At 38.7% G+C, this 144,179-nt stretch overlaps 3 protein-coding genes across 5 annotated transcripts; 2 read left to right on the top strand and 1 right to left on the bottom strand.

Annotated features, from left to right (window-relative positions):
* The first annotated feature begins 22,765 nt into the window (after positions 1 to 22,765).
* Positions 22,766 to 103,029, top strand: LOC149822390 (pumilio homolog 1-like). Of its 3 annotated transcripts, XM_089981286.1 has the most exons (12): positions 22,766 to 23,011; positions 23,137 to 23,735; positions 50,860 to 51,463; positions 51,545 to 51,679; positions 51,771 to 52,323; positions 52,417 to 52,558; positions 52,638 to 52,745; positions 97,605 to 97,817; positions 97,900 to 98,010; positions 100,604 to 100,798; positions 102,041 to 102,215; positions 102,295 to 103,029. In XM_089981286.1, the coding sequence occupies exons 2-12, from the start codon at positions 23,148 to 23,150 to the stop codon at positions 102,330 to 102,332; spliced, it is 2,862 nt and encodes a 953-aa protein (XP_089837412.1). In that variant the 5' UTR covers positions 22,766 to 23,011; positions 23,137 to 23,147; the 3' UTR covers positions 102,333 to 103,029. The 3 variants fall into 3 exon arrangements, with proteins under 3 accessions (XP_089837412.1, XP_089837411.1, XP_089837413.1); XM_089981285.1 differs by having other exon boundaries at positions 50,860 to 51,679; XM_089981287.1 differs by lacking the exon at positions 100,604 to 100,798 and having other exon boundaries at positions 50,860 to 51,679.
* Positions 103,030 to 113,765: 10,736 nt separating this feature from the next.
* Positions 113,766 to 118,689, bottom strand: LOC149822391 (ruBisCO large subunit-binding protein subunit alpha-like). Its single transcript, XM_089981288.1, has 8 exons — positions 118,564 to 118,689; positions 118,201 to 118,390; positions 117,433 to 117,554; positions 116,995 to 117,202; positions 116,762 to 116,907; positions 116,333 to 116,639; positions 114,320 to 114,771; positions 113,766 to 114,237 (listed from the first exon to the last, which is right to left on the bottom strand). The coding sequence occupies exons 1-8, from the start codon at positions 118,615 to 118,617 to the stop codon at positions 113,953 to 113,955; spliced, it is 1,764 nt and encodes a 587-aa protein (XP_089837414.1). The 5' UTR covers positions 118,618 to 118,689; the 3' UTR covers positions 113,766 to 113,952.
* Positions 118,690 to 131,623: 12,934 nt separating this feature from the next.
* LOC149822392 (transcription factor TCP11-like) lies at positions 131,624 to 132,208 on the top strand. Its single transcript, XM_089980279.1, has one exon. It carries the CDS (start codon positions 131,624 to 131,626, stop codon positions 132,206 to 132,208), a length of 585 nt encoding a protein of 194 aa, XP_089836405.1.
* The last annotated feature ends 11,971 nt before the right edge of the window (positions 132,209 to 144,179 follow it).

Here is a 144,179-nt window from a genome sequence, read left to right on the forward strand (position 1 = left end):
AAAATTGGGTTTTTGAAATATTTTTTCATAAAATCATGCATATTTTAATGTTAATTAACTCTGAAATATATGCATGATCAAATACCCCCATGCTTATGTTTTGCTAGTCCTCGAGCAAACTAGAAAAATGCAAGAAATCAAACTATCACCTAACTCACTTTCGTAGGAATCGCGGTTGCATTTAGCTCATGCAACAAGCCTTTTCAACCCCTGGGTTACCCCAGTGGACGAGTAAGGTCTCGTGAGGGTTTGCAGTGATGCTACCCACAAACATCTCTGTCATGTATGCAAAATATTACACATCCTCATAAGCAGTAGATAATTAAAGACTTTATTTTCACAAATATTTTCTGTTATTTCAAAATCAAAACATAATTAGAGTCTTTTATATACCACCACAGAAAAAGAATTTCTTTCACTTTTCTAAATATCACAATTATTTATGTTTTATTCTTGGAAAATCCAAAAAATATGTTATTATTTACTTATCCTCACTCATATATTTTCTGCACAGGTTTTCTCAATCACACTTCTAAGCACTGAACTTTTCTTTCTTTTTAAGCTCTTTTCTTGATTTTTTTCATTTTTCACGTTTTTTTCTTTTTGCGCATTCATTCTTCTCTTATAGCTTGTGTGTGGTATGCTTTTATGCCTTGTGCAATGTCAATATCTTCTATACTTTTTCAATACATACCAAAAGATATCAACTAAGACATACAAGTGACTTCCTTCATTCACCTCTGCAACGTGAGAGTCAAACATTTCAACTTGTATCTGTTCTCAGCTACTTAGGATCACGAAGTTTTCCATTATCCTTTTCGAAATGAAATTCAAAAGTTTCAACTTACATCTAAGTCCCATCTACTAAGGATTGTGGAATTATCCAAACAACCTAATGCATGCTCTTTTTCACTTTTTGAGCTCTTTTTTACGTTTTTGTCCATTTGCTTAGTTTTTCAAAAAAAAATAGAACTATACATATTCATATTTATGATTCAAAATAAATTCTAACATGTATCTATCATCATTTCTTCGAAATCCGCATAAACAACCATAATTTTTAGATCCATGTCAGAAAAAAAAAATCATGGGACTTAAAAATCCTCTAAAAACATCATATTTGAAATAACATTCATATAAGTTCAAACTCTTTCTTTAAAAATCTACTTTTTATGAGAGATGTGTAAACATGTGCAAGAACGTAAACAAAAATATCAAGGTGTGCAAACTACACCCTCCCCCATGCTTGAATGACACTGTCCCAGTGGCACTCCCCCATGCTTATATGAAACTAAGTGAATGCACATGAGAGGAAATAAATTAGGGAAAAGAGTAAAATGACCTGACGTGAATTAAAAATGCACATTCTATGAATGTAATGAATGCAATGTATACATGACAAAACATGAAAAACTCATAGAAAGAGATAGAAAATGAAAAATAAAACCAAATAAAATCTATAAATCCTAAAAATGAATGTAATACTGTACAAAATGGGTTGCCTCCCATAAAGCGCTAAGTTTGACGTCCCCAGCCAGACGGATCCCTGGAAAAACCTTCATCGTCCATGAGATCAATAGACATGAAGTCAGGCTCAATCGGGCTCTCTATGAAAAATAGTGTCATATGTGACACTGTGCACTATGTTCTCATCTTGTCTACCTCTAAATGGCTCGAAGTGCCCGGTCCAATTCAAATCACCTATCTGATTTTCAAGCAATTCTAGGTGATCCTCTTCGAGTGATTCATTATCCTCCTCCTAAGGTGGATCACTCAATAACCAAGCATATTCTGCTTCTACGAGGTCTTAAACGACATCAACCTCGAAAGAAGCCTCCTCAACAGCAGGCCCCATAGCAACACGAAAAATGTTCAGCCTCAGCTTCCTATTTTTGAATGATACATCCATCGCACCAGTGCGGCAATTAATGCACGCGTTGGCGGTAGCTAGGAAGGGGCGACCAAGAATAATAGGGGTCTGTCGTAGACTATCATCTTCCTCCATATCTAATATCACGAAGTCGACAGGGAAATAACAGTCCTCCACCTTGACTAAAATATCTTCAAGTATCCCTCTCGGGACCTTGATCGATCTATCTGCAAGCTGAAGAGTCATAGGTGTAGGTTTCATCTCTTTCAATCCAAATTGGTCATAGAAGAAACCCGGCAAGATGTTAACACTTGCCCCAAGGTTGAGCAATGCACGCCCAACAGTGATGTTTCCTATGACACATGAGATGATAGGAGTCCCTGGGTCCTTGAGCTTAGGTGGAGTTTGGTGTTGCAATACTGCGCTCACCTGCCCATTCAAATAAATCTTTTTCTACACATGGGACTTCGACTTTCTTTTCTGCGTACAAAGCTCTTTGAGGAACTTTGCATATGCAGGGACTTGCTGAATAGCATCTAGTAAGGGAATGTTTATCTGGACATGCTTGAATATCTCAAGCATCTCTTGCATGTTCACTCCAGACTTACCTAGTGCTCTCGGTCTCTCTAACGCCTCAGAAAAGGGGGCTTTGGGAATGTAGGATGGTGAAGGCTCAGATGGAAGAACCTTCTCGCTTTACTGAGGTAAAACACTAGGGACAGACTGCTTCTCACTTATCTTCTCTCTTTCTTCTACAGCCTCCCTCGCTTGGTACTGCTTCCCACTCCTAAGGGTTACTACTTGAGCCTGCTTTTGATGTGTATCTGTCAGATGCAAGCTACGCATGGGTACCTTTTCCCTAGGGTTGACAATAGGCTGACTAGGCAGTGTCCCCTCACTTCGCCTGCTAAGCGCCTCAGCGAGCTGCCCCATTTGAGTCTCTAATTTTGCAATAGACTGATTATGCGAGCTCAAATTTGCCTTAATATCAAAAAATGCTTATAGCATCTTGTTCTTGAAGGACTGACTATGCGAAGGCTCATGAGACTGGGGATGAGTATAAACAGGTTGGGCTGGGGGATAACTGGATCTCTGAAATCCAGGCGCATAACCGCCTTGACTGGGTTGACTCTGGGAAGGGTTAGGGGGTTGGATCTGTGAGGTGCGACATGAAAAATTGGAATGGTTTCACCAGCCCGGGTTATAAGTGTTGGCAAATGGATTGGGTACGGGCCTAGCGAAGTTTTGAGCCATCTGAGCTTGCTCTTGGACAAACTCAGGGTACTGCGGTGCAACTGGGCACTCGAGGACATGGTGTGCAGGACTCGCACACAACGCGCACACCTGCATGGCAGGAGAGGGACCCAACAAAAACTGATCTAATTTCTAGGACAGTTGGGCTACCTTGTTGCTCAACTCAAGGTTTATCCCTATTTCAAAAATACCTGCCTTCTTAGTACTATCTTGTGCAGGTGTAGCCCTATCAAACCGTGAAGTTGTCGCATGGTGCATCGAATTTTCGCTCAATGTCTCAAAAAGCGACCACGCTTCATCCTCACTTTTTAGCATAAAAGTGCCCCCATATGACGAATCCACTATTTGCCTGTCCTTCTCGGTCAGGCCATCGTAAAAATACTACACCAGTTGCCAGCGAGGCACCTGGTGGTGGGGACACTTGCGAAGAAGATCTTTCATCCTCTCCCAAGTCTCGTAGAATTGTTCTCCCTTAATCTGCGAGAAACTGATTATGGCTTTACGAAATTGATTCGTCTTACCAATTAGGAAGTACTTTTTAAGGAACTCGTGTTGCATTCCTTCCCAAGTGGTAATTTAAACCGTATCGAGAGCCTTTAGCCAATGCTTAGCTTTATCTTTGAGAGAGAATGGAAACAACGTCAACCTCAATGTGTCATCTCCAAAGTTGTTGATCCGCACTATCGAGCAGATCTCTAGAAAATCATCAAGATGACTATATGGGTCTTCATTGCTAAGGCCATGAAAGGATGGTAGCATTTGAATGATACTGGCCTTTATTTCAAATTGATTGGCTCCTATATCAGGTCTCGTGATGTAGGAGGTGGGAGTGTATATGGTGGGCATGAAGTACTCCTTAAGGGTATGGAACAACGGCCAATTTTTGGCCATGGTGATAGGATGAGGAGTTCTCCTAACAAGAAACTCGGGAGTCAATTAACTCGGGTCGAGTGATCGTTGCCCGTGCATACACCTCGAAGTAGACCGGTGTAGCACACGTCCTAATTTTTGGGTTTTCTATCTAACTAACGCGCTAGCGGCCAAACCACACAAACCACAAAGCGAGTAAACTAAAACAACGAAAACTAAACAAACACCATGCAGTTGCACACATCAAGGATTATGCAAACGAGATAGAAATCTATGTGTACGGTACCAATCGTACACAGTCACCTCTAAGGGAATCCTAGTGAGTGGGTTGTGTAGAAAAGTAAGCTCGTCTCTACGATATGCACATACGTGGTTCTAAACCTAAATGCAAGCAAACACTAGGCAATAAAGTGAATACTAGTATTTCGCCATTCCCCGGCAATGGCGCCAAAAATTTGATGTCTTCTTTTAAATCGTTGTAATTTTGAAAAGATTTTTAAATGAAAAACATGTGAAAACCAGACATCAAATAATAAAAAACGGTTCTCACTAGTGGATGAGACCGGGTCGAACTCAGGGAACGAGAATATTTCGTATTCAAGCACACAAATCTAAACTATTCTTTATTGCCAAATTATTAAAATGTAAAATATATGAGAAAAGTAAAACAACTAACTATTACAACAAATGAATACCCTTCGCAGAGGGCGTAAAAAGCAATATTTACAAACCCCTAATTAAATTCCTAATTCTAAACTGAAAATAACAACTTCTACTCTTGTGCTTCCCGTGTCACATAATCGCTTCCACTCCACTCCTGTGCTATTCTGCACAAATCCAAAGAACACGAACATTACACGAGAGAGATGTAGAAACTATACTAAACAAAATATACTAACTAAATGCTAAGAATACGAAAGAAATCATTAAAGAAATCCAAATGACAATTTTAAATGCAAATGACTTTTTTTTATTAAATCTAGCTAACTAATTACAAAGTAATTAACAATGCAGATTATCTTCCTTAACTAAACTATTTTTAATAGCAAAATGACTAGCAACTATTTTTAATATCAAAGAATGAGTTAATCAATTAACTAAGTGATCTAATATCAAAACACTAAGTAATCTAAGTACTAAGTAATATCTAAAAATTAACTAAGTAATCTAATATTAAAACACTAAGTAATCTAAGTACTAAGTAATATCTAAAAAAATCAGCAAAGCATTATCATCCGATAATTCGATATCTCAAACCGGATCCGGATATCCAATTAACTGGTCCAGTACCACATCACTCTTGCCGAAAAAATAGATAACAAAGGGATAATTCTGATAGACTGAAATTGTTCAAAATATCTGATCAACTGAAAAATTCATTTGTCAATCCAGAAATCACATTGTCAATAATATGAAATCAAATGTGTGGATTCAAGATATCAGGCAATTGATCAAACAGAAATCAAATAATCGCTCATTCAATACCAGAGGTCAGTCGATTAACACAGCCTTTGCCAGAAATCAATAAATCCAGTGCATAATGTCGATAGAACAGAGATGAAGTTCAGGTGGATTTAGGCTGCCGGATAATGAGGTTCAGGTGGATATGAGGTTGTCGGAGATATCAATAGATAACCATTGATCAGACTGGGAACTTAGTAAATCGGTGATCAATCAAGCCAAACAACTTAGAAAATCGATTAAAAGATCGATCAGATCTTGTTCCACCGTGAAACAGATTTTCACTGTAAAAAAAAATTCTGGCGAGTAAATATCAAAATTAGCAGATGATTCCAGCTTCCGTGAAATGGATTCCAGCCAGTAAATATCCAAATCAGAAGATGATTACAGCATATCCAGATGATCTAGATGATCCAGATCATTGCCGAAAAACGGTATATAGCTCTCACCGGAGATTAGAAATCACAACACTTGCCGGAGAACACAGATTGTATTTCAATTTGATATTCGATCTCTGATCGGTTCCAATTGAATGATCACAATAATTTTGCATTTTAGTACATATTTTAATGTTTGTATTTACGTAGTAGTTTTAGTTGTTAATAAAAAATTTAAAAAAATAGAGAAAATAGAGAAACATAGCTTCATTTTGCAATTTAGTTAAATCATTTTGGTTTTCTTTATAGAAAAGAAGAATTTTTTTTTATTAAATATACATATTAGAATAGTTATATATTTTTTTTAGAAAAAAATAGTCAAATGAGGCATTTTGTAAATAACTCTTAGAAAGTATTTTTTTAGAATTTCAAAAATTTCAAAACTCAACCGAGTGCTTTAAAAACTCACGAAAGGGGATTTTTCAAAACTGTCTTCACCTGTGCGCCTTTTCCCTCTCTCCTAACCTTTCCCCTCCACCTCTTCTTGACCTTACTTCTCTTTCTCCCTATTTCTCTCTTCTCTTTTCCGGTGGAGGTTCTTCTCAGTCCGGTGGCGGCGTACGAGAGGAGTCCGCTCTCTTCTAATCCCTCTCAAGTTACGGTAAGTTTTTTTGCAACTTCTTCTTCTTCTTCTTCTTCTTCTTCTTCTTCTTCTTCTTCTTTTTCTGTTTCTTTAGTCTAATTTCTTGTAATTCGTAGGTGTAATGTTTGATTTTGATTTCATTGTGCATTTTGAATTCATCATATTAGCATTAGCATTAGCATCTGGATTTTTCTGCATATTTTCTTTTCAATTAAATTTTCAAATTTCTAGTAGCCGTGAATTCTGTATCCAACTGGATCTGAGTTGAAATCCAGTGAACATTTTAGGATAACTCAGGCATCTGAGCCAGAGTAATGGAATTCTGATCATTGGATTAGTTTTTGTTTGAGAAGAGGATTATCGTGATCATTCAATTGGAACCGATCAGAGATCGAATATCAAATTGCAGACATGGATACATGAGATAGAACGTATTTTTCGTGTTCTGAATGTCCCAGAGGAACAAAAAGTGAACTTCGGTACCTATCGTTTGAAGGACCATGCTGAGAAGTGGTGGGACACAATCTCTACGATTAAGTTCCAAGACGAGAATGTTACGTGGGATGAATTTGTAGAGGTTTTTAACTCTGCATATTTTCCTAAGCATGAACAAAGTAAGAAGATGCAAGAATTTTTAGACCTACAACAAGGGACTACAACCCTGGCAGACTACATCATCAAGTTTCATTATCTGGAGTGATATTGCCCAAATGTTTACGTCACAAAAAATGATCGAGCATTGAAGTTCACTCGTAGGTTGAAGCCAACTCTGAGAACCAAAGTGCTCACTAGCGGACCAAAATCACTCAATGAGGCCATCGAGGTAGCGACACTGTTGGAAGAAGACTGGATCGAGGAGCAAAAGAACCAGTGGAATGAAACCGGATCACAGACCAAGATTTATGTGCGTACTAGTGAGAAGAATCCTAGTGGAAAGAAGATCACACCACCTACTAAAAAGCAAAAGCATCAAGAAGGCTACCAGGACCGCGCTGATCATGCATATATTTCAGGGTTAATTAACAATAAAATATGCATGATTTTATGAAAAAATGTTTCAAAAACCCAATTTTATGTTAGTTTTCAGTAAATGAGCTAAAAGAATTGAAAATTAGAAAATGCTTGAAAAAGTAGCTTTATTTTGCATTTTAGTACATATTTTAATGTTTGTATTTACGTAGTAGTTTTCCGTCTTACCCTCAAAAGCAAAAGGATCCATTTCCATAAAGCACTTGTAGGTGATCGTACCTATGTTCTCCCTATCTTGGCCCACATGTTGGAGATTTACACCTATCTGTTGCATCGCAACCACTTGTTGCACAATCTCAGCAAGGTTGTTCACAGTGTCCATGATATCGCTACACCTGGCCTCCCATGCCATCTATCAGGATAAAAACATATAATAATAATTAATCAATAGGTTTCACAACCATGCTTGCTGAGTAATAACCATAGCAATCTTTCAAAAGTCTCGAGTGTACTATGCATAATTCAAGCAGTGCCACATCATAATTTAAGTGTGTAATATCCTAATCTATATACATGTTCTTCGAATGACTTCAAGCGACACCACATAAGGCCGCTATCGTCAGAAAATCATCATTCTAGACAACCATCATTAGAGAATTGCCACTCTAACGCACTATCCGGAGAATCACCACTCTGATCTCATAAATATCGAGCCACCAGTCAAAAGACATCGTTAGGAAACCACCATCCTAACGGCATTGCTGAAGAATCACCACTCCAGCCACTTCATTAGAGCATCACCACCTCAAATGACATCGTTAGAGAATCACCACCCTAACGACATTGTTGAAGAATCATCATTTCAACAGCATCATTAGAGAATCACCATTCTAATGGCATCGTTAGAGAATCACCACTCTAACGGCATTGTTGAAGAATCACCACTTTAACAACATCATTAGAGAATCACCACCCTAATGGCATCGTCAGAGAATCACCACTCTAACAGCATTGCTGAGAAATCACCACCCCAATAGCATCATTAGAGCATCACCACCCTAATGGCAACGTTAGAGAATCACCACCCTAACGGTATCGTTGAAGAGTCATCACTTCAACCATTTCATTAGAAGATCACCATTCTAATGACATCGTTAGAGAATCACCACTCTAACAACATTGCTGGAGAATCACCACTCCAACAACCTTGATTAGAGAATCATCACCCTAACAGCATCATCAGAGAATCACCACCCTAATGGCATCATCAGAGAATCATCACTCTAACGGTATTGCTGGGGAGCCACCACTCCAACAACCTTCATTAGAGAATCATCACTCTAATGGCATCATTAGAGAATCACCACCCTAACGGCATCGTCAGAGAATCATCACTCTAACGGCATCGCTGGCATCACCAGGAATCATCACCCTAGCCAATCTCATCACACCACGAGCCTCTCAGACCGTGGCTGGGAACAAAAACTCCCACAACGCTTTTCTCAAAAACAATGCCACCATGAAGATCAGCATTATGTTGTCCCTGTCTGCGACCCTCTCAGGAGTCGACTGCCATCATCGACAACTCATAAGCAGTTTGCTAAGTGCATAACTTTATGTATGTTCTCATCACCAAGAACAACTGGGGATCTACAGTTTCCTCCAACGAAAAATTCCAAGGTCCAACTGGCACAGACAAGGCTTTAGCCTTCTGTCCGAAAGATCACTTCCAAAAATACCCTCATCAATGATAGGGTCATGAACATCTCCAACGAAGTTAGAAAACAACGGGAAACACTAACTTAGAGTCTCATCAGACGACCATTATCAAAACAATATCGTTTCCAACACGATTGGTGTAATAGTTTTGATTGTCATTACGATTCATCAATCATCTCCACTCTAGTAATGTGGAATGAGGAAGTGAAGTTGGTGTGTAATAATGAGAAATTGGTGAAATACACAAATAGTCTCTGGGTTTAGATCAAGAACTTCAACCCTCACAGGAGTTGCAACGAACTAGCTTGGGAAACCACATCCTCAAGCGTAACAACGTTACCATTTCCAAAACTATACACCATACTTCAACTAGCACTCAATTACTAAGTGTCCTCTCATACCACAATAGGTGCATAAACTCAGTTCATGGGGACCAATTCACCCCACGTGATCTATCTTACATCTCGCACAAGAAAGTGCTTCATTCACAAACACTTGCATGCTTCGCTTAACAGTCTGAATCACTTGGTTCAGACTCTCGATGCCTTGAGTCAAATCATGCAAGGCTTTAAGCAAAAGGTTGTGTCTCGCATCCAATAATAATCGATAAAACACACATATTTATCTAACTATGCATGTATAAGCAACCAAACAACAATCAATAAAATCTACTAAGTCGGATATACTTACAGTGCAATGGTCTATGCGTGCAGAGTCTTGAACCACACTTCTAAAACACGGCTCTGATACTAGTTCTATAATGCCCCAAAATCTCAACTTGGAAAATCCTTAGATTTTGTGAGTAAACTTTTTTTTTTTAAATATTGCGTAAGCAGAAAAATATAAGGGAAAATAGTTGGAAATTCTGAGCGGGTTACAGGATGAATCAACAAGTAGAAACAACACATTTCAATACAATTGATTTACAAAATATGAGACCAATAGGTATACATTATTTCACTTTACAAGGTGTCTCCCAGACAAGGGATTTCCCAAAACCAAATTACCAAGTTCTAGAGTGTGGGTTCAATTCTCGCAACACATCGAGCCCCATCGCACAACCTGTTAATCACCTGTATCTCCATAAAATGGAGTTAGTACTCTTGCAAGTTGGTGAGAGAATATCCATAATTATCCATTCATGAAAAACATAAGCATTCATATCATAACGTGAAACAATTAATATAGATAATAAAGACAATAGCATAAGTGAATCCAACATGATGGAGAAGTTAGAATATTGCAATGAATAAACAAGTGTAATTGTAACAAGTAAAGAAGCAGTAAGGGATAATGCTAAGCAATAAGCGACAGTGTCAAGCACTAACATACTTAGACAGTAACATTGGACATTTAAACGAGTGAGTAAGGAAGATACAACTCTAGCAACATAATCAAAGTTAAGCAGTAGAATTGTTATCAAGTGATTTGCATGATTATGTAATTAACATTGGCATTCATCGGCAACAGTGAATATTTCATTAATTATAACTAAGAGCAGGGACATACAACCTTAAATCACAGAGTTAATACTAAGTATTGAATAACATCATTATATAACAAATATGCATCTAGGTACATAACCAAGTGTATTTGAGCATTTAAGCCATTAAACTATTATATAAATAAGCAATTGAACAATTAAGCAATTGAGCAAGTAGCAAATTAGGTAATTAACTACGACAGAAACCATCAAACCCTTAAGTTAGCAGCTAACGCATTAGTTTAATTACATTATCTTGATTACCCTCTTTGAGTATGCAAAGAAATTTCACATTTTACAAGAAATATCATCGATGTCTGTTATTTCAACTTATGTGAATGTGCAAACAAGTGATTTATCTTAATTATGCTTATATAGCAACTTTTCCTCCTTACGAGGTACTTAGACCCATCCGGCCTTGTGTTCCCCATAGGGCAACACGATCAACATGTTGAGGTCACATTCGTACATTTACGTGCTCTAGCAAAACAAGCCAAGAGGAGTACTTCGTCGATGAAGGCGATAACAATCAATTGACATTCTTAAACAAGTGAGATCGACTCATGAGGTGGGTTCATTGCCCACACGTAACTTGACATGAAGTTTAACCTTCAACAAAGTCTCAAAGACAAGTATACCCCTACAATGTGCCTCAAGTCCCCTTTGTACTTACGGGACGAAACAAGTGTCAAGGGTGAATCATGTGTCTAATATAAATGTACACAAAAACATTTCAAGCGTTTATTAACTGCTAAGAAACATTATTGAATATAAGACACTTGAATTATAGACATAATTCATTCAATTTCTCTAAGTTCGGTGACATGATGTGCAAGTGGAAAGTATTTGTTCTTGCCCTAGCATTGATATTTTCATGTCACATTATATTCATTTAAATACTTGAAATTATGTCAAGAGGTGCGACAAGCGCACGTGAACTATCAATAAGCATGTTGGCATTCACTATCATTCATAAGACATGTTAAGTAACTTACGAAACTTGAATCAACATCCTTATAATGTAACTATGTCATGTAAGGTGCTTCATTAAGCATAATTCAAAAACATTATAATGTTTGAATATCCTGGATACGATGGAAATTCACAACCATGTCAAGTATTGCATACGTGTTAAGACATAGTCAAACTTGTTGCAAAAAGTGCGCTAATTCATTAATACCATTCTACTGCCCTTACAAGAGCCATGTGCATGTGAAAGTATTTCAATTCCATCAAGCATGTACTTTCGATAAAAAATGCAAATTTTACCATCTAAGCATGTCACATGCTTCATATCGAGATCATGCCAATATGTGCAAGAGTGGAGTGTACTTTAGCAACAAAAATTCGTTTGCACAAAAAACCATAACTATCATTTATGATTTTTGAATCATTCCATCACGCATATTGTGAAAAACTTATGTGTTTGGACATCATGGTTAACATTGTAAAGTTCACAATCGTGCTTAGGTAAGTGTCTTGATTCCATAGACGTGCTTTAAAACATCTCTTAAATGTATTCTACATGAATTACGTCAACTAAGCATGCCATAAGTGTCTCGCATCAAGATCGTACCACAATGTGGAGCATAATTTAGCAAACATCTTGTTGCACAAATAACCATAGAATTGCTTTGAAAGAGATCTTTGGCACATATTACGATGTATATCTCATGTGCTAAGGTGAGATGCCAAAGTATGGCAGTACGCACGGTGCCACCACGATGGTTGGAGGGTCAATCAGATCCTTCGTCTACGTAGCGCGCATAAGGACAGTTGGTACTACATAACCTAGTGGTTGCGGCAAGCGAGTGCAGCCAACAACAAAAAAAAAACCATAGGCACCTGGCAGCAAACTCGTGCTGCCACCGCACACCACTCGGCTAAAGGTGGGCAGCAACAAGCTGCAGACACAACACAAATTCCTAGCAGGGAAAAGGGGCAGCAAGTAAGTGTTGCCATGCGGGAGCATGGAACGGGAAAAGTTTGCAGCAAAGGACTTGTTGGAGTCACAGGTACCAAGCCCACGACTGTGTCCATACTCAGCCTGGTCTGGCCTGCCATGCAGGCTCAGACCCGCCGACCAAGGCTACGGGGTGAAACACAGCAAGACTGCATCTTATTGGGGTGCGGTTTGCTGAACCGGTTGGGGGCTGACCTAGGAGGGGACCAGACCAAGGTCTGGTCACAGGGGTGCATCAGACCTGGTTTGAATCGAGTGGTTCAGACCACGACTGGGATGCACAACCCAGCCCCGAGACCCAAGCGAGGGTCCATGAAAGTTCGCAAGAGCAAACAGCCCTGAAGAACAAGTGCATACCTGCTCTTCTTTGCCATAGAAACATCCGTTAAAATTTATTGTTTTACAAAACCCCATTTCCCTCTTTTTTTTTATAGGCAGGTCCATGACTGAGCAAACCCAGAGTGCTGGGTTGCTCCAAGGTCCGGCTAGACTGCACCCAACTTGGACCAGCCGAGTGGGGCGCACCTGATACCCTACAGTCATCTAGCGGCTAAGGTGCTAGCCGGCTGGAACAAAAGGGCGCCCAGGCCTGTCCAGAATGGACAAAGACCTAGGGTAGGTAGGTAGGTCTGGGCAATTCCAGAGGTGTTGGGTTGCACCAGACCGTACCAAGGCTGCACCCAACTCGGTCTAGCCGAGTTAGTGCGCCTGCCAAAGGACTGGCCCCCAACTATGGTGAATCGTCTGAACATAAAAACGAATATACCAAAGGCTAGCTGGACTGGGCTAATGGACCAGGTCTGAACCATGCGTTCAGACCCTGGTCAGAGCCATCAAACAACCACAAACAGAAAAAAAAATGAACCAACTGAAAGCCTTAATTGCATATATATATATATATATATATATATATATATATATATATATATATATATATATATATATATTGAAACCGTGTGTGTGTGTGCTCCCTGAATGCATCTCATCTAGGTACTACAAAATGAAAATAAGGAACAACAACATGTATCTAATCCGCTAAATCCACCATGCAACTCAAAATACATGCATTGTGGGATTCAGTTTCACGTTTAAAGGAAGAAAGCACAATATCACATTTTTTTTTGACAAAAGAAGTGCAAATGGAAAAGGAGAATATAATCTCACCTTGCTTTCTTCCAAAAAAGAAGAGGAACGATCTTCACTTGGCTGGTAGTGTAGGGGAGAGTCCCTTTCGGTACCACCCCCTACACTAGAGCTCAAGGAAGCTCTAATGGAGGTCACGACTGGGAGAAGGAGAGGAGAGGGAGAGAGAGAGAGAGAGAAGAGAAATTCGCCCCCATTTTCTCTCTTTCCCTTTCAAGACCTTAAGTAGGTAGGGTTAACTTGATGAGCGGATCAGATTAATCCTCAGAAAAGGGAGGGCTGAGATGGGTTGCACACCCATCTAGGCCATGGCATAGTTGTGGTTTCTCAAACACACCTTCCACGACCCCTATGAGATACAAGCATTTGAATTTTCTTAAAACTCTTTCAAAAATGTCATTAAATAAAGCCCTTTTTGCCCTTCTTGGTTTTAAAGCTTTTCAAAAAGTGTCCCTGGGCTGCCCCCTCCCCCGTGGCCAATAGGATTGCACCATTTTTTATCATTGAAATATCTTTTAGAAATGCCATGGGGTTGCCGCCCACATGGCCAATCAGATTTCACCCTTTTTAAAACTTATCTTTTTATTACCAAGGGGCCACCACCCAGCTTGGTCAAACCCCTTAGCTGGTCAAACACGCCCAGCTAGGGTCTAGGTTTGAGCTCTCCGGGTTGAGCCCAACCAAACCACGATCCGATCTTGCTATACTAAAATTTTATATAGAGTTATATCTTCTTTTTTTTGAAAAAGGGTTTATCTAAACTCCGGTAAGACTTAAGAATTTCTCAAACCTCAATCCCTTGTCAAATTACGTAAAATGAAAGTGTTTAGATCGTTTAGAGGTCTCGTTAATGAAATTCAATTAATTATATGCTTTTGAACAAAAACTTAGGTATATTTACAATGAATATATATATATATATATATATATATACACTTTCGCTTTAGGGTTTCCAATATACATTTACACGTATATATATATCTATATATGAATGTGCACACATAGACATATGCATATACATATTTATGTATGAATACATAGACAATTGCATTATGAAATTTCATCTTCTATTGGATAATTCCTCAGAAAATTCTCGGGTCTTACATAGTTAGTCGTCGATTTTAAAAGATGTTGAGCAAGTCATAGGTATGTAGCCAAACACTCATTGGCCATTAAAGTATTTCATTTATGGATACCATAACGAGTTATTTATTACAAACAACACTACTTGGTAAAACAATATTCTATAAAACGGGTTTTATAAATGAAATGTCCAGCACAGTCTGGAGAAATCCTAGAACTCGATGCCACCCTGCTCTGCATATCACATCGCAAGTTCAGTACATGTATCCTCCATAAAACGGGGTCAGAACCATCGTTAAGTATAAAGCTTAAAAACACATTGAATCTCTTTAGGCCGTAGCAAGTCTCCACGACTTAGCGTATAAACACGAAAAACCTCTTTAGGGCTGCAGTTAGAATATCATAGCTCAAGTATCTACAACTTAATATATAAACACCAAAAAAACCTCTTCAGGGCCGCAATTGAAATATCGTAGCTCAAATCTCCGTGACTTAGCATATCAGTATCCCACAAATCAAAGCAAAAGCTCATTGAGCTTAGCTTAGCCATGTGGATACAACGTGGGTCCTTTGCTCTATCAGTCCAGCAATATACCATATCAATACCTTTCACAAGGTTATACATGAGTAATACTAACGCACATTCATTCATTCATCGTTGTACTTGTAACTAATGCATTGTTTCGATATTTACTCGTTCACCTCGTGGTAGGCGAGAGAACTTAACTTTGGCATCAAACAAAGTCATCTGAGGGTTCATTAAGCTATGCATTTTGTATACTCTAGAGGCCTGAGTAACATTGTCCGTAGTGGGGCGACCGTTTTCATGCTGGAAGACCCCCACCAAGTCGTTTCGGATGCATCATTTTACTGCAGTAGTGAAATTCAATCCCTAGATCTTAAGGATAACCCGACCTCCTAGTGACGGAAGGTCACCTAAATTATTTGGTTCATAACATCATAGAGGTTACTCATGGTGATACCATCACCATCATGCCACGGTAAACTCAAGTCTTGAAGGGGTTCAATTGTGTAATCTTTCTTATTAGGACATCAAGTGCCACATAGGCAATTCCTATGTGGTCTAGAGACTAGCGTTATGTTTTATTCATATGCATGCAGGACCTCACTCTTGACATCTATGACCCTCACGAACGCTTCACCCCTTGCGGGTGGACAACCAACTCTCGCACAACGGCCCTTACGAGTCTTGTTGTAGTACAATATTTCGTATGGACATGCATAGCTAACAATCACTTTAGATCAACATATATAACTGTATCGAGCACTTACCTAACAAAAAGTAACGGCTACTCTGATGTATCGACCCTTACGAGTATGGTGCCTTTGAAGGCGAACATGGAATGAACCATCCAGGCAAAGTTCTGACAAATGGGGTATCATCGTGCCATTCATACTAGCTTAGACAAGTATTTTGCAGAAATTTCAACAACACTTCCTTTGTTTGACGGAGAAAGCATGACATTCCTTTTTACTATGAAAGCTAACTTGTCAAAAATTTTAGCAGCACCTCTTCTGTTTGACGGAGAAAGCGTTACGCTCTTTTAAGCTCGATGAGCATCTTTCCAAAAAAATTGGCAGCACCTCCTCTCTTTGACGAAGAAAGCATTTTGTGCTTTTAAGTTCGGTGAACATCTTTTTAAAAAAAATAGGCAGCACCTCTCTTTGACGGAGAAAGCACTATGCTCATTTAGTGGTATATGTGCATCATTATTCATACTTTATATCTACCATGGTTTATTAGAAACCCATGCCTTAGTTAGGCCATACGCTAGTGACTTAGATGTTTATGTAAAAGCGATTTTGCACAAATTGTGAAACCTTTTCAATAGGGGGTTCTTTTCCAAACAACATCTTGAATGAGGAAGGGTATTTGAAATCGCTTTGGCGATAGGGAGCAGTCTTCATTTGTACGCTTATTTCTACGCAGCTATATTTACTAAAAGCAGGAGCCTGCGCATATGACAACACGACGATAATGTAAAAAGCATATGTAAGGCACAACAGGTGAAACCCAACTAAATAACTTGCGAAAAAGCAAGAGCCTTGGAACAGTTCAACACAACGACAATACTAAATGCATAAACAAAGTACATATATATTACAAAAAGTAAGAGTCTTGGCACCGTTCAACGTAATGACAATACAAAATGCATAAGCAAAGTACATATATGTTGCTTAAAGTAGGAGCCTTGACACCGTTCGGCATGACGATAATACAAAATGCATAAGTAAAGTACATATTTATAAAAAGCAGGAGCCTTGGCACCATACAACGTGACGACAAGACAAAATGCATAAGCAAAGCATCTATAGAGAAAAGCTTGAGTCTTGGTATTATTCGGTACGCAAACCTACCAAGGATCAGTGACGGTGGTACAATGAGGCATTGAGGCACTCTTAGGTTGTGGTTGACACGTCTTTACGTCCAGTACAATCACAACCAAGAGTATCTTTTGCAGAACTCAACAGTGTGGCGATACAGTGAGGTTTAGACCAAAATTGTATTAGACCTAGTTTAGGTCCAACTGAGTTTGAAACTACCTCAAGTGGGCTAGGCTAGGTTAGATGAATTAGACCTAGTCAAGAAAATGGTAGAGTAGGCCAAGCAGTCAGGGCTAAGGGATTTTGTCTCAACTAGGTTCAGTCTAGGTCAGGTGGGTCCTGAAATTCCACTAGAGGGGGGGTGAATAGTGAAATTCGATGCAGATCGATAAAATAAAAAATAAGGCAACAAGGCACAACACAATAAACACAAGATTTATACTGGTTCGGCCGAGTTACTGATCTACATCCAGTCCCCAAGTAAAACACTTGAGCCTTCCACTATAAAATCCGTGTTACGGGATAAATAGTACAACACCCTCTTCCTCAGAGGTCTACTTCTCTCAACAGAGAAGGGAAACACCCTCTTCCTCAGAGGTCTACTTCTCTCAACAGAGAAGGGAAACACCCTCTTTCTCAGAGGTCTACTTCTCTCAACAGAGAAGGGAAACACCCTCTTTCCCAGAGGTCTACTTCTCTCAACAGAGAAGGAATACAACAGAAATCAGAAAGTTACAACACTTTCCTATAGAACCTTCAGAATGATATGTAGAGTATGAATGCACGTATGAAGATTCTCAGAATGATCTTTTTCTTTTCTTACACACTCTTGTATTTTTCTGAGAGCTTTTCTTGACCTTTTCTCTTTCTTTTTCTCTTTCTTTTTCTAAGCTCTTTTCTCAGAGTGTCGAGCAAGAATTTTTCTCGTTGAAAGCTTGCTTTTGTTTTCACACTGTTGTGTTTGTATATATATAGTTTTTAGAAAACTAGTCGTTGTCTTTTTGAAATGATTGTCCTTTTGGGATATGAGAAGTCAGATAATTTCAAAAACAACTTAGTGTGAAAAAGATAAGTGTACTATATTGCTTTTTCAAAAAGTCTTCTTTCCATACGAAGCATTTTTGGAGTACACTATTCGTTGGTGTATTTTAAATGAGTTATTCTTTGTATTAGGTCTTTTCTCATAATAAATGTTCTGTAGTATTTTTGAACGTTGAAGTGTAGTTTATCATGTAGTTTTGTCTTTACTCAATTTAATGGTTTGTAGTACATTGAACGTTGGAATATATTCTATCATGTAATTTTGTCTTTACTCAATTTAATGAATATTAGTATATTAATATTTTTCTTACAAGTCATCACTTATAATAAATGTATGTAAGTGTGATAAATGTTTGTTGAGTACTTTATTTATAAATGGTCATTTCTTAAAAGCTTTTTGGAATAACATTTAATGTTTACAGAAAGAATGATGACTTTAAGTAAGTCGACATTCTTGAGTGTGGGTTTTATTTATAAATAAATAGTCATTTCTCAAATGCTTTTTGAGGTGGCATTTAATGCTTATAGAAAGAATGATGACTTTAAGTAAGTCGACATTCTTGAGTGTGGGTTTTATTTATAAATAAATAGTCATTTCTCAAATGCTTTTTGAGGTGTCATTTAATGCTTAAAGAAATAAATGGTCATTTCTTATTTTAATAAAATAATATTTATTTTCTCAAATCGTCAATTCTAAAATGAATGGTTGTAAAGTACACTAAATGTTTGAGTAATACTTATATTACAAATAGTCATTTCTCAAATAAATGCTTGTGTATTATCTTTTCATAATTTGTCTTTTCTTACATAAATGTTTATGTATTATGAACCAAAATTTCTTACGTAAAAATTTGTGTATTATGAACTAATGCATTTTGTCTTTTCTTACATAAATGCTTATGTATTATGAACCAATACATCTTTTCACATTTTGTCTTTTCTTACATAAATGCTTATGTATTATGAACCAATACATCTTTTCACATTTTGTCTTTTCTTCATAAATGCTTATATATTATGAACCAATACATCTTTTCACAATTTGTCTTTTCTTACATAAATGCTTATGTATTATGAACCAATACATCTTTTTCATAAATGCTTGTAGGGAGTACAATGATTTGTTTCAAAAAGGTGTTTTTGAAATGCTATAATATACATAACGTATCCTTTTATGAAAGCTTAACTTTTTGTAAATAAATGGCTTGTATGATTTCAAAGCATATAGTCTAATATGAAATATGCATGCTTCTGAAGGTTCTGTTACATATGACTCTAAAGAAGAAAAAAATCTTCATCTTGAGGTAGCCGATCTTCTTGGATAATCTTTATGAATGTATGGCCCATCAAGCTTTTTCTTCAAAGTAGTATGATTGCATCAAATAGTTGCACTTGATCAAGTTGCCTTCACTCTTCTTAAGTGAAATAACCTTGCATCAAATACTCGTTAAATACATAGCATATCATATCCAGTCATAATATAACATATTCAGTTTCACATATGAAAGCATATCATATTTATCATATCTCATGAAAGCATATCATGTATTTATCATGTATCATATATATGCATCATGAAAGCATATCATATTTATCATGTATCATCAAAACATAGTTTCTCAACAGGTCCAAGCTCAACTCAAGTAGGCTCAGTCTAGGTCAAGTGAGTCCAAGCTCACCTCAAGTAGGCTCAGTCTATGTTAAGTGGGTTTGACCTAGGCTAAGACTAAGATAAGAGAAGAGAGAGAAAAGTTAGCATAGTAGGTCAAGTTGACTTGACCAAACTGGGCTCAACCTAGGCTAGTCAGTTCCAAGTTCACTGCAAGTGAGCCTAGTATAGGCTAGAACCAAGAGAGAGGAGAGAGGGGAGAAATGCTAGAGAGAAAAAGAGGAGAGAGGGCGGGGGGGGAGACAATTTCTAAGAGGGTCACTTCTTATTTATAGGCCAAAAATATGGATCCTGGATCTACACGGGGTCTGGTTCTGATCTAAATGCACACTTGATCTAAAATTCAAACTTAGTGACAAAGTAACTAAATAACATTCATGTCCTTATGGGGACCACTTAATAATTCCATGGGATATTTATGTGGGGGCCATAATATATTTTTGGTAAGATATTTTTGTGGGAGTTCATGTATTTTTGAAGTTTCGTCGATATTTTTTGTGAAAAAATATAAGTACATAAATTTTTTTTATCGATGAGACGAAGCGGATTGGCTCGTTGAAATCTCCTAATTTTGTTTAGGGAGAGAGTTATGGCTCCTTGAGTGTTTGAGTATATATCCTTGAGGATATATACGTTCTAAGTATAATTGGCTCGTTGAAATTTATTTATTTTGTATTTCGAGTCAATAGGATAATTTTACATAAAACACATCTTAATTTTATTCATAATTTTTACTAAAAAGTTGCATGTCTTACAGATGAAGTGTTTCACTAAGTCAGCAAAATCGAAACTTGACCCTTTATGCTATGAGCTACATGATGTTTTTATGGAAAATGACTGTACTATATGTAAAAAATGTGATGCATTTTTTAAAATGCCCTACAATTTTTATCATATATTCAAAATCTCAAATATTTGAATTTAACAAATAATTTGTGTAAGAAAGTATAAATAAACATATATAAAAATAAAATCTAATGGGTTTTATATGATATTTATCTTTTCTGTCTAATTATCGATTGTGAAGTTTGCTCATTATTCACAGCTAAATTGTTATGCTCTAACTCTTGAGTAGGTACCCCAGAATCATTTATGATGTCTAGAAGGGCACTATCATCTTCAAGATAAAAAATACTTTCTTTGGTTTCTAGGAACTCTACTTCTTTACTCTCTATAAATTATTTTTCAGGATTATATAGGCAATATCTCTTTGATCCTTTTGGGTATCCCATGAATATGCATTTGACAGTCTTGCTATCTAAATTGCCTCTTATCTGACTAAGAATCAATATATGAGCAGGTGACCTCCACTTTCGCAAATGACTCAAATCTAACTTCCTGTCAATCCATAATTCATTGGGTGTAAGCTCTATAGCCTTAGAATGAACCTTATTTAAATCTATACAATAATTCAATCATTATGTATTTACACAGTCAAGGTTGACTAATCATTCATATTTATGCATGCACAATTTAATAAAAAATAAAATGCATTCAATTAACATGCATATTAGTCCAATTTTTAATTTAAGCATTAATAAACAAGTTGCACAAAGTAAAACTCAACTAGTTACCAACACATGTTATACTGTGCAATTCGGATACCTGTTAACCTGATTTTAGAAAACCCACAAAAAATCACAGGAACTAAAATTTTCTCTCACAAGTTTATTGAGACTGCCCCAACATCTTAGGAACACAGTCCAAGAAACAAAATTGCAAAGTCAATAGTAATAAAATCAAGAAAATTCTGGGACTAAATACTATTTAGAAAAAATATGAGACAGACCTTGACGAAAAACTCGTGAGAAATTGAATATATCACGAGCAATTGTAGTTTTTAACTTTTGAGTAATTTCTCACAATATTTTCATAAATCTTGCAAGATTTGTCACTATTTTCCTTGGGTCCATGTGAAATAGTATCAAAGTCAAGTTCTTCTCAGATGCAACATCTTCTAATCAAACCTCATCGAGAAAAAAAGGAGTAATCCAAAATATGTTTTTATCATCTAGTAAAGTATCCTGATGAACCTTGAGTCCAATGTAGTTCATTCTTATGGTTTTGAATCTTGAAATAAACCTGCAATTGAATCTAGCTAGATTTCATAATCACAACTCATCACCAAGCCCAACTCAGATATGTAATTGGGTTTGGTGTATGTCACAGGAACACACCATTTTGGTGGTTTGTCCCTAGTGACACAAGTGGACATGCTCGGACATGTGGACACTTACATGTACAAATAATATTTTAACATTATTTTAAATGTTTTAATGTTTGAAGGTATTATTTAAAATAAAAATACATTTTTAACCTTAAAATATCGAAATTTAGTTTTTATTGACTTAAAATTTAAAATTTTCCTGTCCTTGTGTCTTATTTTCTAAAAAATGTTCGAACTTGCGAGCTGAATCTGCATCTCACGTCCTCGTGTCCACGTGTATTTGTAACATAAGGTTTGGTAGAGCTTATTGAACGTGAAGAATGGTTGGGTTCAGTAGGGTATCCGGTCCAAATGGCAAGCGTTTTACATAACTAATGTGACCAAGAGCGTCTTGCTCAAGCAGGGCTCCGTTTAGGGACCGAGGTGGGTCCGAGTCAACACTAACTTGACTTTCACTTGGTTCGGATGGTCGGCCACCTTCCTCCTCATCATGAAAGAAATAACACTTTCCGGAAAAAAACAAAAAATAAAAATCTTTCGTTCTCATTTAACAATTTATGACCGTCCGATCGGAATCGGACGGACAGGGCCTGCTCGTCATTCCCTCCCCGCTATTGGACCGTCCAGGCAGTTAAGAACTTTGCCGTTTAATGTTTGTTGAGATATTTTTGTTACCGTTCCTCTCTCTCTCTCTCTAAAAAAGAGGAACGGTTCTGCCATTCTTCTGAACCCTCGACAGGCCTCTCTCTCTCTCACCGCCTATCGGCTCTTTCTTCTCCTTCGTCGAGGGATATTCTTCATTTCTAGAGAGAGAAAGAGCGAGGTAAGGAAAAAACGCGTTCTTTCTTGTCAGATATTCGGATTTCGACGCAAATCGTGGAAAATTTAGCGATTTATTGGATGGATCTACGGTACTGATGCCAGACGACGTAGATCTGTAAATATTTTCGAAGGTGGGTCTCCATCGGCGCATAAAAATCTCGTTTTTTCTTTCTTTCGTTCTTTACTTCTTTGCGTTGTTTCAATTTTTGGGGTGTTTCTTTCGGTGTTGATGGTGATATGGATGGATTCTCGTTAGGGTTGGGGCAAATGTTGACGGATCTGGGAATAAAGCCTAATCGGGTGAACGTGGACGATGAATTGGGGAAGGAGCTCGATCTCATCCTACGAAACCATCACGAGATCGAAGATCGGGACTGTGAACGGGATTTGCTGCCTTACCGGAGTGGCAGCGCCCCGCCGACCGTCGAGGGTTCGTTTTCGGCGACGGACGGCCTCCTGGGCAATGCCAATCCCAGCGAAGATGAATTGCGGATGGATCCGGCGTATCTCTCCTACTATTACTCGAATGGAAATTTGAATCCGAGGCTCCCGCATCCCGCACTATCGAGGGAGGATTGGCGTGTGACGCAGAGGTTCCAGGCAGGGAGCTCGTCCTTAGGTCGGATTGGGGACAGGAAGAAGGTGGGGGTGGTAGGTGAAGTGGGGAGCAAGTCATTATTTTCATTGCAGCCAGGGACGGCGGCACAGAAGGGGGATGAAAGGGCCAAGCTTGCGCACAGGAGTCTGGCACGTCAACCTTCGTCAGAGTGGATCGAGAGAGGAGCAGATGGTCTGATTGGGTTGTCGGGTGTGGGGCTGGGAGCTAGGAGGAAAAGCCTCGCTGATATCGTTCAGGTAATTTTTAGCTTTCCCTCGGTCAATGGCTGCTTCAAAATTGTTTTCATCTTTGGATTATTTAATTGTCCACCCTCCATCTTCTCTTTCTTGTCAATTTAGTTGGTGTTGGTGGTTTTACTTTCTAATTAACTCGTGGTTCTTTTTTTATCAATTTCTGTTTAATTTCTTGTTATTTTTCCTTCATCATCATCTCGGACACGGACACATTAAGTGGACCAATGATGACTAACTTTTCCCGCCTTGCTGTTTGACTGTTATATCGGTCTGGGACTAGGCTCAATAAGTGGTGAATTCGAAGGTTGAATGCAATGCAATTATTTCCAAGACCATTCATCCTGATAGTTTGGAACTTAGACTCAATGGTGTCTGGTAATCCGAATATTCAGATGCTCAACTTTGCAACCAAGGCTGTGATTCATTTCTTCAAATAGGAATTGCACAATCCTCCATGGTTAGGATGAAAACAAGGAAGCACTCTCTGGTAATGGTGCGCAAGGACCAAATTTGTCTTGCACTGTGAAAAAGGGCTCGTATAAAAGTCGTGTGGTACCTTTATTAGAATGACAACTAGTTCTGTTGTGGTGCTAATGGTGGTTCTTATTGATGGTGTGCTTGGCTGCTGACCTCCTTACCATGTGCCCTTCTTGGTTTTCTAATAATATAAGGTGGCATAATGACCTTTAGATGTTCTTGTTGCTATCTGATTTGATGAAACCTTCAGTCCTGTTGTTAGAATGGGGACAATTTGTGTTATCCTTTCTCTTGTTGTTACTTTTGGTTGGTAGTTGTATCAACTTGATGTGAAGAACACTTTCTTCATGGAGAATTATATAAAGAAGTATATATGGAGCATCCTCACGGTTATCTCGAAGGTGATGTTGTAAAGACAACCTTGAGATTAAGAAAGGCTATCTATGGGCTCAAGCAGGTTTCAGGGTATGTTTTGAAACATTTAGGACACCAATTAGGTCTATTGGCTTCACACATAGTCAATGCAATTATTCTTTATTCATCCACATTGATGATTGTGACATGACATTGATTCTTGTCTATTTTAACAACATAATCATAACATGGAGCAATCACTCACACATTCAAGATCTCAAGATCTTGTATCGCAAGTTTTACATGAAAGATCTTGGTGTTCTCAAGTATTTTCTTGGAAAGACATCCAATTCTTTATTTTTTTCACAGAATAAATATGCTCGGGATCTTTTGCAACACAAAAGTATGGCAAAATGTAAGCCTTCTAAAACGCCAATGGCATTAAATACAAAATTGCATGAAGATAGCGAGAGTGATAAATTGTTGGACTCCTCAGAGAGATTCAGAAGCATAGTAGGGGCACTTCAATACCTTACTTTTACAAGACTAGATCTGGCCTATGCCGTTAACCAGTATCACAATTCATGCATGCTCATAGGCAAAATCATATGGATGCTGTGAAAAGAATTCTTAGATACATCAGATGCACAATTACTGATGGTCTTGTATACTCCAAGCCGACAAATCATACATATCCGATGAACCTTATGGTGATTGCATATTTAGACGTAGATTGGGCTGGTGATCCCTCCACAAAAGGTCAGTTACAAGGTATGGAGTATTTTTAGGAAGCCATTTGTTTGCATGATCCAATAAGAGACAAAGTGTAACGCCCCAAAATCCAGGACTTGTAACTTTTTATGAAAAGTTTGAAAGCGTTGAAATCAATCATTTATCAGAGTTTGAAATAGAAGTTCAGCGGGAAAATTTTGTTTGAAATAGCAAGTCAAGGGACCTTAGGCGCATTACAACACAAACTTTCTTTTGCACAATGGATTTGCAACACTGCATATTTAGGAAATCAAATAGATTATGAAAATGCAATTTTTATTTAATAGTTTAAGACTTGTGCAAAGAAGAGATTTTCAGGAAAACTTTTATGCAAATTTACTGAAATGTCCTCAGGAGCGAAACTTTTAGGCAATGGTTCCCTCACTTTGTTGGACGGGTGGGGGTAAAGAAGTTAGTCCAAGACCATAAAATTAGGTTAGCCACTTGGAACATAGGATCTTTAACTGGTAAGTTGGTAGAGTTAGTAGATGTTATGTGTAGGAGAAAGATTGATATTTTATGTCTACAAGAGACCAAATGGGTAGGTGAGAAAGTAAAAGTGATAGAACCTTGGGGATATAAGATTTGGTATACAGGAATAAATAGGAATAAGAATGGAGTAGGGATTGTTATGAGTCGTGAGTGTATAGATAATGTAGTTGAGGTCCGTAGGAAGGATGATAGGATTTTACTTATTAAATTAGTATTAGGTTTGAATATTATTAATATTATTAGTGTTTATGCACCTTAAGTAGGTTTAGATGATTCCATTAAGCGTCAATTTTGGGAAGATTTAGATGGAGTAGTACAAGGGATATCTTATGGAGAAAGGATTTTCATCGGCGGTAACCTTAATGGGCATGTAGGCATTAGTAGGGATGGATTTGAGAGTATCCATGGAGGCTATGGTATAGGAGAAAGAAACAAAAGTGGAGAAAGAATTTTAGATTTTGGTTTGTCCTATGATATGATCTTAGCAAACACTTGGTTTAGGAAGAGGGAGTCTCACCTATTAACATTTAAAAGTGGGGTTAATACGAGTCAGATAGATTTTTTCCTACTTAGAAAGAGTGATAGGGGTTGTTGCATCGATTGTAAGGTTATACCGGGAGAAAGTGTAGCTACACAACATAGAGTCTTAATTTTAGATCTTAGAATTAGACAATGCCGCAAAAGGGATAGACATAGGATAGATCCTAGAATTAAGTGGTGGGCACTGAAAGGAGCTAAACAAGGAATGTTTGTAGAGCAGGTAGTTAAGGAAGCTGACTGGTGTCTCGAGGAAGATTCAGAATCAATGTGGAATAAGATAATGGGTGGCATGAGAAAGGTGGCTAAGGAGGTATTGGGTGAGTCTAAAGGCGGTGCACCGCTAGGTAAGGATACATCGTGGTGGAACGAGGATGTCAAATTAGCTATTAAGGTTAAAAGAGAGTGTTATAGAAATCTAAGTAAGAGTCGTGATAATGAGAATTTGGAGAAGTATATGATAGCAAAGAAAGAAGCTAAAAAAGTAGTTCGGAACGCGAGGGATAAGGTATATAAGGAGGTTTATGACAAGTTGGATACCAAAGAGGGCGAGAAGGATATTTATAGGCTTGCAAAGATGAGAGATAGTAAATCGAGGGATCTGGGTATGGTTAGATGTATCAAAGATGAAACGCAAAGGGTTTTAGTCAAAGATGAGGAGATTAAGGAGAGATGGAAAAATTATTTTGATAAGCTATTTAATGAAAGTCATGCTCAAGATCTTGGAGACTTCTCCATTCCTTTTCATGAGATGAATCGTGACTTCATGTGCAAGATTCAAAAGAAAGAAATTGCAGAGGCTTTGAAGAAAATGAAATCAAGAAGGGCAGTTGGCCCAGATGGTATACCTATCGAGGCTTGGAAATGCTTGGGAGAGAATGGTTTATAATGATTGACAAATCTTTTTAAGAAGATTTGGCGAACAAATAAGATGTCTAATGAGTGGAGGAAGAGTACTTTGGTGCCTCTATATAAGAATAAGGGTGATATATAAGATTGCACAAACTATCGTGGTATAAAACTCATGAGTCATACTATGAAACTTTGGGAGAGGGTGATTGAGTCTAGGTTGAGGAAGGTTGTCATGATATCGGAGAATCAATTTGGTTTTATGCCTGGAAGATCAACTATAGAAGCTATACATCTTCTTAGACAACTTATTGAGAGAAATAGAGAGAGGAACAAAGATTTGCATATGGTTTTTATTAATTTGGAAAAGGCATACGATAGAGTACCTAGGGACGTTCTCTGGTGGACAATGATGAAGAAAGGTGTTTCTCTCAAGTACATTAGTATAATTAAGGATATGTATGAAGGAGTAGTTACCAATGTCCGCACTTGTGGAGGGGTGACAACCAATTTTCCTATAACGGTTGGGTTACATCAAGGATCTGCTTTAAGCCCTTTCCTATTTTCTATAGTGATGGATGAGCTTACGAGATCAATTCAAGAAAATGTGTCGTGGTGTATGTTGTTTGTTGATGATATTGTTTTGATTGATGAGTCTAGAGCCGGGGTTAATGCTAAGTTAGAATTATGGAGACAAACATTAGAAGCAAGAGGTTTTAAGTTGAGTAAGAGTAAAACAGAATACATGGAATGTCGGTTTAGTAAGCAATGAAGTAGTGATGGGAGTGTAGTGAAGCTTGGTGAGCAAGAAATACCGGTGGATGATTGTTTCAAATAATTTGGGATCTATCATTCAAAAGTATGAAGAAATTGATGGAGATGTAAATCATAGGATAAAGGTTGGGTGGATGAAATGGAAAAGTGCAACTGGAGTGTTGTGCGATCGTAGAATGCCATTGCGGTTGAAGAGAAAGTTTTATAAGACGACTATTAGGCCCGCTTTACTATATGGTACAGAATGTTGGGCTGCCAAGAGACATCATATTCAAAAAATGAGTGTAGCTGAGATGCGTATGCTGAGATGGATGTGTGAAAATACAATAAAAGATAAGATTCAGAACGAGGAGATACGTAAGAAGGTAGGCGTTGCACCCATTGAAAATAAGATGAGAGAGAATCGTTTACGGTGGTTTGGACATATTCGGCGAAGGCCTAATGAGATGCTCCAGTTAGAAGGATGGAGAAATGGGAAAATATATTAGTTAAAAGAGGTCGGGGTAGGCCTAGGAAGACATGGATGGAGGTGATAGGAAAGGATATGAATGCTTTGAACCTCACCGAGGACATGGCATTGGATAGAAATGATCGGAGGAGAAGGATTCACGTGGAAGACCCAGAATGATTTTCTTTTTTGGTTCATATCGCCGACCCCAATTGTTTTGGGATGAAGGCGTAGTTGTTGTTGTTGTCCTCAGGAGCGAAACGTCAAGGAAATGGTCTCATCTTGAACTCGTCACGTCATCGTGCCATCGCAAGCTGCCTCAATCTGTCCACCACCTGCCCATGAAATGAGTCGGTTTCACGAAAAACTAGCAAGGGTGCAAAAGACAAGGAGGAACAAAGACTGCAATAAGCAAGATAATTGCTCAACTAAACAGGAGAAACAAAGCAGAGCTAACCATACATGCTGTCGAGTATGGCACGCAAAACTCCAGTAAATCAAATAGCTAAATACAAGAGCAGTAAGGAACAAAGTGTTGAACAAGTCAAATATGCATTTATAGGCAGGGAGTAACTACTCCACCAAGCAGTCAAACATAGTAAGCATAGAAACTGAATAATCATTTATAACAAAGCTAACAATGCATGCAATTACCACTGAATTCTTCAGTTCACCGACAAGTAACTATATTAATCATAAAGTGCAAGTCATTGCACAACAAGCATAAGCTACCCGTGATTAAGCAATCACACGACAATAATTATATATTAACCATCAGGGTTAAGCAACTTATAAGACAAACAACTATATTGGTTTTAGTTGTAGACAGTTCGTAGATCACGAACTGTGAGCAATAATTACATTCGTCACATAAACAGTTCATAGATTACGAGTTGTAAGCAGTCACATTCGTCATAAGAGACGCAAGCCAACAAGTGCTATATTACAACAAGCACAATTAGTTCCACCAAGTAGTAGAGCAAGTCACATGCTAATATATTGCAACTAGCGTAATGCTATTATCATAAGCATTTAACTAGTATGAGCAGCTAGTTATCACTAGCAAGAAACCGCGTAAGCAATTTAACCAACTAGAGCAGCGCCACAACAGGCGTGCATAGTTCAACAAGTAGAAAACTGAACTACAGAGGAAACAAGCAATTCACATCACAATACGCACATTTCATAATAATGTGAATACTTTACATTTTGTTCTGATTATTAGCTGGTCGTTGTGGGTACGCACAAGGCACAACACGTAAAAACAACCGAGATCGATCTGGGGGTTTATTATGCTATGTATTTTATGATACCCCGAATGACTGACTGAGTCCGCTCCTAACGGGACGGCCAACCAAAAGAGTAAATCTCCAAAGACATAAGTGGCCCGTGGATGCATCTAAACTTCTGTAGAAGTGGCCTGAAGGCTATCTTTGTAGCATTTTCCTTAACTCCGATGACTGAAGAATCCGAGTATTTTGTCCGTAACTGCCATTAAAGGACCTGTCCATCGAAGTTTTCTACCATCCATCATCTCTCTTGATGAACCGTGTCGAATGAGCACGACGGGGGGTTTCTTAACCGTCGTCCCATTCTACATGCTCTGGTCCTTTGACCCACTCGAGCATCTTGCCTGTGAAGGCGCATAGTCATCATTTAGTGAATTATACGTGCCAATGCACGTTCAAGGCAACCACACACTTCTCATCCTACTCACCGAAGCACGTAACATACCTGTTCAAAAGTACAACCGCGATGAGAGGGGTCAACTCATAGTGAGGGTAACAACATCACCATTTTGTGATCTAAAACATGTGCCATTGCAGGTTGAGGTAAACATAGACCTCTCATCCTACTCATCGTAGTACGCAAAATACCTGTTCAAAAGTACAACTACGATGAGAAGGGCATGGATTTCTCAAAAGAAAATCCCCACAACAATGCTTTGTCGATAAGATATGGTGTAACCATTCAAGTTCAAACTTGTCATGCTGAGGTCTTTTAGATAGTCACGAGCCTCTTGCTTGTTCGGCGAACATCGATATTACATGATTAATAGAAAGTGTCAAAACACGCCTCGAGGTTACTACAAACCTCTCCTCCTGCTCCTCGTAGTTCAAACATATTGTACATGACTAAGGGTACGACTACGAGGATAGGGACATGGATTTCTCAAAAGAAATCCATCAACAATCGTCTCGCGAAGGAAGGAAAAATGCTAACTATCTTAGTTGGCCAGAAAACCCAATAACTAGGTCTCGCACTGGTCTAGCGATGACGCATGTTCCTCAGTAGAACCTTCGCCCATGTTATGCACATGCCCTTAAACAGGGTTATCCGAGTTGTATCAGATACGCGAACTGAAGTTGTAAACACTTCTCCCAAACACATCGATTTGGGAGATCCAGCCGCTATCTCGCAAAAGGCCTTCAAAATTTGCTTTATGAAACAATACATTTCGAAAATAGGTTGGTACCTAAAAGTTATCCTTTTTGGAGAACCAAGTGCATAAGTGTGCATCATGCCTTTTAAGACAAAAGAATAGGTTGAAATACGCTCGAAGCTGCACTCAATGAGTGCAAGCTAATAAAAGAGTAAGCACGTGCACGTTACAGTGCGATGATAAAGTATGATCGATTCCCAAAGTGCAAAATCGTGTTGAGCACAAAACCTCAGAAACAATGCACAAAGTACGAAAAGGTACCCCACTAAACAACCGAGCAACTACGTGATTACTGAAAGCAATGCACGAGGTACGAAACCGTACCTCAACCAATCAAACACACAAGCAAGTGACATACCCAAGGCAGTGCACGAGGTACGAAACTGTACCTCGGTTAACTAGACATGTAAGCAAGTAATATGCAAGATAGGAGAGCATACAAAAAGGAAAGCCTTGACGCATAAAGCGTGGGGCAAAAGAAAGGAAAGTGCAAAAATTAAAAGAGACAAAACGTAAAGGCCGTGACGTATAAAGCGCGGGGCAACAAAAAAGTAAAGTGCAAGGAAAATAAAGAGGACAAGAATCGCGAAACCGCGTCCTTGAGTTAAAAGACATGCGTATATATTTTATACGTATACATATATCATTGTCCTCTTTCATTTTTAATTATCTTTCCTTATTTTAGCATTTATTCGTTCATTGTCCTTTTACGCAAGAATCCCCTACCTTGAGGGGTTGCGATCCTCGTAAGCCTACGACGTGGGTAAGCTTGGGCTCAAGCTACAGAGAGCGAGTCGGCTCCGTTGTGTAACCTGCGAGCATAAAAGCGTTACCATGACATGATTAAAATAAGAGGGGTCCGATAATACCAACAGTGGTACCGGATCCTACAGACAGGGAGCTCAACTCCATGCAGAAAAGCAGCAGAGGCAGCAAGGCAGGGTATCCTGAGTTCCCTGCCTGCTAGAACAACAAAGGCCCCCCTGACAGGGCCTTGCTGACCACTGACAACAAGCAGTGGCAGAGGTAAGAAATGACAGAGGCAGGGAGACAAAAAGGGACAGGAGGCTCTGCTCTGTCAGACGGGTTGCAGCGGCAGGGGGCCCAGCCCCAGACAGACCTGATAAGACAGAGACAAGGAGCGTCCCTTGCAAACGTCGCAGTACTAACCCAAAGGCCGAGCCATTGAGAAGTGTCATCCGTCGATTCTGTCACCAGAAATGTCAGGAAGGAGAGTTTTTTTGACTCTCTACCTGACCCAACGCATATCGAACATCCGAAGGTCCACATAGCAGTAAGGGAACCAACAACAACAACACACTACAGTATACTGCAGTGTGGCCCGACAAACCGCATGTCCAAGCCTTCTGGCAATAGGCACAAAGAGCCCTGCCAACAACGAGAAGAGACACGATTCTGCTGCGACAAAGGGGAAAGCGAACGCAGAGACCTGAAAAGCACTAGTCGTGCATACGGACATGTGCATGATGGTCATGCTGAGAAGCCAAGCACCACTCATGCCAAGGCATGCACAACATTTCAGCAGCTCTACCCACTAGCCAACACAACGGCCGAACAAGTGGGCATGCAAGTCAGGGGCAGCAGGCGCGCCGAATGCGAGAGAGGGGCAGCAAAGAGGGGCTCGCCCCCTACCATGTGGAAACGAAAAGGCAGGGATGGGCTCAACCCCTCCCCTGCGGAAACAAGGCACCAAGGAGGGGCTCCCCTGTGAAATCAAGACAACAGGGAGGGACCCGACCCCTCCGCTGCAAAGACGGGGAGAAAAAGAAGAAGACAACGAGGATGAGAGGTGCTCAACACCTCCCTCCCTAGCAGACCCAGAGCCACCATCGTGGCTCTGGTCCACCGCCAACAAACGGGAGAAAGGGGAGTTACCTGCAAAGACGACCGCGACGGGGGAGTCCAGGGACGGCACAGGCGATGGCGGCAGCGTCGGGACCTCCTTCGATGGGTGAAAAGGGACGAAGGAAGGAGAGGAGGTGGCCGACGAGGTCGAAAATGGAGGGACTCATCATCGAGACTCGCAGGGGGAAAGGATGCGATGGAGCAGGGCGAACACGTAGAGAGGAGAGCGAACGACAGAGAAGATGCTCTCGGGTTTGCCGACGTTAGGTGGCCGTAGAAGAGAGGAGTCGGGGGTCGCTTCGCAGGGGGCTGTCAGACTGAGGTGGTTGCCGACGATGGTGATCGTTGCTGGGGCCTATCGAAACACCAGGTGGAGGGCTGCGATAAAAGTGGAAGGTCGGGGTGAGGATGTCCGCAGCACTATCGCCAGAGGCCGCGGTTGCTGAAAACTCAGAGGGAAAAAGGGGAACGAGATGCAGGAGGAGAGGGAGAGAAAGGCATCGGGGAGCATCGCTGACAGGAGGTCATCAGCGGCTCTGGTCGCCGACGTCTGCAAGGAAGGAGCCAGAGACGGTAGGTGGAGCAGAGGAGAGAGAAGGGGCGAGGGTTTTGCCCCTCGTCTCACAGCCTGCATCTTTAAAAAGGCGCAGGCTCTCGATCCTTCGAGAAGCCGGGTCGGGCTCGGGTCAGACTCGGATCCGACACGACAGACCAACCCCGACACGTGTCCGACACGTGTCTGACATGATTTTTTTACAGGCTCTACACAAAGAACATTAGCCAGATCAAGTACGGAGGCTGATTTAGAGCCATAATTGAAATTTTATGGATTTGTCACGTACTCTCGACCATAAGGCAGCAGATAGATAAACCTCTCATATATTGTGATAATCTAACTGCAGTGGCAGTTGCAACTAATCCTGTTCAACATGGGAGGATGAAGCATGTTGAGTTGGATCAACATTTAGTTGGCGAACGAGTGGAAGATAAGGAAGTACAACCACATTTTATTTTTGGAGAACATTAAGTGGTTGATCTTGTGTAGTTATACACTGCCGGTCCCAAGCCCGGATAAAGGAGGAGGGTTGCGGTAGGCCTGTGACAGCCAGCATAAAAACTTTGTCATATCCTATGAAAATGAACCAATATGAGAATTTCGTTGGGGCGTTCCCTACTGAGCGACGCGCTGTACTCTCTAGGCCCGGAGGCAGTGATAAATGTGCAAGGGTTGCTAGGTCGTCGCCCAGAAGCGACGCGTCACACCGGCGCCCGGGTGTGGTGTCAAATAGGCAAGGGTTCCCTCGCTTTGTTGGACGGGTGGGGGTAAAGAAGTTAGTCCAAGACCATAAAATTAGGTTAGCCACTTGGAACATAGGGTCTTTAACTGGTAAGTTGGTAGAGTTAGTAGATGTTATGTGTAGGAGAAAGATTGATATTTTATGTCTTCAAGAGACCAAATGGGTAGGTGAGAAAGCTAAAGTGATAGAACCTTGGGGATATAAGATTTGGTATACAGGAATAAATAGGAATAGGAATGGAGTAGGGATTGTTATGAGTCGTCAGTTTATAGATAATGTAGTTGAGGTCCGTAGGAAGGGTGATAGAATTTTACTTATTAAATTAGTATTAGGTACGGATATTATTAATATTATTAGTGTTTATGCACCTCAAGTAGGTTTAGATGATTCCATTAAGCATCAATTTTGGGAAGATTTAGATGGAGTAGTACAAGAGACATCTTATGGAGAAAAGCTTTTCATCGGCGGTGACCTTAATGGACATGTAGGCATTAGTAGGGATGGATTTGAGAATATCCATGGAGGCTATGGTATAGGAGAAAGAAATGAAAGTGGAGAAAGGATTTTAGATTTTTGTTTGTCCTATGATATGATCTTAGCAAACACTTGGTTTAGGAAGAGGGAGTCTCACCTAGTAACATTTAAAAGTGGGGTTAATACGAGTCAGATAGATTTTTTCCTACTTAGAAAGAGAGATAGGGGTTGTTGCATCGATTGTAAGGTTATACCAGGAGAAAGTGTAGCTACACAACATAGAGTCTTAATTTTAGATCTTAGAATTAGACAATGCCGCAAAAGGGATAGACATAGGATAGATCCTAGAATTAAGTGGTGGGCACTGAAAGGAGCTAAACAAGGAATGTTTGTAGAGCAGGTAGTTAAGGAAGTTGATTGGTGTCTCGAGGAGGATTCAGAATCAATGTGGAATAAGATAGCGGGTGGTATGAGAAAAGTAGCTAAGGAGGTATTGGGTGAGTCTAAAGGCGGTGCACCACTAGGTAAGGATACATCATGGTGGAACGAGGATGTCAAATTAGCTATTAAGGTTAAAAGAGAGTGTTATAGAAATCTAAGTAAGAGTCGTGATAATGAGAATTTGGAGAAGTATATGATAGCAAAGAAGGAAGCTAAAAAAGTTGTTCGAAACGCGAGGGCTAAGGTATATAAGGAGGTTTATGACAAGTTGGATACCAAAGAAGGCGAGAAGGATATTTATAGGCTTGCAAAGATGAGAGATAGGAAATCGAAGGATTTGGGTATGGTTAGATGTATCAAAGATGAAACGCAAAGGGTTTTAGTCAAAGATGAGGAGATTAAGGAGAGATGGAAAGATTATTTTGATAAGCTATTTAATGATAGTCATGCTCAAGATCTTGGAGACTTCTCCATTCCTTTTCATGAGATAAATCGTGACTTCATGCGCAAGATTCAAAAGAAAGAAATTGCAGAGGCTTTGAAGAAAATGAAATCAAGAAGGGCAGTTGGCCCAGATGGTATACCTATCGAGGCTTGGAAATGCTTGGGAGAGAAAGGTTTAGAATGGTTGACAAATCTTTTTAACTTGATTTGGCGAACAAATAAGATGCCTAATGAGTGGAGGAAGAGTACTTTGGTGCCTTTATATAAGAATAAGGGTGATATACAAGATTGCACAAACTATCGTGGTATAAAACTCATGAGTCATACTATGAAACTTTGGGAGAGGGTGATTGAGTCTAGGTTGAGGAAGGTTGTCATGATATCGGAGAATCAATTTGGTTTTATGCCTGGAAGATCAACTATGGAAGCTATACATCTTCTTAGACAACTTATTGAAAGATATAGAGAGAGGAGCAAAGATTTGCATATGGTTTTTATTGATTTAGAGAAGGCATACGATAGAGTACCTAGGGACGTTCTCTGGTGGACAATGAGGAAGAAAGGTGTTTCTCTCAAGTACATTAGTATAATTAAAGATATGTATGAAGGAGTAGTAACCAATGTTCGCACTTGTGGAGGGGTGACAACCAATTTTCCGATAACGGTTGGGTTACATCAAGGATCTGCTTTAAGCCCTTTCCTATTTGCGATAGTGATGGATGAGCTTACGAGATCAATTCAAGAAAATGTACCGTGGTGTATGTTGTTTGCTGATGATATTGTTTTGATTGATGAGTCTAGAGCTGGGGTTAATGCTAAGTTAGAATTATGGAGACAGACATTGGAAGCTAGAGGTTTTAAGTTGAGTAAGAGTAAGACTGAATATATGGAGTGTCGGTTTAGTAAGCAACGAAGTAGTGATGGGAGTGTAGTGAAGCTTGGTGAGCAAGATATACCGGTGAATGATTATTTCAAATATTTGGGATCCATCATTCAAAAGTATGGAGAAATTGATGGAGATGTAAATCATAGGATAAAGGTTGGGTGGATGAAATGGAAAAGTGCTACTGGAGTGCTGTGCGATCGTAGAATGCCATTGCGGTTGAAGGGAAAGTTTTATAGGACGACTATTAGACCCGCTTTACTTTATGGTACGGAATGTTGGGCTGCCAAGAGACATCATATTCAAAAAATGAGTGTAGCTGAGATGCGGATGCTTAGATGGATGTGTGGAAATACAATAAAAGATAAGATTCGGAACGAAGAGATACGTAAGAAGGTAGGTGTTGCACCCATTGAAAATAAGATGCGAGAGAATCGTTTACGGTGGTTTGGACATATTCGGCGAAGGCCTAATGATGCTCCAGTTAGAAGGTTGGAGAAATGGGAAAATATATTAGTTAAAAGAGGTCGGGGTAGGCCTAGGAAGACTTGGATGGAGATGATAGGAAAGGATATGAATGCTTTGAACCTCACCGAGGACATGGCGTTGGATAGAAATGATTGGAGGAAAAGGATTCATGTGGAAGACCCAAAATGAATTTCTTTTTTGGTTCATATCGCTGACCCCAATTGTTTTGGGATGAAGGCGTAGTTGTTGTTGTTGTTGTTGTTGTTGTATTAAGTGGTTGATCTTTTTCACCAAACCGTTACCCTTATTTCGTCATTGGATACTTTAAAAAGAAACTGTCCATGGTCTTGACCCTTGTGCAGTTTGAAGGGGAGTGTTAAGGATAAAGACGTTAAGGGTATTTTGGTCATTAAGGCATACCAGTCCCTTTATGACTAGGACTCTAGGTGGGATCCTGCTGAGGGTATTTTGGTCATAGTGCTACACCAGTTTTACTGAAATATAAACTCTTGTATATCAATCCTCTTGTAATACAAACTCTTGTATATATCTCTTTTATAAATAGATACATAAGGGCGTCCTCTAGTGTATGGAAAAATAGAGGAATGACCCATTGTGTTCACTCTCTCTCTCTCTCTTGTGACCTTAGGGCTCCTATAAATATACCTGTGGGGATGTCCCCTAGAGCTTTCTCATATGCTCTCTCTCTTGTGACCTGAGGGCTCAACGCTGCCAAATCTAACAGAACTTCCTTTAGAAACTGGTTCAAGGATCTTTGGGTGTAGGTGCTAAGGGCTTGTTTGATGGCTTGTCTAGGATTGGACGACATGAACAAACAAAACAGACAGAATACTCGTTCTATAACAACTGTACCAAGTCCAATGTTTGTTTCGACTGTACAAGAGGCTGTGCTCCTTTTATCTAACGTTTGTTTTACGCTCTGTGTGGACAACATGAACACACACGGATAATGGGTCGGATAACTTTGTTTTGGATCATAAGACTCGATTCGTGCGACCATATGAGTGTCATGTTTATTCTGGATTTTAGTCATGAATATGGATCTCGGATTGGATCTAAAAACTAAAAACTATTTACAATTTGAGAAAAATAATAATTGATATTTTTTATATATAAATGATTTAATCAATGTCATATCACATCTAATTATGAAAGTTTATCATAAAAATATCAAATCCTAAAATCAAATTAACTATAAAAAATCAAATTATCAAACCCTATTAAATCATAAAACCTTAAAATGCCATAAAATAAATCATAAATAAACCAAAAGACCCTAAACTATAAGAAAAATAAGCCAAAAAATTAAATAAAAAAGCCCTAATTCAAACCCTAACCAAAGAAACAAAAATTCCCTAATCAAATACAAGAAATCTCTAATCAAATTAACTATAAAAACCTTAATTAAAAAATGATTCAAAGCCCTAATCATATAAAATCAAAGAAAAAAAATCACTAATCAAATCAAGGAAAACCCTAATCAAATTAACTATAAAAAGCCTTAATTTAAAAAATTTGATTCAATGCCCTAATAAAAGAAAATCAAATAAAAAGCCCTAATCAAATTAACTACAATAAAAATATAAATACAAAAACATAAATATATCATAAAACCCTAAAATGCAAGAAAATAATTCATAGATAAACCAAAAAACCCTAATCTACAAGAAAAATAAACCAAATAACCTAAACTACAAAACCTAAACTACAAGAAAAATAAACCAAAAAAACCCTAAACTACAAGAAAAATAAACCAAAAAAACCCTAAACTACAAGAAAAATAAACCACAAAATTAAACATAAAAAGCCCTAATTCAAACCCTAATCAAAGAAATTCAAAGAAAAACAACTTTAATCAAATACAAGAAAACCCTTAATGAAATGAACTATAAGAAGCCTTAATTAAAGAAATTTGATTCAAAACCTAATCAAAGAAAAAAGTTCCTAATCAAAGAAAATATTTGATTCAAAACCCTAATTAGTGAGAGAGAGAGAGAGAGAGAGAGAGAGAGAGAGAGAGAGAGAGAGAGAGAGAGAGCTTTCGCTGCAGGCTATGTCACAGGGATTCGGCTAGCAGGGTGCCGCACCCGCGTCGACGCGACTCGACGCGAGTGCGATCAACCCGATCCTGGGTGCGTTGACCGCACCCAGGATCATTTAGGTCCATTTTTTTTGGGTTTTTTTTTAAAAAAAATTTGCCCTATGAAATGGGCTGCGGAATTTTAAAAAAAAAATTCTGCTGACAGATGCTGCTGCTCCTGCCTTTTCAATCCTGATCCTTCTTTTTCGTAAAGGATTTTCTCTCTCCATAATAAATGATAATGATGGTGGTAACCTTGCTGATCCTTCTTTTTCTTAAAGGATTTTCTCTCTCCATAATAAATGATAATGATGGTGGTAGCCTTGCTCATCCTTCTTTTTCGTAAAGGATTTTCTCTCTCCATAATAAATGATAATGATGGTGGTAGCCTTGCTGGCTATTAGTATTCACTGTTCTCCTGACGAGATGGGTGCGCTATCATGCAACTGTATATAAAATGAAATTTGAAAAAACCCGCGTCGGGGGAACCCCCGGACCCCCTTATATATATAGATTTTACATTTTTTCCCTTGCCGCACCCGGGTTTTTTGGAAGTGCCGAATCCCTGCACCCGCACCCGCACCCATGTGACATAGGCTCCAGGCCGCCAACCGTCAGGCTCTCGCTATCCGGTGGCTGCACTGGAGAGAGAGAGTCGGGGATGGGAGCGAGAGGAGCAAAGACGGGAGGGGGCAAAATGAGACGGCATCGGGGGTACCCCCCACCCTCGCTCAATTTTTTTATTACACCGTTCGCGCCGTCCATGTTCTTTTCGTAACAGGGAGGGTCGAACGAAAATAACAGTGGAATAAGGATGCAGCAGACACGTTCCATGCGCTCAAGGTTTGTTTCATCACCTTGTTCCTAGCGTGATTTCCATCCGAAATCGCGCGGGGACAGGGGATCAAACAAGCCCTAAGTTTACTGAAGACGACAAAAGGGTCAAGTTGGACTAAAAGAGCTACCTACTCTCTCCAACGCAGAAGTGTTTGATATCCCATCTGAAGGGAAATCTAGAATGGAGCCATTTGTTCCAGTCTTCTTTGATAACCCAATACTTTTTGCGTATATCTTTCTTCCTGTTGATGCTGGGAAAATTTTCTAGTTTCAACATGAAGTCATGGACGGGCTAGACAGAAGGATTCAACAGGTCCAAAAATTTTGGGCCTCAAGTGGAATAAAGCTAAGGCCAGTACAAGTCTTTGTTAAAAAATAAAATTGTATTCAAATACCCAATAAGGGTATTTTTGTCTTTTATCATATAGTACATTCCACTAAGGACTGAAATGTAATTTAGCATTGTAATAAATAAACTGCCATACAGTTCAAGCACAACAGTCAAAATATGACTGTTGGAAGGCAGTCCAAAGAGCTGGACTGCCTCCCATGTGTTGGAGTGAGGCTTTATAAATAGAGCCTCACTCCCTTGTTATTCTTCAATGCTTTAAGAATCATTTGAGGGTTTTCTCTAGAGTTTTTCCCCCATCTTATAGGCTTGTATGCCTCTTGTGCTGTTTTGGTATTTTTATCTCTCTTGAGATTGTATTTGGTCCATTAGTGACCAAGTGAGTTTATTAAAGCCCTTTGTTGGCATTGTGTTTGTTTCACTATTGTTCTATTGTACCTTGTTTCATTACATGGTATCAGAGCTAGGCTCTTCAAAGAAGGAGAATCTCGTGAAGGAAGTGTTCTTCGATCATTGATCATTCCCTATCTCCTCTATTTTAAACTTTAAGTATTCATTATGGGAGAAAGAGAGTCCGCCACCGTCATCACCTACAAACTCAATGAAAACAACTACTTGATGTGGGCGACGACTATGGAGAATCATATCAACAACAACAACAACAACTACGCCTTCATCCCAAAACAATTGGGGTCGGCGATATGAACCAAAAAAGAAAATCATTCTGGGTCTTCCACATGAATCCTTCTCCTCCGATCATTTCTATCCAATGCCATGTCCTCGGTGAGGTTCAAAGCATTCATATCCTTTCCTATCACCTCCATCCATGTCTTCCTAGGCCTACCTCGACCTCTTTTAACTAATATATTTTCCCATTTTTCCATCCTTCTAACTGGAGCATCATTAGGCCTTCGCCGAATATGTCCAAACCACCATAAACGATTCTCTCTCATCTTATTTTCAATGGGTGCAACGCCTACTTTCTTACGTATCTCCTCGTTCTGAATCTTATCTTTTATTGTATTTCCACACATCCATCTCAACATACGCATCTCAGCTACACTCATTTTTTGAATATGATGTCTCTTGGCAGCCCAACATTCTGTACCATATAGTAAAGCGAGCCTAATAGTCGTCTTATAAAACTTTCTCTTCAACCGCAATGGCATTCTACGATCGCACAACACTCCAGTTGCACTTTTCCATTTCATCCACCCAACCTTTATCCTATGATTTACATCTCCATCAATTTCTTCATACTTTTGAATGATAGATCCCAAATTATTTGAAACAATCATCCACCGGTATTTCTTGCTCACCAAGCTTCACTACACTCCCATCACTACTTCATTGCTTACTAAACCGACATTCCATGTATTCTGTTTTACTCTTACTCAACTTAAAACCTCTTGCTTCTAATGTCTGTCTCCATAATTCTAACTTAGCATTAACCCCAGCTCTAGACTCATCAATCAAAACAATATCATCAACAAACAACATACACCACGACACATTTTCTTGAATTGATCTCGTAAGCTCATCCATCACTATAGAAAATAGGAAAGGGCTTAAAGCAGATCCTTGATGTAACCCAACCGTTATAGGAAAATTGGTTGTCACCCCTCCACAAGTGCGGACATTGGTAACTACTCCTTCATACATATCCTTAATTATACTAATGTACTTGAGAGAAACACCTTTCTTCATCATTGTCCACCAGAGAACGTCCCTAGGTACTCTATCGTATGCCTTTTCCAAATTAATAAAAACCATATGCAAATCTTTGTTCCTCTCTCTATTTCTCTCAATAAGTTGTCTAAGAAGATGTATAGCTTCTATAGTTGATCTTCCAGGCATAAAACCAAATTGATTCTCCGATATCATGACAACCTTCCTCAACCTAGACTCAATCACCCTCTCCCAAAGTTTCATAGTATGACTCATGAGTTTTATACCACGATAGTTTGTGCAATCTTGTATATCACCCTTATTCTTATATAGAGGCACCAAAGTACTCTTCCTCCACTCATTAGGCATCTTATTTGTCCGCCAAATCTTGTTAAAAAGATTTTTCAACCATTCTAAACCTTTCTCTCCCAAGCATTTCCAAGCCTCGATAGGTATACCATCCGGGCCAACTGCCATTTCATTTTCTTCAAAGCCTCTGCAATTTCTTTCTTTTGAATCTTGCACATGAAATCACGATTCATCTCATGAAAAGGAATGGAGAAGTCTCCAAGATTTTGAGCATGTCTTTCATTAAATAGCTTATCAAAATAATCTTTCCATCTCTCCTTAATCTCCTCATCTTTGACTAAAACCCTTTGCATTTTATCTTTGATACATCTAACCATACCCAGATCCCTCGATTTCCTATCTCTCATCTTTGCAAGCGTATAAATATCCTTCTCGCCCTCTTTGGTATCCAACTTGTCATAAACCTCCTTATATACCTTATCCCTCGCGTTCCGAACTACTTTTTTAGCTTCCTTCTTTGCTATCATATACTTCTCCAAATTCTCATTATCACGACTCTTACTTAGATTTCTATAACACTCTCTTTTAACCTTAATAGCTAATTTGACATCCTCGTTCCACCACGATGTATCCTTACCTAGCGGTGCACCGCCTTTAGGCTCACCCAATACCTCCTTAGCCACCTTTCTCATGCCACCCATTATCTTATTCCACATTGATTCTGAATCCTCCTCGAGACACCAATCAACTTCCTTAACTACCTGCTCTACAAACATTCCTTGTTTAGCTTCTTTCAGTGCCCACCACTTAATTCTAGGATCTATCCTATGTCTATCCCTTTTGCGGCATTGTCTAATTCTAAGATCTAAAATTAAGACTCTATGTTGTGTAGCTACACTTTCTCCCGGTATAACCTTACAATCGATGCAACAACCCCTATCTCTCTTTCTAAGTAGGAAAAAATCTATCTGACTCGTATTAATCCCACTTTTAAATGTTACTAGGTGAGACTCCCTCTTCCTAAACCAAGTGTTTGCTAAGATCATATAATAGGACAAACCAAAATCTAAAATCCTTTCTCCACTTTCGTTTCTTTCTCCTATGCCATAGCCTTCATGGATACTCTCAAATCCATCCCTACTAATGCCTACATGCCCATTAAGGTCACCGCCGATAAAAAGCCTTTCTCCATAAAATATCCCTTGTACTACTCTATCTAAATCTTCCCAAAATTGACGCTTAATGGAATCATCTAAACCTACTTGAGGTGCATAAACACTAATAATATTAATAATATCCGAACCTAATACTAATTTAATAAGTAAAATCCTATCACCCTTCCTACGGACCTCAACTACATTATCTATAAACTCACGACTCATAACAATCCCTACTCCATTCATATTCCTATTGATATGGAGAATCATATCAAAGAAAAGAATTGTGGGGTTTTGTTAGTGGTTCTACTAGTGAACCACAACTTAAATTGACTAGAAGAGAAGGAGATCAAGTCAAAGCCTTGTTCGAAGAAGAAAAAGAAAAAGAAAAAGAAAAAGAAAAAGCCTTGGAAGAATTCCAAAATAAATTGGAAGATTGGGAGGCAAGCAATGCACACATACTCTCATGGTTTATGAATACCATGAAGTTCAAGATCGCCACCAATATCATCAAATTCAAGAAGGCATGTGACGCATGGAGCTTTCTAAGAAGTACCTTTATCCAAAAGGATATGGCTAGACTTTATTATCTCCAAGACAAGGTACGTAATTCAAAACAAGGAGATAAAAGTGTAAGAGATTTTTACGGTATTTTTTCTCCTATTTGGGATGAATTAGCCATGTTGGAACCAAAATGGGAAGGTTCGGCTATTGATATGAGAATGACCCAAATCGAAAGAGAAAATCTTTTCTCCTTTCTTTATGGCCTTCGACCGGAATTTGAGCAAGTAAGATCTTCCTTACTTCATAGGATCACTTCTCCTTCTATAAGTGAGGCCCTTGCTCAAATTTGTCAAGAAAAGACAAGACTTGGAATGCACAAGTCTAATGATGAGGTCCTTGCCATGGCAAGACCCGAATATTTTGTGAAAACATATAAACCACCCCACTTTGAGAAGAAGTTCAATGGGGAAGGACATAATGGAGGAGGATACAAAGGAAAAATTATTTGTCATTGTAAGAAACCCGGACATATAAGACCGGAATGTCCCAAATTTAAAAAGGTGGCCGCCTTAAGTGAAGAACCTCAAGAATCAAGAAAAGGGGGCAGTTTCAATGAATTAAATCTTGCTCAAATAACAGAAGCCGTCTCACAACTTCTTAAGGCTGCACCTTCTACATCCGGAGCTGCCATCTCTTCCTCGTCTCCTCCATGTAAGACCTCTTGGATTCTAGACTTAGGTGCTTCTTTCCACATGACTCATAATGAATCTCTATTATCCGATTGCACTAAATCATATTTCTCATGTGTGTCAACTGCCGATGGTACCTCTTTAAAAGTCAAAAGCTTAGGAAACCTTGATGATATTTCAAAAAAAATCTTTGTTCCAAAAGTGAAAGTCATTCCCAAACTGGATTTAAATCTTTTTTCGGTCTCTCAAATTGCTGACTATGGTTGTAAAGTATTCTTCTCATCTAAGGCGTGTTGGGTGCAGATCTCCAATCAGGGAAGCTGATTGGGCAAGGCCATAGACGAGGAGACCTTTATGCAAATGATACCTTTTTGGGTCTAGAACCTCTGTGACACATAAAATTTTTGAATTAGTGTATTCGGATGTGTGGGGTCCCGCCCCTGTTATGTCAAAAGGTGGTTATTCGTACTATGTTACATTTATAGATGATTTTAGTAGACATACTTGGATTTACTTTCTAAAACTCAAATCCGAAGTTTTTTCATGTTTTAAAAACTTTCATAATCTAGTTAAAAATCAATTTAAAACAAATATTAAAGTCTTCCGCTCCGACTCTGGGGGAGAGTTTCTTTCAAATGAATTTCAATTATATCTAAAAAATCATGGAATTGTGCATCAAAAATCATGCCCTAGGACACCTCAACAAAATGGGATTTCTGAAAGAAAACATCGTCATATCATTGAAACTACTAGAACCCTACTTATTTCAAAAGAAATTCCAAAGTAATTTTGGGCTGAAGCTGCCCTAACCGCAATCTATCTAATAAATAGAATGCCTTCTCAAACTTTGGAAAACATGTCTCCTATTGAAACTCTTTAAAATTTCTCCTGATTTAAAAAGGCTAAGGGTATTTGGTTGTAAACAAGGTTTTAAAACCCGTGACTCGGAACTCGACTCGTTCTTTATTGACTCGTGACTCGGCGGGTCAACTCGGTGACTCGGACCGGGTTTTGTTAACTTTTGATTTTAAAAGAAAAACAATATATAATTTGTCTGAAACCATGTTTTTGAGTAAACATAGTCTCCAAATGTCTGTACGAATATAAAAACAACTGCAAAGAGCTATAGCTATAGAGGTTTGCTTGAATAATTGAATTTGATATCTATACAAGCACTTTGACAGTCAATTTGTCATGTGCCACAGAAATCTGGGAGTTTAAAGATTAAAAGTTTATTAGATGTAGAACAGTTGGTCACGACAAGCAAAAATTCATTAATTTTGCTAGTTTAAGTGCCGACTCCCAAACCATTTCATCAGCTTGCAGAAAGTACTAGACTCTTTTAGCCTTACTCAAGACCTGGTTCTCCATTTCAACAGTTTATCTGATTTTTCATATCAATCCCAATTTTGAGGTAAACAAGGTCTGAAACTGCAAAATAGACCATTTTTTATTTGACAAAAGCAAATGCATACAAAAATCTCCTGGTTTTTTTGCCAATAGAGTAAGTTTTTCAATGTATGTTTTTACACAGTCAATTGTACATACAATCTATTAGAACACAATTTTTTTTTCAAATAGTTTGTCAACATGTAAGCAAGTTTCTCAAGAGCTTCACAAATCAATGGCCTATAATATGCCAAAATTTCATGACTCAAAAAAACATATTTTTACATAAAAAAATATGATAAAGGTGTGATTCCTAGCAAATAAACCATGTTGAACACATATATGAGGTCAGATTGCTTAGATACAACTTGCACCTATGATTTTTCAACTAGATTGTACAAACAGTAAACAGTAGACTGCATATATGTATATATATCATTACCATTTGAAACTCAAAAAACAAATTTCAAACATCCCAGAACTCGCCCGAGTCAGGCCGAGTCAAGCCGAGTCAGGCCGAGTCAGGCCGAGTCAGGCCAAGTCAAGCCGAGTCAGGCCGAGTCAAGCCGAGTCAAGCCGAGTCAAGCCCGAGTCAAGCCCGAGTTTTGGCAAACCGAGTTTGCCTTGCCGGGTTGACTCGCTGGAGGGCCGAGCCGAGCCGAGTCAGCCGAGTCAACGAGTTGACTCGGCGAGTTTTAAAGCACTGGTTGTAAATGCTTCGTGCTTCTTGAAAAATATAACAAACTTTCTTCTAAAGCCATAAAATGTCTTTCTTGGTTATGCAGATAATAAAAAAGGATATCGATGTTATGATAAAACAAATGATAAACTCTATGTTTCTAGAAATGTTACTTTTCTAGAAAATGACAGTGGATTTGATTTTAAAGTTCCTAAGGAAGAATCCGAGTATGCTTTCTTATTTGATTTGTTACCCAATAAAGGTATTAGTAATGATATTAAAACCTTCGAGTCTATTAATGACTCAAGTAGTGAACCATCTCAAGATCTTCTTCAATACTCTAGACGAAATACTGGGGAGCATCCATGTGCCCTTGACAGATACAATCAATATTAACAAATACTGAAGAAACTAGGGTTAGAAGGTCAGAACGACACATAGGCCTCCAAGTAGGTTTGTCTCATATGAATCCTTCTTACCAAACTACAGGGCATGTCTTCTAGCTATTCATTCCTATCATGAACCATCCAACTATAACAAGGCCAAAAATATAAACGAATGGGTTGAAGCCATGAAAATTGAATTAGATGCATTACACAAGGCTCACACTTGGACAATTCAACCTTTTCCTATCGGAAAGAAGACAATAGGGTGTAGATGGGTGTTTAAAATTAAAACAAAAAGTGACGGGTCTCTTGAGAGATATAAAGCAAGACTTGTTGCAAAAGGATATTCTCAAGAATATGGTATAGATTATGAAGAAACCTTTGCCCCAGTAGCTCGTATGACTACAGTTAGAACTCTAGTTGCTATAGCATCCATTCGAAAAATAGCCGATATACCAGTTAGATGTTAAAAATGCATTCTTGAACGGAAACTTAAATGAAGAAGTATATATGGATCCTCCCCCTGGTCTGTCTATTGAAAAAGGCATGGTTCTTCGTCTTCAAAAAACCCTATACGGGCTTAAACAAGCCCCTAAAGCATGGTATGATCGGTTCAGTGGTACGATATTAAAACTTGGATTTAAATCTTGTTACACTGACACTGCTCTTTTTGTGAGATCTACAGGTACCTCATTGACCATTATTCTTTTGTATGTTGATGATATGATCATCACAGGGAATGATCAAAAGGAAATTAAAGATATTGAAATTTTACTTAAAAAGTCTTTTGATATGACTGATCTTGGTTTTTTGAGATACTTTTTAGGAATTGAAGTAGCCTACTCACCAAGAGGATATATTTTATCTCAAATCAAGTTTGCAGCTGATATTGCTGAGCGTTCAGGAATCACAGACACAAAATATGCTGATACTTCTGAAGTAATAAATGCAAAAATACGAGCTGAAGATAGAGTATTATTAGGTGATCCAATCCCTTATCGACAACTTATTGGATCGTTGATGTACCTGTCCATTACAAGGCAGATATTGCGCATGCTGTACATTCTGCAAGTCAATTTCAACATGCGCCCACAACCGTCCACATGAGTGCAGTATTAAGAATAGTTCGATATATCAAGAAAACTATATCTAAAGGACTATTCTTATCCTCTTCCTCATCTTTAAATCTTATTTCTTACACTGATTCTGACTGGGGAGGAGATCCCAATAACCGTCACTCAACTACTGACTTTTGTGTGTTTTTAGGTGATTCTCTCATTTCTTGGCGATGCAAAAAACAACAGAAAGTGTCTTTATCCTCTACGGAAGCTGAGTACAGGGCAATGGCTACCACAACCACTGAAGTTGTGTGGATGAGAGCACTACTTTCCGATATGGGTGTTGATGTCTCAGAACCTTCAAAGCTATGCTGTGATAATAAAAGTGCCATATATATAGCCAACAATCACACATTTCACGAACGAACAAAACACATTGAGATGAATTGTCACTATGTTCGCGAAGAATATTTGAAGGGGACCATTACGTTGCCATATGTCCAGTCCGAATTTCAGATTGCAGACTTCTTCACCAAAGCTCTTCCACTACCTCAATTTTTGTATCTTCTTAGCAAACTTTCGGTGATTTCCCCATAAGTTTGAGGAGTGTTAAAAAATAAAATTGTATTCAAATACCCGATAAGGGTATTTTTGTCTTTTATCATATAGTACAGTCCACTAAGGACTGAAATGTAATTTAGCATTGTAATAAATAAACTGCCATACAGTTCAAGCACAACAGTCATATCTATGACTGTTGTGCCCAACAGTCATATTTTGACTGTTGTGCACAACAGTCAAGTCAAAGTATGACTGTTGGGCAGCAGTCCAACTAGACGTTGGACTGCCACCCAACAGTCATAATAATGACTGTTGGAAGGCAGTCCAAAGAGCTGGACTGCCTCCCATGTGTTGGAGTGAGGCTCTATAAATAGAGCCTCACTCCCTTGTTATTCTTCAATGCTTTAAGAAGCATTTGAGGGTTTTCTCTAGAGTTTTTCTCCCATCTTATAGGCTTGTATGCCTCTTGTGCTGTTTTGGTATTTTTATCTCTCTTGAGATTGTATTTGGTCCATTAGTGACCAAGTGAGTTTATTAAAGCCCTTTGTTGGCATTGTGTTTGTTTCACTATTGTTCCATTGTACCTTGTTTCATTACAGTCTCTAGGTTGTCAACCAATAGGCACTTCAAAAAGATGAAAATCCTTAGATTTAAAGACCAAACTATTATGAGCAAACCTGCCATAGGAAGGATCTATTCTCAGTTTGAGATGTGTTCATCCACCAGACATCTAAGCAAACTAGACTTTGATGACTATTTGAAGTCATCATTGTCTCTGGATGGAGAGTTGAGGAAGACTGTAATTTAGTGTCCAATGTATTTCATGATGTCCCCTAGGGGTACCTAAAAAATTTGATATCATAGTCAGGCATCAACATCAACTGGGTTGAATTTTTGCCAAAAGCACAGTTTTGAAACATGAGCCGTGCCAAGAATAAATTTGCTGATGCTTTACACAGTTTAAATGTGAAGGTGGCCAGATTTAAACCAATCAAGCATGAACTTCATATTGGTAATTTGGAGTGATCTAAACAAGTTGCTATAAGGCCATTCATTATTTTGTGAGAAACCATACCCTCGGTGGTTTTTTATTTGAGCGAAGCCATTTGTTTCTCCCCAAAACTCCTTCATTATTTTGTGAGAAACCATACCCTCGGTGGTTTTTTATTTGAGCGAAGCCATTTGTTTCTCCCCAAAACTCCCCTTTGTGGTTTATGGTTTAAGAAATTCCATATGGGAGAGATTGCTAAGTATTTGATTCAGGTAAAACTGTTGTCACAGTTGTGGCTAGATTCTTCTGTCCTAGTCTCATGCATGATGTCTTTAGGATTATATCACAAGGTAGTCTTGCTAAAAAATGGAGGCAGGCTGCAGGTCTGCACATGCCCTTAAAGTACGCAGACACCATAGCAAATATTTTTTAGATCTTATGAAACAATTCATTTCTTGCAAATTCTTCGGAAATTGTCTTCTACTTCTGCACCTGGCTTTGTTGTCCATTCCTTTAGGTTAAAGTTTGCTACAATCGTTTGTATGTGCAAATGACTTAGCAAACTTCATTTTTTTAATTTTTTCAATATTTTTGGTCTAAATGACCCCATGGATGTGATCTACATGCTGATCTTAGTGGAAACCAGCTTTGAATAGCTGGAATCTGACCGGTATGCAGTTTTTTCCGGTGATTAAAAAATGGACAGTTGTAAATGCACCGACTTTTCATGACTCAAAAAATGTCTTTTTCATAAAAAAAAACTTGATCCAATGGTTGTTTCTGACTAAATAAAGCATGCTGAACACATCTACAAGGTTCGATTGTGTCAAAACAGCTTGCATTATGAGATTCCAACTAGATTGTATTAAATATAAACCCCATTCCTTTTAGATTCATAATGGTATTGCATCAGCCTTAACGGTAATCCTTTTGTCTCTTGCGATAGCTAACAAACACTGGATATAATTATTTTCTGGCAATGTGCAAGGAATCAACTGCAGATATGCTATTTGGTTTTGTAATCTTCTAGGTTTCAAATTACATAACTGCTTTACTTGTGTCAATCATTGCCATTGAACTTGTACCCCTGGTTCATCCTCATACCAAACTTATGGAGATTGGATATCACTACGTAATTAAATCTTTAAATACATATCCTTGTTGTATAGCTAGTAATAGTTGTTCATATCTGTGTGGAAAGTAAATTCCCTTACAGCTTTTAGATTTTTTGTATTTTCTGCCCTAGCAAAGTTCCATCTAACTTTCGATATGTACTATTTGTAATTATCATCTACGTTTTGTGTTGCATGTCCATCTTTATTTCTACTTTAGAAAGGTGCCTTTTATTGTCTTCTGACTTCTGAATGTTCTCGTTTTACTTGAAAGGTGGATATATATGCTTGCTAAATGATGTTAAACCCAAATTGCAGGAGGAATTTTGCCAATCACCTTCTCTGCCTGGGCACATTTCTCGTCCTGTTAGTCGCAACAGCTTTGATGATGGTGTGGATCATGCTATTCTACCAGGAGGTCAACTTGCAAATGTACATAATGGTTTGGATAGTGTTGCTGGTCTCCATTCTGGAACAAATAACGTAGGCCTGCCAAGAGCTCAGACCATGGGTTCATCCATTTCTCATTCATTTGCTTCTGCTGTGGGTTCCTCTCTGTCAAGAAGTACAACCCCTGATCCTCAGTTGGTGGCCAGGGTTCCAAGCCCAGGTCTTCCGCCAGTGGGTGCAAGAGCTTCTTTTGATAAGAAGGTTCTGATGAGCTCAAATTCTTTCAATACTATTTCTTCATGTATGGATAAGCAAGCAGAGGTTACATCAGCTTTCTCTGGCCTAAATTTATCCAAGAATGAAGTAATTGATCATCAAAACAGTTTACATCCTCAGTTGCAACAGGAGCTTGCAGATCATTGTACTTTTCTTCAAGATCTGCCAAATGGTCACAATGAGTTTTTGCATCAGCAGCATACAAATAGATCTGATGCTGAAATGCTGCATATGTCCTCTCTGTCTAAGACAATCGGTAATGATTTGCGTAACAAAGATGGAGTTATTGCTAACCTCAATCTTCTTAAGAGGTCTTCTGATAAATTACCCTGCTTAGGTGCTCCTGGAAATTATGAAAGATCTAATGCTCATTATCGAGATGCAAATGCTTGCTTTCCAGGATTTGACTTGAACTTATTCTCCATGAATCAAATGTTGCCTTCAATGATAAACAATAATTACTTTGGTGCAGGTGATTTGCTCCTTTCTGCTACTAGATCTGTGTTACAACATTTATGTATCTTTGTTTCTTGTAAGTGTTTTAACATGATTAAGTTTGACAGGTACCAAAGATGTGCAAGATTTTAGATGTGGGAACCAAGTAGTAAATGGTCTTGAGAGGTCTGTGATGGACCGAATGCATCTGCAGTACCTGCAAAGCACTGCTGAATATGCAGCTCAGGCTGCTGCAAGTATGAGTAACCTTTCATTGAGAAGGAATTATGTAGATGCATATTTACTTGAGCTTCAGACAGCAGCTTACTTTGAGGCATTGCTTGCTCAGCAGAAATCACAGTATGGTATGACTTCATCAGGAAAAGCTGGCAACTTGAATCATGGGTATTATGGAAGTCCTGCTTTTGGTCGTGGCTTGCCATACCCTGGAAGTCCATTATCTGGTTCATTGAACTCTGCAAGCCCTAACAAGCAGATTGATAGAAATCCACACTTTCTTTCTTCGATGAGGGGCTCAAATGGGCATATGGGATCTTGGCATTCTGAAAATGATGGACATATGGAGGGCAATTTTGGATCCTCATTATTGGAGGAGTTCAAGAGTAACAAGACCAGATGTTTTGAACTTTCAGAGATTACAAATCATGTAGTTGAATTTAGGTACTTAGTGGGCACTTTCACCTTTGTCTTGTTATCTTTATTGTATCCATGTAACTTCATTAGTGTTTGACATAGGGTTTTGTCAATCTGCAGTGCGGATCAGTATGGGAGTCGCTTCATTCAACAGAAACTGGAAACGGCTACTGATGAAGAGAAAAACATGGTTTTCCAAGAGATCATTCCTCATGCCCGTTCTCTGATGACTGATGTTTTTGGAAATTATGTCATTCAGAAGGTAATCATCCATTCTTATTAGGCAATAGAATTTCTTTTTAAGCTTTTTGTTGGTGACAAGTTCTAACACTTTTATGCAGTTTTTTGAACATGGTACTGAAAGCCAAAGGAAGGAACTTGCTGATAATCTTTCTGGGCATGTATTGCCCCTCAGTCTACAAATGTATGGCTGTAGGGTTATCCAGAAGGTGCTTATTTTCTAACTTTTTGACTGTCATTTTTTATTTTTTCACTATAGTTTATCCCTGCTCTTTCTCAAAACTTGTTATATTCATAATCCTTGGTTGGTTTGGCTGATTCAATCCAGATTGCCAAAATGATGTCATATATGTTGTGGCACAGGCTACCTAGGTCTATATGTTATGAAACTGGTGTGAACTGGCCTAGTTGATTGATTTGTGTGACTTGATAATGAGCTATCAGAACCAACTGCAGAGCCATCTGAATCCACAATGGCACAATTTGTCTAGTTAGGTTATTTGCTCTCTAACATTCACCCTTCTGATTGGGCTTGTGTTCACTGTTGACTGTTTATTATATAATTTGTCATTTTGTTTTTCATTTTGAAGAGATAAATCAATTGTTCTTTTCTCATAGACGTGTTTGGCTTATGAGAGAGAAATGGCAAAGAACTCATGAATACTGGGTGTTGTAAAAACTACCATATTTAGTTGAAAATCATTCTTCTGTAGATTAAGAAAATAGGGAGAAAACACTTGCTCTGGATGTTGCAAAAACTATTCTCCTGTAGGTTAAGAAAATAGGGAGAAAACACATGAACGCTGGGTGTTGCAAAAAACTGCCTTCCATATTTCCTTGAAAATCATTCTCTTGTAGATTAAGAAAATGGGGAGATAATTATTTATCTTTCCTTTTGATGTAAAATGTGATATTCAACCGTTCAACCAAATCATGATATAAGTAGCAACAAATTGTGCATATTATGTTTTAGCTGTAGATTGTTATTGACATACTAAATACACCCCATGTCCAATTCAATTCACACCATCTGGATATGAAGGCCACTGTACGTTTTCATCAATATGCTGCTAGAAATGCTTTTAGGTACAAACCTCCCCTGTGTAATCATTGTTAAAGTATATATATACTTATAGTTTTGTGTATGTACATACATACATACAATATATATATATATCTTGATGTAATAATTAAAATCCATTAGGGGTATTTTAGTCATTTCACTAATTAGTTGTGTTCATTAGGGGCATTTAAGGGTTTTCCTTTTTGTATTTAATTCATTATATCAAGGGCATTATAAGGTCTATAATGCCCTGAAATAGAGCTGTTGGGAGTGCTCCCAATGGCTATATTTCTAGCTGTTGGCAGCACTCCCAATGGCTCTTGTTTTCCTTTTTTGTGTATAAATAGGGGATGAACACCTCTTGTATGTTAAGCTTCTTCTCAAGCTCTCTCTCTCAATAAATCCTATACATTTTTTTATATTCTCTCTTGCCCATAAGTGGCATTGTGTTTGATTGTATCTTGACCTATATGTGGTCTCCATTTGTGTGTGTTGTACTTGCCCATAAGAGGCATTTGTTTGTGTTCTTTGTATTTCATTATATGGTATCAGAGCCAGAGGTACATTTAAAGTGAAGGAGAATCCATTTAAGAATATGTGGAGGAACAAGAAGATCATGAACTTCATTGCCTTGGGAATCATGCCTTTATATTCGTTGTCTCTTCTCTCTTTCTCTCTCTTGTCTTCTAACATTTTTTGGTGTGATGGTTGAAAAGGAAGTGGTTACGGTTGTTCTCGTTAAATTTGATGAGAAAAACTATAATATGTGGGCCACCGCTATTAAGCGGATATTGATTGGCGAAAATTTGTGGAAATATGTTGATGGTTCCCTATCGGAACCTCTGCCTATTCTCACTAAATCTATTTGTAGAGTAGATGGTGTTACCAAAGAACTTAAGGGAAATGAGAGGGAGAAGGCTCTCTTGGATTACAAAAGGCTATTAAGGCATGAAAAATGGGGCATGAAAAAGTTTTATCCCTATTTATCGGAAGTATGTGTGAAGAACCATGCAAAAATATATTAGAATATGAGAGGGCCGATGAAGCATGGGTTTTTATCAAAAAACCTATACTCAAAATGATGCCACCCATAGATGAGAATTACAAGACAAAATCTATAATTGCAAACAAACCTATACTCAAAATGATGCCACCCATAGATGAGAATTACAAGACAAAATCTATAATTGCAAACAAGGAGAGAAAGGTGTTAGAGAGTACCAATGTTGTGAAAAGCGTTGAGGAGTAGCGAGGTGCTCCACCAAAATTTGAGGCGAGGCGTAAAGCGTAAGCCTCAAATTTTTTTTTGAAAACTTAAAAAAACTATAAAAAATATTTAAAATTATAAATAAATAAAAAATGCTTTATTGATGAAGCAACAACTAACAAGAAATAAAAAATCTCAAATAAATACTGAAAAAATATGAGATTAACATGTAAAAGTAACAGTAATTCAACAACTTGATCTACGTAAGTATCTAAGAAATAAAATATGCGCATTCATTCAATAAAAAATTAACATTAACAACATCATGTCATAATTAGAAAATGCATGTTAGCAATAACAACCAAATGTTAATATATTTGTCCAAAACTCTTCAAAATGAAAGTGTTAACATTTTTCAATGTCATCATCTGAGGAATCCATATAAATAGGTTTTTCTTTATCCTCATTCTCTGACTCTACATCATCTGCACTTTCTTCCTCCACATCCTCAGTCACTTTTTTTTCTTTTCTTTTTTCTTTAATAAAAAATCATGTTTTAAATACTTATTTTATCTAATTAAAAAATACATTTATATTCATTGCAAGGTAAAAGGAATATAGCTTTACCTGAATCTTTTGAAGATTTGTTTTGCCTAGAACCACTTTGTGAATCATGAGGTGAAGTGACTTTTTCAATAGAGACATGCTCAATGACATTTATGTCGAAGTTCAGATCCAACCATGAATCCTCCAACCAATTGGGATCACTAGGAAATACTAGATCTTCCTTCTCCACAATTCACTCATCGTCCGAGTCTATATGATCTAGACATATAGGGTGTAACGCCCCAAAATTTCGACTTGTGATTTCGAAAACATTATCGAAAAACCTTTTTAAAGATTTAAAAGTTTTTACTTTTAAAAACGACAACGGAAGACATTTAGAAAGGAGCACAAGTCAACAATCCCGGGTACGTTAGCTGAAAAACCATAATTCACATGAACAACAACTTAAAGGAATTGAAGAAATAAGGCAATAGATTAAAACTCTGCAGTTTATTACAAAATGAGCATCTTCCTAAAGTTCAATAATCTAAAGAAAAACTCAAAAAGACTCAGAGCCAAGCCGCCAGCAGAAAGAAGATAAATCTTGAGCCATATTGCACCACGCCATCGGCCGTCTGTGAAGTCCTGCTCCTCACCTGCCCATGAAATGAGTCAATTTCATAACAAACCAGTAGGTGCACGAATAAATAAGTAGAATGAAAATAAAGCAAGACATTCATGAGATAAACAATTGTTATATTAAAACAATCAATACAGTTGTAATTTATTTTAACAAGTGTAATATGTGCAAAGAGCTATTGTTCGAAGCAGTTCAAGCAGTTTAAGTCTCAATCAACTACAACTATTCAAAAAGATATTCCTTAAATTCTGATATTAACTGGCCTGTGGGTACGCACAGACGCGAAACGTAGAAACAACCGAGACCGATCCGGGGGTTTATTATGTCAGGTGTTTTCATTAACCCGAATGGCTGACTGAGTCCGCTCCTAAGGGGACGGTCAGTGACTAAGAGAGTAAATCCCCAAAGGCATTCGTGGCCCGTGGATGCATCAAACTTCTGCAGAAGTACTTGAGAGTTACCACCTAGGATAATTTATGGTAATCCCATTTCCCTTAACTCCGATGACTGGGGAAGCCGAGTCTTTTGCCCGTGGGGTGGTTGTTAACAACCTGTCCATCGGAGTTTTTGTACCATCCATCATCTCCCTTGATGAACCATGAATGTCGAATGGGTACGACGGGGGTGTTAAAAGGGAGCCCTCATCCTCCTGTGCAGGCCTGTCATCAAACGAAAGAGAGAGAGAGAGGGGAGAGAGAGAGAGAAAAAAGGGGATTTCAGAAAAAGGTCGTCAGTCAGTCGTGGCTGCACCTTCATTCTATTTAAAACTTAAGAGTTTAAAACTAGGGTACAAAAACACCCCTTAACAACATGCTAATTTACATTAAACACTAATTGGATCTGGACCCGATCCATTATATAAGTGGATCGGGTCAGCCATATACACAATGACAACACGACTTCTTTTCAGCCTCCCTCAAGTTGTGCATGGTGCTGAACCATGAACAACTTGTTTTTCAGACACCAAAATTTATCCTTTGTCAACCCTTTAGTGAGGATGTCGGCAACTTGTTCTTCAGTTGACACATACATGGGCTCAATCTCTTTGTCTTCAACCTTTTTTTCTAATAAAATGTTGATCTATTGCAATGTGCTTTGCTCGACTATGGTGGATGGGATTGAAGGTCATGTTGATGGCACTTTGATTGTCACACAACAACAGTGATCGAGCAATCGGTTCTCCCATTTCTGTCAGGAGATGTCTTATCCATGTAGCTTCGGCCGTGGCAGTGGCCATCGATCTGTATTCAGCCTCAGTGCTTGATCTAGCAACCACCTTTTGTTTTCTACTGCTCCAGGATACCAAGTTTGGCCCAATGAAGCTGCAATAACCGGATAATGATCGTCGTTCGTCTGGATCACCCGCCTAATCAGCATCAACATAAGTGACGATCTCATGGCCCTCACGTTCCCCGCCTGGATCTAAGTCTCTTTTCTTGTATACCAGCCCATCACTAATTGTACCCTTCAGGTAACGAAGTATACGTTTGACTGCCTCCATATGTGACATACGAGGTTCATGCATAAACTGGGATACTTGATTAACCAAATATACTATGTCAGGTCTAGTAAAAGTCAGGTATTGCAACATGCCAACTAAGCTGCGATACTTAGTGGGATCTCCATATATATCCCCTTCCTTTGAACTCAGTTTCTGATGAATGACACTTGGAGTTGTTAACGGCTTACAATCAGTCATGCCTGCTCTGCTAAGAATGTCCAACGTGTATTTGTGTTGAGTAAGGGTAAGTGTATCATTTCTTTTATCAACTTCTACCCCAAGAAAATATCGCAGCTCTCCCAAATCTTTCATCATAAATCTCTGATTTAATAACTTCTTCACCTGCTCAATGTGACTTTTACAGTTCCCTGTGATGATGATGTCATCTACATATATTAATAGAAGAGTAGTGACTCCTTGTTCATTGTGAATAAATAATGAGTGATCTAGAAGGGACCGAGAGAAGCCATGTCGTTGTGTTTTTAGAGAAAAACTATCGAACCAGGAACAAGAAGCTTGTTTCAAACCATAGAGGGCTCTCTTTAACTTGCATACATATTTTTTGGCGTCTCGTTTTGCATATCCAGTGGGTTGTTCCATGTAGACCTCCTCTTTTAAATCCCGGTGCATAAACACATTCTTTACATCCAGCTGGCTCAATGTCCATCCATGTTCAATGGCTAGACTCAACACAATGTGAATGGTCCCCATTTTGACTACATGACTGAAAGTTTCATCAAAGTCTTGGCCTTCCTCTTGTGTGAATCCCTTGGCTACAAGTCTAGCCTTATACCTTTCGATGCTCCCGTCTGGTTTATACTTTATCTTGTACACCCATTTTAACCCAACATTTCTGTTTAGTGGTCTAGGTACAATCTCCCATGTCCCACATTCATGTAAGGCCTCCATTTCTTCATTCATTGCTTCTACCCATCTTCTAGAGCTCGCAGCTTGATAGAACATGAGGGGCTCATCCTCTTTACTTATGGATGTCAAGAACAACTGAAAATCCAGTGAAATTTTTTTATAACTTACCCACCTGTCAAGCGGATGTCGAATCCGTGAGGATCTTCTGATGTCTATCGTCTGCGAAGCGGATGGTCCAGATGGATCTGTACTCGTGCAAAAAATGAATAAGGGCTCTTTCTCTCGCCGGGTGTACACAATACCCTTATACCTTGTTGGTTCCAAGTCATGTGTAACATTCTCCTCCGTTTGAGTTTCATTGGCTGATTCCTCATGTGTCTCCTTCTGACTGCAATTTTCTGGGCAGTCTACTTTACCATTGGAAAAGAGTTCTGAATTTAACCATGGGTAGTATACCTCAATGTTGGGGCTTGAGTTATCAGCATGAAGGATTGAATTAGCATCCTGACCATCAAAGTTCATTTCATCAAAGATTACATTCCTTGATATTTTGACACGCTTACTCAAGGGATCATAGCACCTATACCCTTTGTAGTCTTCTGCATATCCTATAAACCTGCATTTTAAGGCTTTATCTTGGAACTTGTGCCTGAATGAGCTGTCAATGTGAACATAGCAAACAGATCCAAACACACGTAATTCATGATAATCAGGTTCTATGCCAAAAAGAGAGAAATATGGTGACTTATTTTCTAAGATACTCATGGGCAATCGATTTATCACATGAACTGTGGAGTGAAAAGCCTCAGTTCATAATGATACAGGGAGGTTGCTCCCGTGCATCATGCTCATTGCAGTTTCAATTATGTGTCGATGCTTCCTCTCAGCCATCCCATTTTGTTGAGGTGTATGCGGGCAAGACACTCTTCTCTTTATCCCATTATGTTGAAGGAAACTAACAAAGTCATTCGAGGAGAATTCACCTCCGCCATCACACTGGAAATTGAGAATGTTGGTAGAGAAATGATTTTGAACAAAGAATGAAATCTCTGGAACAATCCAAAGACTTCTGATTTGTGCTTCATAAAAAATATCCAAGTATAACGTGAGTAACTATCAATGAAGATAAGATAGTATTTACTGCCAGAAAGAGAAGTAAGTGGGGCAGGACCCCATACATCTGAACAAATGACTTCAAATGGCCTTGAAGCTCTTTTATTAATGGAAGTAAATGGTAAAACATGACTCTTACATAAATGACAACTAGAACACTTTGTATCAACGACTTCTGAACTCAGACTGGACTTAGGGATGAGATTATTCGAGACAAGTTTTTCAATAAAATGGCGACCACAATGGCCAAGACGACTATGCCAAAGTCTTGGCTTATTACATTCAGAAATAGTAAATATAAATTCAGGATCAAAAAATTGATGTTGGTGAGGCTTCACGGGTGAATAGTTGGAATGAATGAATGAAGGATCTTCTTGAAAGATGTACATATTGCCCCATCGTTTTCCTTCAGCGAATGTCTTCCTCGTGCGAAGGTCCTTGACATAAACAGAAGAGGGAGTAAATTCAACTGAAGCATTAGCATCATCAACAAGTTTTGAGACAGAAACAATGTTCTTTTGAATATTAGGTGCATGAATGACACTTGGAAGTTTAAGAGAGGACTTTGACATGTGTATAATGACATTTCCAGTATGTGAGATTGCGTGATGAGATGCATCTCCTGTGACTATGCTATTCTTACCAACATAAGGAGTGAGAGACAAGAGTTTACCTTCATCACCCGTGACATGAGTAGCTGCTCCAGAGTCGACATACCAAATTCCTTTGTCATTTTGCTTCATATTCAATCCTGCCAAGGCTGCCAACAACAATTCTTTTACTTCTCCATCCTTCCTAGCCTCCGCTTGTGGAGCTTTCCCTTTATTTTGAAGGTTAAACCAACAATTCGCTTTAATGTGCCCTTTCTTGTTGCATAGGAAACATGTGGGAGTGGGTCTTTGTCCTTGCATATTGGGTGTTGGAAGTATGCCACGACCTCCATAGGTATTTATCCCTTGGCCTCATTTTCCTGGAAAAGAACTTCCTCGTCCTCGACCATAACTCATTCCCATAGCCAGGTGAATGGAGAGAACTCGATCAGACTTGGTAGATCGTGGCTGAAGAAACTCGTCTGATTCTGGGTGGAGAAAGCTCGATCAGACTCGGCAGATCGTGCCCTTCTAAAACAGGCTCTGATACCATGTTAAAAGGGAGCCCTCATCCTCCTATGCAGGCCTGTCATCGAACGAAAGAGAGAGAAAAGGGGATTTCAGAAAAAGGTCGTCAGTCAATCGTGGCTGCACCTTCATTCTATTTAAAACTTAAGAGTATAAAACTAGGGTACAGAAATACCCCTTAACAACATGCTAATTTACATTAAACACTAATTGGATCTGGACCAGATCCATTATATAAGTGGATCGGGTCAACCATATACACAATGACGACACGACTTCTTTTCAGGGGGTTTCTTAACCGCCGCCCCATCCTACATGCTTTGGTCTATTAGACCCACTCGAGCATCTTGCCTGTGAAGGCGAGTTGTCACCATTTATGTGATCTCAACATTGTGCTAAATACACGCATCGAGGTTGCTACAACCTCATCATTCAACCATCGTAACACACATGGGACGTACTTGTCCAAAAGTACGATCGTACCTACCTAGAGGTACGACTACAATGAGAGGGCAACATATGATGTTTTATGATTCTTTTGGTTCATACATGACAGGTATTGCTCTTTGAGCAATTGGCCTGTGGAGGCCGACATTATCTCATCTATATCAATAAAGTGTTGATTTCCCACTTCAAGGTACTCCATAACCTCTCGTCAAATTTATACCATACCTGCCTTAAGGTTTGGTTACAAAAGCAATTGCAGTGGGTTTCTCTCCAAAAATGAGTTTATTCACAAAGTTTACATTAAGTATGAAATTTCAAAAGAATAAGCACGCAGAACAGACAATCACAAGTTAAGTAATCCTACAGGTAAGCAGGTATGCCAATTAAACTACTTGATTCTATCTAGAATGAGTCTACCCACAGAGTTTACATTAAGCATGTAATTTCAAAAGAATCAGAACGAGTAAAACACTGACCAACCAATCATAATTTAAATACTTCTTCAGATAAGCAGGTATGTAAAATAACTATTCTATCTCAGAAGTTTTATTTATTTTATTCATCCAAAATCCTCGTGCGACTTTCTCCTACCTCGGGATGTCGTGCAGCTGCGTGCGTCTACGGGTGTAGATGACACGAGGCTCAGGCCGCGGAGCCAGAGCGAGGTTCGATGCAAAGTTTGCAAAAGTGTGAGTATTCAGCGCTACATTATTTATCATGCGAAGAAATAGAAAGTCAGGCAGGGCATCTCCCTCGGCATGTCGATCGAAAAAGCGAGAGGTAGCAGGGGTGTGCCCCTGTTTGCCGAAATCTGAAAAGCGACAACAACGGGGCGACAGGGGCTGGCTGAGCCCCTGTCGAAAGCACCGAGGCGGCAGGGGGCCAACCCCTATCGACAGCAATGAAGCGGCAGGGGCTGAGCCCCTGCTGACAGCAACGAAGCGGCAGGGGCTGAGCCCCCTACTGACGGCATCGAAGCGGCAGGGGCTGAGCCCCTGCCGACAGCCACGAGGCGGCAGGGGCTAGCCCCTGCCGACAACATTGAAGCGGCAGGGGCTGAGCCCCTGCCGACAGCCACGAGACGGCAGCCCCTGCCGACAACATCGAAGCGGCAGGGGCTGAGCCCCTGCCGAAAACATTGAAGCGGCAGGGGCAAAGCCCCTGCCGACAACCACGAGACGGCAGGGGCCAGCCCCTGCTGACAGTCGAGAGGCAGCAGGGGGCCAACCCTTGCCGACAGAGAGAGGGAGAGATATCGGGACGGGGGTGACAGGGGGCAACCGACCTCCCGTCGGTTTCCCTATCACCCACAGGGGAGAGGGGGGGTGTCGCAGGGGCCATTGGTCCCCTGCCGGCACTCCGACGAACCCCCAGAGAGAAAAGGGGACGACAGGGGCCCCGTAGGCCACCTGTCGAGCCCCTGATGGGCACAAGGGAGGTGGGAGGCCACGACAGGGGCCGTGCGCCGCCTGCAGGCCTCCCGACGAGGTGACAGAGAGGGGGGGGGGGTTAAGAGGGAGGATTAGAGGGCGTACCTGGGAGGCGGTGGCCGGCGTCAGCGTGGGTCGCAGCGATGGCGGCGCTGGTGGCATGCGCAGGGAAGGAGGAGAGGGTGGTGTGCCTCCCCTCGCCCTCCTACGCTGCTCTTAAAGGGCTCAGGCCTGGGCGATGAAAGGGGAAACCCCGATGGGTTTCCCTTATCCTCCCGAAATCGCAAGTGGAGGGGGGGGGGTGTTGCGGCGCTCGGAAAGAGGATTTAAAATCCTCTTCCTGAGTCGGGTTATAAAACCCTATCGATGACGGGCCTGGGTAAGATCCGGACCCGACCCGGCCTGGCCCGGGTCCGATTCAATTAATTTTTTATTTTTTTTAAAAACTGTGGGTTTTACATCCTACCCCTCTTAAAAGAATTTCGTCCTCGAAATATTTATTGCCTTGAAGAGTCAAAATACATGTCATGATATTTTTCCCTGATATCTTTCTCAGGTTATCAAGTACATTCGTCAATTCCATGATGTTGCCACCGAACCTTATAAAGGAAATGGTCTTTGATCTTAGCACTTGGTCACGACGATCTCCACAGGTCTTTCTTCGAATGTCAAGTCCCCTCTAATGTCCACATCATTATAATGAATGATGTGCGATGGATCGTGAATGTACTTCCTCAACATGGATACGTAAAAAACATTATGGATCTGAGCGTACTGAGGAGGTAACGTCACGCGATAAACTGCTTCTCCAATTCGCTCCAGGATTTCAAACAGTCTGACGTATCTAGGACTTAGCTTTCCCTTCTTCCCGAACCGAAATACGCTCTTCGTCAGAGATACCTTAACAAAGACCATCTCGCCAACTTCGCAGGTAAGCTCTTGTCGGCGCCTATCTGCATAGCTTTTCTGCAGACTCTGAGCGGTACGGAGTCGTTCATGAATCATTTGCACTTGTTGAGTATAGTGTTGCAAAACTATAGGTGCCTCCAATCTTCGTTCACCAACCTCGTCCCAGTAAACATGTGATCGACATGGCCTCCCATACAAAGCTTCGTATGGGGCCATCCCGATGCTCGCATGATAGCTGTTGTTATACACGAATTCCGCCAGACTGAGGTGGGAATCTCACTCCCCTTCCAGTCCATCATACAAACTCGAAGCATGTCTTCCAAGGTCTGAATCGTACGTTCCGACTACCCGTCAGTCTGAAGGTGAAACGCAGTACTGAACTTCAACTTTATGCCTAAAGCCAGCTGAAGTTGTCCCCAAAACCTTGAAGTGAATCTAGGATCACGATCGGAGATAATCGAGACCGGAACACCGTGCAGTCTCACAATCTCTCTAACATAGAGATCAGCGAGACTATCTAACGATTGGTTGAGGCTGATAGGTAGGAAGTGAGCAAACTTGGTGAGTCTATCGACGATCACCCAAATCGCGTCATGCTTCCTCCGCGTCCTCGGTAGGCCGACAATGAAGTCCATAGTAACATCTTCCCACTTCTATAGAGGGATCTCTATCTGCTGCATGACCCCACCGGGTCTCTGGTGCTCGATCTTGATCTGCTGACACGTCAAACACTTCGAGACATACTCAACCACGTTTCGCTTCATACCGTTCCACCAATAACTCCGCTGTAGGTCCTTGAACATCTTCGTGCCGCCAGGGTGAATGGTGTATCTAGACTTGTGGGCTTCCGCAAGAATTTCATCTCGTAAGACCGGGTCATCAGGAACCCAAATGCGCTCCTTCAACCATATACTTCCATTCTCCTTCAGACGAAAAGGTTTATCTGCCAGTATCGCTTGAGCCTTCAACTTCTCGTAGCGTGCATCTGTCTTCTGCCCATTGATGATCCTCGCTAGTAGCTCAGGTTGAGCAACAAGGTGGGATAAACCGATTGAACCTTGAGTGATTGCGAAAGGTTCCCAAGAGGCTAGGTCTTCGACCAACCTCCATCTAGCAAATAAGGCATTAATCGAAACTTCTGGTGCTTTGCGGCTGAGGGCGTCAACCACGACGTTCGCCTTTCTTGGGTGGTAGGAGAGGGTGAAGTCGTAATCCTTGAGGAATTCTAGCCAACGTCGCTGCCTCATGTTCAATTCTTTCTGCGAAAATAGATACTTAAGGCTCTTATGATCGGTGAATGCCTCAAATTGCTCTCCATACAAGTAGTGTCGCCATATCTTCAGTGTGAATACCACCGCAGCTAACTCTAAATCGTGAGTTGGGTAGTTCTTCTCGTGAATCTTAAGTTGCCGAGAAGCGTAAGCGATCACTTTCCCATTCTGCATCAGCACGACCCCTAGGCCTGACCCAGAGGCATCAATATAAATCACGAATCCGCCTTTACCAGAAGGTAAGGTCAAAATAGAAGTACTGATAAGTTGCTCCTTCAATAACTGAAAACTCGCCTCACACTTCTCGTCCCATAAGAATCTAGCCTCTTTCTTCAACAACTTCGTCAGGGGTAACACAATTTTTGAAAAATCCTGAATGAATCTTCTGTAGTAACCCGCTAGTCCAAGAAAACTCCTGATATCACGTGCGTTCTTTGGTTGCTGCCAACTGAGTACAACCTCAACCATTGCAGGGTCCACGGACACTCCTTCCTTAGAAATAACGTGTCCCAGAAACATGACTTCCTCGAGCCAGAATTCACATTTAGAGAACTTGGCATACAAACGTTCCTTTCGCAGGGTCTCCAACACGATGGTTAGGTGTTCCCGATGTTGCTCTCGACTTTCTGAGTACACCAAGATGTCGTCGATGAACAGGATCACGAAGGTGTCCAAAAATGGCTTGAACACCCTATTCATTAAGTCCATGAAAGCTGCTGGGGCATTGGTCAGTCCGAACGGCATGACTGTGAACTCGTAATGTCCGTATCTCGTCCGAAAAGCAGTCTTAGGAATATCATCATTCCTAATTCTGAGTTGATGGTACCTAGACCTAAGATCGATTTTCGAGAAAACCTTAGCCTTCTGTAACTGATCGAACAAGTCTTTGATACGCGACAATGGGTACTTGTTTTTTATCGTGGCCTGGTTGAGCATTCGATAGTCGATGCACAGACGCAAGGTCTCGTCCTTCTTCACAAAAAGCACAGGAGCTCCCCAAGGAGATACGCTTGGGCGAATGAATCCCTGATCCAACAACTCCTGCAACTGCTTCTTGAGCTTCTCAAGCTCAGCTGGCGCCATTCTGTAAGGTGCTTTAGAGATTGGCGTCGTACCTGGTAGCAGTTCAATATTGAATTCTACCTCACGAGACGGTGGAAGTCCCGATAGTTCTTTAGGAAAAACGTCGGGATACTCGCGAACAACATCCAGCTCACTGATGGGAATAGACATTGGATCCGATTGGATAACACTAACCAAAAAGGCAGTGCATCCCTTCCGCAAGAAGTTCTGCGCCTTAAGCGCCGAGATCATCCGGCTTGCTCGAACAGGTCTGGGAATTCTGAATTCTACTCTCGGAGCGCCTGAAGGTGATAAAACGATCTTGCCATAATGACAAATTATCTTGGCATGATACTTGTGCAACCAATCCATGCCTAGGATGACGTCAAATTCTGTCATCTTAAGCAAGATAGCACAAACAGGCAAGTGCCGCTCTGCCACAACTACGTCCAATTCAGGTATGTAAGTGGTGCAAACTGTGTTCTTCCCAATGGGGTTATACACGTCTAAAGCGTTGTCCAGTGGTTTTACAGTTATATGCAATTGTTTTACGAATTTTTCTGAAACAAACGAGTGTGTAGCACCACAATCAAAGAGTGCAAAAGCTGCTTGACCAACAACAAGAATGGTACCTTGAACGAGATCCCCTTTTGTCAATTGATCGACCGTGGCTGCATAAACTTGACCCGGCTCCCTGACACTACTTGGTTGTGCTCGTTGTTGCTGTTGATGAGGTGGTGGAGGAGGCTGAGATACGTTGCCGGTTTGCTTGAGGTCGTCTGCTGCTTTCTTTCAGCAGTCGCGTGTGAAATGACCCATCTTGCCACAGTTCAGGCATCCGCCAGTGTCCCGTGGACAAGATTGTCCTACATGAGGCCTCTTGCACTTGGGGCAGTTATCTCCAGACGGCTGTCTGGGCAGTGGATGGCCCTGCTGTCGTTGGCGCTTTGTCGGAGGGAACTGTTTCTTCCCTCCCTCGGTCTTCACAGGTAGTGGTGGCCGCTGCCCTGGGCCGCCGGAATAGGTCCTCTTTTGATCACCACTTGTCGCGGGTGACCTTTTGACTTGCACACTTTTTGAACGCTCCCAATCCTCGTTCAGCAGGGTGGCTGCTGCTTCCGCCGCAGAAAACGTCGCGGGCATGCTGGTGAGAACCCTATGCCTGAGTCCTTCCTTCAGTCCGCGAATGAACTTTCCAGCCCGCTCATGATCATCCTCGAATAGGTGAGGACAGTAGCGCTCCAACCGTTGGAATTTGGCGATATACTCATTCAAACTTAAACTGCTTTGGCACAACTCCAGAAATTCCACCTTCTTTTCCCTCGTATGAGGAGTGAAATAGTTTCCGAGAAAAGCTCTCCGGAAGGCCTCCCAAGGAATCACCTCAGCACCTGGGAACTGTATCTCCCGGGTAGTGTCCCACCACTCGCGAGCGTCGTCCTTCAATCTAAAGGACCCGAACATCGTCTTCTTATCGTCGGGAACGGACAACACTTGGAACACCCGTTCCACCTCTTTGACCCAACTCTCCACCAAGTCAGGGTCAACCTTGCCAGAGAAGGTAGGTGGGTCAAGCTTCAGAAATTTTTCATACGTGGCGGTTGGTGTATTCCAAACAAGAGAACCCGGATCCTGTTGGGGGCGGCCCTGGCTACGAATCGCCTCAGCCAAGGAGTTGAGGGTATCCATCATGAATCCCCTCTGCTCACGCAACTCATCAGCCATGTTGTTGCTTTAGTTTCCCGTCATCCTTAAAAAGCAACCAAAGTTAAGAGTAAAAAATACTAAAGAAGCACAAGAAGACATAAGTATGGGAGCAAAGGCAAAAATATAGATCTTTATTACGAAAGTCATTTATTTTGAATCCAGCAGTGCTGATACATAAACCAAAAGTTCTATTCTTGTAATGATAAATGAGTTCCCAGACTCCAGCAAAACTTGGTAAGTTCTACCTCCCCTTAGGGACGGCTAAATGAGTTCCCAGACTCCACTCCTCTGCTAACTCAGGGAGAACAAAATCTCCCGATAACTCTTGTGGTGTCTGATGGTGCACCCGAACGTGTGAAGGCGCGAACCCACCTTCTCGAGCGTACACCTCAGCCCACGTTGCTGCAAAGGGTATTTGGTAGGCGATCGGTAGTGGGGAGCCTTGCTCATCCGTAAAAATGGGTAGAGGAGGGCGGTCAGCCCAATAACCAGCCCTGAACATCCCATGTCTGCCCCTCTCCCTTACGGAACGGCCACACACCCTACGCGTGCCCCTACCGTGAGTACCACTAGACCCAACAAACGGATCCATCTATCCGACGGTACTACGAATAAAAACAAGAATATAATTTAGTCTAAACATGTTATAAAATATCAAAGACTTACTTACAGCGCGATGGGATGCTCAATAGTCAAGATTCACCTCTTTCTGATCTGGCTCTGATACCAAGTTGTAACGCCCCAAAATTTCGACTTGTGATTTCGAAAACATTATCGAAAAACCTTTTTAAAGATTTAAAAGTTTTTACTTTTAAAAACGACAACAGAAGACATTTAGAAAGGAGCACAAGTCAACAATCCCGGGTACGTTAGCTGAAAAACCATAATTCACATGAACAACAACTTAAAGGAATTGAAGAAATAAGGCAATAGATTAAAACTCTGCAGTTTATTACAAAATGAGCATCTTCCCAAAGTTCAATAATCTAAAGAAAAACTCAAAAAGACTCAGAGCCAAGCCGCCAGCAGAAAGAAGATAAATCTTGAGCCATATTGCACCACGCCATCGGCCGTCTGTGAAGTCCTGCTCCTCACCTGCCCATGAAATGAGTCAGTTTCATAACAAACCAGTAGGTGCACAAATAAATAAGTAGAATGAAAATAAAGCAAGACATTCATGAGATAAACAATTGTTATATTAAAACAATCAATACAGTTGTAATTTATTTTAACAAGTGTAATATGTGCAAAGAGCTATTGTTCGAAGCAGTTCAAGCAGTTTAAGTCTCAATCAACTACAACTATTCAAAAAGATATTCCTTAAATTCTGATATTAACTGGCCTCTGGGTACGCACAGACGCGAAACGTAGAAACAACCGAGACCGATCCGGGGGTTTATTATGTCAGGTGTTTTCATTAACCCGAATGGCTGACTGAGTCCGCTCCTAAGGGGACGGTCAGTGACTAAGAGAGTAAATCCCCAAAGGCATTCGTGGCCCGTGGATGCATCAAACTTCTGCAGAAGTACTTGAGAGTTACCACCTAGGATAATTTATGGTAATCCCATTTCCCTTAACTCCGATGACTGGGGAAGCCGAGTCTTTTGCCCGTGGGATAGTTGTTAACAACCTGTCCATCGGAGTTTTTGTACCATCCATCCTCTCTCTTGATGAACCGTGAAGGTCGAATGGGTACGACAGAGTTTTTTTAACCATCGCCCCATCCTACATGCTCTGGTCTATTAGACCCACTCGAGCATCTTGCCTGTGAAGGCGAGTTGTCACCATTTATGTGATCTCAACATTGTGCTAAATACACGCATCGAGGTTGCTACAACCTCATCATTCAACCATCGTAACACACATGTGACGTACTTGTCCAAAAGTACGATCGTACCTACCTAGAGGTACGACTACGATGAGAGGGAACATATAATGTTTTATGATTCTTTTGGTTCATACATGACAGGTATTGCTCTTTGAGCAATTGGCCTGTGGAGGCCGACATTATCTCATCTATATCAATAAAGTATTGATTTCCCACTTCAAGGTACTCCATAACCTCTCGTCAAATTTATACCATACCTGCCTTAAGGTTTGGTTACAAAAGCAATTGCAGTGGGTTTCTCTCCAAAAATGAGTTTATTCACAAAGTTTACATTAAGTATGAAATTTCAAAAGAATAAGCACGCAGAACAGACAATCACAAGTTAAGTAATCCTACAGGTAAGCAGGTATGCCAATTGAACTACTTGATTCTATCTAGAATGAGTCTACTCACAGAGTTTACATTAAGCATGTAATTTCAAAAGAATCAGAACGAGTAAAACACTGACCAACCAATCATAATTTAAATACTTCTTCAGATAAGCAGGTATGTAAAATAACTATTCTATCTCAGAAGTTTTATTTATTTTATTCATCCAAAATCCTCGTACGACTTTCCCCTACCTCGGGATGTCGTGTAGCTGCGTGCGTCTACGGGTGTAGATGACACGAGGCTCAGGCCGCGGAGCCAGAGCGGGGTTCGATGCAAAGTCTGCAAAAGTATGAGTATTCAGCGCTACATTATTTATCATGCGAAGAAATAGAAAGTCAGGCAAGGCATCTCCCTCGGCCTGTCGATCGAAAAAGCGAGAGGCAGCAGGGGTGTGCCTCTTTTTGCCGAAATCCGAAAAGCGACAACAGCGGGGCGACAGGGGCTGAGCCCCTGTCAAAAGCACCGAGGCGGCAGGGGGCCAGCCCCTGCCGACAACAACGAAGCGGCAGGGGCTGAGCCCTTGCCGACAACAACGAAGCGGCAGGGGCTGAGCCCCCTGCCGACGGCATCGAAGCGGCATGGGCTGAGCCCCTGCCGACAACATTGAAGCGGCAGGGGCTGAGCCCCTGCCGACAGCCACGAGACGGAAGGGGCTAGCCCCTGCCGACAGCAACAAGGTGGCAGGGGCCAGCCCCTGCCGACAGTCGAGAGGCGGCAGGGGGCCAACCCTTGCTGACAGAGAGAGGGAGAGATATTGGGACGAGGGTGACAGGGGGCAACCGACCTCCCGTCGGTTTCCCTATCACCCATAGGGGAGAGGGGGGGTGTCACAGGGGCCATTGGTCCTCTGCCGGCACTCCGGCGAACCCCCAGAGAGAAAAGGGGACGACAGGGGCCCCGTAGGCCACCTGTCGGGCCCCTGATGGGCACAGGGGAGGTGGGAGGCCGTGGCAGGGGCCGTGCGCCTCCTGCAGGCCTCCCGACGAGGTGACAGAGAGGGGGGGTTGAAGAGGGAGGAGAAGAGGGAGGATTAGAGGGCGTACCTGGGAGGCGGTGGTTGGCGTCGACGTGGGTCGCAGCGACGCTGGTGGCGTGTGCAGGGAAGGAGGAGAGGGTGGTGTGCCTCCCCTCGCCCTCCTACGTTGCTCTTAAAGGGCTCAGGGGGGCGATGAAAGGGGAAACCCCGATGGGTTTCCCTTATCCTCCCGAAATCGCAGGTGGAGGGGGGGGGGGGTGTTGCGGTGCTCGGGGAGAGGATTTAAAATCCTCTTCCTGAGTCAGGTTATAAAACCCTATCGATGACGGGCCCGGGGCGGGTCCGGACCCGACCCGACCCATGTCCCATACAATTATTATTATTTTTTAAAATTGTGTGTTTTACATAGGGTCTTATGTAGCCCTCCTCCTCATATTTCTCTCTCTTACTTTTGTATTGTACGTTACAAAAACAAATGCATTCATCTTTTCTTGTTCAAGTTTATTCCTTCATTTTGTATGCACCTAAGATAATCAAACTTTCAAAAATAAAATACAAAGTCACAAACCAATGATAAAGTACTCAAGTTCCTCTTATAGCCTTGATGCACTACAGGTCAAACTTAAAATTCGAATTGCAAAATTCATCAATTTAGGATTTTCGTGCCCAAATGAACTCCACCAATCAACTTTATTCAAATAAAACAATAAAAAATTAATAAAAACAATAAGAATGTCACAATTAACAAAAAAACAATAAAACATACACAAAATATTAACAATATAATTGCAAACTTAGCAGGACTTTTTAATTTTCTTATTGTAACGACTGCCTCTCTACCTAACAACTCCTTTGCCTTTTTAAATGCAGCGATTTGTGTTGTAATTTTCGACCGAACATTTGCATCAGAAACTAATTTTTCCACACAATCATAAAAGCTTATGAAATTGCAAGCCCCATTGTCTATTAATGAAGTTTTTAGCATAATGAAAATGAGGATTTAAATAATAAACAACTGCATGTAAAGGCTTATGAAGTTGCAAGTTCCATCATCTATCAATGATGTCCTAAATAGGTTTATATTTTCTCCAACCGGGTTGAAGTTGTCAGCATAATGAAAATGTAGATTTAAATAATAGACAGCTGCATGCAAAGGCTTATGAAGTTGCAAGTCCCATCGTCTATCAATGATATCCCAAATAGGTTTATATTTTCTTTCAACCTTGAAAAAGTTTGAAGCAATTTCTTCATTTGCTCTATTCATTGCCTCATACAAAAATCCCATAGAAGGTTCATCTGCATCAACTAATCACAACACTTTCACGAGAGACAGTGTAACTTGAATTGTATATGATATGGCAACCAAAAACTTATGATCATTAAAAACAATATGAGAAATGTTTTTAGCAAGAGATTTCTTATAGTAATTAGATCTAAAATTTGAAGACACGAGCATCGACTTCAACTCTTTCTTGTAACATCCAATACTATGAAGCGTGAGATATGTTGTGACCTATGTAACATAGACTTTTCTAATAGGGCACCACACCCGCGTCGCACCCGCACACAGGCAGGTGCGACACTTGAACACAACTTCCTTTGTGTTAGGTGAAGTCAATCACAGTGAGGTTCATTTCTATCAAAACGTAGATTCAGTTAACCCTAATCAAGTCCATTTTTATCTATATTATATATATATATATATAGTACCCTCCCCGCACCCAAGTTTTTTTAAAGTGTTGCATCTGCACCCGCACCTATGTGATATAGGTTGTGGCAAAATGAGTGACAGCGGGATGTAGAAGTTGAACTTTCTCATCAAATTTAATACCATGTATGACTATAGATATATCGTAATTTTTTTTGCCTTTTCCACAATATCTTTAAAAATTGATATCTTTCCAATATCTTTTAACATTAGATCCAAGCAATGCGCCATACATGGTGTCCAAAAACATGTTTTTTCTGTTGTTAATATATTCCTAGTTGCCACATAATTTGGTCATTATCTGTAATGAATTGCACCACATTCCTTTCAACAACTTATTCAAACAACTTACACAAATTTGCAGTAGTTTTTTCATGTTGTTGATGTCAACAAACTTCAAAAATATTGTCCCAGATGAACTGTTCACAAGAATTAATTAAGTTTCTTCCTTTTTCATCTGTCCAACCATCTGTCATAATGCTGCAACTAACTTTTGGCCATTCTTTTTTGAACTTTTTTAAATTTTTATGAGTACAATCTACCTCGTCCTTCGAAATCTACGTTCTGATCTCGTGGTAAGAAGACGGTTTGAACCCTCGCCCATAATTTGCAATAGTTTCTATCTTTGGTCCAAAATATGAACTGATGCAAAGATTAAATGATAGGGCATTGAAATGAAAAAATCTACCAATGACACGACATACACTTTTGTTAGAAAGTGGCTTTGAATACATTAGGTTCAATAATGAACCCATACACATGCACATGAAGTGCGAATAAACCCATTAAAGGGAACAACACAAGCACATAATGTGCTAACACATAAACCCACACAAGGGGCAAAAATATGACATAAAGTCATAAGTTGAATATTATTGAAGAAGAGGAAGAAGAGGGTAAAACCCCCTTACAATGGAGCAAGAGCCCCTTTGTATAAGCATAAAAGGGACCACCTTGGGAGCTCCCAAGGGAGACGTTGGAGAGCCCCCAACGGTCACATTTGTGACCGTTGGGGGCTCCCAACGTCTCTATTGGGAGGCCCCCAATGTGGTACGAAATAGGAAAATTAAGAAAATAAAAAACAGAAAATTAAGGAAAAAATTACAATGCATATTCCAATTGGAATATGCGTAAAATGACAAATTACAAGAATACCCTTGAGGGTATTTTAAGAAGATAAAATATATATATTTATATATATATATATATAAATAGAGATACGTATACATATATATATGTATACGTATCTTTATATATATATATATATAAATATATATATGTACATTTAAGGATTATATTTCAACATATATGTGTACGAGTACACATATTTTAACAACCCCCCTCAATCTTTGCGGAGAAACGAAAAGATTGAACAATAAGGGCAAGACTCCAAGAGGCTTCGGCAAGGATGCAATTGAAACTTGAAAATGCCTTCCTCCAATTGTCTTCTAACGGTGAACACATTTCCCGAACCATCCAGGGTACTCCTCTTTGTCCTATCTCCAAAATCATGTGGAATAACAACAAAGAACAAGTAAAAAATATCTTTGCACTTTACTCAAATAGAACATTCTCAACAAAGTGCAAAATTTATGCATAATAGGATAACTACTTTAGTACGAAAAGAAAATTTAGAAAACCAAAGTTTCAAAAACCAAATATCATATTAAAGAGTGAGCGAAAACGAATTGCAAGAATGTATAATGCATTCATAAGGTCCATCATTGGACAAACACAACCCCATAATGGGGAAAAACAAAATGGTCCACTAAGGGACACCACAATAAGCCTACGAAGAGGCATAAGCTACATATGCTTTATTGAATGAGGGCCTAAAAGGCCATAATGAGCATATGCATATACTATCATAAAATGAATTAACACTTAAAGAAATCATTAATGAACATGCTCCAAACATACTTTAGTAAAAAAGAACAAAAGAAAAATGTGTTTAAAAGAACACAGATACAAATGTCCAAAGGCATGACGAATATGATCTTCAATAAGAGGGGCTTTGTAAAGGTATATTTAAAACGCATAATAAAGATTTTTACATCTTTAGGGAGAAGATCTATGTCAAACAAATGTCATAAATAAGAAGCATGATTTGACTAAGTATATTAAAACATCCACCCAAGATTCAAAAAATGAATATCATTTGAGACAAAAGACTCATTTTGCATATCAAATACAAAAGTCGCCGAAAAAACTGTAAGCACTTAATATATAGATTAAATGCTAAAATATCAATTTGATTTAAAAACATATCATAGATATGATTCACTTGTATCTAAAAAACACAAGAAATTTTCAAAAGTAGTTTATCTACAAAAGCAACTACCTCATTAGTCCTCCAAAACCCGTAAATCAAGTGTATAAGCTACTAGATCAAGAATATAAATATAATGTCATTAAAGGCTAAATGACACACACTAAGGTGTGTAAAAAAACCTCTTGTCTACATGTAATAATACTTGAAATGAGTGCATCAACGATAAGAATAAGAGAATACACGCCAACATGGACCAAAAGCATCTCTTGTCTACGTAAAAATACACTCAAGACCAAGTATGTTCAGCTACTAGAACAAGAGTATCAAGCCAACCATGGGCTAAAACACAATACATCTCTTGTCTACATAAAATGACACTTGAAATAAGTGAAAGAAGCCAACCATGAGCATACATTTCAGCGACTAGAACAAGGACACAAATGCCAACATGGACTAAAATCACACACCATGGTGTGAATCAACGTGCCTTGTCTACATATAATAACACTCAAGACAAGTGTGTTCAGCTACTAGACCAAGAGATCAAAGCCAACAAAGGACTACCAACACACAATGGTGTAATAATATGTCTTGTCTACATATGATGACACTTAGATAAGAGGTATAAGAGGAGAAGACTTTTGAGGCAATAAAACTTGTAATGACAAACATATAAGTAAAACCTTGGACAATATTTTGAAAATAAATATGTGCACATACGCACAACAAGAACACTTGGAACACTTGTGCACAAAACCATGTAAAAGTATCTTTAACAAGATACTATAATCGATGAAACGATATAAATGTAAGAACATACACATACCAAGAACACTTGGAACACTTGTGCACAAAAGCACAAAACACGAAATCACAAATGTGCAAATGCACTCATAAGATTCATAAGCAATAAAAGGTTGGGCAATAATCCCCAACACCCTTGAATTAAATATACCTTAAAACATTTAAGGTTCCAAGACACCATATATCCATCACATTTATATATAAATAAGAGCATCCATAAGATCAATGGCCAAAAGAAAACGAGTGACACACTTATAATTAGAGATCATATAACGAATCATTCTAGAGTCCCAAGGTGCCCATAACTCACCTCAACCACCATCTATAATATGGCAAGTGGACAATTTAAAATGATATAACACAAGGTGCCCATAACTCACCTCAAATATCTCTAATATAACAATAGGGCCATAAAAGAATTGATGCATCATATAACTTGTGATGGATAAGATAAGTGCCATAAAAAAAACTTTTTCAAAGAACATAATGACATAAAGAAATCATCTTGGGATAATCAAGAGAAGAAAATCAAGCTTTTAACAAAGAAATCACAAGAACCGTAATGGTTCGCAAGGAGAGCTTTAACACAATACCCAAGAAAAGATATTCAAAAATACTTGAAAATTTATAGAATTGGGATTAAATCCCATACAACAAGTTTTAATATTCTTTGATTGAGATATGCGGAAACGTACAAAGTGCTATAAGCACTTACAATGTTTTATAATGATTCAACAAAAGAATCAATATCTAAATTCATTACACTTTCACCAAAAGAAATGTGCACAAAAGCTCCACAATGTAAAAATGTCTACGAAGAGACAATACGTATATGAGTACAAATACTTTAGAAAAGATGTGCACGAAGGCACTCTCACAACACTTGAACAAAGAATACGCAAAAAGCGTAATAATATCAAACATGCAATAATGCATGTATTTCATAAAAGATGCAAATGCTTGAGACTCTCAAGCTTCAATTATGCAATTTTATGCTTGATAAATGCAATTTAAAAGAAGACCATATTATGGCCAATGTAGGCATCCTTAGAGATACAATCAAGAGGTTTTGAAATCTTATGTGAAAAATACAAACCAACAAGTTTGTAAAGTTGCATCAATAAATTTAATGAAATCTTTTATACCAAAAAGATGTAATAGATACACTATGCATTCTATATAGTGTGAGAAATTCTTTTAAAAGATCTTTTACAACGGTTCGAACAACCTATTTATCACAAACAATTTTTCAAAAAACCTTTAAATAAACCAAAATCATTGAAACATCTTTAGGAGTTCTCATAAATAGTTATCATTAACGAGAACTACTTAGGATTCATAACAAGGATTTAGATGTGAGAGATTCTTATACAAGAATTATATCAAGATTTTCCAAAAAATGCACTAAAATCCATAAACAAGAGAGGAACTCAAAACAAATTAGACTTTATATGAGATTAAAGAGTTTTTAAACAAAGATCATTAATCTAGCAAGAAATCGTATTTAAAAAGTTAACTTATAGGTTAATCACGAAATTCTTATGAAAAATCATAAATCTCACATAATTGAAAAACGATTTTTCAAAACATAAATTACTGTTATATGTGATGAGAAATCGATAACTATATAACCAAGAATTATATATTTGAACAATAAACAAATTTACCAAATTTAAAAGTAGATATTTTAAAATATACGAACACGCGAAATGTGAAAGGAAATGATTCAACTATCAAAAATACTAAATGTGCAAGAAAAATAGTTTCATAATGCATAATATGTTAAGAAAAGAGATACATACCGAAAACTTCTAAAAAAAGAAAGTAACAACGAATACTTCACCATTTCTTGAGCACCACGCTTTCCGTTGCTCCAAGAGACAACCCCATCGTAACCGGGCTCTGATACCATGTTAGAAAGTGACTTTGAATACATTAGGTTCAATAATGAACCCATACACATGCACATGAAGTGCGAATAAACCCATTAAAGGGAACAACACAAGCACATAATGTGCTAACACATAAACCCACACAAGGGGCAAAAATATGACATAAAGTCATAAGTTGAATATTATTGAAGAAGAGGAAGAAGAGGGTAAAAACCCCTTACAATGGAGCAAGAGCTCCTCCAAATCTTAAAGAATACAAAGGGGCAAGCCCCTATTTATAAGCATAAAAGGGACCACCTTGGGGGCTCCCAAGAGAGACGTTGGAGAGCCCCCAACGGTCACATTTGTGACCGTTGGGGGCTCCCAACGTCTCTATTGGGAGGCCCCCAATGTGGTACGAAATAGGAAAATTAAGAAAATAAAAAACAGAAAATTAAGGAAAAAATTACAATGCATATTCCAATTGGAATATGCGTAAAATGACAAATTACAAGAATACCCTTGAGGGTATTTTAAGAAGATAAAATATATATATTTATATATATATATATAAAGATACGTATACATATATATATATATATATGTATACGTATCTTTATATATATATATAAATATATATGTACATTTAAGGATTATATTTCAACATATATGTGTACGAGTATACATATTTTAACAACTTTTTCTCTCATCCCTTTTGAAAGTAATGTTTATTGTGGTTTGTCATGCTTCTTTGTTCACAAAGAGGTCCATGGGACCACCTGTGCTTGTTTTTGCAACATACTGACTTCTTTGTTCACATTATTGCCTATTGATGATCCAAAATAAACACTCCTCTAAATTTTGAACTTGTTTTGTTCCTACTCTTGTTTCTTTTGGTTCTGATCCCTTAGATGATTATGAAAAAACCTTTTCACATCAGGTGAAACCGCTTCGCATAAGCTTACACCATGTTTTGTGCTAGTTAAGTATGTTTCAGCCTATAGATGCCTCTTGTAGTCTCTTTATGACAGTAATTGCAAATTACATGTCCTACGAGTTTGGAATCTTTAGTGTGATTTGGAACTTTAGCTTCATGATCCCATCCTACATCTCTTCACATTGTTCAACTGCAAAAATGCATTTAAGAAAATATATAATAACACAAAAAATTATAAAAACTCAAAGAATTAAAAAAAACTGAGACAATGCTTTATATAATCCAATGAATTCAGATTCATATTAAATAAGAATCAACTTATATAACTTGGGAACTAATTAAATAACTTGAAAACTAATTATATAACTTGAAAACAAATTATATAATTGTGAAAAAAACTGATCATACATATTTTTTATACAAGGGCTACATATATTCTATATAAGCCATCTAGATAACCTATACAAGAATTAATAGAGTTGAACACCAATTGTTCATGCTCAGTTCGGCCACAAATTGCTCATGGCTCGAGTCATCAAGCTCGTTTGATGAGCCCAAATGAGCTTCATTCGAGAAACTAATTATATAGCCCAAATGAGCTTCAGTTCACACAAGCTTACACCTAGAGAGTTGAGCCATGAGCAGGCGGTTGGATTACCAGGTCTACTTGCTCCAACATGGCATAAGAACCTAAAGCTTCATCTACTTTCCAACTTTCATAGAAAAATCCAAGTTGCAGAATCATCAGATTAACTGAATATATGCATATATAGAAAAATATTAAAATCTGAATATTTACCAAGATGCTACATAAGTAGGCGGGTTGGATTCTATTTACCAATATTAACTGAATATATGCATACATCTATTTACCAATATTAAAAAATATTAAAATCTGAAAAATACCATGAGCAGGCCGGTTGGATTAAATCAGGACACAGGCATACATATTAAATTCTGAATATATGCATACATAGAAAAATATTAAAATCTAAATATTACCAAGATGCTACATATTAAAATCTATTTGAATTCACACTTTAATAACAAAAATAACAAAAAGAAAACAACAAGCCCTTCAGACACTATCAGCCACATACAATTTCTTGAGAATAGTTGGAAGAGGATTCACACACACACACATGAAATGCCCATTCAAGAAAAAATGCTTAAACATTCACAAAAATAAGCAAGAGGTGGGAGAGACCGAATGCATAAATAAAAAAAAAATGTAGCTTCTTCTTCTTGATGAGGTGGGAGAGACCGAGACAAATGAGAGAGACAGACGAGAGAGGGTGGGAAAGACGAGAGAAGTGAGACAGATGAGAGAGGTGGGGGAGAGTGAGTGAGAAAGAGGGTCGTCGACCCTAATAGGGGGCCCTCTAATTTTTTCCTAATTTTTGGTCAAATAGAGGCTTTGACCCCCATTTAACCAAAAACTTGAGGCGCGCCTCGCCCTAAGGCATATGCCTTAAAGCGTATGAGGCGTACGCCTCAAGGCATTTGCACTTTTTTTGCTGCGCCTCAAGGTACAAAGGCCCTCGCCTTGAGGCGAGGCACACTTTTTGTGCCTTAGGTGCGTTTTTAATAACACTGGAGAATACTGTGGGACTCTCAAAAGACTATGAGACCAAATGACCAAAATATAGCCTATTTGGGATACTCTTAAGATACTCGTCGTAGGAAAAATCAAATCCTTAGTGAGCAATTTTTTCAGCTTATGAGAGAGCTTAGGCCTAAATTTGAACATGTTTGGGTTTCTATCATCTACCGAAAGCAAGATGAGCTTCCTTATTTGCATGAGATTTTGGCCCAAATATGCATGGAAGAAACAAGGCTAAAATCCATGACCGAATCTAAGGAGACCAAGGATAATGTATTGGTGTTTTCTAAACTCAGTGCCAATACTTATTCCTATAATCCTCCTCACTTTTACACGACTAATTCTTGGAGGCCAAGGAACAATGATAGGAGATACGATGGAAAAGGAAAAAATATTTGTCATAACTATGGAGAACCGGGGCATATCAATCATTATTGCCCTAAATTCAAAAAGGATGAGAAAAGACTAGTTACCTTAGAAGCTCATCAAGGAAATAAGGAAGCCTCTAACTCTGATTATAAAAGCATGTCTTTGTCCCAACTTGCGGAAGCTCTACAACCGCTTTTCAAAGGCTCATCCTTCTTAACTGGTGCTGCAGTTTCCTCTTCCTCACCTCCCGGTAAGATTTCTTGGCTCCTAGATTCTGGTGCTTCTTTTCATATGACCCCTAATAACTATGTTATCCAATTATAGTATTAATTGAAGTAGATCTAAGCTTTTTATCACCAACGGTTCCTCTTTTGATATTAAAGGGATTGGGGATTTTAAAAATTCTTCGAGTTTTCTCATTCCTAAAGTCAGAATTGTTTCAAAACTTAATTTAAATCTTCTTTTAGTTTCTCAAATAAAGCGATCATGGTTATAGTATCTCCTTCACGCCTAACCATTGTTCCATACAGAATCTCCAATCCAGGAGGTAGATTGGAGAAGAACCTTGAGAAGGAGATCTTTACTACATGGATCAATTGATTATTCTCAGCGATGATTTTTGTCTCAATGTATAAAAATTTAATATTGTTTTGTGGCATCAAAGAGTAGGGTATCCTAGTATTTCTAAGTTATCCAATGTATCTCATTTGAGAAAAATTTGTAATGAAAATTTGGAATGTACTAATTATATTCTTGGGAAAATGAAAGTCATTCCTTATCAAGAGAGAACCTTTTTTTTTTTCAAACCACTTGAATTATTACACTCAGATGTTTGGAGTCCCGCTCTTGCTGCTTCTAAAGGAGGATTTACCTATTATATGATTTTTGTGGACAATTATTCTCGTTTAACTTGGATTTACTTTCTTAGGCACAAATACGAAGTTTTCAAAACTTTCAAAACCTTTCATAATCTTGTCATAAATTTTCTTACGACTAATATTTCTATATTTCGTTATGATTCAAGGGAATAATATGTCAAATGATTTCAAAAGTTATTTGAAAAATCATGGGATTTTACATTAAAAATCTTGTGTAAATACGCCTCAACAAAATGGTTTGGCCGAAAGAAAACACAAACATATAGTAGAAACCACTAGAACCTTGCTTATTTCTAAGCATGTTCCAAAACATTTTTGGGTTGAAGCTGCCTTTACTTAAGTATGCCTTATAAACAAATTTCCTTTAACCAAACTTCAAAATATTCCTCCTTATGAGAAACTTTATAAAACTACTACTGATTATTTCAGACTAAGGACTTTTGGATGTAAATGTTTTGTTCTTACAAATAAAAATTACAAACTTTCACCAAGAACCATTCCTTGTGTTTTTCTTGGTTACAGAGAAAGCCAGAAAGGATTTAGATGTTATGATTTTAAACATGATAAACTCTATATATCAAGGAATGTTGCCTTTATAGAGCAAGAAAGTTTCTTTGAGTCAAATGTGCCTATTAAAGAAAATGATTACTCTTTTCTTAAATTATTTGCTAAATGTAATGATGATATGTTAAACAACAATGATGAACCTCAATCCAACATACAATGTGGTGAGTCTAATGATGTTGATAGTGAACCTCTAGTTATCTAATATAAAAGAAGAATTGGTGATAAACATCTAAATGCCTTAGAACAATATTCTAGCATAGAAAATCAAGAATCAAGCACTCTTAGGAAATCTGAAAGAACAAATAGGCCTTCGGATAGATTTGTATTCTATGAAAATTTTACTCCTCAATATAGAACTTGTCTAGCTAAGATATTTTCTTATTTTGAACCCTCATTGTACAACCAAGCCAAGAATTATCCCGAATGGATGAGTGCTATGAATAATGAAATACAACCTTAGAAAAGTCTAAAACCTGGGATATAAAGAGTCTTCCTCATGAAAAGAAAACAATAGGACGTAGATGGGTATTTAAAATTAAAACCAAGAGTGATAAAACTTTAGAGAGGCATGATGAAACTTTTGCCCCACTAGTTAGGATGACTTTTGTTAGAACTTTTATAGTTGTAGCTGCCATTAGATGTCGACCTATTTATCAAATGGATATCAAGAATGCCTTCCTTAATGGTGAATTAAAGGAAGTTTATATGGACTCACCACCTGGATATGAGGTTTCTGTTGGAAATGTGCTTCACTTAAGGAAAGTCCTTTATAGTTTGAAACATACGCCTAAAGCCTGGTATGGTCGTTTTAGTTCTGTTAGGGTTAAACTAGGTTTTAATGTTATACTGATACTGTTATATTTATTAAGAGATATGATGCAAGTATTGTTATACTTCTCTATATTGACGACATGATCATCCCTAGAGGAGACAAACAAGGAGTTAGTTTCATTAAGAATGTTTTAAAACAAAGATTTGAAATGACTAATTTAGGCTTTCTTAGATACTTTTTAGGGATTGAGGTTACATATTCCGCTCGTGGCTATTCTCTACCACTGTGCACATGAGTGCCTTTATGCGTATCATTAGATACTTACAAAATTCTGTTTCTAAGGGGATTGTTTTGTCTTCCTTCTCCCCACTCGAATTAATTGCTTATACTGACTCTTACTAGGAAAGATATTCTAATGATAGATGCTCGATTACAGCTTTTTGTGTATTTGTAGATGATCTATTAGTGTCTTGAAAATACAAGAATTGTAGATGTCGTCATCAATCGAAGCTGAGTATCATGCCATGATCATCACATCTGAAATTGTGTGGTTAAGAAGATTATTGGAAGACATGGGGATGTATATGTAATCATCTTCAAGGTTATGCTGTGACAATAAAAGCACCATCTATATAGCTGACAATCACACGTTTCATGAGCGCACCAAACATATTGAAATAGATTCCTATTATATTTGTGAAGAGTACCTGAAGAAGACCATCATCCTGCCTTATGTAGCATCATAATTTCGGTTGGCTGACTTCTGTACGAAAACTTTTTCTCCTCGGTTTCATTTTTTACTTGACAAACTTTCGGTAATTACAGTGTAAGTTTGAGGGGGAGTGTTAAAGTATATATATATATGCTAACATGTATATATACTTCTAGTTTTGTGTATGTATATATATACATATATTAATATGAATATATATTTCTTGATGTAATAAGTAAAACCCATTAAGGGTATTTTAGTCATTTTACTATATAATTAGTTGTGTTCATTAGGGACATTTTAAGGTTTTCTTTTTTATATTTAATTCATTATATCGAGGGCATTATAGACCTAATAATGCCCTTGAAAAAAGAGTTCCCCCAACAAATATATTTCTAGCCATTGGGAGCACTCCCAATAGCTCTTGTTCTCCTCTTTTTGTGCATAAATAGGGGATGAATTCCTCTTGTATGTTAAGATACATTTTTTATGTTCTCTCTCTTGCCCTTAAGTGGCATTGTGTGTGATTGTTAGTGTTGTAAGTGAAATAAAAGTACATGACTCTTTGAGACTTGACAACTAGGACATATCTTATTGGACTCATGATTCATGCTGGATAAAGAAATTAACCGTTAGAAACAAGTTTCTCAATAAAATCCTTATTACAATGTGCTAGGTGATTGTGCCAGACTTTTGGCTGATTTGACTCTTGACTCATTGACAAAACAAGAAGAAAAAGAGCTTCTAAATTTTTCTGTAGGCTTGTTCCGAACTTGAAGCAATGGATTCTCCTTGAAGAGATAAATATTCTCTCATCTTTCTCCTTCAACGAACATCCTCTTCATGTAAAGATCCTTCATATGAATAGGAGTAAAAACAACACAAGAGTTGGTATCATCAACAATTTTAGAGACAACCACAAGATTCTTTTTTATATTAGGAACCAGGAACACATTTAACAAATGAAGATAGGAATTAGACATAGGAATGAGAACTTTTATAGTGTGTGTGATGGGATGACAGTGCCATCTCCAGTAATAACTCTATCTCTACCAAAATAAGGATTCAAAATTTTAAATTTACCTTCATCCCCGGTTATATGATTCACAGCTCTCAAGTCCACGTTGTCATGAAATCAAGCAGAAAGCAAACCACAATGTGCACAAGCACAAGTACAATTCCTATAAGGGACAATACAAATGCCAAAGGATATATAAAAGTACATAAGTGCATACAATGATTACAAAGAGCTTGAATATGCATAAGCACAAGTCCACAAAAGGAAAAAACACAATCCTATCAATGACAAATACATAAGATTACAAGATATATCATTGTGCATACACAAGAACACAAAAGTAAAAAACAATAATCATTTTATTGAGGTAGAATGCTTAGGAAAGCATTAGAAACAAGCGAGGGGAGAAACCCCAATTTATACACAAGAGAGAGGCCTTGGGAATCTCCCAAGAGACGTTGGGAGCTCCCAAAGGCTCTATGGTCATTTGGCCATTGTTCCCTTACATAATATTAAAAAGACAGAAAAAAAAATAAAAATAAAAATAAATACAGAAAAAAATAAAATTGTCCTTATCTGATAGTTCCTATTATAATTGGTAAAATTACCAAAATGCCCCTAATAGGCCAAAACAAGAAATATTAATAAATATAGTTATATATATGTATAACTATATATGCATATATTTTAGCACACGTACTGTACTCCCTGGTCATTCTGCTTTAAATTTAGCCCTGCAATAGTGGCCAAGAGAAGTTGCTTGTCTACTGGTAACTGCAACTGCTGCCCTGATCCTCTATATGTACTTGGTGCATTATTTGCTTGAGAATTTGCCTCCCTGGAATATCTCGGGTCATTCTTATACCAACCGTTGGCTTTAACACGGCCCAGTTTCTTGCAAAGATAACAAGTGAGAATTCTCTTGTCTGAATGAGAAATAGGAGTAATATTGAGAAGTGGAAGCAATCCACGACCTCTCATATTTCCTCCTTGTCCTCCTCTCGTACCTCCTCTTGTTCTTTTAAAACTAAGTATTTGATATGAGCACATGATGATTATCCACTGTACCTGAGGAGCTTTCGGTTGTAGTTGTCAAACTCATTTCAAATTGAAGAAACTTGGGACACCAAGCTTCGAATGTGAGAAGGGCATCAAAACATTATATTCGGGTCCTAAACCATTGAAGGCTTGCTGCACCTTGTCTTTATCAGAGATCTCATATCCGACCATGGCAAGTTGGTCTGTAATTTTCTTAATCTTATTAAGGTACTCCACAATAGACATAGAGCCTTTTTTAAGATTCAGAAATTTCTTTAAAAACATCACTCTAACCTGTGAAACCTGTAAATATGTCTACACAAGTCTAGCCCATAACTCCATGGTTGTCAAGGTTTTAAAACCCGTGACTCGGAACTCGACTCGTTCTTTATTGATTCGTGACTCGGCAGGTCAACTATGTGACTCGGACCGGGTTTTGTTAACTTTTGATTTTAAAAGAAAAACAATATATAATTTGTCTCAAACCATGTTTTTCAGTAAACATAAAGAGTTGACAGAATAAAAAATTGCAAGTTCAGAGTCGAAAAAGTACAAACTTCTTCATAACAAGGTCACATGGAAAGATCAAGTTACATGAAGAAGCTGATGAACCGTAATACAACTACAACAAAGATAAATAGAAATAAAAAGGACATTAATGAATACCTTAAATTCAAAGGTGATTAGCTTATTGAGCCAAAGCATGCCGCTCATATTTGACTCAGGTTTAGCTAGATGAATATTGATTGTCCCCAGCTAGAAGCCTAGAACCTCTAGGTTGGAAGAAATGGTTAGAAGAGGCAGGACAAAGGAGGGATTGAGCAAGGGAAATGCTGTCACATGGATACATGTGTAATGAGATATGCGGAAAAATAAAGAGTGCTATAAGCACTTACAATGTCCACCAATGGACAAACAAAAGAGATAACACCCAAATCCACAAAGGGACAACACAACATAAAAATATAAATGTCTCTTATTGAAAAGAGAGAGAGCTCTCAAGAGTGAAGAATACAAGAGGGGGGCACCCCTATATATACAAAAAGAAAGGGAGTGAGGGGTGGCCTTATGGCCTAAAAAGAAGTGCCACAAAGGGGGCTCCCCATGGAGTCGTTGGGAGCCCCCAACGGTCACAAATGTGACCGTTGGGGGCCCCATCGACTCAATGGTGGGGCCCCTTATGTGGGTAAAAAACTAAAATAAAAAAGAAAAAAAGAAAGTGCAAAATAAATACAAAAAGGGGAAAATAACAAATACCCCTATCGGGTACTTGTGAAATGACTAAAATACCCCTATTGGGTATATTAAACTATATATATAGATTACATGTATTTTAACACCCTCCCTCAAGATTTACAGGGATATAACCGAAAGCTTGTTAAGGAGAAACATAAAACGAGGAGTGGCAAGGGCTTTAGTGAAGAAGTCTGCCAACTGATACTCGGATGTGACGTAAGGTAGTGCTATGGTTCCTCTTAGGTATTCATCACGCACGTAATGGCAGTCCATCTCGATGTGCTTAGTATGCTCATGGAAGGTGTGATTGCTTGCAATATAGATTGCGCTTTTGTTGTCACAACACATCTTCGAAGGGGTAGAGATGACGATGCCCATATCACTGAGGAGACTTCTTAGCCATACAAGCTCCATGGTTGTAGTGGCCATAGCACGATATTCCGCTTCTGTTGAGGACAATGATACTTTGTACTGCTTCTTGCATCTCCAAGAAATCATAGTCACCTAAGAAAACACAAAAACCCGTTGTTGAGATTCTGTCATTGGGATTTCCTTCCCAATCAACATCAGTATAAGCAATTAAATCAAGTGATGAAGAGGAGGAAAGAAAAACTCCCTTAGTTATGGTGTTTTTGATGTATCTGACGATCCTTAAGACTGCACTCATATGCACGGTTGTAGGTGCATGTTGAAACTGACTGACTGAGTGGACAGCATGAGCTATGTCTGGCCGAGTGATGAATAAGTAGGTTAGAGACCCAACAAGTTGACGGTAGGGAGTAAGATCCTCGAGGAGTGTTCCATCTTCCAACCTTAACTTTGCATTGATGACTTCTGGGGTTTTTGTCTTCTTATCATCGGAGATACCAGACTTGGAACAAATGTCAGCAACAAGTTTCATCTGAGAGAGAATGTACCATCGAGGAGAGTACGCTACTTCAATTCCTAAAAAATATCTTAAGAAGCCAAGGTCACATGTCAAAATTTTCTTTTAAAACTTTCTTAATATCATTAATTCCTTGCTTATCACTTCCAGTGATGATCATATCATCAACATAAAGTAGTAGAATAACTATTGAAGACCCTGCACTTTTCACAAACAAAGCAGTGTCAGTATAGCATGAACGAAAATTCAAACTTGTCATTACATTGCTAAATCTATCATGCCAAGCCTTTGGGGCTTGCTTTAAACCATATAATGCCTTTTTAAGTTTGAGAATTTTATTTTTCCCAATACATACTCCTGGTGGAGGATCCATGTAAACCTCTTCATTTAATTCACCATTTAGAAATGCATTATTAACATCTAATTGACAGATAAAAATCCTAACAATACATACTCCTGGTGGAGGATACGCCATTTTTTAACTGACGCAACGGCGATAAGAATCCTAACACTAGTCATCCTAGCTACGGGTGCGAAAGTTTCTTCATAGTCTATACCGTATTCTTGAGCGTATCCTTTTGCTACTAATCGGGCTTTATAGCGTTCTAATGAACCATCACTTTTAGTTTTAATTTTGAAGACCCATCTACATCCAATCGATCTCTTTCCCGTGAGTAATGAAGTTATTTCCCTAGTTTTTGCCTTTTCAAGGACATTAAGTTCTAAGTTCATGGCTTCAACCCATTGGGGAATGTTTTTGGCTTCATTATAGTGTGAAGGTTCATGAAATAAGTGTAACGCAATTAAACACGCTCTATACCTTGGAGTTAGAGACTCATAGGAAACAAACCTATTAGGAGGATTGAAGATTTGGCCGGATCTCCTTAAAGAGGTTTCTTCTATGTTGGAACCTTGAGAGTATTTTTCTAAGGCACTCATCTGAGCTTGTTGACCACGCCTAACATAGGTTTGGATTGGTCTATCACTTTCATTTTCAACATTGTTAAGAGGAATATCCTCAAGATCATTCAACAACTCATTAGAGATTTCCTCTTCTTGAGGAGTCTCATCTTCGTGAGAGAGAAGGTCAAATAAGAAAGCATATTCGCTTTCGTCAATATCTTTAGTTTTCTCAAAACCATTTTCATTTTCCAAGAAGGTTACATCTTTGGATACATAGTGTAACGTCCGAAAATCGTGGACTTGAAACCTTTTATGAGAAATGTTGAAAGCTTTGAAATCAATCATTTATCAGAGTTTAAAACAGAAGTTCAACGAAAGATCAGGTTTAAAACAGCAAATCCCTAGACTTTGGGCGCATTACAACGCAAATGCAATCTTCTCCTTACAAACCGATTTGCAATTCGAATATACATTTTATTGAAATGAAAAGAAGAACCACGTTTTGGTAATACAGTTTTAGAAATCCAGAGTTCTAATCAAAAGAGATGCTTTCAAAGAAACTTTATACCACATCTATCAAAAGTGTCCCCAGGAGCGCAACGTCAGGAAAGAGGCCTTGCCTTGAACGCATCACGACATCGTGTCATCGCAAGTTGTCTCAACCTGCCCATAAAATGGGTCAGTCTCACAACAGACTAGTAGGGGTGCAAAAGACAAGAAAGAACAAAGGCTACAATAAGCAAGATAAACGTTAGCTCAAGCAGGAACAAACAAGATTAGCAGATCTAACAAATGTGTTGTGGAGTAAGCAAAGCTCTAGTAAAGCAAACAACTACATACAAGAGCAGAAAGGATCATGATGCTAAACAAGCAACTATAGCGATCCCACATATTCTAAAGGTAAAGAGTAACTAGCTCTATCCAACAGTCAAGCAAAACAATTGCATAAGACAAGCATTCATAACAATGCTCGTAATATGTATACAAGTACCATAGGGTGGCTCAATCCATCGGCAAGTAGCTACATCAGTCCTAGTTGCAATCACATCAAATCATAAGAGATGCAAGCCAACGGATAAGCATTTAAGTAGCATAAGAAGCTAGTTATTACTAAGCAAGGAATTGCGTAAGCAGTTTAACCAACTAGGGTAACGCCTCAACAGGCGTGCATAGCTCAACGGGTAACGTATCAATCTACTGAGCTAATAAGCAAGCAATTGATTCACGTCACAACACGCACATCTCATGGCAAAACGTAGAAACAGTCAGAATCGATTCGGGAGTTCATTATGCTATGTATTTTATTATACCCCGAATGACTGACTGAGTCCGCTCCTAAGGGGACAGCCAGTGACCAAGAGAGTAAATCCCCAAAGGCAAACAAAGGCCCAATGGATGCACATCCGAACTTCTGCAGAAGTGGCCTAAAGTATTTCCCCTAACCTCCGATGACTAGGGAAGTCGGATATTTGCCCGAGATTGCCATTAATGACTGTCCATCGGAGTTTTGTATCATCCATCCTCTCTCTTGATGAATCGTCCCGAATGAGCACGACAGGGGGTTTTTTAATCGCCGTCCCATTCTACATGCTCTGGTCTTTCGACCCACTCGAGCATCTTGCCTGTGAAGGAGCATGATTATCATTTATGTGAATTATACGCGCCAATGCGCGTTCGAGGCAACTACACACCTCTCATCCTACTCACCGCAGTACGCAACATACCTGTTCAAAGGTACAACCACGATGAGAGGGGTCAACTCATAGCGAGGGTAGAAACATCTCTTGTGATCTCAAACACGTGCCAATGCATGTTCGAGGTAGACATAAACCTCTCATCCTACTCATCGTAGTACGCAACGCACCTGTTCAAAAGTACAACCACGATGAGAGGGGTAAGGATCTCTCGCAGGAAATCCCCCAACACATCTGCTTTACAGAAGTCCACAGTGAACTCATTCAAGTTTCAACTTATTGTGCTCGGGTCCTTTAGACAATCGCAAGCATTCTGTCTATTAGGCGAATATCAATATAACAGGATTAGCTCAATGTGTCAATACACGTTTGGAGGTTACTACAGACCTCTCGTCCTGCTCTTCGTAGTCCAAACATATCGTACGTGACTAAGAGTACAAATACAAGAGGAGGAGCATGGATTCCTCATAAGAAATCTAACAACAATACCTTCATGAAGGAAGGAAGGCGCTACAGTCTTGGTTTGACCAGAAAGCCTAGAAACTAGGTCTTGCATCAGAAGTGATGCAACGTCGATCTAACGATGGCGCAAGCACCTCAATAGGATTCCCGCCCTACTCGTGCACAGGCTCCTAAACAAGGTTATCTGAGTCGGATCGGATAGGCGAACTGAGGTTGCAACACACCTTTTCCAAATACATCCATTTGGGAGATCCCGCCACTATCTCTGCTTTACAAGCTATACATCTTTGAAAATAGGTTTGCACCTAAGACCATCATCTTTGGAGAACCGAAGTGCATAAGTGTGTGTCGTGGCTTTTAAAACAAGTGAAACAATATACACTATACACTCGAAGCTGCACTCAGGGAGTGCAAGCTGACAAGGGGCAAACCCGTGCACATACTAATACAATGACAAATCAAGGGGCAAGACTCGATGGGCGAAGCTGCACCGCGAGAGTAGAACACTAGAGCTACACACAAGGTATGAAATCATACCTCGATCATCGAAACACACAAGCAGACAACTACGCAAGCAACTCACGAGGTATGAGATCCTATACTGACTAAGCAAGTGTAAAGGACGACTCACGAGGCATGGAGTTGCACCTCAATAGATCGATAAGCGTAAGCAAGTAAAAGAAGCATACGACAGAGATAAGAATACATGCATGAACAAAGCATACGCACGAAGTGCGGTAGCAAGGTAAAGACGAACACATACGAAAGTAAGTGCGACAGCCATCATCACAACAATATGAAAGTAAAGTACGAAGAGTAAAACAAGTAGTAAGGCCATTGCGCATAAAGCGCGGGGCAATAAAGGTAAATGCAGAAAGTAAAGTGCGAGAACGTAAAGGAGGACTAGGATTGCATCCTGGAGTAAAAAGACATACAAGTAAATGCCATGGTGCAAAGCGTGGGGCAACAGAAAAGACGAGACAAAAAGTAAATGCCAAGACGCATAAAGCACGGGGCAGCAAGAAAGTAAAGTATAGAAAGTAAGAAGGACAAGGATCGCGAAACCGCATCCTTGAGTGTAAAGACATGAATGTAAATACAGGAATTAAAAGCCTAGGCACATATAGCGCGGCGGCAACAGAAAGAAAAGTGCAAGAAAAGTAAAGAGGACAAGGATCGCGAAACCGCGTCCCTGAAGGTAAAGGCATACGTATATATATATATATATATATATATATATATATATATATATATATATATATATATATATATATATATATATATATATATTATACGTATAGATATATCATCCTCTTTTAGTTATCTTTTCTTATTTTAGCATTTATCCATTCATTGTCCTTTTACGCAAGAATCCTGTACCTTAAGGGGTTGTGGGTCCTCGTACGCCTGCGGCGTAGGTAAGCGCAAGCTCGATCCACGAAGGCGAGCTAGATCCACCGTTCAACCTGCGATGCTTAGAACATTAGTATATGCCGTAGTATAAACGAGAAGCGGGTCCGGTAAGGCCTGTAGCGGTACCGAACCCCAAACACGAGAGCAGACAGGGAGCTCAGCTCCCTGCAGAAGAGGGACACAGGCAGCACGGCCTCTCACAGGCTGCAGTGCCAGAGGCAGGGGCCTCAGCCCTGCTTGACAACAGCAGCAGAGGCAGGGAGCAGAAGCTCCCTGTCTGCCAGAACAGAGAAAGGCAGGGGAGGGAGCAGAGACTCCCTGTCACACCTGCCACAACAAGACAAGGGGAGAACACCCCCCATCAGAACATGAGACAGGCAGGGGCTCTGTCTCATGTTCTGATGGGACAGGAAACAGGAAAGCAGGGGGGCTTCACCCCCTGCTGGGAAACCCAAGGAGGCAGGAGGGGCTCGCCCCCTGCCGGCAAAGCGCAAGAGAGCAGGGGGAACTTCGCCCCCTGCCGGGAAACACAAAAGGGACAGGGGGAGAGGAACCCCTGTCAACAAGATAAATAGCAGGGGGATGAAGGCCCCTACCTATACAGCAAGAAGGGCAGGGGGAAGCGAAGCCCCCTGCCAACAAAGCTAATGGCAGGGGGACGGAACCCCCTGCCGGCACAGCAAGAACGACAAAGGGAAGCGGAGCCTCCTGCCGACAAAGCGAATGGCAGGGGGACGGAGCCCCCTGCCGGCACAACAAGAAGGGCAGGGGGAAGCAGAGCCCCCTGCCGACCCGGCAAGGACAGGGGGAACGTTGCCCCCTGCGTCGGCAAGAGACGACGGCAGGGGCTCTGCCCCTGCCGGCAGCAAGAACAAGGCAAGGGGGCAAAGCCCCTTGCCGGAGAACAACCGAGGTGCAGGGGGCTTGCCCCTGCTCGTAAACAGGAAAGCAGGGGGCTTCACCCCCTGTTGGGAAACCCAAGGAGGCAGGGGGGCCTCTCCCCCTGCCAGGAAACACAAAAGGGACAGGGGGAGAGGAACCCCCTGTCAACAAGATAAATGGCAGGGGGACGAAGGCCCCTACCTATACAGCAAGAAGGGCAGGGGGAAGCGAAGCCCCCTGCCGACAAAGCTAATGGCAGGGGGAAGCGGATCCCCCTGCCGACAAAGCGAATGGCAGGGGGACAGAGCCCCTTGCCGGCACAACAAAAAGGGCATGGGGGAAGCGAAGCCCCCTGCCGACCCGGCAAGGACAGGGGGAACAGAGCCCCCCCCCCCCTGTCGACCGACTCCAAAAGGAAGGCAGGGGGGTTTAACCCCTTGCCGGCAAGAGGCGACGACAGGGGGCTCAACCCCCCTGTCGATCAACCTCTCACAACAGATAAAAAGGGAGAAGGGGCTTTTATCTCGGAAGATCGAGGCAACCGGGAGAGAGGGTGCCTGACGGCGGCGATCGTCGGGAACCACAACAGAGAGGGATCAACGATGGTGCTGTCGTCGACAGCTGTAGACATCAGGTGGCTGGAAGAAACGAGACCGTCGATCGAAAGGTCGAGGCAACAGGGTGTCGGCCGAGGCTACCGTCGCGAGAGGAGACGGTGACAGGGGTAGCTCGCCGGTGTTGCGGGTGGAGATAGTCAGCACAGGCTCTAATGAGATCGAGGAAGACGATGGCGACGACATCAAAACCTCCTTCGTCAGGCAAAAAGGGACGAAGGAAGGAGAGGAGGCTCTCAGAGTTGGTCCTCGACAGGAGGCTGGAAGCGACACCAGCAGGTCGATGACTAGAGGAAAACAAGAGGAGCCAGATAGAGAAGAGGCGCCGGGGACAGGGGTTGCTGAAGCTCGAAGGTCGCCGACTCTCGGAGGTCGGTGGCGGCTCCGATCGCCGACGTCTGCAAGGAAGGGCCGGAGACAGAAGTGTCGTCGACGCTCGGAGGCTGTTGTCGACTTCGATTGTCGGCGTCCTGCGACACAGGGGACGAAGAAGGGGGGTCACCGGAGCTCAAAGGTCACCGGAGCTCAGAGGTCGGTGGTCGGAGGCACGATCGTCGGCGACTGCAGCACCCAGGACGAAGGCGGTGGCCGGCGATGAGTCGCCGAGATCCCTGGCGTAGCCGATAGCCAGACAGGAGGAGCGATGCATTGCCGGGGTTCAGAGGTTGCCGTCTGCGTCGGTCACCGGCTGTCGAAGGTCACCGACGGCTGCCGTCGATGTCTGCAGCAGCCGGGACAAAGGTGGTGGCCGGCGGCGAGTCGCTGGCGTTAGTGGCCGCAGAGATTGACGGAGATGGGAGAGGAGAGAGAAGGGGCGAGGGGTTCTTCCCCTCGCCTGAGACGCCTGTGACTTTTTAAAGTCACAGGCTTCTCGATCGTTCGAGAAGCCGGGTCCGGGTCCGACCCTGACACGTGTCCAACACGTGTAGGGCACGTGTTTGACACGTGTCCGATGCGTGTTCGACGCATGCAGGGCACGTGTTTGACACGTGTCCGACGCGTGCATGGCACGTGTCCGACAATTTTTTTTTTTCCAGGGCTTTACCTCCTACCTCCTTTAAAAGAATTTCGTCCTCGAAATTTCATAGGGAGGTGATCTGCCTAGACCGCAGTCTAAGGAAACTAGGTATAGATCAGGATGCACGTGCGTACACGAGCCCCCAGGCACAAAGGCTTCTGAAGGGATGAGGACAACACATAATGAGTCCCAGAAAAAAGTTCGAAGCCAACAACTCGGTCGAACAAAGTATATATAATGTCCACCAAGCTATATTAAGAATCAAGAGCATACACAAGGCTCTGATACCATGTAATGAGATATGCGGAAAAACAAAGAGTGCTATAAGCACTTACAATGTCCACCAATGGACAAACAAAAGAGATGACACCCAAATCCACAAAGGGACAACACAACATAAAAATATAAATGTCTTTTATTGAAAAGAGAGAGCTCTCAAGAGTGAAGAATACAAGAGGGGGACACCCCTATATATACAAAAAGAAAGGGAGTGAGGGGTGGCCTTATGGCCTAAAAAGAAGTGCCACAAAGGGGGCTCCCCATGGAGTCGTTGGGAGCCCCCAATGGTCACAAATGTGACCGTTGGGGTTCCCATCGACTCAATGGTGGGGCCCCTTATGTGGGTAAAAAACTAAAATAAAAAAGAAAAAAAGAAAGTGCAAAATAAATACAAAAAGGGGAAAATAACAAGTACCCCTATCGGGTACTTGTGAAATGACTAAAATACCCCTATTGGGTATATTAAACTATATATATAAATATATATAGATTACATGTATTTTAACATGTACAAGCATACTATACAAGATCAGCACAACTGGTATGATATGGGTGTTTCTGTCAAAAAATAAGGATGCCAGGGTACATATTGTTATGCACAGGTGTGGGTGCAGGTATATTTAAGATTGCAAAAAAAGAAATTCACAAGAATATGAAGATACAAAATTTCAAACTTTGTACAAGAATATATTTGTATATACAATCAAGGATATGATATGAGTGCATAAAGTGAGAGGTGTATTTAAGATTGCAAATAGAGAAATTCACAAGAATATGAAGATAAGAAAATACAGACTTTGTACAAAAATGTATTTTTATATACAATGAAGGATATGATATGTGTTCATAAAACAACACTCAATGGCACCCAACACCAGAACATGAAGTACAAGCACCGATACGTGTATGCTTCACTTTTTTGTTAGATCTTTGAATCATTTTTTTTGCCAATATGTTTAATCAACACATAAAAATTGATAGATTATTGTATCTTTGAACTTTGTCTTGTAATTTATTATTTATTATTGAACTGTTATTTTGAAATACCCAAGAAATCAAATTTCAAATATCCCAGAACTCGGCTGAGTCAAGTTTACCCTGCCGGATTGACTCGCTGGAGGGCCGAGCCGAGCCGAGTCACCGAGTTGACTCGGCGAGTTTTAAAACCTTGATGGTTGTACAGTCATCAAGAATTCTCATCAAGATCTCCTGTGATAAGGTAGACGTGATATAAGCAACTAGTGCTTGATCGCATTTCATCTAAGAAACATAATCTGGGTTCCGAACATGCACTGTGTCGACCACAACTCCTTTTTCATCATTTTCTTCCTGCAAAAATAAACTCTGGTGGGATTTTAATTGATCCATCCAGGTGTCCAAAAAGATCTTGGCTATGAATAAAGGCAATTATTTGATGTTTCCGAGTAAGAAAATTGAATGTAGTCAGTTTCTCATAAAAGAGTTGATTAAGAAAACTTGCTGATAGAATAGGAGACAAAAAATCCATTTCAAGAAGTTTTAAGAGAAAAGAAGTGATGCTGCTGTAACAGACTCAGGTCGCAGTTCAGAGATAATCACAAATAATAAATACTGTAAGCAACGAATAAATGAAAGGCAACTTCAAATAAATATGAGAAAAAGTAATGGATAATCAAGGGAATATCAAAATAGTAAATGAGATTTGATTCAGATCTGAATTAAACAGAAACAAAGGAGATGGAGAATCAAGAAAGAGGGGACAAATTTTTTTTATTATATATTATATTATTAACAGCAAAGGAACGAAAATCCAAAGTTCAAAAAATGTCGCTTTGGGTTTTATCATGTCTCTTGAAAAACTGATATGGGTGACGTCAATCCAAAAAAATCAAGAAATCGCGATATTGGGTTTATGATGAACAAAAAAGGACTCACGGCTAGGGTTTCTTTTAGAAAAGAGAGGAAACAAAAAAACACGATTCACGGGAAAGAAGAATAGATGAGAAAAGAAGAAAAGCCAAAATCTTTCAGAACTTACTTTGGTGGAAGATCACTACTCTGATACCATGTAAAATCAGAACGAGTCACCAAGAGCAAGAAGGAAGATGGGAGATAGGAGAATAGGAGGCTGCAGAAAACTGTTTTTTCACACCCTTGGTAGGTGGTGGGTCTCTTTATATCATTAATTATGAAATATTACAGTAATACCTCTATTTAATATACCCAATAACATACATAAAAAGGGGAAATAATGGAAAGAGTTATAACACATGACTGTTACAAACAAAACCCAAAGATCCAAAGGTGTCAACTTGGGTCTGAATCTGGATCCAGACCCAAAACCTCACATCCCAATACACTGTTCCTCATTTGAGAGTCAAGCAGGGACTGCCTTTGTTTGGGGGTTGTCATTTTTTTTCCTGCAATTGGTGATGATAGGAGGGGGAAAGGCAATTGCTCGTCGGAAGTCCGACGAGCTTTTGAATCCTTTCCTCACAATAAACAAACATGAGAATTGGAATCACATGATTTTGAATCTCATACCATTCCAAATCTCATGTGATTCCATTCCACTTTTGTAAAACACAACCATACATACCCTTAATTTCTCTCCTCTCAGTACTGACTTTAAAGCTTCTCATGTTCCTTAGGCAAATGTGATATTGGCAATTACTGTCTTAGCCGGGGCATTTTTGTCTTTCTCATGAGGTTCAATTTAATGGAGTCTTGCTAAGTCTTACAGGGTTTTTCTGGTTTACTGCCTTATATGTACTGTTGAGGTAATAAAATGTAGGTTAGTTGCAAATTGTTTCTCATTTCTTTTGAGGATTCACAGGCAGTGAATGAAATTATCTCAATACAAAGAAGACCGTTGAAACATACTAGTCATCCATAAAGTGTTCACCTTGATTTATTTTGTGCAGCGTATGTGCAGTCATATTTGATTCAAGAATTTCTGTTTGGATAGTTAGTTAACTTAGTTGTTTAATGCATAAAATTGTTGAATGTATTCTCTCTTTGACTTGGATCTTACAGGCTTTCGAGGTGGTGGATGTGGAGTACCAGACTCGAATGGTTTTAGAACTAGATGGTCATGTTATGCAATGTGTTCGTGATCAGAATGGCAACCATGTCATCCAGAAGTGTATTGAGTGTGTCCCTCAAGAAAGTATTCAGTTTATTATCTCATCCTTCTATGGGCAGGTTGTGACATTGTCCACTCATCCTTATGGTTGCCGGGTTATTCAGGTGCTGGAGCAGTCTTTTCCTTATCAATTTTTCTACTCCTATACTGAGTTCTTCATTAACTTGAGTTTTTTTTTACTAACAGAGGGTTTTGGAGCACTGTGATGATTCAAAAACTCAACAAATAATGATGGAAGAAATCCTGCAATCTGTATGTACTTTAGCACAAGACCAATATGGAAATTATGTTGTACAGGTTTGTATTTTCCATTCTAAGATTTCCTGTATTATTGTTCTCCAGCTCAATATAAATCTTTTGGCTCGTTTGGATATTCTTCACTAATTTGACCGATTCTGTCCATTGTTTGGGTTTGAAACAGATTATGGTTGAACCTATTCTGCTCTGATCAACACACTACTAGTTTTGTAATGATCATAGGTCTTGAACCAAATCAATATGAATATGGTAAAATATGAATCCATGAATCAGCATTTTCATGTGCCAAAAAAGAAAAAAATCTTTGGTTTAAATTCTAGTTTTCTAATGCAACACTACCTGGTGATGATGCTATGCAAATATAAATGGATCCTATTCTGATCTGATCAACAAGTTTTGTACTGCAGTCAATCATAGGTCGTTAACATATATATGGTATGTTAAATCAGGCCTGAAAGGGGCCTGGTCGCCAGACCTAAATCCAGCGACCAGCCTATCCACAGGCGGGAAGAGAGAAATATATATATATATATATATATATATATATATATATATATATATATATATATAGAGAGAGAGAGAGAGAGAGAGAGAGAGAGAGAGAGTCGTTCTTATTTTTCATTCAGCCCTAATCCCTTCTTAAAGGGATTAGTTAAAATTAGTTTACAAAAAGAGTCAATCTTATTTGTCATAATTACAGATCGCTACCTAAAACCTTAAATATTCTCTTTTAACATGGTAGAATGTGAACCTGTGGATCAGCATTTTCTTGTGCCAAAAAAGCCAAAATAGAGATTTGGTTGGAGTTCTGGTTTGCTAATGCAGTGAATAATCTGTACTGCAATATACATTGATTTTAATATGTGCTGATGATGAAAGATTGTCACTTAAATATTTTTGTTAGTCCTAAAATATCATACACAGACCAATGACATTTCCTGCATTTTACGGACACTTAGACTCTCTGTCTTCTGTCAACATGATATGCCATTGATATCATGTGTCCTGCGTCAATATGGCATGAAACAGACACACCATGACACCTTGTGGACATGGTAAAACCTGTGTTGGGCATGGTCAGCACCATATCTCACTTTAGCTTTTTTTTTCTCCTAAATGATCTTGCTTATTTATTTCATGGTTACTTGCACATTTTCTGTTAAAGTCTATCATTATTAACACATTTCATTTTTAACCTGGACTTATTATTAATATTTATTGCTAGAGCTCTGTCATGGTGATCCAGTTTTGCATGTGCATGTTTCATTCAAATTGTGTTTGTGTCCTGTCATGTTTCCATGTCCATGTCTATATGACATATGCCGTAGGTCATTCCTGTTGAAAGTTTGGCTAAGCTCATTTTATTGCCTCTTTTATACAAAGGCTAGATTCATTGGTTTTCCACCCACTTGTCATAAGATTTCAAGTAAACTGCAGTCTGGTGGTACTTGCCTCCAATAATATTTGTATATATGTCCAAATATTGTGGTTTTCATGCTTATATCGAGTGTTTTTGTTTCATCATTTATGCTGGTATTTTCTTCACGTTTTGTCCTCAATCTTCATACTTGCCTCAATTTTTGAATTTATCAGGCTCTTAATATTTCAGTGCTTGGCATAATTGTAGAGGATTTTTTTTCTTTTTTTTTTTGTATTTGATGATTTGCAAGAAATGTATAACTGAGTAGTCACATCATGTTGGGCCATTTGACTGTGTCAGATATTTTCAATATATTAGAAAACTAGACTGGCCCTTCCTGTAATTGGATAATTAAGATTGATGCTTCATGTAAATTCTTGAGCATATGCTAAATAAAAATGGTATATATATTTTAGTTTGTATGCACTGAACAGTGATTTGCATTGGAACTTGATTATCATCCTATATTTGCTTCAAATATCAAATTCTTCCTTTGACTCAATATTTTTTTCATTTTAAATCAGATGATGAGATTACTGATGAATGTGGTTCAAAATGAGATTAGATTAATGGCTGCTTGTCTCCTAAGCCATGTTTATGAAGTGGAATTTAACTGTTGCTTGACTGCCTATCATGGGACCACCACACGGCTAGAGTTTGTACAATTGTCTGAGCTCTCCCAGATGTCCCGCATAACTCCCCGTGTTGGTGTCTGTGATAAATCCTGGTGGGGACCTTTTGTAGGCCAGGGTCTCCAAGGTTCACTGTCCAATCAGGGAATCCCACTCAAAGGGTCTTGAAACCTTGGGCAGGTTCTTTCCATAAAAATAATAGCCCTGCTGCTTAACTTTGCTCAACCTCTTGATGGGTTGGTCCTAATAATTGATGCCTGTCCATTTTGCTCTATGCTAACGACATTCCTAAAACAATGGAAGGCATCATAATAGAATGAAAAAGATAGAAGCAAATATCCATTGTTTGTGGTGTTTTGTCCTTGCATTTTGCAAAGTTAGACTGTTTTACATGCAGGGATGCCTTTGATGCCTTTCTGGCTCTGATGCATCTGTGTTGTAATAGAACATCTGAGAATGCTATAATTAAATATATTAAGTAGCTCAGATGCCATTTTTTGGTTATTCTTGTTAGGTTTTATCTCCTTTAGGTAGTGGTTTTCTTGTCACTGCTTACTGATCTTGTGAATTGAATTTACAGCATGTGATAGAGCATGGAAAACCTCACGAACGTCCTGCTATAATTAAAAAACTGGCTGGGCAGATAGTCCAGATGAGTCAACAGAAGTTTGCATCCAATGTTGTTGAAAAGTGCTTAACTTTTGGTGGTCCTGCAGAACGTCAGCTTCTGGTGAATGAGATGCTTGGGTCCACAGATGAAAACGAACCTTTACAGGTCCACTAATTTTCAGTGACCCCTTTTGTAAATGTGAATATATGATATGGCTGTCTGTATGTTCAGAGCTTTGATGATGATGATGTTTGTGTGCCTGTGAGTGTGCATCCATTCTTGCTTGCTTTCATGATGTGTGTTTACATGGGTTCATTCATTGCACAGTGGGGGGTATATCCTCATATCTACAGCCATGCCCATGTCATGTAGCATGTAATTTTTGTTTGGACTTTGGCCTGGCATGGCCGGGTTGGAACCCATTTGGAAAAAAATGAACCAGACAGAAGCTAATGTGATTTTGTTGTTGGGCTGCGTTAGGCTTTGGTTTAGCTGGGCTTTAGGCTGCACTTGCAGCCCAAACCTGTCCCATCCCCCATTCCCCATCTCCACATATTGTTGACCAAGTGCATTTATAGAACATAGTATTGCTTTTATGGACATTCCTTGCTGCTGACATTAGTTTTAATAAGAAGGCATCCTTTTTTTCAGAAACTTACATTTTAGATTTTAATCTGCTTGTATTATAGGTGGTTGTGGCACTTTTCTTCGACAAGATGAATTTTGATGCATCTTTTATCCAAGAGGTGGATGTTAATGTTGTTTTCCGGTCTAGGCTTGCTGAAAACCCATAGTTTTTACTTCTATGTTCTGTCTGGTTTAGCTGTTTACGTTTACATTCTCCCAGATTAGTTTTCTGTTTTCCTATAAATATTAAAATGTTTATGACTGGTTGGCAAAGTATTGATGGACCCAATTGAGCCTCTGGGTCCAAACAAACTCATCACTTAGACAGGTCCAGACTGAAACTCATGGAGGCATTTATTTGAATGGGAAGAATGACCAAACTGGACTAGTGAACTCTGATTTTGGCCACAACTTGACCCAACCAATTTACCTGGAAGCAATCTCGATGCCCACCTCTAGTCTAAGTGGAGGGTGAGAGTCTGGATTGATTGATTGACAGCTCCTGAAGATCATTGTGTAAACTCTCCATGCATAGACTGCTAATTTTCATTCATATGGTTAAGGTCAAAGAAGGATTTAAAACAAGAAGCTTCACTGAGAAACGATTCTCAGGAAAATTCATTCCCTATTCTGATGTTTCAGTTTAATATAGGTTGTTTGTTTAAATTGTTGGAAAAGCTTTCTGCAAAATGTGTACAAATTTTCAATTTGTATTTGTAACAGCTACATTGATTGGTTAATTGCAGGAATGTGGATATTGACATGTGCTTTATTTGACAGGCTATGATGAAAGATCAGTTTGCAAACTATGTGGTGCAGAAGGTAATTGATACCTGTGATGACCAACAACGCGAATTAATTCTCTCCCGAATCAAGGTACACTTAAACGCCTTAAAGAGGTACACTTACGGGAAACATATTGTTGCTCGTGTGGAGAAGCTCATAGTTAATGGAGGTAATGACACCCTAAATGTATGTGATTGTTTCGGTTAAAATCTTAAAGCCGTTGTTGAAATCGTTCTATACATGAACAGAGAGGCGCATGGGAGCATCAACTTCCCAAGCACCCTGAATATGAACAGGAGCAGAAGACCTTGTACAGCTAAATATGGTTGGTGCTATCCAGAACCAGCTTGGGTTTCTTTTTTTCTCCCTTCCATGTTCTGTTTTATTTTTTTGGTAGGTTGAAGATGAGAGGTAGTCAGAGGCAGTAGGTATAAGACTAATTGTGTAAATGGTAGGCCTGCTTAAATAAGCTTTCCCATGTTGTGTATATCTTGTAGTCTGTAATTCAAGTGAATGACGGTTATGATGGCCGTGCTTAGGATCAGAAAGCACAGGGTGTTGATTCTCAAGGTCTGTTCCTTGAGATACATGTAAAAAACTTTTACAGGTTGTAAAGATAAGTGTACGGTAACCTAACTGTAAAGAAAAATTTGAGCAAGGTGGCACCAGTTACAGGGTTCGGTTTTGCTGGTTTTATTATTCGAGTCCTTATCATACTTTACCAGATTATGAATAAAGTTTTTCCTCGACATATATGCTGTTGCTGATGAGATTGCTTGGTTCAATGCTAAAAGTGCTTGAGCTGTCAACATGGAAATTGGCGGTTGGGTCCTGAGGGTGGGCCGCGCTTGCAAAATGAAAACAGAAAAATCCAAACTGATGGATGCATGTTTGCCATGATTCAATCTGACCTCATAAATGTATTTGACATGATTTGGTTGCTAGGGATCACATTTTGAATCATGCTTTTTTCAGTGTAAAAATATGATTTTTTGAGTTGCGGAATTCTTACATGCATCACAAATACAATTCAAAACCTGGTTCTTACTCAACAAGGTTGTAGATTACATCTGTAAAATTGCATTCACAAAAAATAAAAAATGTGAAAAGAATATTATTGTTTGCTGATATGAATTGCTGATCTTCATGTTTGAATTGTTTGTATTTGATTTCTTGGTGCCTTCATAACTCGATTTCTTCTCATCACTGGTTGATGATTGGCGCATTGAGACTATTGTGGTTGACTGGAAAACACAAATGGTTTCTTGTGCTTCTGTTGTGGACCATATTCCCTTGGTGGGATTCAAACCTAAAAGTGCTTTATAGGCTAAGATGGTGCAACTGGAACTGGCCCAACGTATCTTTTTCATCTTGTACATATGGCAGTATCTTGCCCAACTTGTTAGAGCTGTGAAAATCAAAAGTATATATTCTGGGTGAAAATAAATACTTCAGAATTTTAGATTCAACCGAGGGAGAAAAAACAATTAAAAAAACAAACAGTAACAAAACCATATGATACTATTGCTATTAACTTTTTATTCGTTATAACTATACTATTTATAAATAGTAGTATAAATCATATTATTATTATAGTAATATAGTATACATAGATAAGAAATAAAACTTAAGAGAATCTATTAATTTGCACAGAAGCATAAAAATTGTGAGAATCCATGTTTTTTTTTTCATTTTTTATATGGAAAAACTATGTCCGAGATTGGAGACATGGCCACGCTTCTTAGCATGCTGTTGACAGCCCTCCCTTTGAATGCTATAAAAAATTGAAAAATGACCGTACTATATCGGTAATTTGACTATTTTCTAAAAATCTTACAATTTTTTATATTCTCTTGATGTTCAAAATCATAAATATTTGACATCATTAGGACCCTTTTACCCTTCGCAATTATAAATTTAAGCCTTTTTGTGACAAAATTGTATTGCCCGTTGGCTATCTCCATCACCCACTTAAATATAGAAGCGCAAGTTTTTTTTATGCGAATTTAGACCTCATGAATTCACATAAATTTATTTGCGAAATTTCAGTGAAACTGAAGTCATCAAAATCACAAATATCTTACTCTTTCGCATATAGATTAATATTTTGCATAAATATATTTGTGAAATACCTCTCGTAAATATCCTATTATTTCACATATACTTTTCAAAATTGCATAAATTTATGTGTGAAACACTTACCACTAATTTCGCAAATAACTTATTTTTTAGTATATACTGAACACTTTCGCATGAAGTTATTTGTGAATCTTCAAATATCGTAAATATCATACTTACAGATTTGTGAAATTATGATAAATATATGATATTTCTTATTTTTTACAATTTTTTGAGTCATATATAAACCCGTTGTGGTCCCCAACCTGATTATTTTTTGCATAATTTAGGCTTTTTTTTATCTTTTGTCCCCAACTTGCTTCCCTTCGGGCAACTATTCATCATAGGCATTTCATCACTGCTGAACGATTGATGATATGTTTTTCTGGTAAGCACAATGTTCTCTTTTGTTTAACGACATAATCAAACACTGTTTTATTTTGTTTAACAGCTGAATGAAACAATATTCACTTTTCTTTTTTTTGGCTTAAAATAAAATATTGTTTTAATATTTTTGGTAAGCACAATGTTTTTTTTTAAATGCTTTTTGAAACACAAGAGAGTGTTATATAAATCTAAGTAAGAGTCGTGATAATGAGAATTTGGAGAAGTATATGGTAGCAAAGAAGAAAGCTAAAAAAGTAGTTCGAAACGCGAGGGATAAGGTATATAAGGAGGTCTATGACAAGTTGGATACCAAGGAGGGCGAAAAGGATATTTATATGCTTGCAAAGATGAGAGATATGAAATCGAGAGATCTGGGTATGGTTAGATGTATCAAAGATGCAACGCAAAGGGTTTTAGTTAAAGATGAGGAGATTAAGGAGAGATGGAAAGATTATTTTGATAAGCTATTTAATGGAAGGCATGCCCAGGATCTTGAAGACTTCTCAATTCCTTTTCATGAGATGAATCGTGACTTCATGCGCAAGATTCAAAAGAAAGAAATTGCAGAGGCTTTGAAGAAAATGCAATCCAGAAAGGCAGTTGGCCCGGATGGTATACCTATGGAGGCTTGAAAATGCTTGGGTGAGAAAGGTTTAGTATGGTTGGCAAATCTTTTTAACAAGATTTGGTGGACAAATAAGATGCCTAATGAGTGGAGGAAGAGTACTTTGGTGCCTCTCTATAAGAATAAGGGTGATATACAAGATTGCACAAACTATCGTAGTATAAAACTCATGAGTCATACTATGAAACTTTGGGAGAGGGTGATTGAGTATAGGTTGTCATGATATCGGAGAATCAATTTGGTTTTATGCCTGAAAGATCATCTATGGAAGCTATACATCTTCTTAGACAACTTATTGAGAGTTATAGAGAGGGGATCAAAGATTTGCATATGGTTTTTATTGATTTGGAGAAGGCATATGATAGAATACCTAGGGATGTTCTCTGGTGGACAATGATGAAGAAAGGTATCTCTCTCAAGTACATTAGTATAATTAAAGATATGTACGAAGGAGTAGTAACCAATGTCCGCACTTGTGGAGGGGTGACAAACAATTTTCCTATAACGGTTGGGTTACATCAAGGATTTGCATTAAGCCCTTTCCTTTTTGCTATAGTGATAGATGAACTTACGAGATAAATTCAAGAAAATGTGTCTGGTATATGTTGTTTGCTGATGATATTGTTTTGATTGATGAGTCTAGAGCTGGGGTTAATGCTAAGTTAGAATTATGGAGACAAACTTTGGAAGCAAGAGGTTTTAAGTTGAGTAAGAGTAAAACAGAATACATAGAATGTCGGTTTAGTAAGCAACAAAGTAGTGATGAGAGTGTAGTGAAGCTTGGTGAGCAAGAAATACCGGTGGATGATTGTTTCAAATAATTTGGGATCTATCATTCAAAAGTATGAAGAAATTGATGGAGATGTAAATCATAGGATAAAGGTTGGGTGGATGAAATGGAAAAGTGCAACTGGAGTGTTGTGCGATCGTAGAATGCCATTGCGGTTGAAGGGAAAGTTTTATAGGACGACAATTAGACCCGCTTTACTATATGGTACAAAATGTTGGGATGCCAAGAGACATCATTTTCAAAAAATGAGTGTAACTGAGATGCATATGCTTCGATGGATGTGTGGAAAGACACTAAAAGATAAGATTCAGAACAAGAAAATACGTAAGAAGGTAGGCATTGCATCCATTGAAAATAAGATGAGTGAGAATCGTTTACGATGGTTTGGGCATATTCGGCGAAGGCCTAATGATGCTCCGGTTAGAAGGACGGAGAAATGGGAAAATATATTAGCTAAAAGAGGTCGGGGTAGGCCTAAGAAAACTTGGATGGAGATGATAAGAAAAGATATGAATGCTTTGAACCTCACCGAGGACATGACATTGGATAGAAATGAGTGGAGGAGAAGGATTAACGTGGAGGACCCAAAATGATTTTCTTTTTGGTTGATATCGCCGACTCCAATTGTTTGGGATGAAGGCGTTGTTGTTGTTGTTGCTTTTTGAAACACAAATATGTTTGTTTTTTGCAATGCTTGTTTAATATTTCCTATATTGTTATTGTATAAAAAATTGAATTTGTTTATTAATACAATATGACCAATAAGAAGAAGCAGACTACACCCACATCATCTGAAATTTCTCAAGTACAACAACAAAAGCCAACGAAGAACTATAAACTGGGGCATCTTGATAATTTGGAAGCATGACTTAGTGTGCATAATTGGGTAGAGAGGGAGCCACATCCATTGCTAAAAATGTGAGTGTTTGACATCTTTTACAAAAAATGCACCATTAATAATCACATACAACTGTGTTCAAGCAATGAGCTGGATGCAAAACATGAATTGTAGTATAGTGAACAACTACAAATTTCAAAGTGGCATGTATCTAAGGAAGAATGTGTAGAAAAAATTGAGCAGTTTGTAAGCACAATCTTATCTCTCATCCCAGAAGCATCCATGGAGGGGGAGGATGACTCATTGGTTGACTATGAGGTTGTTGCTAACCTCAATGCTTAGATAAATGAAGTTGGAGATGTGGCCACCTCTAGTGGATTGGTGAGAGGGTGGAGGAGGTACTTGACTAAGGGGTTGAGGTTAATGTGGACCCTCCTCACGAATAGATGTAAATGAGGTTTATATGGCTGAGTCGGATGTGAGCATCACTCAGGAGTCTAATATTGCTTTCCATGTACAAGAGAAAATGCATGCTTCAACGAAGAGGTCGCAGTGAGGAAGAAGGTTCGATGCTCGTGGATATGTAGAAATTCATTGTAATTGACTGATTTCATTAATTAAATTGATGTATATATATTGCTCGTGTATATATATTGCTAGTATACATTAATGCAATTGATTAGTCTGTCATATATGTGTGCAATATTTAGAAATTCATTATAATTGACTAATTTCATTGATTATATATATATATATATATTTATCTATTGCTACTATACATGAATGCAATTGATTAGTTTGTCACGTATGTGTGCAACATATAAAAAATCACTACAATTGACTAATTTTATTGATTAAATTTATTTATATATATATATATATATATATATTGCTACTATACATAAATTCATTGAAATTGACTTATTAGAGTAAAATTAATTTAGATTACAGGATTCTTAGCCAATTGATTTATAATAGCTAATATCCTGCATGCATCAGTTCTACTGGAACCAAGCACCCCAATATTTTGTAACACTAATGAAGGCGTTGTTGGATTGAATTAATTTTCAAAATTTCTTAGAGATCACACTATGGAACATCAATTACCCCCTCTTAGAGGCCATTGTGCAGTTTTGAAATCAGGCAACCAACATATTTCAGTTCAAAGATCTTGAGATGACTATTACGTTGGAGGACGTGACACGAATAACCAGACTGAAGTGCCACAGGGAGCCAGATAGTAGACAATAGTGAGAAAATTTTAAGCATTAGTGTGATATTTATTTGCAAGCAGATTATGATGTGTTCAAAGCTGATAAGATTAAGTTTTCATGGCTTAGGAGCAATTATAATAATCTGAGTAAGGTGAGAATGATGAAGGCAAAACTATACTTCTTTGGTTCATGCTTATTCATTGACACTGATAAGAAGTTTGTCCATGCATCGTACATCAAATTGTTGGAAGACCTAGATGACGTTGATTAATACATATGGGGAGCAGTTGCACTTGCACACCTATATGCAAGTCTGAGTAGCATGATGAGCGAAAGAAAAAACCTTTTTAGGATGTTGGTTGGAGGTATTTATTCCTTTAATTTACCTAAACTTTTGATTTGTAGTTATTCATATACTTACATATTGTGTTTTGATACATACTATATATTAATCCTTGTTAATAATTGTTATGCAAGTTTGGATATGGGAACACATATCCATTAAAAGGCCGCAGATGTGTGATGTTGCCCATGAATTTCTACGTGCTGTAATGTAGAGTCGGTCATGCAACGAAGAGGGCCATGATCGAAGATTGGTGGGTCCTCGCATTTCACATGTCGATTGCGTTGTATCGCTTCACAGGTTGATTAGGGCAAACATAAGTATTATTATTGATATTTCATATATATATTTATAATAAATGCATGTATGTATCCCTAACCATAAAAAAAATATAGGTAAACTGGTGTTCCTATGAAGACGCATTGGAGGAGGAAGAGAATGTTGTTGTGGTTGTGGGGGCAACAAACATCGCTAGAAAGGACATTTGAATGCACACCATAAATGAAGTTGAGCGCCAAATGGCCAATCGAGTCATTCAGAAGTTTAAATTTGTTCAACAGCCAACTAGTTGCCCTCACACAGTTAGCAAATTTCTATCGCATGCCACGAAGGATTACCCCACGGTATTCTTCTCTGAACTTCAAGATTGGCGTGAAGGCGGCAAAGATGTATACTTGCCATCCATGAAATGTGCCACTAATGACAATTTTGTAGCCGCTCAATAGGTTGCATATTTTTCAACAGTAAAGAGGGCCTTTTACGAGGAGAAAAAAGTTGGAAAGAAGCACAAAAAGACCATAAGTGGATTGGAGAGAGAGTTGGCTCTTACACTTAAAGAAATCCACATACTGAAGAATATAGTACGTACTCAAGAGGATATGATATGTACTCATGCTGGCCTTCTAGAGAACACAAATAAGGTCATCGAGGAGCTATTATTTCGATAATCATAACATTCTGAACTGTAGAAATTCATTTGATTAATTTTTATTTTTTTTATATATTCAAATATATACATTATAACTCATTGATTTGTATATAATGTCATTTAAATGTTTCTATGAATAAATTTTTATATAAAGTCATTTGTTTGTCATTGATTTGTATATAATGCCATTAATTAAATGATTTGAATATAAAACTAAAATCACTGTTGAATGTTTAAATGATTTGAATGTAAAATTAAAATCACTGATGAATGTTTAAACTAAAACCACCGTTGAATGTTCAAACTAAAAGCACCATTCAATGATTTGTATATAACATCATTATTTATATTTTTATATGCTTTCAAATCATTTTAATGTTTAAATGATTTGAATGTCTATTTGCTTACATTTATTATTATTTGGGTTATATGCGAAAATCTACAATGGGTTTATATATGATTCAACAAATTTATAAAAAATAAAAAATATCACATATCAGATATTTGTCATAATTTCATAAATATTTAAGTACGATATTTGTGATATCTGGAGATTCACAAATAACTTCATGCGAGAGCGTTCAATATATACGAAAAAGTAAGCTATTTGTAAAATTAGTGGTAAGTGTTTCACACATAAATTTATGTGATTTCTGAAAGTATACGCGAAAAAGTAAGATATTTGCGAGACACAAATATAATTATGTGAAATATTAATGTATATACAAAAGAGTAGGATATTTGCGATTTTAGTGGTTTCAGTTTTACTGAAATTTCACAAATAAATTTATGAGAGTTTATGAGGTCTAAATCCGCATAAAAAAAATCTTGTGATTTTGGATTTACATGGGTGTTAGTGATAGCCGAAGTGACACAATTTTATCGTAAAAAGGCCTAAATTCACAGTTACGAAGGGTAAAAGTGTCCTAACGATGTCGGATATTTGCAATTTTGAACATTAGGAGAATATAAAAAATTATAAGGTTTTTAGGAAATTAAATCAAATTACCCGTACGATCATTTTCCAATAAAAAATCCCAGCTAGATGGCTATGAATGCAGCGCGAGCGAGCGAGCGAGCGAGCGAGAGAGAGAGAGAGAGAGAGAGAGAGAGAGAGAGAGAGAGAGAGAGAGAGAGAGAGAGAGAGAGAACGAGAACGGCCTCCATCTCCGCCACTTCAAGGGGGTTATCCTCCATTTCCATTACATCCCAAACCATGAACATTCGTTTACAATTAATTCCCTTTTATCAACTCTAACCCTAATTACCATCTGGATGTGGATCACCTGGCATCCGCTTTGTCCGCCACCTCTGATGCAAACCCAACCACGATAATTGTGAACCAAACCCACTTTGGGCAGCCCCCTTAACATTCTTATTGGCTCAACCCAGACCAACTAGACATATAACAAGACTTCAAAATAGACATGTTTCAGGTGTACCTATGATCATCGCCTTGGCAGCATAAAACTCTGTGGGTGCTCTCTGCCTCCAGGGAGGCTTCTGCTTCACCTGGTGAAAAGAGGTGCCCACACAGGGAGGCGGGAACCTCCCTTCCCTAGTCCCTATCCAGTCCATGTCTAAATTACATGGAATTTTTTCACTGTTTTCATGGGGCGAGTTTAGAAAGTCTCAAGCAACAAGAGCATGGTACCATGTCCACACTCCACAGGATTTAGCGGGAATGAGCTTTCGAATTGCCTGATTATGATAAGGTTTATATTTTTATAAGGCTTCAAAAATCAACGGCCTACAATGAGCGATATTTTCTAGGGTTGTATTTTTTCATAGGAAAACATGATCCCGAAGTCCGTTCATATTATTTAGAAGATGCTCAACACGTTTATGAGGTTCAATTAGATCAAAACAATCAGCACTTATGTTTAAACTGGAACAAGGAACTTGTCTTTCTACAGTTTACATACTTCTCTATATGAGAAATCGAAGATCGGATGGAATCACAAAATCAAGACAAACAAAAATGTTTTTGTCGATTGACAAAAATTAAAACTTGTAATTGAAGGCTATAAACCGTAGTTAGAGGTTAGACAAAGACATCTAATATATCTCTTATACAACTATCAGTTATGCTAGGTTTTTAACGTTGAGAAATCAGAACTCGATTTGGAAATGCATTCTTGAATGGTGGGCGTGTGTATAAATCTCGCATTAGGAAAGTGGATTTGCAATGCTGCAATTGGTCAATTTTTGCGAACCTTCAAAAAGACTCGAACAAGCTCCACATGGTTGATCTCTGTAAATAAATTGGTTAAGGAAGTCTCTTTGTTTTTTAACAAAGCAATTCATGATCTATCCTTATTTCTCATTTATTTTCTATTCAAAGGTACCTTATTTGTTTGTAAAAATGAGATGGCTTGTCTCATTTGATCTGACTGTCGCCAATTTGACAGGACATCACAAAATTGTAACCCACAGACAGCACCCTTTGCTGCAAAGGTTAAAGCTGAGTGTATTCGTCAGTGGGCAGGGGAACCTCAAGGGTAGGGATGGCAGTGGACTGGGGTGGGGGCAGGGGACAAGGTCTCAACCCCTGCCCCATCTCAAAATTTTGCCCTCCATCCCCGAACGGGTTTTGATTTTAACCTCCATCCCCTGTCTAAACGGGGTGAGGTGGGGCGGAGCCCCGTTTCTCCCTGGTCCACTGCTATCCCTAAAGGCAATTTAGTTATTTTACTAATGGGGATCGGGGATGGGGCGGGGAAAAGCATAAGTCCATCCCCGCCTCCATCCTCGCACCAGTTTTGATTTTAACCTTCATCATCGCCTCCATCCTTGTTTCATGTCCTCCATCCCCAGTTCAAATGGGGCGAGGTGGGGTGGGGACCCGTTTTCCTCCGGTCCACTGCCATCTCTATTCAAGGGTTTTACTAACTAAAGGCCTGCCAAGGTGCAGTGGATGGTGGGGTTTTTTTCTTGTCTTAACTAGAGAGAGAAGAGATGATTTGCAATGATAGCTTACAGAAGATAGAAATACGAAGCACTGTTGAATATGAACATTGGAATTATATTGTTGCAAGAATTTCAAGAACCAACGTAATCTAAAAAAAAGTAACCTGTTTTGACAATATCAGTTTTAGCAATATTATCATGTTATTAATGCAAAATTTATATACTTATATCCATTTTTAATATTTTCATATATTTAATATTTTCTCACATTTAAAATTTTAAATATACCAACATTTTCCCAAGTTTGTCCTGAGGAAAAATAATTTTTTTTTAATTTATTGCGTGATTTTGCTTGGACGAAAAAATCCCCATAAGGAGACCAGTGACTATTGTTGGTAGCATGTGGTCTCTTGGTTATAAGATAACATCATAGATATTTATTTTTGCCATGGATTTAATTTCTGAAACATGCATTATCAAGTTTTCCAAGAGAATTGATCCATAGATTGAATGTGAATGTAAAACTTGGCTTTGATTGGGGCTGCACGAGTCGAGCCAAAGCTTAAATTGTTTGATCATGGCTTGGCCAAGGAGCAACTTCAGTCATATGAAAGAGTCAACGAACTTTCCATTTCAAAGTCACACTTAACCAACGGGCTATGTGTTAACATATGGTGCATATATCAAGCAAAATATCTTAAACAAGCTCACAAATGAGATTATCAAGTTTTTAACTGATTTTGAGCTTGACCCTAACTTGTTTAAGTGACTGGAGATATACTTCAGCTCAACTCCTCTATTAAATAAATGAATACGAGCCAAGCATTTTGACACCAAGCTTATTGCTGAAAGCTTAGCTTGTTTTTTGGGTTTATCACCCCAAAAAACAGCGTCCGGGCTCAAAGACATAGTTGCACTCAGTAGAATTAAACTCCGAGGCTAGGACCCTCACCCTCAAGGCCTATGCTGGATGTTGGCTTGCATGGAAGTGAGGTTCACAGGAATCGAACCTCAAACCCGTCTAACAGTCTAGGCCCCACCCCACTACGAAAAAAATACCTGGGGGCTTGAAAGCATAGCTTGTTACCCACCCATAGCTTATTAAACCTGTAAGTGGAAAGCCTGATCCTACTACTAATAGGCAACTGACCAAAGATATTATTGACCATTTAAAAACTAAATATTGTATTTGTAGTGCCTTTGGGGACTTGATCATTCAAGACACATTAGTAAAGTTGGTCAGTCCTTCCCCTCTCCACTTTTCAGAGAGAGGGAGAGAGTGGTCTGAATTTGGAACCCAATGGATTCAGATAAGTGGCTACGATGGCCATCTATATTATAGCTCTTTGCACGGGGATTTCATGTTTGCAGCACCCTAAGATTCAGGAACTGACAAGTCTGCTAAGCCTCAACTTACCATTCTAATCATGGTCTCGACTTTGGCAGAAATAATGCACCACAAACTCAAACATTTCTAACAGATCAAGAGAATGCAAAACCTTTCAAATTTTAAAAGGCTACTAAGTTCACTGCAATACAAATGCAGCCGAATTCAAAGGAGAGTCCTTTTGGATGAAAAATTCATTTGCACTAAAACAGTGACAGGAAACAACAAAATCCCGCTTGCCCACAACACTGGTAACAAAGATGGGTGTTACCCCAGTGCTCATCCAATAGCCCACTCAATCTCCCGATTGCATTAGTCTCTCTTCCACCCCAATTAAGGATAAGCTGAAAAACATATACCTCTAATTTACACAGCTAGACCTTGTGGTGCAGTAGCTGGCGTCTTGGGCTTGGGCTTCTCCACAACGATCGCTTGCGTGGTAAGAACCATTCCAGCCACAGATGCTGCATTTTGCAGTGCACAGCGTGCGACCTTAGCCGGATCAATGACTCCTGCTTCAACCAGGTTTTCATACCTATCGGTCATTGCATTATAGCCAACCTCCCACTCACCTCCTTTAATCTTCTCCACCACCACTTCGCCTTCAACCCCAGCATTCTGTGCTATCAATGCCGCTGGTGCCACCAGTGCCTGCAGAGGAGCAACCCATGAATTAGACTAATAAATCAACAAAATGTTCGCCTCAGATCAGGATGATGGTGGTTAGTCATACCTTCTGCACGATGTCCGCACCAAGCTGTTCATCAGAGTCTTCCATTTTCTCCTTGATGGCTGGAACACAAGATGACAGGTGAACAAACGCAGTCCCTCCACCAGGGACAATTCCCTCTTCAATTGCAGCGAAGGTTGCATTTTTTGCATCCTCAATCCTGAGCTTCCGGTCTTCTAGCTCTGTTTCGGTGGCGGCACCTACCTTGATCACAGCAACACCACCTGAAAGCTTAGCAATTCTTTCAGCCAGCTTCTCACTGTCATAGACGGAGTCAGTTTCTGCCAACTCTTTCTTGATTTGTGCAATCCTGGCTTGGATCTCGTCTTTACTAGCGGCATCAGCAATTATGGTTGTAGAGTCCTTGGTGACAGTCACCTTTCTTGCTATACCAAGCTGCTCAGCCGTGCAATTCTCCACAAGTAGACCCAAATCACTAGCTTGGTACTCCGCACCTAAAAAGGGAAAAAATTACAAGCATAATTCAATGACAAAACCCAGGAAAGAAATAATACAAAGGCAGTGGCATGTGGATAAGACCACATACTTGAGAAATCTGTTGGACACAAATTAATCTCTTACAACTTACAAAATGTGCTAGTATAGGAGCAGCAGTCCATTGCTGTTTTACCTAAACTCCAATATCTAACACCATTTTTGTCCTGACTACTAGAGCAATGGTCGGATAGATTACTCTCTCAAGCTCTATGAAGTTAACCACAGTTTTGCAATGCTAAAGATGTTATAGTATCTTTAGCTCAAGAAGGTTGGTAAATGGAATCAATCATCCTCTCCAGAAGTTTATAGTACTCATTAGCAAAAAGGCAGCAAAAAAAGACTTATCTAATTCAGAACCTATGTCACACGGGTATGAGTATGGAGAGTATGATACAGTAAGTTCGAAAAATGTGGATACGGGGACACAGCTATACATGTATTTTAAATGTAAAAGAAAAAAGGGGTAAAATGACATTAGAAAAAGGAGTAAAATGAAATTTCTTAAAACATTGTAAAAGAAAAAGAGGTAAAATGATTTTTTTTAAAACTTTAAAGGGTGTTTTCCTTTTATTATAAAAAGGAAAGGGTAATTTGTAACCCGTTCACACCGCCTCTCTCTATATATCTGAAGGAGTTGGAGGAGGACCCCATACCTCTCTCTATATATAGAAGAAGAATAAGAAGAAGGAGTCTCTCTCGTTACCCCCCCCCCAGGTCAATGCCCCAGAAAAAAGAAAGAGAGGAGGGGTAAACCAGACGGGTGGGAGAGAGAGAGAGTTTATCGCTAATCCCACCCCTTTGACGGTTTGACCACAGGTCAAACACCACCAATTTTTTTTTGGATCAGGTTGGGGATGGACCCAACCCAACATTTACCTAGACCCGACCCGTGGCGTACCCGCATGCCATGCAGTACCCGTACCTGTGTCCTGCCGTGTCGACATGGGTACAGCACCCCATATGGCGTGTCCGTGTGACATAGTTCAGAACTAAAGGGATGATTTTCTGCTTCCAGAAAAGGACAAGCCCCACAATCTAAACAATCCTTCTATTGCTTTTTTCTCCACTCTGTAGTATATAATCCATAATTTAGTAACCGATGATATAAAACCTCCAATAAATAGACCCATAGCCAAGAGATGGGAATGTTCAGTCTGTGCAAACACCTAATGGTGCAAACGGGAAGGACACAGCCTGACCACCCAATCCAAAGCTGACTGGATGGTCAGGCTTCACTTTATCCTAAAAATACAGAAGAACAAGGAGAACATCTAACTGCAGGAATAAGAACATCTACGTCCATCTCCAACAGTTTAATAAATCACATTAACACATACACTAGAATTTCCCACCATAAGCATCAAAATGCAACTTTGGGACAAACTAAAGTAATAAAACAGGACTCAAATGTGATATGTGTGAAATGATAATCAATCACTACAAGATATAGGCATTACCAAATGTAAGAAAGTGTTGCAAAACAACTAAAAAATTGCTAGGTGTGCAGCAAAAAAATACCTGTAACAATGGCAAGATCTTGGAGGAGAGCCTTTCTTCTCTCACCAAAACCAGGCGCTTTGATTGTGGCAACATTGAGTATGCCACGCAACTTATTCACAACCAATGTTGCCAAAGCCTCTCCTGTAACATCTTCAGCAATGATAAGCAAAGGGGCCCTCAACTGAGTGGTTTTCTCCAACAAAGGAATGATTTCCTTTATGGTTGAGATCTTCTGATCAGTTACCAACACCCTAGCATTTTCAAATTCTACAATTGACTTCTCAGAATTTGTAACGAACTGGGGAGAGACATAACCCCTGTCAATCTGCAACCACAGCACATAAACCATAGGATATCATACTCAAGTAAGCCAAATAGATGAACAAACAGAATTAGTAAAAACAAAAAAATCAAAACAACCATGAATCTTAGGGTAGTTAACAGCACCTGCATTCCTTCTTCTACATCAACAGTTGTCTCAAATGATGATGAAGATTCTATAGATAGAACACCATCTGGGCCAACTTTATCAATGGCATCAGCAATCATGGTCCCCACAAACTCATCGTTTCCAGCAGAGATGGATGCAACGGCTTCAAATGAAATCACAGATTACTAGTCAGAAAACCAGAAAAAAACCTGGAAATGTGACATCCGGAATTTCAGACGATGAGTGGTACCTTTAATATCCTCACGTCCTTTGATTGGTCTAGCCTTCTTTTCTAGCTCCTCTACCAATCCTTGCACAGTTTTATCGATACCTTTCTTTATAGAAACTGGATTTGCTCCAGAGGTTACGCTCAGAAGGCCTAATTTTATTATTTCTCTTGCTAATACAGAAGCTGTGGTAGTGCCATCACCAGCAGAATCATTCGTCTTGCTAGCAACCTTTAAAAGTAAAATTAAAAAGGATTATCCTTATATTCTGCTAAAAATCATTTTAAAGCAGCCAAAATGTTCATCTGTTATAAGTATTAAATAGATGAAACTGAATTCTGTCTACCCAAACTCAAACTGATCTTCAATAAATATATAATGCTCGGTACATTGAAGAAAGCAGGATACATAACGTGATGAACATCAGGTAGAGATGTCGAGAGAAGAAAAAAGATATGTACCTCCCTAATCAACGCAGCACCCGCATTTTCCATGGCATCTGAAAGCTCAATAGCCCTAGCAATTGTGACTCCGTCGTTCACCACTTTCGGGTTGCTATACTCATCCAGAACAACATTTCTCCCTGCATTTTGATAAACAAATTTATCTCAAACTTCGAAACCATATTCATTTGTAAGCCACCACATGTGCACGCAATAGTTTTCCTCACAATATAAAAACTAGGGCAAAACAGTCTCATAACGAGGAATTCCAGGAAGTAAAACTAACATAAAATAAAGAAGTAAAAGATAACCAGCCCCTAAGAACTTTTACTCGCAACACAACTCCTCGAGCTAGAAAATCTGTAACCAGGCATGTCTGTAGGCCCGGGCAGATGCTGTAGTCTGATTTATCTGGTTGGGGAAGGACAAAAACTATTTTCAAACGAGAGGAAGCACTTTCCAAGGCCACTATAATTAAACATGGCCAATGAATTCCATGGCTCTCACCTCCTTGGAAAAGGGGTAGATTAAGAAACCAAATGAGGCATCAGACATCCCAATAAGAGTAAACATAGTGAGGAAATTGATACACGACAGTGATAAGATTTAAAAATAAAATAAAATAAATTTAGCATGAAACTAAGAATCCAGAACTTTGAAAGAGTAATTCCCAAATTATGCTAAGCTCTGAGCTAACAGACTGCCGATTAGACATATCATCCGTGAAACCAAGAAGACCATGTTGATGTTCATAACCCAAAAGGAGGAGGAGGAGGAGGAAATCACCTCTGGGGCCGAGAGTAACTGCGACGGCGTCCGCAAGCTTATCGATGCCGGCCTGCAGCGCCGAGCGGGAGCTCTGATCGAAGGCGATCTCTTTGGCCGTAGCGCGAACCTTCAACCTCCTCCCTCCGTTCGGCCTGTTGAAATTCAGCCTCTGCTTCTGGCTCGCCCTCGCCCTGCTCCCCAAGCCCTCCTTCACAACATAACCGCATACCCACAAACCACCAAAAGACAAAAGCACAAAACCACCTCAGTTGAAGAAGAATTAACAAGAGACACACACCCCCTCAAGAACAAAAAGTCAAAGAACCAACTTCAATAGGAAGAAGGAGAAGAAGCCAAATTCCGTGGATTTTATGGGCTTACCTGTTGAGGGTAACGCAGATTTAGCGTGGAAGAAAGAGCGTTTGCAGAAGCCATTGGAGAAATGCACACACACAACCTCTCTCTCTCTCTCGTGCTCTGGAGAATGCTCGTGTGGGTGGAAGATACAGAGAGGAAGAGAGAGTGTCTCACCTTAGGGTTTTAAGTGAGAGAGTGGGGTGGGGCTTTGGTTCCAGAAGCTTCGCACCTTTGGATGGTTCGAGAACCGGAGTTCCTACCCGATACAGGTGCAGGTGCAAGCCGTCCTCTCTCTTCGTTCGCACGTGCCAGTGATTTATTGTTTTTTTAAAGCTGAAGGCCCTTTTTACATATGTAAAATGCATTTATGGTTTACTGTGAACTAATAAGATGTTCCCATTATCCCTCTTCTCTCTCTCTCTCTCTCTCTCTCTATATATATATATATATATATATATATATATATATATATATATATACTTTTGGCTCCACTGTTCCTCTCTTTCTCTGACTCCCTACAAGTGCCGGATTTCTTTTTAGGTATTTTACTTATCTTTTTAGAATAGAGTTTTTGAGGTCATATTTTTCTTAAAACAAAAAAATAACACTAACCAGGGCTATTATCACTTGTTATTAGGGGGGTGTCAACTGGTCGAGTTTGGTTCGGACTCAGGTGGAACCAAACTTGAACCTAATTTTTGGGTATAGTATTGGGTCTGAATCTGAGTCTAATTGGATCCACTATAAGAAAAACCATACCCAAACTACTAGACCCAGACCATATTCGGTAAAACCATACTTTTTATCAATTTTACATTGAAAAATTACGGGTCTTAATCAAAACTCGGGTTGGGTTCGAGTCTGGTATAAAATTTCACAAACTATACTTGGGTCCATGTATTAATGAAACCTTCAAGTCTGAACCCGGGTCTTAATCGGATCTTTTTATTTATCACTATACCTGAACCCTATAGGGTTTGGTTCGGTTTGGGTCGGGTATGGCTTAACTCGACCAGTTGACACCCCTGCTTGTTATAAGTAAGGAAGTGATAAAAGAAATTGGTCCAAACGTTTAGAAACTTTTTTCATTTGCCATGAAGAAAATGTTGTGATTTGGGAAAATATTTTTTTGTTGATTAATTAATCTTATTTTATTGTTGTATTTTTTATTTTTCAAAAAGAAAAAAAGAAACTCAAGCAAGAACCCGATTCAATAGCCACCCCTATTCCATCTGATTTTTGTCCCAACAAGTCAAACGGGTAACCATCGTTTTTTGCTTCCCTTTTTCATTGTTTTTTTTTAAATATTATTTTTTTCAGCAGTTTGAGGGAGGGTTGAAGCCCACTGCTATGGCTGCAGCCTGCAAGCCTGAACCTCCTTGCTCAGTTGCTCGCTTCTCTAGCTATGCGAATACGCCTTCCAATTCTTCTTCTACTCTGCTCTTCCACTGGCTGCGGCTGCTATAGCCCGCAGGTCGCCGCTCCTCTATGTGTACTTGTGTGATTTGATTGTGTGTGATGTGATTAAGTATGATTTGGTTATACTATATTCATATATGAATTTAATTTGTTCTTTAAAAAAAAAAATAATCTAAATCTTTGACTATGCTCTCTTATGCACTTATGTTATAATCTGATCGTTTTAGGTGTGACTCGTGATTTTTTCTTTGGGCATGACTCATTCTAGTTTCCAAGATGTAAACATGGAATGTTTCGTTATCACATATTTTAAATTGTTATTTTTTTTGGTAGGGCTACAATTTTCTGTTCATCTATTTTCTTTTCATCTCTACGTTGGCAAACAAGTTTTACCATGTATCTCTATCTATTAATTTGGTTGGATTACATTACACATAAATTAAGCTTTTCATTTTACTCTCTTCTTAATGTGTTGATCTTTTGTTTCTTGAATTCTTATTTTGAACTTAATATTGATCTTTTTAACACATTGATATTTTGGTTTTAGAACTATCATCCTTTCAAACACGTGGAATGTTGAAGAGGATGAACAAAACCAAATGTAGAAATGAAATAATATATCCCTAAAAGTAAAAAGAATTTCAGTTGTGTGGGATACTTTTAAATTATTTAAGGTTGGAGGGGTTTTAAAAGCACAATACCGATATTGCCAAGAATTTCTTGGAACAAATCATTGGAGGCGCAGGTTGCAAAAAAGGAGGAAAACGTGTAAAGGGCAATAAACATTATCTCTAGTAGTTGGTGATTCTGATTCATCATGTTTATCTGCTTTTAGATTTGATATGGAGAGTGTTTGGAAATCACTGGCAAGAACAACTGTGATACATGATTACACTTTCAAGATGGTTGAACATAAATACCTCATTTTCATATCAAGCAAGCAACCCAATTTTTTTTCAAGAAAAACAATTAAAAAGGAGATTATGGAAATGTACAGAGTGAAAAAGGCTAATCTGCAAGAACATATCAATGAAAGTGTGCATAAGATTTCATTGACATTAGATATGTGGACTTCATTAAAGACATTCAGTTTTTTATGTGTTATTGCACATTACATTCATAAGCATTGGCAAATGCATAGTTGTATTGAGCTTCATTCATGTTCCACCACCATTCTGCTATCACTTTAGGTGAAAGTATTTTGGTAAGCATTTCTTCTTAGGCTATTCATTCTAAATTGTTTATAATCACAATGGATAATTGTTTCACTAATGATAGTGTAATCACTACTATACAACGGAACTTGGGAGGAAGAGGTTTCATTTCTTTAAGGAATTTGTTTTCCATGTTCGTTGTACAGGTAACTTAAATCTCATTGTGTCGGATGGGTTGGAAGAAATCAAAGAAGCAATTCATGAAAGTGTGGAATATGTAAAAAGATCTTGTAAGCGGGTTGAAAAGTTTCATGGATAACACCAAAAAGGTAGGGTTGGTTACTAATAAGAGCTTGTCATATGATGTGAAAATAAGATGGAATTTGACATTTCTTATGTTAAAAAATAAGATGCATATACTCAATTAATTGGTGTAGATGCCACTTATAATGATTTGTCATTTAATGATGAATGAAGTTCTGCATATGGTCTTTGTAGCTTTTCAAAATTGTTTTTTGAAAATTAAAGTGTTTTCAACATATAAGGATGCACCTGCCAATTTGTTCTTTTATTAAGTATATAAGGTTTACATGCAGTTACCTACAAAAAGCAAGTCTTTTGATTTTTATGAGTGTAGACACCCAAATTTTCACTATGTCCAAATGCTAACATTCTTTGGAAAACATGTTTTAAGGTTTTAAAGTGGAGATCTAAAAAGAAAAAACATAATTTCATAAAAAAAACCTTTTTTCTCTGGGACAACAATAAGCTTTTGCGTACGATCTATGGCACGACAAAGCACTTTGTCGTCCAGCCTATGGGACCACAAAGCTTTGTCGTTTGTCTCTGGGATGGCAAGGCACTTTGTTGTCCAGCCTATGGGATGGCAAAGCACTTTGCCATCTAGCCTCTAGGACGACAATACTCTTTGCCGTCTGTCCTTTGGGATGACAAAACTTGTCATCCAGTCTTAAGATGACAATACACTTTGTCATTCGTTCTTAGGATGACATTGTGATTTGTTGTTCGTCTCATAGATAAGCCCTAAGAGGCGTATCTCAATCCTACCCAAACTCCTCATGCACGCAGGACTCTTCTTAGATGAGTTCTATCCCCTCGTTGGGATAAGCACATACCCATTTAGGTTGAATCTGAATCTAGAAAACCTTTGATCTATATCTCGTCTGTGATTCTTATAAATATGAGTTGACTCCTAGAGCCTAATCATATGAAAATCCTCTATTTGAGTGTTGGCCTTAGAGAGAACACATAAATTAGCTTTGCCCTCACTTTGTGCGACACCCAAAAATTTAGCCAAGTTTTTTTTTTTAAAGAACACAATAAAAGAAGCTTGGCATAAAAAAAACTGATTGATAAGGTAACATCCACAACATTGAATGAAACTCAAGATGTAAATCTAACTAGTCTTTTTTATTTCAGCAAAACGAAGGTTCATTCATACAGAGTTTTTAGTTATAAAATTTTAAAATCATAGGAATAGAATGGGTCCCAGGTCTGGTCCTAAAAAAGCACATGAGTACTCAGCATCCAATGCATACCTATGTGTGAGTACCTGAAAAGAGAAAGAGAAGTAGGGGTAAGACCAACCACTCTATCAGTAGGACACTCGATCTCCCATCTCGCGATGGCGAATACGGCTAGGTGTACTAGCAAGCAGAACTTACCAAGGGTCCACAATACAACCATGAGTCGTACACTCAGCTCTTTGCGGGTTTTGACTCAGTATATCCTCAACTCAAGAGAAAACACCAACAAAAGGTAACCCAAACCAAGCCATTCCTAAATGCATGCACATATTTTAATTACTTTCTCTATTTAAGTTTTTTTCTTTTGTTCTATACATTATGCAAATTGCAAATTAATGGTTTTGATATTACTTAATTGTTTCTACAAGGTCACTACTGCCATGAGTCGCTATAGACTCACTAGTCTACATGGAGATGTATTTTCAATCACTGGTATTTTTTGTATTTTCTTGAACCCCATGAGCACTCGGTTACACCAACACCAGAGTCTAGAACCCTTTATCAGAGAGTTTCTTTCCCCAGAAGAAGTTTTAGTGCACTACCACTAGCGTACGTAGCAGGACCTCCAGCTCTCAGGAGTCCATGTCCTCTAAGCCACCGTGGTTGGGGATTGGTCCACACTTCTGACCAAATGATGGGACCTCATCCACACCATGTCAACCATCAAGTCCATGAGGTTGGTGCAAACTCCTTTATAAATGAGCACAAAGTCACTCAAGGTGACAGGTCACCCAATCTTTCAGGGCGTAACCTCACAGTTCTGTGTAATTGTTTCAATTTATTTTTAATTTACGTGTGTTAATGCAAAAGTATTTAAGTATCCACACGGTACCCTGGGTCCTTGCCCAACAAGCTACACAATGAAATTAATTAAACGATATATTCTATTCATGCAAAAATCCTCACTGCATGCATAAGGTCACTCTCGTACCCCAAACTGCATTATGTCGTGGATGAATCCCTACTGCCACTCTTGCAGTATGCTCACATATGAAAAATTGTTTCCTCAAGGTCTAAACCAACAATTACTCAAGGAAATTCGTAAAATTATATTTTTACGAAGCCCACAAACCCATACATAGTTTATTAAGACCAACACATCTACCAAACATCAAGAATTGATTCTCATGGTCAATAAGGCTCAATAATGTGAAAAAATAGTAAACCTAATGCTATTTTAATTTTTATCACAAATAACAAGTAGTGGTTTATTATTTGATTAATGTCACAACCTTCAGGCCTTTAATTATATTAACGTCCACAAAAATCAAATCTCTTAACATACTAAATTTAACAACAAGCAACATGACTAACAAATTAACTGTGACGATTGCATATGGCACCTCAAAACAACATGCATAATTTTACACAAATTCAACTATAACATGCTTTCATCTAACCATCAAAATAACCTGCATAGGTTTAGGAAAACTATCAATATCATGCTAGCGTAGAGTTAGAAAATATTTAACCATAGCAAATAGAACATAATTAGATTCAATGTGAGGGCAGATTGACAACACCCACACCCACACATACACGTACAAAAAATGCACACTTACTCGTGTGCAACATGCTCATATGAAAAATAAAAAAAGACTTTTATCAATTTAACAGGCACGTTTCACTTATATTAGCAAAACAAAATCATATCTTTAAAGAATCACATCCAATTTATATGGTATTTTTAAAAAAAAAATAGACATGCTGAAATACATATAAATCAACATGTATAGATCACATACACTAATTTTTTTTCCAGATGGGATTAACCTATCAAAACAGATTTTCTACTGAAGATAGAAAAACTGTTGGGGTTAAAGGAAATCAAACCCCAAAATTGATTTCCAAATGTGATTAAAAGCAAAAACACCAAACAGAATTTTTATATAACTTAGAAAACCTGTTGGGGTTTCAAAATCCTAAAAAAAATCAATATATAACTATGTTACGCATGCTACCTCCCATTGTGAAGCATATGCAGTCCTAGCATGATTGTTATATTAATGCACACTTATTAATATAAAGATAGAAAGAATCTTTATGTTTTTCCTGATATCAAGTACTCAAAATTTGTGAGTAAAAGGATAAATTTGTTTGAACATTATGATTCATAAATAATATGATTAATGTCTTTAAACATATTTAACACCTTTGATGGAATTATCTACATGACATCCTATGATCACCTAAAGTGAAATTGTATTACTCTATCTAGTAAGTTAATTGAAATTTTTAATTCAAAGCTCACGCATTGGGGTCTCAGATTGATTATATAATATTAAACCCAAAAAGCTTTCATTTATGCATTGGATCTTCGATAATAGCCTCTTACTTCTTGCATCATAATTTTGATACACGTGAGAGATTGCTCCATTTTAGCTCAGAATTTCAACTCATCCACTTTCTTCTAAGTTTAGTTTTGGAGGGAAAACACAACTAGATTAAAGACACAAAACATTTATTTGATTATTTTTGTGTGGATATATTTTTTAGAACTACTAGTTGAAAAATAACTTTATTAATCCTAGTATTCCTTTATTATTAGGCATATGGCAAACATAATTATCATGATTGAACTATCCAAAATTGAAAAACTCAATGGAATAAATTTTGAAATATCGAGGAGAAAGATATAATACCTATTAATGCATGACAATGCCTTGCATGTATTAACCAAACTTAAACCTTCACTTACTAATAAATCTAATGAAGAAGAACAAAAAGTAGCTAATAAATTTGTTAAGGATGACCAATAGGTTCAGACAACTCTCCTCATGTTCATGTAAGATAATATCATACGGGTTTTCAAGGATTATGACACCGCTAGGAAAATGATGAAAGTGATCAATAAGAAATACAATGACTACTGAGATTTATATCCAACTTCTTCTAGAACAATATAACTCATGCAAGATGAAGGAGTGTGATAATGTAGTCAACCATGTGAATCATATGTTGGTGATGGTCAAGGATTTAACTATAGCTGAAAATGACATTTTAGAAATGATGCAGATCGCCATATTGAACAATCCTTTTATTGTGGAAAATTGTACCAATAAACATGAGATCAAACCAGAAGACTCACCCTAACTGAGCTCCTCTTATAGTTGGATCTTGAGCAAGAGCATATGAACAAAGACAAGAGGAGAGAAATTATGAATGCACAAGCTTTTTTTCTAGAACCTTCTCAAGGGTTCAAACTTAGGAGTCAATTCATTAAGAAATTCAAGAAGAATTTCAAAGGGCATCAAGTGCAAAATAAGAATCCACAAGTTGCACCAAAGGGTTCATGCTTTTTTTGTGGAAAACTAGGTATTTCAAGAAAGATTGCCTAAATAGGTCAAAGAAAGAAAATCTAGGAAAACAGGTGGCAGAAAAATATGAAGTAATCTTCACAGTGTCTGAGTCACTAATCACAAATGGCGACCTTCCAAGTTGGTGGATTGACTCAGAAGTGACACAACATATTTCAAAGATGAAAAGACTATTGAATTAGTTGTAGTCAAGCAATTATAGGGTGTATATGAGAAATAACACCTATAATGATGTGGTTGGGATTAGGACATATAGGCTACAATTAGATGATACAAGTCCATTGCTAACTAATGTCTTGTATGTACCTTTCATGAGAAGAAATATTTTGTCTATAGTAAACTTTGTCAAGAAGGGTTTTAAAGTTCATTCATGCTGATAAGGTCACATTTGAGAAATATAGAAAAGTAAAGCTTAGAGATCACTATGATATAGATCATGATCTCTTTCACCTTAATGTAACCCTTTTAATAAATAAAATAATAACTATTTCTGGTTATACTAACTGTGCAAATAACATTGATGCATATTTATGGCATTTAAGGTTAAGGCATATGAATATGAATATAAATAAAATGAAAAAGAGTATAAGCATGGGGTTGTTACCTTCACATAAAAATATGAATTTTGAAAAATGTGAGTCATGCGTATATAGAATAATGACTAGAAAACCTTTTCTTAAAGATAACAGAGCATCTGAATTGCTAGTTATATGTAGGCCCTTGGTAGTAGAAACACATGAAAAAAAGTACATTTTATCATATTCATAAATGACTATTCAAGGTATGGTCATATCTACTTAATTTTTAGAAAATTTAAAGTTATAGAAAGGTTTAAGGCATATAAACATGAGGTTGAAGGGTTGTTAGAAAGAAAGATACAACTAATCAGATTTGATAGAGGTGGTAAATAGAACTCTGATGTGTTTAAGTCTTACTACTATGATAACAATATAAGCTCTCATGCAACCATGTCTTATACATCACAACAAAATGATGTTGCTGAAAGAGGAAATATGACCCTAATGGATATGATGAGGTCTATGTTGGTACATACAAACCTTTTCAAAAAGTTTTAAAGAGAAGCTATAAGCACTATCATATATATATTCTAAATAAGGTCTTCTAAGGCTTCAAAACTCACACCTTATGAGTTGTTGACTAATAAAAAGCCAAATCTAAGTCATCTGCGAAAGTAGGGGGCCCTAATGTGCCAAAAATATATAGAAGATGCTAAATCTCATGCAATTTCATCAAAATAAAGCACTAGTAGGGTTTCAGCAAATTAAACACATTTTTTTGAAATATCAAAAAAGTCACAACACTGTTCTGCGTAAAAATAACAAGACAAAACCCCAAAACAACAATTTTAATTTTTTTGTTAAATAGAAAAGTCCAAACACCTTTTTGTAATATCAAAAAAGTCAAAAAGGTTGTTTCTAAAAACCCGACATATAGTAAACCCTCTCTCAAAAAATTTCCAACAAACAAGCTTGTTTTGAAATTTCATAGAAACAAAGCCTTTGTATATATAATAAACCAGAGGATTCTAAAAGGAATAACCAGATATTCTATGAACTAACTTAGCAAACATGCATTAAATTATTATTAAATAATGCTTAAAAGGGGAAATCAAAGAGGAAGGGTTCTTGACCGTTTTTCTTCTCAAAACTGAAACCTTAAACCCTCTTCAGCCCTTTCTTGGTGATCTTTTTTTTTTTGGGCAACTAGGACGGGCGACAATTTCAGTTTTCGGTGGCGGGCACCATTCTCACCCACAACAAGAAGAGGTCAATTAAGCCCTTTTCTTGGTGTTAGGGTTGAATCTATGATTTTTTTTCGATGAGAGAGAAGTTTTTTGGCTATCTCTACCAGTGGCAGTTTCAGTCGAGGGATTAGACCACCCTTGACTTGCTAGAGGCGGCTCTGCGCCTGTCCCACTTCTCTGATTTCTTTCTCTCTGTTAAGGGGTTTTCCCTCTTTCTATTTCTTGAGACAGGGGACCCTCTCACCAAAACGCTGATGTTCACTTCCTTGTCGATGTTTTATGGAGTTTTTGCCTATCAAAGTTTTTGACGTTCGATGGCTTTTAACGACCCTGAAGAAATTAATTTTTTTTTCTTTTTTCTTTGTATTAACATCACCTTATGATTTTTTTAATACAAAAATAAAAAAGGTGCATTGTGTTGCTGAACATGACTCCAACTACTTTTGGTGACAGACCTGGATGGTCACCGATCACTGGAAAAACTGGGTACATATTTTTTTTTTGCACCTTAAAAAATCTGCTTACGATTTCCACAAACATGAATCTCTTGTTCACTGTTTGTCGAAAACAAAAAAAATTACTAACCATTTTCACTAAATCCCTTATTTTCTTTTTTATTTTTCTTTTCTTGATTCTTGGTGGTGGCCAAACCTCAATTACATGCGCACACTGATCATCTACAAGGGAGGGAACCACCTCGCTCTGATACCACTGTAAGGTCGTTTATGCATTTTGCGAAAGGGATGGACCCAGGGTCAAGGGCATGTATTGTTACACAGTAAATCACCACAAACAAATGGCTTGATCACAACCTCTTGCCTTTTGATTTTTTATTTCTGTATTTCAGAATTTTCAGTGATTTTGTGCACTTGCATGCACTGTAAAACCAACCACTAGGCCTTTTTTTATATTCTTAAAAAGGGGCGGGATTAAGGCATGCCCAATGGAGAAGTGTTCCTTCAACCCCAAGCATAGGGGGGAGGGGGCAGAACTGGGGTGTAGCCCAGTCCTGCCTCCCGACCCAGTTAAATTATTTTTTTAAAAGCCCAGTCCTAGCCCAGCCCTGATTCCATATGAAATGGATTTTAATCCATTTTTTGTAGCCCAGTCCAGCCCAACCCTGACTGCAGCAATTAGTTTGATTTGTCCATATGAAATATATTTTTTATTAATAATTGTAGACAATTTTTATTTTATCTCAAATTTTTTTTTTTTGGGGCGCTGCCCCTGAACCTCGGACTATCACACTAATTTTTTTTTTGCTACACGTATAATTAAAGATATGTATGAAGGAGTAGTAACCAATGTCCGCACTTGTGGAGGGGTGACAACCAATTTTCCGATAACGGTTGGGTTACATCAAGGATCTGCTTTAAGCCCTTTCCTATTTGCGATAGTGATGGATGAGCTTACGAGATCAATTCAAGAAAATGTACCGTGGTGTATGTTGTTTGATGATGATATTGTTTTGATTGATGAGTCTAGAGCTGGGGTTAATGCTAAGTTAGAATTATGGAGACAGACATTGGAAGCTAGAGGTTTTAAGTTGAGTAAGAGTAAGACTGAATATATGGAATGTCAGTTTAGTAAGCAACGAAGTAGTGATGGGAGTGTAGTGAAGCTTGGTGAGCAAGAAATACCGGTGAATGATTATTTCAAATATTTGGGATCCATCATTCAGAAGTATGGAGAAATTGATGGAGATGTAAATCATAGGATAAAGGTTGGGTGGATGAAATGGAAAAGTGCAATTGGAGTGTTGTGCGATCGTAGAATGCCATTGCGGTTGAAGGAAAAGTTTTATAGGACGACTATTAGACCCGCTTTACTATATGGTACGGAATGTTGGGCTGCCAAGAGACATCATATTCAAAAAATGAGTGTAGCTGAGATGCGAATGCTTAGATGGATGTGTGGAAATACAATAAAAGATAAGATTCAGAACAAGGAGATACGTAAGAAGGTAGGTGTTGCACCCATTGAAAATAAGATGCGAGAGAATCGTTTACGATGGTTTGGACATATTCGGCGAAGGCCTAATGATGCTCCAGTTAGAAGGTTGGAGAAATGAGAAAATATATTAGTTAAAAGAGGTCGGTGTAGGCCTAGGAAGACTTGGATGGAGATGATAGGAAAGGATATGAATGCTTTGAACCTCACCGAGGACATGGCATTGGATATAAATGATTGGAGGAAAAGGATTCATGTGGAAGACTCAAAATGAAATTTCTTTTTTGGTTCATATCGCTGACCCCAATTGTTTTGGGATGAAGGAGTAGTTGTTGTTGTTGTTCACTCCCCCCCCCCCCCTCACATGAATCCTAGCTACGTCCCTTACCCCAAGAGTCATAACCGACTATGTAACCATGTTTATTTTTTATACTGTTTATCTTATTTTTATGTTTTACTTAACTGTTGAATAGTTAACTTTCACATGCTAAGATGACCCAACCGTTGGGAGGGTACAATCATTGTCTTATGACCACATAACTGACCACACCATAGAGAAAGAGAGAGATATCTGAAAATGGTGGTGGGAAGGAAGAAGATGAAGCTCTGCTTGTGGCAACCCCCATGGAATGAGGTGTGTTGTGGTTGAACGGTTGCCTTAATGCAATGCAAAAAGAATTTTTGGTAAGAAAAATTCCTCGATTCCCTTGTAAAGGAATTTTTCTTATCAAAATTAAAACTTAAAAAAAATTCTTTTAAAAATTTTCTCATGATTGGAACGGTTGAAAAAGTCACCATTTTTTTTCCTAATTGCATTTTTCCTACCATTTTCTCACTTTCAAGTGTGCCCTTAGACCACAAAATCAATTAGACAAATATTGGATTGATGTTTAGATTCAATCACTCCCACTTAACCCTACCAAAATTATTTTTATGCATAATAATATGCCTTGGTCAAGCAAATTAAGTTCAATTACATCATAAGCTAACTATGGCATATCAATAAAAGTGCGTTAGTTGCATCTAAGTGCAAAATCTTGAAATATTTGCCAAGCTGTACAAACAAATCACTTGGTCATGCAGGTCATAGTATGGTCAACCTACACAGTCTGTCCGACCAACGTTTTCTTTCATGTTAACCGACCCTTATCCCGTCCCTTTTAACAAAGTAGGCCACCTCTTATGCCATGGACTCATTTAAGCTCGAAGGGTCTTGTGACATAGCCTTGAATTTAATACCTTCTTATCATCATTAGAATAAGCAGGTCAGCAATATTACTACTAGTACCCATATGAGTCACCAAATTGTTCAAGCCATTAAATAACAATAAACAAGTACCAAGCCAAAGTCTTAAATCGACAAAGCGCAATCCTCAAAAGTCTCAACACATGAGTCACCTTTCTCCTCTGCAGAGTCGTCAAAGACCCAAAGTTGCATTACTTTGTGTATGGAAAAATTTGAGATTTCTGGGAATTGACCAAGACACCCTTTCCTGCTTCCCTTCTTCTTAGGAAGGGACAGCCCCTTTCCCCGTACGGAGATCCATCTCTCTCTCTCATCCTCTTAAACCCTAAAAGGAGAAACTCCCAAAGACTCCACATCCCAAAAGGAATCCTGCAACACCCAAATAGCCACAACAAGACAACCAACCTCTCTCTCAAACCCCATCTGGAGAAAAAGTAAGGGAAACCCTCCTCCCAATGGCTTAAACGTCACAGCTTTACATATATATCTATAGAGAGAGGAGTGCAGCAGCATAAAGAAATACAGAGGAAAGGAACGCATACATACAGACAGGAAGAGAGAGAGAGAGGCAGAAAAAGGGAGAAATGAAGGGTTAGGAAGGAACTGTCTCTGCTTCAGCCCTCCCTTTCCCCTTTTTGTCCCGATCTCGGTCGGTGGAGGAACGAAGCGTCGGTGCGAGGTCGAGCATGGGCACGGAGCTGGTCCTGCACAGGTCGCAGCAGCACCCCGAGGCGACGCCCCTGCCGCCTCCGGCAGGCGGCAGAGCAGGTGACGACCCAAAGACGAGGGCCATCGTCGTCGCTGGGAAGGGTTCGGCGAGAGACCGGCACATCAAGGTCAACGGCCGCGGCCGGAGGGTCCGGATGCCGGCCCTCTGCGCAGCCCGCATCTTCCAGCTGACCAGGGAGCTCGGCCACAAATCCGACGGCGAGACCATCGAGTGGCTCCTCCGCAAGGCCGAGCCCGCCATCATCGCCGCCACCGGCACCGGCACCCTCCCCGCCTTCTCCTCCGCCGTCTCAGGTCCGATCATCCCTCCCCCACCCACCACCTCCTCTGCTGCTTCTTCCACCTCCAAATCCGTGCAGGCATTGCCCGCGGGTCCCTCGCCCCAGTCGGCCGGAATCTACGCCGTTCCCGGCTACGATACCGCGGCGATCTGCCGGATGGGCATGGAGTTCGCCGGCGGGCCCTTCCGTCCGATGCCTTATATGGCCATGCTGCTTCAGCCAGTAACAGAGGAGACAGAGGAGCAGAGGTTAGAGGAATAAGAAGGAAAGAGAGAGACTGTGTGTGTGTTTTTGCATTCAAATCGGGGTCTCCCTCTCCTTCTCTAGTTCCGGTTTCTGATGCATTGAAGTTGGGTTTTTGTAGAGCTTTTCTTTTTCTTCTTTTTTTTTGGTCTCCCTCTCTCTCCCCTATTAAGTTATAGTGGTTGAAATATTAGAGCTTTTTTTTTATTTGAGAGGAATAATCGAGTGCATATTATGCTCTTCTTGTGTTGTTCATTGGTTCTGCATGGTGGTTCTTCTGATGGATCTTGATGGCAGCACAAAATCTAGAAATTTTTGGATTTTAGAAATTCCTGGATATCAGTAGGGTTTTGGTGCAATCGAAACGTGTGCCTATTTGGACAAGATAGCACGGAGCTGTCAAGGTCAAGTCCAAGGCTTTAAGCCATTTTAAGTGAACATTTGGTGTTTGGCATCTTGGCCCAAAACGTGCTTTTTATAAATGGAGTTCAGGATCTCGTGTACGATGCAGTTCGTGACCTTTGTTGTTATCGACAGCCCCGTTGCACCTTTTTGTTAGGTTTTTACAAAACTTGGTCGAGGTTTTATAACTTGATTTCGAAGCACATAAAACTTGGTGTTTTTAGTGATTCTTTTAGTGGTAGGATTTCTGAAATTCGATCAGGTTCTCGATTTTTCCTGATAAAAGTAGTAGTCGGACCAAAGGTTGGGAAATGGACAGATACAGGTTTTCAGGTGTACTCTGGGTGTGTCCTGGGCCAAAAGTGATGCTACGTGTTGTGAAAGCAACATGTATGATAGGGCCTTTACATGCGGGTCAGGGGAACGGGGCCTACCCTGACTTGGATCCATTGCACGAGTTGGTCTGGTTCATGAAAGACAATGACCAATCCATCAAAGTGATCATGCCTCCTGTCCATACTACAAAGTCTGTATTCAAGAACTTGGTCATGACTCCCACGCCCAAAAAGTACCTTTAGGGGATGACCAAACCAACCGAATAGAGGGTGTTCACCCTCAGCTCGTTTCTTCTGTCGAGCTGAGCTGAGCAGAGCTTGAGCTCATGAAAAGTCCAAGTTAAATGAATTGAGCACAAGTTAGCTCATTTACAAAAAGATATATTTTTTCAGAATCTAAAACAATAGAATTTGGACCTTAAACTTACTAAGTCAAGCCCGAACTGATTCATTTATACAAAATAAACAATTGTTTCAAACTTGTAAGTAATAGGATCTGAGCTCTAAACTTTTTTTGTTGAGAAAACACAATAGAAGAAGTGAGCTCTCTAAACTTATTGCCTGCAAGCCAAACACTTCAACCATCTTCACTCTATGATACAAAATATTATGTAAAATATATTTATTACTAATTAAAGAGCATATGCAAGGCAAGTTGAGCCATACATTGGTGGTTCATGCTCGACTTTGCCAAGCCTATTTCACGAGTTCGAGCGATCTCTTTATGAGCCAAACACGATTCAGGTCATAAGCAACTCATTGATGATTAGAGATGTTGAGAATAAGTCTGAATCAGGCATGGTAGCATACTTTTGTACGAGACCCTCTGTGTGTCATGTGAGGGGCCTGCCTCCTCTTGGTGATATGTTTGTGGTGGTGGATGGGAATATACAAGAATTGCAAGAACTTTTCTTGGAATCTGAATGATGCCAAACACGTTCTATGTATTTGGGCTATGCAACTTCATGTTCACTCAGCATGTGTATCCTTTGTTGACGTGAAACACACCATAACATTTTATGAGCAAAATTAAACTTGTGGCAGACAGTCAATGATTGAGTCCATCACATTTCAAATTTTAAACTCAGATTTATTATTTGAAGCTTTTATTCGTGATGATTTAGAAGTTTTGTTCACTTAAACTGTTGATGTTTTATTGCTTTAGATTAAAAGTGTGCCCACGTAAATGTGTGTACTGGTATGTGTATAGCTGTGTCTACTGTTTTAGTTTTAGAAAATTGTTGTATAACACATACTGCCGTATACTTTTTTAAATCCTGTGATTTTATCACGAGATGGTAAAAAAATCAATACAATCTCCAAAAAATGCTATATTTTTTTAAAATATCACATTTTTATCATGATATTATCATGTTATTACTGTGATATTTTCATTTTTTATATTTTCATGTTTTCTTATATTTTTATATATTTTATACTAAATTTTAAAATTTAGGTATACCAATATTTTTCTGATTTTTTCCCTCAGAAAACAAAGTTTTTTAATTTATTGTGAGATTTTCCTTTGCTGAGAAAATCCTATAACGAGTTTTGTGACTATGGCTATACCTGCTTTGTACTAATCTCCTGCTTATGTCATATAAGGCTGCTATTTGTGTTTGAATAGAAATTAGTTAAAACAAATTACCCGCATAAGAATTGCAGTATGATGAGGTGCTGGTGTCATAGAGGATATCAGATTTTGTTGAGTAATCTATGTACAAGTGAACAACATCAAATTGCACTGCGATGAGTATGTTGGTATCAATCTAGGATCCACCAGCATCAGTATGAAATATGTGCCACCGTGTTCACAGTAATTGGGATCAGGTGCAATGTGATTGCACACTTTTAAGTATGCTGCTGCACCTGATCTGCTGTTGTTGAGCCATAGGTTGATAGGTTGTATCTAGGGATGCAAGTGCTTCGAATTTAGGATAAAAAAATACATTGGGGAGTCGGATTTGGTCGGATCCGAACAGCCAAAATTTGCAAAAGCCTCATCCTGAATCCGAACCGTTCGCAACCCTAGTTGCATCACAAAGATGGGTGGTGATTAGGAGCAGCAGCATATTATAAGTGTACAATGACAATGCGCCCTGTCCACATTTGTTCACAGTAGGTAATAGGTCGTAAATCAGAGGGTGGTAGTTTGGCGTGTGGTTAGGCAGGTCACTTTCGATATTCAGATCTCAGCAACGCTTGAACATGACCGATGGCGGTTGCCTGTAGCGTAAGACCAGACTTGGGGGCACAGAAAGCTCGAAGGGCATATTTCATGTAAGCAGGTTATATGTTCCCCCCCGAACAGGGCCGGTAGCTCCATCTCATGTTCGGGGGTTCCCAAAGAGCGCAACGTATTTTAGCCTGTGCATCTCGTATCCCCATGTTTGTCAGCATTAATTAGCATTGGAGTTTGATGCGATTGCAAAGACTTAAGTACCCTCTCCTCCATTGGTGCAAAAAAAAAATAACGATTCTAGAAAAGGAGTGGTTGTAAAGACTTAAGTGCCCCGAAGATGATTATTTAAGACTCAGTCTCTGCACTGCAGGATTATCCGAGAAAGAAATCTCCCATGGATGAGGCCATGAACATCAACCCTCTCACTCTCTATCTCTCTCCCTTCTCTTTCTGTTTCTGTGCACATCCAGCAGAAGATCCAACATTGCTCCATCAAGCATCGACTGACCTGCACATTGACTGTTGTGGAGCCTGATTCAGAGTTTTTACCCTTACAGGAGAAGGGTTTGGGGGCTCCTCCCAGCGTGGGTAGCATCATTCAACTAAATGAGTTGTGAATCCTGATTCAGAGTTTTTACCCTTACAGAAGAGGGGTTTGGGAGCTCCTCCCAGCGTGGGTAGCATCATTCAACTTGAAGAGTTGTGGAGCCTGATTCAGAGTTTTTACCCTTACAGAAGGGGGGTTTGAGGGCTCCTCCCAACGTGGGTAGCATCATTCAACTTGATGAGTTGTGAAGCCTGATTCAGAGTTTTTGCCCTTATAGGAGGGGGGTTTGGGGGCTCCTCCCAGCGTGGGTAGCATAGTTTTTGCCCTTACAGGAAGGGGGTTTGGGGGCTCTTTCCAGCGTGGGTAGCATCATTCAACTTGATGAAATGTGGAACCTGATTCAGAGTTTTTTCTCTTACAGGAAGGGGGTTTGAGGGCTCCTCTCAACGTGAGTCGCATAGTTTTTGCCCTTACAGGAAGGGGGTTTGGGGGCTCTTCTCAGCATGGGTAGCATCATTCAACTTGATGCACTGTAGGATTATCCGAGAAAGGAATTGTAAAACCCATGAATTTTAAAGAATTTTCAATGAAATAAAAATGTGTGTTTACGTGAGATAATATGGTTTATGAGATATTCAATGTGATTTTGAGGCTTGTGGGCCAGCCGAGTGAACCCAATAACGAATACTGTAAAAGGTACTTGGATCCGGACCTTGACGAGATCCGATGACCCGACCCGGTTCACGAGGCCAAGTAAGGAAACCCGATGGTTTCGGGATGATAGCGTGAGATCCGAAGCACATTTAAAGTAAGCGAGCGCAAGTTTAAAACCAACGAGTGAAAAATCCACTTGAAAATGGAAGAAATCCATCAACAAGGAAAAATGTCCCAATGTGACATAAAGAGAATTTTCTGCAAAAGTAAATACCAAGTGATGGTGTGGTGTTGTGGTAGGACACACGGTGTGTGATACCACCACCCAAGTTCAAAACCCCCTGTGCACAAATTATTTTTTTTCAAGAAAGTGATGATTTCTACCTTGGTGAAAAGGGTAAAAACGTGGGCTCAAATTAAACCCTACCTTTTTGGTCTCTCTCCACAAAAAACGTGAGCAACTCCTCTCACCTTACCAAAGATAGAGGAGAATCCCATGCATCAAGGGATGAGGGGTACCACAATAAGGAAAAAAGAGAGTGGAAGTTGAAAAAAAATGACACATGGAGTAAAGGGCAAAATCGGAAGAGATGCTATCCCAACAAAAAACGTAAGATTTGGATGAAGATTAAATGCTTTGAAAATTTGGTAACTTCCCCCTAAATAGAGGAGTTAAATGAGAGATTTTTGGTAAGGAGTTACATTAGACGTATATCTCTCTCTCTCCCTCTCTCTCTCACGGTGGTGGTCGACCTCCATTGTTGGACTGTGTGGACCTCCCTTGCTGAACGCGTGAACATCCATTATCGACGTGTGGACTCCATTGTCGAAGTGTGTGCCGCTCTAACGAAGAGAAGGGGTTGCAGCCTTGCCATCGTGAGACTCCAAAGAGGTAAGGAGCATTGCTATTTGTATGTAAGTGGTTGATGCCTTGTTGCACATCTATGTTGCAATATCATGGAGTTTACGCGACAAGCACCACCTGTATGTAGGAATGTTTAGGGCCTCGAGACCGAGGTGGCATGAGCGGAAACACCTACTCGCCAATAGGTTAATATGTAGTGGTTCAGCCAATGGTTCTCACCCTTGGCCAACGTTGGGGCACTGTGGTATTCTTTGTAAGGGCATTTTGTTCCTATGTGTGTGCCTGGTGATATGTAGTACTCATATCAAAACCTACAGTTCAAATCTATGTAGGAAAATGCATATATTTTTGGTGTGGGTGTTAGCCATGACGGATTCAAGATCGAAACAAAAATAAAGTAGGCAAATGGCGTGAAACCTTAAGTATCTTGGATTATTGTTCATGAAATTATTGTTTGGTTGTATTTTCTTGTTCAATACACCTTTCATATCTTGTAGATTGAATGGTTTTAATCAGGTCTGAAGTTATGTATACGTGATTGCTATTTCACATCATGGTAAAATAAAGATATATCATTCTTATTGGGTAATTCAATTGGATTCGATGTTTTTGAGTGTGGAATGCACTCATATTTATAGTTGAAAGATTCCATACATTGAGGATAAAAGGGGTGGCAAAACAGTTCATTTAGAATGATCAAAATGTTTGAAAAATAAAAAGATACACCCTTTTAAAAGTTACAGAAAAACGACAAAATTAGTCGACTGAGACAATAGTTAGTCGACTGATAATATGTTCAGTCGACTGATAAAACCTTCAGTCGACTACTGCTAAAATTTCCAGGAAACAGACATTCTGTTCAGTCGACTGATAAAACCTTCAGTCGACTGATGCTAAAATTTTTCCAGAAAACAGATATTCTGATCAGTCGACTGATAAAACCTTCAGTCGACTGATGCTAAAATTTTTCCAGAAAACAGATATTCTGATCAGTCGACTGATGAAACCTTCAGTCGACTGATGCTAAAATTTTCAGAAGATTGATATTCTGTTTAGTCGACTGATAAACCCTTCAGTCGACTGCTGCTAAATTTTTCCAGAAAACAGACATTCTATCCGGTCGACTGATAAAAACTTTCGGTCGACTAATTTTATGATCAGTCGACTGATAAACCCTTCAGTCGACTGCTGCTAAATTTTTCCAGAAAACGGACATTCTGTCCGGTCGACTGATAAAACTTTCGGTCGACTAATTTTATGATCAGTCGACTGATAAACCCTTCAGTTGACTGCTGCTAAGTTTTCCGGAAAACAGACATTCTGTCCGGTCGACTGATAAAACTTTCGATCGACTAATTTTATGATCAGTCGACTGATAAACCCTTCAGTTGACTGCTGCTAAGTTTTCCAGAAAACAGACATTCTGTCCGGTCGACTGATAAAACTTTCGGTCGACTAATTTTATAAAAAAATAATATTTTGCTTAGAAGATTTGAATAAAAAAGGTTGGTCGACCAGTGAGTCTATTGGTCGACTAATAAACCTGAAAAATTAAGTAAAGAGTTTTCTAAAATGATTTTCATGAAGGGTTCTTTTAGAAAAGTTCTCCTAAAGACTTTTTAGGTAAAATGCAATTGAAATATCTATAAAGGGAATAGTTTTGATGGTAAACTAAATATGTGATTCACATATGGACTTTAAGATTATGTCCAATACATGGAACACACATGATACAAATATTTACACAACGAAGATCATTTCTTGTTCAAGATAATATAAGAGTTCAAACATGAACATGTGGTTTTGCTAAATGTTGGGAGTGCCAGATAAGCACTTAAGAAATGATAAAGTTGGATAATTCCAGGTTGCGGCGTAACCAGTGGGGGTATGAAACGTACACTCGAACTCATAAACAAATCTTAAAATGCCGAATGTATAAGTACTCGATACAAAGTTGAACCAGAATTCTGAGAAATTATGGTTGTCGCCTATTGGGTTTCTAGTGGGTAATGAGCATACACTAAGATCACCCCGAATGTGGGTTGGGAATTTGGAAAACCCTATAGTGCATTGACTCGCACTAAGAATTTAACAAAATACAAAATATGCATTATATAATATAAATATGGGATTCTGGGTATACCTGAAAGATGGTATATGTTACTCGTTTCCCAAGGTTCTAGGTACATCTGAAAGACGATGTATGTTACTGGATCCAAACAAAACAAGAATGAAAATTATGCACATATATAATAATTATGAGATTCTGGGTATACCTGAAAGACGGTATATGTTACTGGTTTCCCGGGATACTGGATATACCTAAAAACGGTATATGTTACTGGTTTTCCAGGGCTCTGGGTTCACCTGAAAGATGGTGTATGTTACCGAACCCCTTGTAGTGCGATAACTCGCACTTGGTTACAAAGAAAATGTAAAATGAAATATAAAACCTTTGAGACTCTGGGTATACCTGAAAGACGGTATATGTTACCAGATTCTTCGAGACTCTGGGTATACCTGAAAGACGGTATATGTTACCAGATTCTTCGGGCTCTGGGTACACCGGAAAGATGGTGTATGTTACTGGACCCATGGTCTACCTTGGAGAGGGTAGGCGGTACGAACTTCGTGGACGTTCGTGTTTTCGTGAGAGCTAGGCGTCTCACCGTATGGTCTTGGTTCGCTACGAGGTCTATGCCTGTACGTACCCACAGGGTAAGAGTAAGTTAAACATTAGATAATTTAAGTTGACTGAAAACTTATCTCTGAAGAATTATATACTGTTGATTGGGCTTTAGTGAAACTTGTGAAATCTACAACTTGTACTAATGTAGATAAATATACCTTTAGTTCAGTCATCTTTTGCACTGTATCATGGATTAGAAATCATAATTATCTTCTTAGAATGATATAAACTTCCATGCTAGTTATATCTGCAGTTGTTGCACATATTTGTACACAGGACACTGAGCACCACATATAAATACATTGCTTCTTACGCAGACAGGGGAGTCTGACCCTTCTGCTTTAAATGTTTTTCAGGCAATGCATAAATGGAGCATCGTGGCGTCACATTTGGAAGTAGTCAAGAGATCTCAGTTTTTCAGTGTTTTCTGTTTGAACTCTGATTAGTAGATTTACATTTCTGTTATGGGATGTAATTAATGACATTAATGTTTCAATTAATGAATGACATGTTTAGTACTTCTCTGTTTTACCCTGTAATGCGCCCAACTTGTGTTTTTCACACTTCCGCTATTTCAAAAAAAAAAAATTTACTCCAAAATTTTCACTATAAAAAGTTTGGGGCGTTACAGGAATCCCCCCTAGAGAAGGCCATGAACATCAACCCTCTTTCTCTCCCTTCTCTTTCTACTTTTGTGCACATCTAGCAAACAATCCTACACTGCTCCATCAAGCATCGACTGACTTGCACACTGACTGTAGCATGGTTCAACTTGATGAGTTGTTGAGCCTGATTCAGAGATTTTGCCCTTACAGGAGGAGGGTTTGGGGACTTCCCCTGACACAATAAGGTGTTTTGTTTAATCATGGTGCTCATGTTTCCTTCGATTGTTTCTTGCTAAAGGTTTTTGTAACACCCTTTCTCATATTTTTTCTGTTTTTTTTTCTGGTTTAAAGATGGTGACTTCTGAAAGTTACCGTTCAATTTCAGGAAATGAACCTGTTACAGAACCTGAAATTTTGTAACCAGATTTGAAATATCAAATGAGTTTATAAAGTTATAAAAATTTCCAAATATAAACTAGACAAATAAATAAAGAAAACCCTTTTTACAGATTTAAAAAATTATCTTCCGTTGGGGAGATATGACTCTTGCAAAATGAAAAAAAAACATGAGTAACTCAAACAATATATAGTGTGATAGGGTCTTAGTTTTTGACAAAAAACAGGTATGAAATTACCATAAAATTACTGAAAATTAGCAGAAATAAACTAGACTCAATAACGAAGATGCCACTTTTTACGGATCGGAAATCCGATCTTCGGTTAGGGAGATACGCCCCTGACAAGTTGGTCTTGATTCAAATAGCGATTTATGCGTGACGACTTACTGAATAACACTACAAATCGCTAGCGATTTGTAGTGTATTTCATGAGTCACTATAGCAATTTGTGGTGTTGTTCAGTAAATCATTATGTGTAAATCACTATTGTGACTTATAGTATTTTCAGTAAATCGCTGTGCGATTTACGGCGTAAATCGCTACCTGAATTAGGACCAACTTGTCGGGGGCATATCTCCCTAACCGGAGATCGGATTTCAAATCCGTAAAAGATGGTGTCTTTCTTATTGAGTCTAGTTTATTTTTATCAATTTTCAGCAATTTTATGGTATTTTTTTCCCATTTTGATTAAAAACTAGACCTCTATTATTCTATATTATTTAAGTAACACATATTTTTAGTTCATTTTGCGAGAGTCATATCTCCCCAATGGGATATCATTTTCCAAATCTGTAAAAAGGGTTTTCTTTCTTTATGTGTCTAGTTTATATCTGAATTTTTTTATAACTTTTTATACATATTTGATATTTTAAATTTGTTAAAATTTAGGACTGGTTATAAATTAATTTTATTTAACCATGATTAAATAAAACAGTTCTATTTTTTTATATATTTGAAATATCAAATAAATATATAAATTTATAAAAAATTCCAGATATGAACTAGACAAATAAATAAAAAAACCCTTTTTACAGATTTGAAAAATGATTTTCCATTGGGGAGATATGACTCTTGCAAAATGAAATAAAAATATGAGTAACTCAAACGATATATAGTATGATAGGGTCTTGTTTTTTGAACAAAAATAGCTATGAAGGTATCATAAAAATTACTGAAAATTGGCAGAAATAAACTAGACTCAATAACAAAGATGCCACTTTTTATGGATCGAAAATCCGATCTCCGGTTAGGGAGATACGCCCCCGACAAGTTGGTCTTGATTCAAATAGCGATTTACGCGTGACGACTTACTAAATAACATTTGTAGTGTATTTTATGAGTCACTATAGCAATTTATGTTGTTGTTCAGTAAATTATTATGTGTAAATTGCTATTGTGACTTATAGTATTTTCAGTAAATCGCTGTGTGATTTACTTCGTAAATCGCTACCTGAATTAGGATCAACTTGTCGAGGGCATATCTCCCTAACCGGAGATTGGATTTCAAATCCGTAAAAAGCGGTGTCTTTATTATTAAGTCTAGTTTATTCGTGTCAATTTTCAGAAATTTTTATAGTCATTTGGTTTCCCATTTTGATTAAAAATCAGACCACTATTATTCTGCATTATTTGAGTTGCACATATTTTTAGTTCATTTTGTGAGAGTCATATCTCCCCAATGGGATATCATTTTCTAAATCTGTAAAAAAGGTTTTCTTTATTTATGTGTCTAGTTTATATCTGAAAATGTTTATAACTTTTTATACATATTTTATATTTTAAATTTGTTAAAATTCAGGACTGGTTACATATTAATCTTATTTAACCATGATTAAACAAAATAGTTACGGTTTTTTATATATTTGAAATATCAAATAAATATATAAAGTTATAAAAATTTTCATATATAAACTAGACAAATAAAAAATGAAAACCCTTTTTTACAGATTTGAAAAATTATCTGCCGTTGGGGAGATATAACTCTTGCAAAATGAACTAAAAACATGAGTAACTCAAACGATATAGAGTGTGTTAAGGTCTTGGTTTTCGAAAAAAAACAGCTATGAAATTATCATAAAATTTGCTGAAAATTTGCAGAAATAAACTAGACTCAATAACGAAGATGCCGCTTTTTACGGATTGGAAATCCGATCTCTGGTTAGGGAGATACGCCCCCGATAAGTTGATCTTAATTCAAATAGCGATTTACGCGTGACGACTCACTGAATAACACTAGAAATCGCTATAGCGATTTGTAGTGTATTTCATGAGTCACTATAGCGATTTGTGGTGTTGTTTAGTAAATCATTATGTGTAAATCGCTATTGTGACTTATAGTATTTTCAGTAAATCGCTACCTGATGTAGGACCAACTTGTCGAGGACATATCTCCCTAACCGGAGATCGGATTTCAAATTCGTAAAAAGTGGTGTCTTTCTTATTGAGTCTAGTTTATTCCTGTCAATTTTCAACAAATTTTATGGTTATTTGTTTTCCCATTTTGATTAAAAATCAGACTACTATTATTTTGCATTATTTGAGTTGCATGGCTTTTTAATTCATTTTGCGAGAGTTATATCTCCCCAATGGGAGATCATTTTCCAAATCAGTAAAAAGTATTTTTTTATGTGTTTAGTTTATACTTATTTGCTTTGGAGTTTATTTGCTTTGATTTCAATTATTTTTAATATATTTTCATAAAAAATCTCAATTTCAAGGTTAAATTCACTTTGAATTCAAGTTTTAAAGTGAATTTATATGTTTTAAACCCTATTTTCAAAAGTTCAAAACTCCAAAGCACCATTTTCAAATGCTTTGCAAAGTCATACATCATTTACTTTTATTTTATCTGATTTTCTTTATTTCTGAGGCATAAAAGGCTAATTTTGGATATATTCTTCAATTTTTCAATAATTGAGGAAAAATCCATAAAAAGCCTACATTTATTTATAACAAGTTTGTTCATTTTACATGATTTATCCTTTGTTATTATCTCATATATTGTAATTCATTTAAGGGTTGTAATAAATCAATTTATGAGAAGTTTACTTTATGCCTAGTTTAAAATGAATGAGCATATAGTTTAGGTTTTCATTCTTCATATTTGATATGTTGCATTTTTATTTTCATTTTTCAATAACACTATGGTAAAACATGAATGACACGTGCACCATTTAATAGAGGATATGTAAAACTAAGTAAAGTTTGTATTTACGGTCATAGTCGAAATATGAATGATACTTAGAATTATTATTCTTTATTAAATAAAAATGAACTTACACTCTCAAGTCATTTTCAAAAAATCATCATATT

The sequence above is a fragment of the Nuphar pumila genome, chromosome 11 (assembly GCF_984573655.1).
Source record: "Nuphar pumila chromosome 11, dmNupPumi1.hap1.1, whole genome shotgun sequence".
NCBI lineage: Eukaryota > Viridiplantae > Streptophyta > Magnoliopsida > Nymphaeales > Nymphaeaceae > Nuphar > Nuphar pumila.

What these genes read in the sequence shown, in the direction of transcription:
- LOC149822390 (XM_089981285.1), top strand. Translation starts at nt 23,148, where the DNA reads ATGTTGACGGATCTGGGAATAAAGCCTAATCGGGTGAACGTGGACGAT. An exon ending in GCCTCGCTGATATCGTTCAG is followed by an intron (nt 23,736 to 50,859) that starts GTAATTTTTAGC and finishes CCCAAATTGCAG; the next exon opens with GAGGAATTTTGCCAATCACC. An exon ending in GAAATTATGTCATTCAGAAG is followed by an intron (nt 52,559 to 52,637) that starts GTAATCATCCAT and finishes ACTTTTATGCAG; the next exon opens with TTTTTTGAACATGGTACTGA.
- LOC149822391 (XM_089981288.1), bottom strand. Translation starts at nt 118,617, where the DNA reads ATGGCTTCTGCAAACGCTCTTTCTTCCACGCTAAATCTGCGTTACCCT. An exon ending in ATCTGCGTTACCCTCAACAG is followed by an intron (nt 118,391 to 118,563) that starts GTAAGCCCATAA and finishes TATGTTGTGAAG; the next exon opens with GAGGGCTTGGGGAGCAGGGC. An exon ending in AGGACGTGAGGATATTAAAG is followed by an intron (nt 116,908 to 116,994) that starts GTACCACTCATC and finishes TTTCATTTGAAG; the next exon opens with CCGTTGCATCCATCTCTGCT.
- LOC149822392 (XM_089980279.1), top strand. Translation starts at nt 131,624, where the DNA reads ATGGGCACGGAGCTGGTCCTGCACAGGTCGCAGCAGCACCCCGAGGCG.